Source organism: Sebastes fasciatus, chromosome 14, assembly GCF_043250625.1.
Source record: "Sebastes fasciatus isolate fSebFas1 chromosome 14, fSebFas1.pri, whole genome shotgun sequence".
In the NCBI taxonomy this organism is placed as follows: Eukaryota; Metazoa; Chordata; class Actinopteri; order Perciformes; family Sebastidae; genus Sebastes; species Sebastes fasciatus.
The window spans coordinates 12,703,976-12,813,010 of record NC_133808.1 but is presented as its reverse complement, the minus strand read 5'-3'; the positions used below and the strand labels follow the sequence as shown (position 1 = coordinate 12,813,010).

General features: G+C 39.0%; 4 protein-coding genes across 7 annotated transcripts; 1 reads left to right on the top strand and 3 right to left on the bottom strand.

The window, feature by feature from the left end:
* The first annotated feature begins 10,752 nt into the window (after nucleotides 1-10,752).
* Nucleotides 10,753-47,689, top strand: uxs1 (UDP-glucuronate decarboxylase 1). Of its 3 annotated transcripts, none has more exons than XM_074658905.1 (15): nucleotides 10,753-10,904; nucleotides 17,060-17,087; nucleotides 19,701-19,749; nucleotides 21,237-21,280; nucleotides 22,400-22,460; nucleotides 23,691-23,871; nucleotides 27,619-27,723; nucleotides 28,639-28,698; nucleotides 28,997-29,118; nucleotides 36,208-36,327; nucleotides 37,613-37,656; nucleotides 44,423-44,483; nucleotides 44,663-44,720; nucleotides 45,507-45,610; nucleotides 46,909-47,689. In XM_074658905.1, exons 1-15 carry the CDS (start codon nucleotides 10,892-10,894, stop codon nucleotides 47,038-47,040), a joined length of 1,182 nt encoding a protein of 393 aa, XP_074515006.1. In that variant the 5' UTR covers nucleotides 10,753-10,891; the 3' UTR covers nucleotides 47,041-47,689. The 3 variants fall into 3 exon arrangements, with proteins under 3 accessions (XP_074515006.1, XP_074515004.1, XP_074515005.1); XM_074658903.1 differs by lacking the exon at nucleotides 10,753-10,904 and adding an exon at nucleotides 12,087-12,903; XM_074658904.1 differs by lacking the exon at nucleotides 10,753-10,904 and adding an exon at nucleotides 13,170-13,271.
* A 180-nt stretch (nucleotides 47,690-47,869) lies between these two features.
* ecrg4a (ECRG4 augurin precursor a) lies at nucleotides 47,870-52,958 on the bottom strand. The gene is made up of 4 exons (XM_074658906.1): nucleotides 52,808-52,958; nucleotides 50,337-50,384; nucleotides 50,054-50,223; nucleotides 47,870-48,307 (listed from the first exon to the last, which is right to left on the bottom strand). Exons 1-4 carry the CDS (start codon nucleotides 52,875-52,877, stop codon nucleotides 48,158-48,160), a joined length of 438 nt encoding a protein of 145 aa, XP_074515007.1. The 5' UTR covers nucleotides 52,878-52,958; the 3' UTR covers nucleotides 47,870-48,157.
* Nucleotides 52,959-55,686: 2,728 nt separating this feature from the next.
* On the bottom strand, nucleotides 55,687-57,098 carry otos2 (otospiralin 2). Its single transcript, XM_074658601.1, has 3 exons — nucleotides 56,981-57,098; nucleotides 56,623-56,697; nucleotides 55,687-56,501 (listed from the first exon to the last, which is right to left on the bottom strand). The coding sequence occupies exons 2-3, from the start codon at nucleotides 56,684-56,686 to the stop codon at nucleotides 56,272-56,274; spliced, it is 294 nt and encodes a 97-aa protein (XP_074514702.1). The 5' UTR covers nucleotides 56,687-56,697; nucleotides 56,981-57,098; the 3' UTR covers nucleotides 55,687-56,271.
* A 12,735-nt stretch (nucleotides 57,099-69,833) lies between these two features.
* On the bottom strand, nucleotides 69,834-108,776 carry nck2a (NCK adaptor protein 2a). 2 transcript variants are annotated; one of them, XR_012597125.1, is made up of 5 exons: nucleotides 108,540-108,776; nucleotides 79,676-79,917; nucleotides 72,161-72,945; nucleotides 70,152-70,568; nucleotides 69,834-70,067 (listed from the first exon to the last, which is right to left on the bottom strand). XR_012597125.1 is itself a non-coding variant. In XM_074658901.1 (4 exons), the coding sequence occupies exons 2-4, from the start codon at nucleotides 79,899-79,901 to the stop codon at nucleotides 70,374-70,376; spliced, it is 1,206 nt and encodes a 401-aa protein (XP_074515002.1). In that variant the 5' UTR covers nucleotides 79,902-79,917; nucleotides 108,540-108,776; the 3' UTR covers nucleotides 69,834-70,373. The 2 variants fall into 2 exon arrangements, 1 of the variants encoding a protein (XP_074515002.1); XM_074658901.1 differs by having other exon boundaries at nucleotides 69,834-70,568.
* Nucleotides 108,777-109,035: the final 259 nt, after the last annotated feature.

The window sequence follows — 109,035 nt, the reverse complement described above, 5'->3', positions numbered from 1 at the left end:
TTACAGTTTTTTTCAAGAAATTTTACATTTTTTGTCTGTATTTCAAAATGACAGAAAAAAAATGTAAAAATTACATGTTTCATTTGTGATTTATATGTAAATGGTCTTAGATTTACATTTTTAAAGATAATTATTCAGTTTTTTAGAGGTTTATGAATCTATTTTAACAATTAATTTATGTTAGAAGAAAAGGATTTCATGGAATTCTAAAAATATTTCTTGTAAAAATACAGATTTTTTTTGTAATGTAAATTTGGGCTTTTGCAACATAAAATGACATGTTTCATTTGTGATTTATATGTTAATGGTCTTAGATTTACGGTGTATGACTATTCTAACAATAAACATATGTTAAAAGTAAAATATTTCTCGTAAAATTACAGTAAAAAACGCTAATTATATAAAGATAATTACTGTTTTTTGTTTTTTTTACAGTTTATTTATGTTAATTAACGGACAGTATTTTTCCATTTTTTAACAGACATTTTCTGGCGCCCCTGCTGCCGGAAAATTTCTGTTATTTTACACTTATTTCCCCAGTAAAATAACAGTAAAGAACTGGCAGCAGGGTTGCCTTTATGTTACTGTAAAAATTAACATTAATATACTGTCGCTGAAATTTACAGCTTTATACTGTTAATGAAAATACAGTTTGAACTGTTTTTTTAATTAATTTCACAGTATTTTACAGTTAATTTACTGTTTAAAGATACATTGTGTAGCTGTTTTTCACCTTTCTTTTACATTATCTTACTGATTTTATTTCAATGCACTATTTAGGTTGTATTTTTTACATATATTTTAATAAACATTATATTTTTTGCCTAGATGAATAGACTTAGCAGGTTACAGACATAGGAATAGTCAAACTAAATACAATTAAAGGCACTTGTTAGGAAAAAGGCTATAATAGACTTGTTGACACTTTTCCCAAAATGTCTGTCTCTATCTGGCTACAAGCACATAATGCAAACCAGAACAACATGTGAGTGAGGAACAGAGCTAATTCACAGATTTTACAATCATGTACAATGTACAAACCTCACATGTGCAGATCAGGTCCCAAAATTAAAACAATACTGCATGAAACTGTTACTGATGATACTTTAGACAGTTGATCAGCAGTAAAGTGATGTTTTTTAAGAATGCATTATAGTTCAGTTAAAAAACGGCCTATGAGCGTAATTTAACAGGTTTTCTTTTGTATTAACAGTAAAGCACTGTTTTTAGCAATAACAGGTTAATACTGTTGAAATCCTGCTGTAAATTAACAGCAATTGTTTACAGTGTAGATGCTGCTTTTACATGACAGAGCTGCTGTGGTGAAGCTACAACAACCCTGCAATTACTGTTCAATTATCACAAGGTCATTAGCTGCACACTTAGACACCTGCACATTAAAACCCATTTTCCAGTAAATGTAAGCCAGACATCTGTCACTTAGGGATATGTCTTATTGAGAAATATGTTTTGCCATCTTTGCGTCATTCCCCAAACACTGGGTCAGGACCCACAGGTGGGTCGAAGGAGATTTTATTAGGGTCGCCAAATAAATTTGCAGAATTTCTTCCATATGCTTTTATTTAAGATTTATATGCGCAGTTCACCTTTGAGCCACATGAGGGAGTCTGAACGTTCGTATTGTTCAGTGGGCAACTCTGGGTCTGAAAAGTGAAGTCGAAGAGGAAGTGCCTTAAACCTGCATTCTTTCTAATAGCCAGCAGGGGGCGACTCCTCTGGTTGCAAAGAGAAGTCTGATTGTATAGAAGTCTTTGAGAAAATGTGCCTACGTCTCACTTGATTTGATTGTAAACATGAGTTTATGGTCTCAATTGCTATAGTTTCAAGTCTTCTTTAATACAGCATGATGTTCATTTAGTAAATTATGATCCCTTTTAGAATAAAATAGACCATAAAGCAGGGGAAACTTTGGCTACCTTGTGATTGACAGGTCGCTACTACAGCGTTGTCCGGTCTGGGAGTTGTCCGTGTTTGCATCTTATAACTTTAACCCTTTCACAGTGTGTTTTCAGTTCATGAAAGCAATTTTTTTTGGTCAACTATAAATGTTTAATTCAGCGTTCGGTTTTACTTAGCTCCACCCTCTCATGTCCCTTCTGGTTGCAAAAAAACAAGATGGCGACGGCTAAAATGCAGAACTCGAGGCTTCAAAACGGCAGTCTACAAACCAATGGGTGACATCACGGTGACTACTGTATGTCCACTTCTTATACAGTCTATTCTGATAATTGTAGCCTACTTATAACATTGAATCTAATATGAAAGGCTAACGTACATTCTGTTTGTTTTACTGATAAGAGGGAAAAAAACGAGAGCCTGTTAACTCCAACTAAATGCAAGTTATCCTTTGCCCAAACAACGACAAACGACACCCTCTGTCCTTAATAGTACGGCCCTCTCATCGGATAAGGAGCCTCTCCCACTCCCCCCCCAAAAAATGGAAGAAAGCTCAGGAAGAGCAACAGAGGAGGAATCCCCTTCCAGGACGCACAGACATGCAATAGATGCCGTGTGTACAGCGTACAGGCGTCGTCAAACAGATAGATCCTGAGCAACACGACCTCAAGACAGATTTGACTGAATGTTGGCTTGATGATGAGTCACCAATTTCTCTTTTATTCTGCAGACAGTCTGACTTGTCACAGCCGGAAAAGCACAGGTGGAACTAATAACAGTGGTGGTTCCGATCCTCCACGTATATTGCAATGCAGCTGTTACTAATGCTATTAGTTACACCAGTGATTGACAGGTCAAAATGTCTGTTGCGAAAAGTGTCTGTTTGTCTTTAATTTCACGACTGACCTGAGGTATATAATACACATCTATATTGCCACAGTGTATTTGTTTGTCCAGCTTTTTATTGTTTTTGTATTGTTTCTCAATCAATCTCCCTCTGTGGTATAAAAGGCAGCAGAAATAGTAAATACTATAAAGAGGAAGACAGACAGGATTTCTACACCAACAGGTTATAAAAGGCAGCAGGAACATTCCTGCTGCCTTTTATACCTGTTGGTGTAGAAATCCTGTCTGTCTTCCTCTTTATTTGTTTTGCATACATATGTGTTTGATGGGTCGATGGATACAGTGTCTTTGTTCAGTAAGTGGGACTGAAAATAGCCCTGCTTTAAATTAACACAAAGGCATATTGCTACACATTTTTGTGAGCTAGGGCAAGAAGACCAAGATAAATTTGTATGTGGGGTTGGAGACCAACAGCAGGTCGTTTGATTAATATTTTAATGAACAGTATCTTATCTTAATATCTCCAAATAATGGAGTAATACTGTGGTATTTAATATCTCGGCATTAACAATGGACATATCATGGTGATTTTTCAGTTTGGGTTTTTTAATAGTAGAATTATGGGGCAAGACACCTAAAAATAAAAAATGTAAAGGCAATGTGTGAGTATTACAAGATATTTTAAGCTTTAGATTTTAAGCAATAGACGAGTGACATGTCCATTCACTCTTCTCAATGGTTTCGGAGGGCCAGTGAGCACTTTTACACTTGCCACTTTAAATCTGTGCGACGAATGCTGTCACAACCTGAAGTTTACTGAAGAAATTGATGAGAAATGCGTTGGCTGCTGATAAGTCCAACTTCCTGATAACTTTAAGTAGGAATGAAAAAACGTTTGCTCACTTTGAAGAAAAAACATTCTAAGCAACGATGTAAAGGCAATTTAAAGCAGGAGACCGTTCCACAGCAGCTTTAACTGCAAGCGCCACGTTTCTTAACAGCCAGCATCTTTTGATTACACTTTGCAGGGCTTTCAATGCACGGTTTAAATATGTCGCATTCATTCAATAATTAAAGCACACTTTGATGCTTAGCGCCTTTATGTTATCAGAGCTACAGCTTGTAGATAATGTAACCCTTTACAAACTACGGTTACAATAATCTTGGGAGGAATGTTTTTACTGTGTTTATGAGTTTTTACTTTACGTCATAAATCATAAAAATTCTGGCACATTTTAGTGAAGTAAAATTGTTCTGAATGGCTGATGCGTTTGCCTCATAAAGCACCAAATGAGCAGTGAATAGGTGGGTGTGTTGAGTCTCTGTACTTTATGCACCGGGGGAATGTCATATTTTTATGACCTGTATTTGCATGTAATGGTTATTTGTAAAACCAAACAAAATAGGATCTTGGCACGTGCTTCTGTTTGTCTCTTCAAGCCGGTAATATCTGTTGTCCTGCAGGCCATCTGTGCATATTCTCACACACCTCTGGTACAACATGGTGCTTTTAATGTGGCTGCCTGTGTATGCTGTTCTTCTTTTAGACAAACAAACATTGTAATTATAAGAGAAAACTATTTTTCTGTGAGGAATACAATGTGCTTGGTAAATGTCAACATATCAAGTAAAGAGATACCAGCCTCATGAAAACTACACCAACTGATATACTGGGAGCTGTTTATATGACTAGTGTGTGTGTGTGTACTTAAATACCATTATTACCATTTCAGTCACCAAATAACCCAAAAGATCAGAGAAAAAAAGCTAAATTGCCAGCTTTCATCTGGTAAGAGCATTTTTCTTAGGCCTGCATTTAGAAAGAAAAATGTGTTATTAAAGTCTCTGTAAATACGATAGGAGCAAATTTTGTTAATAAAGCACATCATATAGAGAAACACTGTGATCCATTAACAAAATTAGAATTTAACATTCAGGCTCTGTGCACTGTACGTACTCCGAACACTAGTTGCATTTTCATTTCTTGTGAAATATACATTTATGCGTTCATGTGTTTGTCTCAAAGACTCTTTGAGGCTGCGGTGGTTTGAGATAAATGCTAACAAGCTTATAATGACAATGTTATTTCATGACAATCTAACAGAAAGATGTTGTTGAGACATTTCACTTAAAGGGATAGTTTGGGTGTTTTGAAGTTGGGTTGTATGAGGTACTTATCCATAGTCAGTGTATTACTTACAGTAGATGATGGTTGGCACGCCCCCAATTTGGAGAAACAGAAAGGAATACTGGCATGAAAGCTAAATAATGTACTGCTGTGGACGGGGCCGGCAGAAAAATTTATTTTATCCACCTAAAAGAATCAATATTAATTTAAGTGTATGCTATATTTAGAATAATTTCAATGCTTATCTTGCGGTTAGACAGCCCTTTGCAACGGGGAACTGAACTGAAAGTTAAACTTATCTATGCTCTCTTCAAAGCCACAAGACTCCGTTGACAAAAACAGTATCGAAAGGTTTCACTTTTAGTTCAGTTCCACATCGGAAAATATTCTAAATATAGCGTACACTTAAATTGATATTGTTTTTTTAGGTGGGCATTTCTTTTAGGAGGCTAAATTAAGTTTTTCTGTCGGCCCCGTCCACAGCAGTAGGCCTACATTGCTTTGCTCCAGTGCCGGTATACTCCTGTCTGCTTTTCCAAACTGGTGGTGTGCTGACAGCCGTCTACTGTAGGTAATACACTGACTATGGATAAGTACCTAATACAACCCCACTTCAAAACACCCAAACTATCCCCTTAAGGCCCTGACACACTCGACCATCGGACAGTTTGGGGCTGTCGGTGAGCATCTGTCTGCTTAGTGTTCGCGGTGTGTACCGCATCGTCAGCTCTTGAGTTTTTTTGGCCGATTCAGCATGTTGAATCGGCGGTGGCGCCCTTCACTGAGAAAAAATCACTCTGATTGACTGTTCAGCTTAAACGAATCAGTGCATGAGAAGAGAAACGGACGTGAGGAAAGCAAGCCAACGAGTAAAGTCAAGAGGACAAACACAGAAGGCTCTTCTCATTTTTCATCTTCATCTCATCTGATCATTCAAATACACAGATATTTTCACAACGACATGGCCGTCTGAAATGAAGCTAAGTGACGAGTGAGAGTGGTGTGAAAATGGTCGGCAAACGCTGCTTTGTTTCATGTACTGTACGTATCATAATAACAGCTTGTATATCCCATCCCTTTATGAATGACAAATACGGACTACCACTAGGCACAGGACATACATGGTAGTTGGCCATCAGCTGTAGTCTTTGCGGTGTGTTCAAGTGCAACTTTTTGGCTAAGACAAAGACGACGTGAAGTGACTCAAGGGCAGCCTTCGTCGCAACTAGTTCTTTGATGTCGGGTTGGTGTATCTGGGCCCTTAAGGACACAAATATCAACCTCACAACCCTAACTTATTTGCTTTTCTTTCTCTAATCTAATTTCTGAGATCCAACTGTTGATAAGTGGGTGGTGTCCATTTCATTTGATCATAACTGTGTTTTCCCTCTGCATTGCCCCCTGTAGCTCTGGTATTCAGTGGCCAGCGGCGGTTCCCAAAGTTTTTACTGTTGATGATGTAATAAGGCTGTGTTTTCATGCCAGTCTCCACTATCAACAGCTGTCAGATGGCCCATTACCAAATATCTCCCCTGACAGATGTGTTGTTCTGAAAATTCTCTCTGAGGGATTTTATCAGCCAATTGTATAACCACATCAAAACATGCCCAAAAAAACAGACAGAAAGCTTCTGATAATTGTCTTTGATAATAAAATCAAAATGTGTCCCTCTTCCTTTGACATTTAATTTGCGTTTAGCAGTTCTCTGCTGATGAAGGAATGCTTTTTGATATGAGCAATTTGTAAGGAATTTAACTTGCAATTAAAACACAACAAAAAGATGCAACACTATTTTTTTCTGTTTATTTCAGTCAGATCCAGTGAATGTGCAAAACCTCCAGATGTGAATAGTCTTTCCAGATGTGCTGTAAAGGTTCTGTTGAAAAATCCTTAAAAATATTCATGCTGTTATGCTTTAGGCCTAATTTAGTTCATTTGTCTTCGTTTAACAGTGGATGGCAATTTGTGAGCATGTTTCATGGTCTTGAAATAAGACAGACTTGTTCACTGAAATAATTGTGTTTCCTGCCATCTCCGTGACTCAAAACGGGGAGCTGCATACCAGGAGTAAAATTAGCTGTGCCATTCAATACCTGAGCGACTGGATTATCCCCAGCTGAGTACCTTCTGCCAGGTCTCGGAGTACAAAGACAGCCAGGAAATGAATAGACTGTCTTCAGCCCATATTTATCAAACTCTACTCACGATGCAGCCTCTATGTGTGGATCTACAACTGCCTGCATGTCATTAATAAACGGTATATTTAACTCAGCTATCAGGCAGACGACACTTAGTTGAGTCATTGCCTGTCTTTCACTGCTCATTGGCTGTGAACACAATAGTGGCACATGAAACGAAACAAACAAGTCCTCAGAGCACTGAGGTGATGCAACTGGGTGCTGGATTTACTGTGCTTCTTGCAAAATGTGTATACGTTTGGTAATGTGAAATGTGAAAACCCTTTTTTTTCCTCTTACAGACAATATTCGAGAAGAAAGACACGGTTGAGGTTACAGTGTTACTTATGCTCTGTTAACAGAATGACAAAGTGCCTTTCCAGAGAGTCTACTGTAGTAGTTTAGAGTGATAGATTGCTAACATTTGCTAATACAGTTGAGGCTGATGGGAATGTCTTGCAAGTATACTGTCATAAACCAAATTAATTGACAAATTTAAAGGTGCTCTGTTCGATATGAATATAGCATCAAACATCTATTTGCTATGTAAATATATAGAGGAGGAATGTCTACCTGAGCAGAGAATGAAGTCACTCTCCCTCTGTATGTGTTTTAAGCTTCTCCGTGCTTTGTTGACATATCCGGGCCGGCCGCACATGCCTTTTAGTACATGTTCGTGCATCTGAGCGTGCCCCACTGGCTAGCTCATGGCCGCCGCACTGCATTATTCCTATACGGCGTTTATAGTTGATAACGTCATGAATGTGTGTACCAAGTTTCATGGAAATCCATCAAATAGTTATTGAGACTTTTCACCTAAAACCATATTTCAACTTCAATTTTGTGCTAATCCATCTAGTAGATGTTAAAATATTTCAATTGAAAAATTTGACCTGCTGGTGGTCCTATATGTAAAGTTAGGGGATCAGCAATGTCATTAGGATTCATCCTCAGGATGCCATGAATGTCTGTACCAGCTTCCATGGCGATCCATCCAGTAGTAGTTGAGATATTTCAGTTTGGACTAAAGTGGTAGACGAACTGACAGATCAACACTGTCACCCATTTAGCGTGGGCATCAATGAAACTTCTTCATTGTTTAACAGTTGTTTCTTTTGTAATGGTTGTGTATGGTGAAAAGTCTTTCTGGTACAAGCATGTCATATAACTTGCAGTTTTCACTATGCCAAACTCGCTTCACAGCCTGGTGCTTTTGAGGAGCTTTTGATTACTTCTAAGAAGCTATTCTCAGTCTGTTATAAATCTGAAGACAAGGTAATTATGAAATTGTCTGTTTATTTACTCGGCCTTTTGCACTCGGTGTGTTTTGAGATTATAACCATGTTTGAACATCATCATGTCAATCTCGCATACAGATAATCTTAGGGCTATGCATTTGTTTGAGTTGGTCAAGTCACCAACTGATGCCTCCATAGTCAAGTGGGAGTTAAACTGACAGAACGTTTACACAGTCTGTTGTCTGTCTTTACATTTATTTATTTATCGTATCCTACATCAGATATAGACAGGTGCACAAGTAAACAGTGGAGGAGCATTAAAGCTGCAGTGGGTAGAATTGGAGAAAATATGATTAAACAAAAATGATATTTTTATAAAATGGTCACTGTATCCTGACAGCATGAGACAGGTAACCTGAAAAAAAAATAATGTGCCTTTGTGTCCTCCGGTGCTCCTAATGGTATCTGCAGGATTTCACAGACCGGAGGAAAACAACCAATCAGAGCCGAGCTGGAGGCTACCGTCTCTGAGCAGCTGTCAATCACTCACAAACTCCGACCAAATGCACAAACTAGGCAGCGCTGATCAAATAAGAATCAATATTCTGTTACTATCATGCCTATTTGTCTCCTTAAATGTTTTCAGAAACATTTTGTAGTGTACTGTTTAGCTGTAAAATTAGAAAGTTTGTGACCCTACAGCTAAACAGTACACTACAAGATGTTTCTGAAAACATTTGAGGCGAGAAATAGGCATTACAGTAACAGAATATTGATTCATTATTGATCAGCGCTGCTAGTTTGACCGTTTGATCGTTTGATCGGAGTTTGCGAGTGATTGACAGCTGCCTCTGTTGAATGAACAGCCAATAGGAACGCTCTCTCTCTGAAATGACCTGTGATTGGCCAAAGTCTTTGTAAGATTTTTTAAAGCCTGAAAACAGAGCCATGAGGAGGTGCAGCAGTCTAGTTTTCTCTCAGAGCACTTGAATTACAATATGCTGAAAGGTTATTATGGAATTTTTGCCCAATGATGCCAATAACTTTCTGCCTACTGCAGGTTTAATGTGTGACATATATTAGAAATATGTTTCCCTTATAAACATATATGATAAAAGCTTGATCCACAAATTGTCATAATAAATATAACACACATACAGTATATGTTACAGTTCTTTGCTGTTGATTAACCAGTTTGTTGTTTAACCTGTATCCAGGCATAATGTCAATATTTGTTTTTCAAAATAAAACAAAACAATCTTCATTATGGTATACTCAATTATAATTTGTCTTTCTTTCTTTCTTTCCTTCTTCTTCTTTTTTATTTCATTTTAAAAAAAATATAAGATAAGATAAGATAAGATATTCCTTTATTAGTCCTTTAGCAGTAATAAAGAGCTAAACAAAGTGTAACAAAATATGAACCATTTAAATAGAAGGAAGTATAAAAATAGGAGCAGTATATACAGTATTGACAATAAACAGACTATTAACAAAATTGCACAAGTAGAAAATGATATTGCACAGTGAGAATGAAATGAAATATCTATATTTTACCATGTCTAATCTAAAATTAAAAGGAATACATTAAATTGCAGTACAAGAGACCTGCAATGTCATTGTGTATTTGCTAAGGATAAACAGGCATGTCGTTGAAGTGAAGTAACATTCCCTAGCCAGACAGAGTTTTTTTTACATTTATCCTTTGATATTGCAATATATTGTTATTAATTGTTTTTTATTTGTTTGTTTGTTTTATTGACACAACAAACATTAATTACTTCTTTATTGTTTTCTTCCATTTACATGCATGTTCTTTTTAAATATCTATATATTGTAATTTGCTTAATGAATTGTATATATGTATATATGTTTTTGTTTTTATTTTGTTCTTTTTTAATTTGTATTTATTATTGAATTGACACTTTGGCAGTATTGTTCACCTGACAGTCATGCCAATAAAGCCAATTGAACTGAATTTAATTGAATTGACAGTCTCATTATTTTGCAGTGCTAAAGTCTCCTCTGGTTGTGTGTAATACCTGTAGTGTAATGACAGTTGGTGCACATTTGGCAAATGCAAATACCTCTTACCACCATAAACTGCTTAAAAGTTTACAGCGCTAAACAGGTTACAGTGGCTGAAATGGGGAATATCAACCAGGTTAGTTTACTGCACTGTGGAAAGTTTCCATGTGATGGAATGAATGAATGAGCCATTGTGTCAGTGTTGAAAATAAATGATTCTGCAACTTGACAGATACGCCTCGTAAAGAATGAGGAAGGCACAACATTATACCACTCTATCAGTCTATAAATGGCAACGGTGTTAGTAAGCTCATAGGAATAAAACAAAACGACTTTTATTATTACTAGAGGCAAGTCAATTGAGCGTCACGCAGTCTGTGTCAGGCTGCTAAATCGAGCACTGAGTAATCGATCATCTGCTAGTCCTCGGCTCAACTGAGAGGAGCAAACTCTGGCATGTGTTGCATTTATACGCCGTTAAATGAACAGATTTGTATTTGTATTTATCTTCCTGGGATATAAATGCGAGGCATGATTCGCGTCTGTTGGTGCAAATAATGGTGCATCTTAGTAAGTAGTAAAAAGCAATAAAAATGAGCTGTATTTCAGGATTATGAACCATCTCATTTTCAAGGGGGTCTTATTTTCATTAGAGCGAGAGGGACAGCTTAAATGTGATGAAGTGATAGAGGGAGATGAAGACAACTGAGTAGAAGCGCTGCTGGTTCTCTGTGGTAATCACATACAGGTGCTCTTTGGATCCTTCAGGTGTATTGGGCTCATTCAGGTGTATTGGGCTCATTCAGTCTTGTGAAGGGTTCATTGCATGGGTGGAAAAAAGTACAAAATGCAAGTCTCCCTCAAAAATAATCCAAGGCACACTGTAGTGTTTGAACAAAATTAAAATGCCTTTATTCTACACAGCAATAATTGTTTAAAAGTGGTGGTGGAAGTGGTAGAGGGAATTTAGATTTTTTTATTTACACTTACCAAAGTTTACCACTTTTAGTCACTGTATCCAGGAAGTTAAAGCAATGATATTTAGTTTCGAGACAGAAACAGAAAATGAGTCATTAACAATTTAGCTATTAACTAATTTATTAAGAAATAATACTAAATATTCACTGGTTTATGCTTCTATGTTTTTTATATTTGGTACATTTTCGCTCTGGGAAGTTTTGATGGACTGTTTTCACAAATAACTTAAAGATCCCCTCCACCCGAAATCTGTCTTTCTTCTCTTTATGTCACCTAAGATATCTGACCTTGACTATACTGATGTGTATCTTTGCAAAGTTTGTCACTAGAGAGGTGTTTTCACATTCCTCCACTGAAAGGAAAGATTGCCTAAAATCTGAGATTCAAATTCGCAAGCCAAATGCTGTCTAATACGTAAATGCCGACACATATCGACAATGAAACATCCTTTGACACAACACCGGAAAGAAATCGGAAATCTCCAGTACAGAGCGGATTAGCATTGTCAAAGTTTTGACAGCAAACATGGTAGTGTGTGCAGTTTTTGGATGTAAATTGGACCCTTCAACTATCTACCCAAGATATTATTGTGTGTTTCACAACCACTAACGCTGTGTCAGTCACTGCTTCTATGTTTTTTTTCATATTTGGTCAATTTTGGCTCTGGGAAGTTTTGATGGACTGTTTTCACAATTTTCTGACTCTATCAGTCTTTAAATGGCAACAGTGTTAGTAAGCTCATAGGAATAAAACAAAACGACTCTTATTATTATTAGAGGCAAGTCAGACTGAGCGTCACGCAGTCTGTGTCAGGCTGCCAAATCGAGCACTGAGTAATCGATCATCTGCTAGTCCTCGGCCCAACTGAGAGCAGCAAACTCTGGCATGTGTTGCATTTATACGCCGTTAAATGAACAGCTTTTGATCTCCCTGGGATATAAACGTGAGGCAGGATTCGCGTCTGTTGTTTTCTTGCGGTGGCTATGAACGGTTTAGTCAGTTTAGTAGCAATGCTAGCCTCGTAGCTAAGTGCTAATGGGGTGCTAACGGCTAACAGTTGGGCTTCAACCGTTGCTATCCGTTACTAAGGCGTTGCGACAGTTTAAAGAACGTACCGGTTACCCTGGAGATAAGAAATGACGTGTCGCAGCTAATACAAGTGTTTGCTTAGTTAGGGGACACATGCCGCTGATGAATCAGGTTATATGGAGCTGTGAGTGTCGCCACCTGGTACTGGTTGCTACCTGTGTGTAACAGTTCACCCTGCTAGCCACGTAAACTGCTCCTGTTTGGTGTTGACGTAGCAGGAGCAGCCTGTCCTGTCAAGCTGGTTCACTTCCTATGTGAATCAGGAGCACCAAGTTGTTGCTTAGTAAACCGAGACATCCTGAAAGACCTGACTCCACCTGAGGACATGTATAACAATAGTGAGTCAAAATGCTCTAGCTGGACCTGAACGTGTGGCTCTGTTGGGGTTCTGGGTCCTGTTGCATTGAGCGGATGATGAAGCGGGTCATCTGGCTGATATCAGGATTAAACAGAAGAATGATGAAGCTGCTTTTTGCCCTCGCTTTGATCGCCTACATTGCCTGTAAGTACACTAATCTCACCTGTTAAACTGTCATCATTCCTGTAGCTATTGTCAACTGTGACAAACAAAGTGTGAGTAGTTTAAACTGACACAACATACTGTTTGGTGGCCAAGCCCCCCCACTACTGTAAGTACCTGGCATGACTGCATGGACATGTACTTTGAAAAACCTAAATCATCCTTCTGGATAAGTGTTGAAGCAGTCAGGCTCAACAGGCAGTACAAATGAGCTGTGTTTCAGGATTATGAACCATCTCATTTTCAAGGGGGTCCCATTTTCATTAGGGAGAGAGGGACAGATTACATGTGATTAAACAGAAGAATGATGAAGCTGCTTTTTGCCCTCGCTTTGATCGCCTACATTGCCTGTAAGTACACTAATTTGTGTAATTGAGTCTGACCTGTTAAACTGTCATCATTCCTGTGGCTATTGTGAAATGTGACAAACAAAGTGTGAGTAGTCTAAAGTGACACAACATACTGTTTGGTGGCCAAGCCCCCCCACTACTGTAAGTACCTTGCATGACTGCATGGACATGTACTTTGAAAAACCTAAATCATCCGTCTGGATAAGTGTTGAAGCAGTCAGGCTCAACAAACAGTATGAGTGTATTTCAGGATTATGACCCATCTCATTTTAAAGGGGGTCCCATTTCAAGTTGAAGTTTATATGTCATATGCATTTAAAAGTACAGTGTACAGTGAAATGCATTTTACCCTGGCTCTCTCTCAGCCCTTAAAATCTATAAATAGTACAGTTGATAAATACTACAATAAATAAGGGCCTTCCCATTTGTGCAGTTTCAGCTGTAAAAAAGTGATTGATAGCTTGACATGGTATCATACTTCTAGCTCAATTTAGAGGCAATGAAATTTAAGTCCCGTTGTTGAACAACTGGAAGCATACATCCCATCAATTGAGCCCGTTTGGATTTTTTTCCAATAAGGAATGTTGGATATAAAAACTAGTTTCCCCCTTAGCTTTTTTAAATATCTGTCTCTACACAGTTACCTGGTACGGTTACAGCAGCTGAAGTCCAACTTCAAACAGATGGAATTTTCATACTGCAGGGAAAGCTAGTGCACTTTATATGCTGAAAACAAATATTATAATGCAGCCAAGTAGTGCCAATTGGTTAAACCCTCACTTTCTGCCCTTGTTATGATGCCACTCTTTCACTTGTTATTTTCATTAGGGAGAGAGGAACAGATTAAATGTGATGAAGTGGTAGAGGGAATTTGGATTTTTTTTATTTATACTTACCAAAGGTTACCACTTTAGTCACTGTATCCAGGAAGTTCAAGCAATGAGATTTAGTGCTGAGACAGAAACAGAAAATGAATCATTAACAATTTAGCTGTTAAGTCATTTATTAAGAAATAATACTAAATATTCACTGGTTTATGCTTCTATGTTTTTTATATTTGGTACATTTTCGCTCTGGGAAGTTTTGATGGACTGTTTTCACAAATAACTTAAAGATCCCCTCCACCCGAAATCTGTCTTTCTTCTCTTTATGTCACCAAAGATATCTGACCTTGACTATACTTATGTGTATCTTTGCAAAGTTTGTCACTAGAGAGGTGTTTTCACATTCCTCCACTGAAAGGAAAGATTGCCTAAAATCTGAGATTCAAATGTACCCCGGGCAAACTAGATTTGGCACGTCACAAATTCGCAAGCCAAATGCTGTCTAATACGTAAATGTCGACACATATCGACAATGAAACATCCTTTGACACAACACCGGAAAGAAATCGGAAATCTCCAGTACAGAGCGGATTAGCATTGTCAAAGTTTTGACAGCAAACATGGTAGTGTGTGCAGTTTTTGGATGTAAATTGGACCCTTCGACTATCTACCCAAAAATCCCAAGATATTATTGTGTTTCACAACCACTAACGCTGTGTCAGTCACTGCCAGTTACAAGCTAAGCTGACCTAACAAACAACATTCCCAATAAAAGACGCTAACTACACCCTGTTAGTTGCCGATTTTGTTGCACAACAGACTCCTCATCTGAGTCAACATCCAGACATCCAGAATTTGTCATTGAGGGAGAAAGAGTAGATGTTTCCAGCCCCTTTTCAGAGTTTTTTTTTTTTTTTTTACTTCAGTGGCAAAACCATGTTAAACAAAATGTTAATCATTACTGAGTATTTTTTACAATTTTTATTGAGGCAAACTTTATCAATTAATTGAAAAATAATCAACAGATGAATCAACAGATGAATCAAGAATAAAAGTAATTGTTTGTTGCAGCTCTATTGGTGTTAAACATGAAGTAAAATGGTTGTAACAATTCTAGTGACACACCATAATTACAGTGCTGTCCATTGGAGTTAGTTTCCAAACTCTACAAGTATGGGTGCAAACTATCAGACAATGACCTTTTTTAATTGGCTTGTATTGGCAGAAATGTGAGTTTGTTCTGCTTTGCTGAACAGAGTGGTTTATTTGAGGGTTGTGTTGCATAATGACTGTCTGTAAAACCCATGATGTCATCTTTTGTGCCCATCAGGCGATATGGCAACAATACATTTTACCATGTTGATTTATATTTACGAAACTCGTTTTATTGACTGAATATGACAGTAATGGCAGGTATTTGATAAGAAGCTGAGCTCATCTGTTAAATTTTTTAAATTCTTAGTATGGCTGATTATTTTATCTAGTAACGCTTTGTAAGGTTGAGCTGACATTTTAACTGGCAGTGTGGCTGACAAGTACGAATGATAAGTTCTTTCAGCAGAGCTGTAGTCAACAATGCCTTTACTAAGTCCAGGAAGAATCCAAGACCAAGCAAGTCAAGTCTGAGACAGAACCAAATACAAATGGACTTGAGAGAGATTCAAAACGGCATCCCTCCATTCAGCCATTTGTTATTGATTTTGTGTTGTTATTCTTAACATTTAACTATGATATAACCTCAAGAATCATTCCTAACAGTTCCCTGGCTTTAAACATTTATTATCAGAAAATCACCAGCAGTGTACTCTATTCTGGGCATACTATAAAGTGAAGTTTCGTAATGTAGATCACTGTGGTGATGTTGATCCAAATTCAGGCATGCTCACTGCACATGCTGTTATCAGGTGATTACTGGAAACTCTAGTCATAAAACAATTTCACCTCTGCTGAACTGAAGAAATACACGTCAATGTAATACAGCCTAACCCTAGTTTGGGTACAGAATTTAAAATCTAAACCAGTTACACTCAGCGATTATCTGCTGTAGAATACAAACATCAAACAACACGATTAGAAAATAATGGTGCATCACACACATACTACAAAATTAGGATTAGCTGTCTTGACAATGAGAAATGCATATCAGCCATCTTCCTGTCTCACGCTCTTTCACAGGTAAACAGACTCCAAAATAGCTCCCTATTCACTATATTATATTTACTGTGCCATTTTATTTGAGTGTCTGAATTCTGAATGTAAAATTGATTTATGCAGTAGTGCCCTCAAAAATTCTCACAGTGGAACTAAAAAAAAAGTAGTGTCCTTGGTAAGTACACAACTTTCTGCTAACAATTCCGTGTGTCGGCTTTAATACATTACAGGGATATTAAAACACTGTCTTTACCTAGGGTCCCTTAGAAAATCACTTTAGGTTGGCTTTGGTGCAGTTTGTATTTGTTTAATTTTTTTAACTTCTGTATCCTTTGAGGCAAAATTGTGAACGCAGAACAGGGGTTGGAAAAATATATATTATGAAATATTGGACATGGTCAAGCCAAAGACCATAAAGAGTGAGACCAATGATGAGACTGATGCTCCAGTTATTTTAAAAGTCTGTTGTGTGAAGATTCAATTGAATAAACTTGCAAGGTGAGATGAAATGAATAGAAAATACCCGTATTTGAGAGACAGGATATTACCTGGTTGGATTTTCATACTAATCCATTTGAAAATAGTCCGACTTTTTTTTTTAAGGAGAATTATTTACAGCTCAATGATTTCCAATACACTCGTCAGACAGCACAGTTGTAGGAGCCAAGAGAAAAGAAGGTAACTGCTGGAGCTTCTTTTCCTCGCTTGTCTCTCTCGCCGTTTTGATGATTGGCTTTCTCAGACACTGCGCTATACATACACTGTTCATGCGTAATGCTGGCATTTTTGTGACAAGTTTTCTCTCTCTTCCAGCTGTCTGGGGAACATATACGAACATGAGGTACAGTAAATCATTTCTCTATTACCTAACTGCGTTTGAATGAAATACTTGTGATACTGCGTGGTAAATAAAGCCGTGGTTCTGGACAACATTTTACCCAATGCCAAATTAAAGGAGTCTCTGTAATAGAACAGTATACCCTAAAAAAATCATGTGATCATCAGGCTTATCACATACTGTACTGTACTGCTATCCTTAAAACAATACATTTGTATATTCATCCTTTCTTGAATGGTTAAGTATCAATGCACAAAACGACCTAATCAGAATTCAGTCCCCAGGATTACTCACCTCCTATAAAGTCATACTTTACACTCATGTTCAGTAAATAACCTCATTTGACTTCCTTCTCCTCCTATAAAGTCATACTTTATACTTTATAGGAGGAGAAGGAAGTCAAATGAGGTTATTTACTGAACATGAGTGTGATCATTATCAGCATGAGCCATTTCACTCCTTGATGGTGTGTAGTTTGACCCGCTTTATTGACCATTCCTGATGAGAGCATGTGGTGCTTGACGATTATTTTTCCTCATGACAAGCGCTCCCCATTTAGCTGGGTCAAATCCAGCAATCCGTGACCGTGGAAAGCGGTGGTTTGTTTCTCAGTGGATTTATCATCTGTGAAGGTTAAAAAGCAAATTTAGTCCCCATGCACAATTAAAAGTGTGGTCTGGGAGCCCTCCACCTGAAAAAAAAATTGGGATTTGAATCCCATTTCCTGCATTTCAACATATATTTGTTACTGTCTTACTTTCTGTATTGTTTTAACCCATAACTTTAACTTTACTGAACTTCACATGGTGAGTTATTCTATATACAGTATATAAAAATATATTTCTATATACTTCAAAACTTCAGACATACAAACTGTATCAAAGAATGTGAAACTTTTTTTCATTATCAACAAACCAAAATCACCTAACCCTTTATACATCACATATGGATTGATTGCCATATTTGCTTTTTGATTTGGTACTGTAGGCTACATTTACTCATGTACTGTAGGCTTCATAAGTACAAATTCAAGGTAGGCTACTACTTGTACTTTACTTGAGTATTTCCATTTCAAGCAACTTTATAATTGCATTCCACTATATCTCAGAGGTAAATATTGTACTTATTACTCCACTACATTTGTCTGACAGCTTTAGTTACTTGTCAGATTACAGTTTTGTATCCCCTTCCTTTCCAGTGAAAACCACAAATCTCCAGATGTGTTCATTTTAATATTAGTGATAAACTGAAGGATGAAGGACTTTAAATTGTAGTTTCACAGTATGGTATTAAGACTTTTACTGCAGTAAAGGATCTGAGTCCTTCATCCACCACTGATCTTTAAACATCCCTTGCTTACCTACTAGAAATTAGCATGTCATTCAATGCATTCTTTATTTTCTGTGAAGTTTCAACAAATTACTAATAATAATTAGACCTCTGCTCTCTGTCCATGGTGCTGAAATATGTGGCAAACTTTTAGGGCTGTACCGAATAGTAGGAAGCTTCATTCATAGCGTTGACATTCAAATTATAAATTAACATTCGAAGCTGTGCAGCTAAATAAATAAATTCATCTGATGTTTTTATCAGGGCTGTCAATCGATTAAAATATTTAATCACGAATAATCACATGATTGTCCATAGTTAATCGCGATTAATCACGCATTTTTTATTTGTTCAAAATGTACCTTAAAGGGAGATTTGTCAAGTATTTAATACTCTTTTCAACATGGGAGTGGGCAAATATGCTTGTTTTATGCAAATGTATTTATATATTTATTATTGCAAATCATTTAACAACACAAAAAAATGACCAATATTTTCCAGGAACTCCCACAGGTACTGCATTTAACATTAAAAAATGTGCTCAAATCCTAAAATGGCAAGCTCAACAACAACAGGCAACAACCTTAAAATCGCAAGTTGTGTTAATGCGTTAAAGATATTAGTGGTGTTAAAACGAATTTGCGATGATGTTTTATCACGTTAACTTTGACAGCCCTAGTTTTTATGTAATCAAACTATTAAGTGTTGTTCTATGTCTAAAGATCACAGCTCTATCTTTTCTCTTTGCTTTGAAATGCAATGAATTCATTGCTTTGAATTCATACAATGATTGTACTGATTATGTGTATTGAGATGATGTGAGACAATATAAATAAAAACTGTTTAAGCTCTCATTCCATGGAAGCTATCCCTTTTAACATCTCTGATTATGGCAGTGTAATGCAAACCAATGAGCAGCAATGCTTTATGGCAGTATCAGATTTTTATGCAATTTTATCATTATTGTGATGAATTACTTTGATTTGACTGGTATTTCATTTGCTGAATTAGCCCAAAACACACATTGCTGATGTGTTTTTATCCACAAACAGTAAACACATAATCGACTATATCAAGATATTCATATATAGATAGTGTGATATAAAGTTATATATACTGAGATGAAGGATTTTATTCACATATCCCACTGTTAATGGATGGGTGGTGTGTCATGTGTTGTTAAATAACAGCGTGCTTCAAGTCAAGAGCAATTTCCTCTGGCTTTGTGATGATTGCCGCCACCATCTCATCTCCCCTGTCCTTATCTTTGTCTTTGTGTCATCATAGATCGATACAAGAACACGGAGAAATGAAGATTGAGCAGAGAATTGATGAAGTGAGTTCGACAATGCTGTCAAACACATAGTCTTTTACAGGTTCAAGGAGCTCTGCTGTATGTTGTTTGCTGGTATTTCTCTTTCATAATATTACACATAATACACCCTTATAAAGACATACACGCAACCTCGACATGCCTTTGCCTAACCTAGATTTTTGATGAAAAAGAAAATCTTTATTACCTATAAACATAGCCCTTCAGTTATATATTGTATGTGAATCAGCCCTGTAATTGAAATGCTACAAAACTGATTGGGCCATGAAATGATTAAGAAGATTACAATCAATGTTTTTTTTTATGTTACACAAATTCTGCTCGTGCCCAATGAGTTAAGCAATTATCTCTTTAGGCTAATATCATAATTAAATTAAAAGTTGCCCACAATAGTCCAGAGAAAAATGTGTTGTTTTGTTCCTGGTGAACACTGGACGTCGTTATTGATTTCCCACAGTTGAAGCATGTGTGCATGGTAGATGGCTGTAGGTAAATTACAGGATTAAAACCTGGAGCTTTCTTTTTTTTGTTGCTATGGGATCATTCAACGAGTAAATTATGTTGACTTTGCCTCCTTGATATAAATGTTGCTCGTGCAATCCCTACCCCTGACTTAATGCATATTGCTGTTGTAACATATTTAGATTTTGTGTATTTGTTCATAGTTGAGCTTAATATGAATGTTCCTGCAAATGGGAAACAGAACTTCACCTACTGTTTACTTACCTTAGTCTCACCCTTTTAGGGTGATTTGACTGCTTTCTCAACTAACCTGTTTGGTTTTGATTAAAATGAATTCGATTGATCCGTTTTCCTGGTTAGTACGGATCATTTGAGCTGGTGTGAAAGCTGTCAATAAAACCCTAGTGAGGAGCAAACAACTGAACCGAGAACACTTGAAAAGGCAGGTTTCGGTCCACTGCCGAGTGGACTCTGGTGCCTTTTTTTGTGGTGTGAAACCAAACAAACCATTAGATCTGGGGACAGGAAATGGTATTGTGCATGTAGAATTGTGGGTGTTTTAGGAGCGCGGAGGATACACACATACATCCTTGAAAATCCTCTGAACAAAGGACTCGGAGATTATGGATCCTCGACATTGAAACATTTCATGTTTGTGATAAAAGTTTCACATAATTTCTGACTTGCTTCATTTTCTTATTATATCACATTTGAATTGTATAATATTTTGTAAATAAAGTTTTCAGATGTTGAATTTTATTTATTTAATTTTCAGATACATTTTCAACAAATATGAATATAATCATGAATATAACCATATCAATTGAGTTTAACACTACAATTTGTCAAAAAACACATTTTATTGGGGACCCACTCAAACGACCACCTGTGGGTCCCCAGGACCCACTTCATTTATAACCTATCAACATCACTGGGCCTTTAAGACACATTGTAGGATCAATTTCATCTTAATTAAGCATTGACTTATTGATTGAAGCATTGATTTGTCTTTCACTTCTCAACTTTAGGCTGTGGCTCCTCTCAGAGAGAAGATCCGTGATCTGGAACAAAGGTGTGTATCCCTTTCTTATGCACAAATGTGTACACACATACACCAGCTCAATGTTAGTAAGAGGAAAGCGTTGCGAAACTTGTCTGCAGACTTGTGAACACTGACAACTAGCATTTCATTCCACTGTCAATATAAGCATATTAACTATATTGCAATACCAACTCAATGCTCAGTGAAAGGTTAACGGGCTATTTATTAGAATTAAGACCCAACGTTATATGCATGCTTTAATTATTTCTTTTAATTGTTTTCCCCAAAACAACCACATTTTCATTCAAAGCTAACCTAGAACACCCAGAGTGCGACTCTAAATTACATGAAAAGAGCTTTCCTCCCCAGTTACCAGTTATTTGATATTATATGATTAGAAGTCACATGACTTCTTCATAGCAGGCCATCCATGAATGAAGCCAATATCGGCTGTTCCATTGCAGCTACTGATGGCACATAAATTCTGCTTTCAGAGGTTAATTATTTGTCACCTTTTATGCCTTGAATACTAATAAGACAGAAATATAAAGGCACTTGTCTAGCTTGCGTCCATTGCACTTTGTCCCTACTGTGTGCTGCTTTCTATAAACCTGCAATATGCCACAGGATTACAAGACCCTTTCAAAAAGAACATTGATGAGGCATAAATATATTTAAGCTATTTCAATGATTTAAAGGACAAGTTTGCTTAATTACCTTTTAGGTTATTTCCATTGGTGTGGCCAGTGTTTCTATCAGGTGTAAATAACATTTTATTCACAAAAGTAATTGCTGAGATCTTGGAATGTGGCAACATCTCTAATTCCCTTTAATTTTTTTGACTAGTTAAAATGAAGGTAATATGATATAAAATTATATGTTAAATAAAATATAGTTAAAAAGGTTATAGATTGAAAATTACTCACACATTGTCAACATTTTATTCAGTAAATCTGCATGTTTATGGTAAAGAAAGATACAATAAGACACCATGTAGCTTCAGTGCCTGAAGCAAAGCAATTCACTTGTAGTGCATGTTAGGAGAGCAGAGCTTTCAGAATAATGCAGTGAAAGCCCACTTATTTGTTATTCAATTACTGGATTACATTTAACTTTTCATTTTTTTCCTTCTTTGTCTCCTTTCTCTAGTTTTTCTCAGAAATACCCGCCTGTGAAATTCCTGTCAGAAAAGGATCGGAAGAGAATTTTGGTATGCGACAAACACAATTTCAAATGACAATCACATTCACAAAGACTATTACACTGAGGACATGACCACGATCTGAGCCACTTTAGCAGCACTTTGTCGCAGGTTATATGCAGACTGAAACTCCAACATCAGCTCTAATCCTCACTAATCTCTTAATTAAACCTAAACATAATAATTTCATTGGTGGAGCATGTACTAACAGTGAATTGTTGCAAACAAGCCAAAACAAAAACTGTCTGTATGTAGTCTAACTGTTTAGCTTAGTTTGCTACGCATCATAAAATTTGGGAAATTCTTGTAAACTTAGCAACTGACTGAGACAAAGCAGTCCCTACATTTTACCAGCGGTCGCTGCAGGCAGCGATTTACATCAGAGAGGACAGGAGGAATGACTGATACTGACTGATGTCTGTGTTCTTCATTCTTTCTAAATTTCACTCAGGAATATTACATATTTTATTGACATTTTAGATTTGTTTCCAGTGAAATATTATTGAGGTTATTTCGTGACTTTGCTGTTGTAAAAAATACTGTTGCTGCTCTAGAAACAACATTGTTATATTTAAAATATAAATAAATTCTAATCCTGTTCTGAATTTATTCTTCTTTTTTTTTTATAATATTATTTTAAAAAGCAATTATTTAGTATTATAAAAGAACCAATAAGAGTACTGTTAAAGAACTGAACCGATAAGGAGTATCGATAAGAGCAGTAGTATCAATACATGATACCCATCCCTAGTCACACTGTCATGGCTTACTGGAACACTTGAATAGGACAGACACATTGTAAATGTTTGTGTAATACCTTTGCTTTTGTTACGATGTCAAGTCTTAATGTCTGCTGTGAAGGACTATTGATTTAAACTTCACTGTTACCTTGCGCCTGGGCCACACTGCCTACCTGAGCAGGCGTGTGCGTCGCTGAACCTCTTGCTTTTCTTTTCGCCGCCAATGTTAGTGCAGCCACACAGCCCGCATGAGCAGCGTGGCTGCAGGTGTGGTTCGACTGCAGCTCATCTAGAGATTCGGAGTCTCACCTATTTTTTCCTGCCCAGTGGCTGCTAACAGCTAACTGCCAACTAGCGTTCCTCCCAGTGATAATCGCTAGAAGGCGTGCTCCGATGTAGTCTTAAAGTCAGTGTTTCATTGTTCTTTTATGAAATTAACCCTCAAGAGGAACTAAATATCCTTTTACTGATGTGTCATGCATGTGTATTCTTCCACTAGATCACTGGTGGAGCTGGTTTTGTGGGTTCCCACCTGACTGACAAGCTGATGATGGATGGCCACGAGGTGACTGTGGTGGACAACTTCTTCACAGGAAGGAAAAGGAATGTGGAGCACTGGATCGGCCACGAAAACTTTGAGCTCATCAATCATGATGTGGTGGAGCCTCTCTATATTGAGGGTGAGCGAGCGGTGATGAATTTATTTTGAATTACTGTTGAGGATCCAACGTTATGACCAGCTTGTCCAGAGCTAACTAAATGTGCTCAAATTATGAGTGAGCCAGGGAGGGCCCACATAAAATTTTAGACATAATATTTCTACTATAATGACAAAATCTTCTGCCCTCACTATAAATGTAGGTGCAAAGGTACTGTAAACATAGTTTGTATAGTTATAAAGAAACTGGATTCACAAAAGTTTAGACTAGCTGTCAAATTAGGTAAATTGTGCTGCATGTCAGGAACTGCTGGTCTTTGTTAATATGATGAGGTGTTCAAGTTTTACTACCCATTACAGAAGTAGATATCCATTTATCTCATAATGTGGACTGAAAGCCCTAGAAAACTGTTTAATTCTTAAAAAAAAAAACGTTTAAAAAGCTCTCAGAAATTACCTTTCGCAATGAAATCTAGTGGAACAGAAGTGGGCTGGGACTCCCATTTCAGCCACTTCAATATGGTTTCTCAGTGTGTGTACAGCTACAAGGGTAGACACAATAACAGGACTACAAAAAAATCAATTTTCCCCCTGGAAGAGAAAGCTGGGGAAATCATGTTTCTCTAACTTCGTTCCCCAAATTACCAGCCGGCTTTCTTGTATACATTATGTGTAATCCTGCAATTTAAGTGCCTAACTTCCCTCAGACCCCATTGAGCTGGGGCTGAGTCGAACACTAATAATGTTTATTTACCGAGAGAGGGTAATCCACAATGCTCTATCTTCATTCATCTCAATTACTTTTCCATTGATTCCACAGTGTTTGTTCATCATTCTATTACAGCTACGAAAATAACCATCCTTTATTCTCCTTTTGAAAGGCAAATGTCACGTCTCGGTTCTCAACAGTGTTTTCCAAAGCAGTCATAAGTAACTCAGATGTACAAATTGCTCTCAGCATATAGCAGTTGTATGTAATGTATCTGATGGCCTTCATTGGTGAAGCCCTTTTTTTGTTATACATAAGGTTACATGACCTAAGGCTCGTTTTCTCTTTTGAATGCGATAGTGTACACTGCTTATGAAATGTGTTGCTCATTGCCATAATGAGATGAGCAACAAAAAACATTAACACACACATATAATGCAGGGTTGGAGCAGAGAACTGCTGAGTTTATGTCACCATGGGTGCCTGGTTATGTCTTAAAAAGGGGGAGCAAACTTGTAAATATACACGATTGGTGGGGGGTCTGAGGGTCCTCCCCCGAATCCTGTTTGGCGACTATACAAGCCAACTTCAAAGGTTGGCTGAAGTCAGTGGACCGAGCAGATTCATTCAACATACTCTAGCCTATCTCTTCCTATGTTCTATGTCCAGTTCATGATCGCAGTGGAGCTAAATTCTTGTTTCTGAACTTTGTAAACAGCCAGACTCCTGTGTGGATTGACAGACTGTGATTGACAGCTAAAGCATGCTGTGGCAAATGATCAGCGACGGTTTCAACCGAACCAACTCAAAGGGTGGTCCAAAAATGTGTGATTTTTCTAGTTCTTGTTTTTGTCAGTTGCTGAAAATAGTGAAATTATCATTTATATAGGCTGCTTAAATATAATCTCCTGTTTGCGTGGACTATATGAGTGGGCTAGCAAAACTATAACTTTGCTCCCCCTAATTATATAGTGGGGATACATTTGATCCACTTGCTCCATTGCTCAGGCGTTTATGGTTGTAACATGACAGAAAACAAATCTTGCAGTAATACAAATATGGCCAATCTGGGGGTGCTCAGTGGCAGTCCAGGATATTTTGGTTCCCCTAGGCGACCTCTAGCTTGTATCCGTTGTGGGGTGGAGTTTGGGCTTTTGAAATGCTGAAAAAACAGCAGTGGCAGCGAGTTATATCAGCATTTCTTTCAGATCATAAGTGCAGTAGCAGGCATAGCAGAGGAAAAGAGAAAGCTGAGGATTGAATGTCTGTTGCAGTAGAATTTATGTCCTTGTGTATGTAGCAGTGCACCTGACAGGTCAGCCTTGAGCCAGCTCACAGGCGTCGCTCCAGTTTATGGTAAGAAGACCTTGGATTGAGCAATTAGCATAATATAATGCATGGGAAGTACAAGCGGTGCGCCAATTTGATACAATAGGTTGTTATCACCATGACGTGTCCGATTAACATCAAATGTAGTCACTGTTATGAAATACTGTGTTTCACATAGTCTGGCACGCAGCTGTGTAACGACTCACACAGACTAGCTGAAGACACAAAAACAGCAGTAGCAGTATTAAATCATAATTATGCATAGGGTAACACAGGCATCAGAAGACAAGCTGTGAAAATCCATGACTCTAGTGAACACAACAGCATAATATACATCTTATCCCTGTGTTTGTTGTAGTAAAATAATGTTCCCCCTTGTGATATCATAAATTCTCACAGCTTTCAGTGCCATACGGCAGTGATGTTATTGTTTATTTATGGTAAAACAGGGGAAGATGACATTTTTCTAAGGTTTTCAGTTTGATGCATTAAAGAAGAATTGGTGGGTGGTGGAAGGAGTCTTGCAAACTCCATGAAATGATAGATCAAATAAAAATAAAAAACTTGAAAATGGAAATCACTTAAAAAAAAAATAAAAAAAAAAAATAGTAAACTAACAACAGACACTGGGAGACTTCCTGCTGACATCAGTGTCTATTTTCTTTTTTACATAGGAAATGATGTATTACAGTGAATAGGAAAAATGCTCAGAGAGAGAATGGAAAAAAGTTATGAAAGTGAAGATGTTTTGAGTTATGGGTTAAGAGGTCATGGACCACTTGCTGGAGATTACATTCACATTGAAAAGAGGATAAAGAAATGGAGTGGTTTAGAAGATGGGAAGGTAATAAGGAATGTCAGAGATGACTGTGGGAGAAAAAAACCTATTGAAGACATTCCATGCAATTAGACCTTGTTGTACAAAAAAACACAAAGTTCATGTGCCTGGCTCATATTTTCAGGCCTAAGCCATTTGCACATACCATACCACTCTTTCAAATATGTGATCAGTTTTACGTGAGCAACTGTGGTCAGGAATTCACTCAATAACTATAAAGTAGCGAGTGTGTCACCTTAGACAACTTGTTCTTGTGTGCTCTAAGCTACATTAAGAAGTATAGATATGATTTGCTTCCCTCAGTTGTTGACATTAGACGCAACAGACTCATACTCTCCTTCAGATTATTTGTAGGGCTGTGTGTTGGCAATAAATCTGGCGATACGATACGTATCATGATACAGAGCTTACGATTCAATATATTGGGATACTGTAAGCAAGGGAAGTTTTTTTTTAAAGTCAGATTTTTGGAAAACTCATAGTTTAAAGAAAATACCACAATATGCTTGAAAAAGTCCCTGTAACATCCAACGTCATAGCACTACTTTTAGAGGGCACGTGCACCTCTTTGCAAATTAAATAAAGTATTGACTAGTTAATCTTTGGATGTAATCTATTAATGAAAAAAAACAGTGTTTTTGAGAATCGATATAGTATCACAAAACATAATATCGCAATACTCAATATTTTCTTACACCCCTAATTATTAGTGCAGTTTTTTTTCAGTCCTTAATTTGTCTGGTTATCAGTGAAAGCATTAAGATCAAGGTTCCAAAAAAGCTGCAGCACTTAGAAAACAAAATAAAGGAAATGATTCAGTTGCACGGTCATTACATTTTGCTGAAACGTTTCAATGTGAGATGATGTTTCGATGTTTTTCCTGCTCTTTATAGTGGACCAGATCTATCACCTGGCATCTCCAGCCTCTCCTCCCAACTACATGTACAATCCTATCAAAACACTCAAGACCAACACCATTGGCACTCTCAACATGCTCGGTGAGTACATTAAGTGCAACCTGCCCTTACATGACTTCATATATACGGGTCTCAAAAACAAGGTTTCATATTAAGACTTCCTCGTCTGAATTGAATCCCATTTAATAAGATGTGCTTCTTGTTACACTTTCTTAAGAGCGCTGTAATACATTTGTCATTTAAAATGCAACAAATGTGAAAATATGTTTTCATTAATTGTTTTTTTCCCCCCTTGTAGTGTGGAGCAAAAGAACTCGAAAACCTTATTACTTACCAGACAATTTCTCCCTCATTACATTTACAACTTGTATCCATGCCAACTGCTTACAGTCTATCCATCAAAATACTGTATTTATTTATAAATACTTTAAATGAGAATCAATACCTCACGTCTTGTTATTTTCAAATTGAACTTATGTTCAAAATTAGGCAACAGAATTCCATATTTAATGAATAATGAAATTGATTTATCTTGAGAAGCGCAGACGAGGTTCCCTCTCACGAACAATGGTGTAATTTTGAGAGGCATTTTATAATGTCTCCTGTGAATGACTACTTAAAGATAAAGTTTTGTCAAAGCACTGTATAAATATTGACCCAAACTTTTTATATTATATTCAGGACATTCTTGTAACGGTAGAAAAAACAAGACCAATCGATATGTGCATTTCATAAAAAGACACATTTTGTGGAGTGTGCAGCCTTGGCAGTTTGTGCTATCTTACTTCTGTCTATTTTTTGTTTTTACTCTGGTTTAAGGACAGGTTTTGTTCTCCTTTGTTTCATGCAAAAGAGGATTGTGTGCTCTAGTCCCTTTTTTTCCCCTTGGAAGTTTACTATCCTTGATCTGAGAGGCACCTGATTAAGCTGCGTTCTGTTGGAAGATGCACGGAGAGCCGTGTAGCAGCTGTTCTCACTGTGTTGTTTGTCTCCAAGGTTTGGCCAAACGTGTGGGCGCCAGACTTCTGCTGGCTTCTACTTCTGAGGTTTACGGAGGTAAGGAAGATGCCTCCCGCTCACACAAGTTATGGTTAGCCTTGTTTAAAAGGCAGCATTTATGATAATAAATTACTGTCTATACTCGCTTGAAATACTTGGAACTATTTGTACCAAGCAATTACAGAGAGACTCATTATCTTTGTCCTGAAAACCAACCATAGCGCGGCAGGTCCGTTATCTGTTGAGTGCTAGAACGCAGCATGTCTGGACAATCTGTAAGATGGGAAGCATGCTATTACAGATCCCTTAGCTTTTAAAATGTGTCTGAATTTTTTCTAAAATGTTTATGTTCCAGATCCAGAGGTACACCCACAAAATGAGGAGTACTGGGGCCACGTTAATCCAATTGGTCCACGTGCATGCTACGATGAGGGGAAACGTGTAGCAGAGACCATGTGTTATGCCTACATGAAACAGGTATTATTACTGCTTTTGAAATAATAGCAGGTTTGAGAGAGGTGATTTATTTTTTATTTGATTGACGGTCACATTAGTCCCTGTGACCTTCCATCAGCAAAATGCTTTGGAGCAATGCTACAATTCTGCAAATGTGACCATAGGCCAAAACTTTAAAGAATCAGTCTTGATTTATAAAGAAAATGGAATGGCTTGCTCAATACAGTCCAAAGCTCTCTGACGTTGAAAAGAGGAAATGGAAATTGCCACCATCAATCAATCTATCAATCAAACGTTATTTATATAGCACCTTTGGAACAAATCACATGCACTTCAAAGTGCTTTACAAGCGATCTGCAAAAATGAGGATGTTGAAAGTAGTAAAACGTTGACAAAATAAAATAGAACTTAATGATCAACAGTAAAATCTTGATAAAACAAAATAAAGTAAAATATATAATAAAGATGATAATAGAATAGGTATAAACAACAAAACCAAGAAATTATAAAACACTACATAAAAGCCAGACTAAATAGATGGGTTTTTACTTTACGTTTAAAAAGGCTGTTCCAGCACTTGAATCGTAATGTTGAATTGCCAAAAGTTTTTGTTCTGCATTGTGGAACAGTTAAAAGAGAAGAACTGGAGGATCTGAGAGGCCTTCCTGGTTCATAAACCAAAAGCCTCTCTGAGAGGTAGTCTGGTGCACGGCCATGTAGTGCCTTACAAACTAATAAAATAATTTAAAAATCAATACGAATACTAACAGGTAACAAGTGTAAAGACTTTAAATTAAGTGTAATATGTGCGCTTCTTTGGGTCTCGTGCAGCAGAATTTTGAATTAATTGTAGCTGATCTATTGTATTACTCGGTAGACCTGAAGGGAGAGCATTACAACAGTCTGGCCTACTAGTTATGAAAGCGTGAATCACGCTCTCTGTGTTGCTCAGAGAGAGAAATTACCTCACTTTGGAGATGTTCTTCAAATGATAAAATACTGTTTTTGTGACACCCCGCACATTATCCTTCAAGTTAATATCAGTATCAAAAATCACTCCTAGATTTCTTGCTTCTTGGCTTTGGTTGAGTCCTAGTGTATTTAGTTTACTTTTGTTTTATCCTGGTTGAGCTGTAAAGAAATCCGTGACATCCAGGCCCTTGTATCTAAAATACAGTTAAATTTTCAAGTGAAATGTGCACCCTGCATTTTTGTTCCATTTGCACTAAATCATTTAAGATGAAATTATTTGATTTGCTATGTCTTCATCCTGTGTTAATGATACAAGTCTGCGTTTTAGTGCATGTTTCCTTAAACATCCAGATGATGTTGAGGCTATTTTTGATAATTTCTTTCCCGTTGTGACTTTGATTGACGCCAGCCTTTGATGATCAGATATGATTGACTTCCCTTGCCTTTCCTCCAGGCAGGTGATATTTATTTATCTGCGCTCGTCTCCTGCTCCTCCTCAACTGCTCATTATTTTTTTCACACTTGCTGGGGAGGATTCTTGGAAATAGACGGCTTTCAATATCCAGATGTCAGTCGTTTGTGCACAGGGACGAGAATATCACTCATTACATCTATTGTCCAGTCATGTAATCGAAATTCATTAACATTTAAAAACTGATGAGTGTAGGTTATGCAGCGGAAAAAGCATCTCTTACCTGCTCCTCAGACGTTACAATTATGGAAAACTGTATCGGTTGACTTCCGATTGCAAGTTGATATGATGCATTTACACAACATTTTATCATGTACAAGGCAAGTATGCACAGCGATATTTAAAGCGCAGGTTCATACGGTCGAGTTGCCTCCTTCTCAGTTTTGTAAGAAGAGTAATATGTAGTATCTTTAGGATTTTGGCACTTTTATTGATAGTCACATCATTTTGTAAATTAAGGAGGGTCATTTTCTGAAACCATTATTTTTATTTCTGACAGAAATGCTAAAAATAGATGCTGCTTTATTACAAATAAACTAAGCTTAAATAAGACTATAGAAACCACCAGGAAGTGAACAGCAGCAGATAACTGCAGCCATGTAATCACACTCTGTGAATATCTTTAGAGACAGTGGGAGTAAAATTTCTAATTAAACGCACCAGTGCTTCATTATTTATTTTGTGCCAAGTGATCATGGCGTCCTCTACCTAATTGTAATAAATGAATATTGCACAGATAGGTCCAGATGTTTCCCCTCATTATATATTAAATCTCAGCTCCAGCATCTCCAACAAGCCTTGTTTGTTGAGCGTTGGTCTTCATATACTTAACTGCAACTCACCAGAAGGGACAGTGTGTGTGTGTGTGTAATTGTGTATATCTGTACATGTTTGTTGATTTAGTCTGGTGAATATCTGTGTAGGTAACACATGGCAGGCATGCAGGAAAAACAATAAGCCTATTCTTCCAGATGGAGGTTCACGTGTTAAAGCTGTGACTCAATAAATACATACAATAGGCCTTTATATAATCAGAGCTTTACATAAGCGCCAGCTGCCGGCCAAACAGCCGGCTAATCATTTATGTCCAGCCGACTACTTTACTATTAACTTTTGGTTCTAATAAAATGGTTATGATTAACAAGTTGTGATACGCTATGCGTGTACGTTTTACGGCCACTAGCCTCCGCTTCAAAACATTACGAGCACAATGATGATAGAGAAATGCGCTATCTGTCCGTATCAGTCCCACGCCTACACGCTCTGTATGAATGTGTGTGCACACGCTCAGCGGAGAGGTGTTCCTGCAGAGTAGAGAGCGGAGAGTCGTCTTGTTAGACAAGTATTAGCAAAGTAATTGTTGATAAAACACATTAAGAATTGCATTGATTGCTCAGACATGGGACATCCTCATTAGACGGGCTGTTTTGGAAAACACCGATGGCAGCAATGCGACGATTGCGCAGTAATCTTTTAAAAAGTCCACTGAAAGTGCTGCATTTTCCATATTCACCACACAGACGTTGATGGGCTTATTGAATGAACTAATTATTGAATTAGGATAGGATGAACTTTATTAATCCCCTAAGGGGAAACTGGTTTTCCACCATGCACAAAAAATTGACAAAGACATAGACACAACACAATATGTCAACTACACAATAAATAACACCATGCAGTTCATTGAAGGGAGTCCATAGTTCCAACAACGCTAAGGGGTCAGTAAAAGCTAAGTATACAGTCATAAAAAGCAGAAAGTGCACAGCGCATACAGTGAATGAATAAATAGTGAAAGGACATTTTTGGAGTAGTTTTGCAGTAGGAGCCGGTTTGCTCCTGCTACTCTTTCTGAAGGTAATGTGTAAAGGATGGTCATCCTGTGACAGAACACTCCGAAAGCTACCTCCTGGTTCGCTGCTCTGCGATAGTCTCCAGAGAATTTGGAGGCAGGCCATTAATAGATCCGGCCTTCTTGATCAATTTATTGATCCTGTTCCTAACCACAGCTGTAATGCTGCCACCCCAACAGACAACAGCATAAACAAAGAACACTTGCTAAAATACCTTGATAAAAAACATGTTAAAGAGGGAATATATGCATTACATTAACCATCATTGTGGTATGTCTTGATAAACCTTACAGTGAAGGTGTCAATAAATAAATAAAAAATAATGAATAAGGCCTAATTATTCTTAATTACAAAAGTTCTGACCAGTCAGGAATAGGCTGGTTTTAAATATGAATAGCTATTTACAGACTGTGTGGGCTAAAATACACAATAATTATCCTTTTTACAATAACTCATTACTTATTAAAATATGCAATAATTAAGATCAGTGTATATGATATAATAGGAACCACATTTGGGCTTCTACGGCCAAACTTTTTCGACCCCACTAGCTGACTACTTTTTCCCACTAGTTGGCTACCCTTGTGGAAAGCCCTGATATATACAGTATAGATATGTATAGGTGCAAATGTAGATGCTTCAAAGACTTGTGACATTTAAGCGTTTAAATGTGCCTAAATTAAAGAGCAGAGAGTTGTTTAATTTGACAGCAGGAAGAGCATTGGACCAACACAGCTAGCCAGCGCTAGTATTGGTGTTTTTACTGATGCTGGTGGTGTTGCTTTCTGAAATGAATAACTAAGGAGTTGTTTTATGTTATGATGAGTTTTACCTTGACTTGAGGTCGACCCGTCATGTCGTTTCATGCATCAGAGCTGCTTCCCAACATTCAACATCAAATCAGGGGACGTGAACAGGCTACACATATTTTCTCATTAGTTTGCCAGTGTTACTCCTGTTAGACGCAATAACTGCTCATATATTTTCATTCACTGTGTATCACAAGTCAGGCCGCTCTTCCAAACATTTCAACGTGTCCCTCATACTTACCTGAGGTTATGTTTTCACCGGCGTTGGTTTGTTGGTTTGTTTGTTTGTCCATTTGGAGGATTACTCCAAAAGGTGGAATAACATTAATGCATTATTTAAACATTCAACAGTAATCCACATTACGCAAGGACAAGCTGACTTAACTAAGAGACTTTTTGGAATTATTAAGTAATCAGGACCCAATAAAGGACAGGGATGCATTACGTTTCACTAATTATACCCCCGCGACAACGTAGTCGGGGGTATATAGCGCTCCGCGTGTCCGTCCTTCCGTCCATCCCCCCGTCAGTTCACGTGTTACACTTTGGTTTCCGGAGTAAAACTCGAAAACTATTTAACTTAGGAACTTCAAATTTGGTTTGATGGTTGACAGTGTGGTCTAGTTGTGCATTTTGGGGGTTAGAAGTCCAGGGTGCCCAAAATCTTTTGAATTTTTCCAAAAGGGTAAAACCTTTGGCCCTACTTTAGTAGGGGTCAAGCAGTGAGCAGGGGTATGTGAACCATGCTCACTTTTGCCTTGTTTCTGTTTTCACTTATTGATTTCTGACCACAGACAGCGTAGAGCCTGTTAATTATTTTTAGAGTTTACAATTAAGGGTGGCGTTTGATGGCATTCTATCAAAACTGTGTTCAGTGCACCAGTACGCCTAAATCATTTTTCAAATCCTCACACTCATTTCTCTCACGCTGGAGAGCCCTGATTCAGCATGACCTCGATTGTATGCGTATGCTAACACCTCCTCCGTCATGCACTAATGGCCTTTCCTACACCCCATGAAAATGCAGTTTATTTATTGATTATTCCAATATGGCTGCATACTGAAACACAGAAATAACTGTAAAAAAAAACACTCACACCTTTCTAACTTTGAATCCCCATTTTTCACCTCTGCGTATTTCTATACCAACATCCATTCAAACATGACAGACACACAACAATACATTGCAATGAACAACAAAATCAATATCACATCATTCAAATCCCTCCTCAAAACCCACCTGTTTAAACTGGCCTACTCTCTCTAGTACTCATCATCACCCATCATATGTGTCTGTACAAATATGTCACTGTCATGTCCTGTTGTTTTTAGATTGTTTTATCTGTCAATGTTTTAATTGATTCTTGTAAGGTGTCCTTGGGTGTCCAGAAAGGCGCCACTAAATAAAATGTATTATTATTATTATTAATATATGTTGTTGTTATATCACATTTACACATACATGCTCTAAAGAAAACATTAAGTCTCTGCATGAGGTCTTCAATTTAGTTCCTGTAGCTGTTTTGTTTGAAATGCCTATTTTCTGCTTGCATTCATATGTACATTTCATGTTTTTTTTCTTTTTATCCATGCGGATGGGATGTGGGTCTCCCAGGAGGTGTCCCATGGACAGTATGTGTAGATGCAGTTACATTGAGAATTTAATGACAATGTGGTGCCTATTAGGATATGTAACACGCCAGTCACGGATCATTAGATACGCAATAGCACAGTATTGGAAAACGTCATTGACATACTGCTTTAAGCGGAGTCGTTTAGGTAACTATTATTATTAATCAGTATTGGTGTTAACCTGCTAAATGAGGTGTGTAAACTGTGATATGTTTTAAGACTGAAACAACCCGTCCAGATATGTATAATGCCTGTGCACACACCATCTTTTACATTTACACACACCTTCCAAGACCTCTTCATGTTGCCCTCATTGTGTCCTTGTTCTTCACCATGCTGAATATATTTTAAGGTTATGTCCATGGAATTTCATGTTCCACATTTTCAGGAGAACAATCTGCATAATGTTCATGTTTTTATTCATGTTTTATGTCCTAAAATGGATTCACATCTCATCTGAAGCAGCACCTATTGATGCATGAGGCTGACTTATGAAGGCCATAGATTTTTTTTAAAAAGATAGTTTTCTACATCTGTGGGATCAGTGTGAGGATCCGTGATATAGTTGACCTCATTTATTCTTTCTTTGTTGGACTGTGTCTCAGGAGAGCCTAGTGTCATACTTTCCTGGTACTCATACTCTGCTTCCCATGCAGAGAATTCATTACCATTACACTTTGCTCATAGGTAAAGGAGCATGTCAAATAAATAGTTGTGTTAGATTGGAAATGTGACACTATATAGACTAGTTTTATATCTGTAGGAACAACTCCTATCAATCAAAAGGGGGACTGTAAAAGAGGCCCTAATTAGCCAAAAGTGCTAATTTTCATCTGTTGTCGCACGCTTAAATGTTAAAAGGCACCCTAAAAAATCCCATTTGTTGCAAAGAGTTACACATGTAGGCAAATTTCCAAGTGATACCGACATGCACACGTAGAAATTAAATCAGAATGACTTATAGGGAGGTCAAAATTATGAGGAGTTGTTGGACAATAACCTGCAGAAGTCGTAAAAGTGACAAGGAAAAATGGAGCATGTGTAGTGTCTGGTATATTTTGATGGCAAGCAGCAGGTATTTCATACATGGTTGGCGTAATACCACTACTGGCTGCCATTGCTGTGCACATGAGTTAATAATTCATGCATACATATTATTTCAGGGGCACAAATTAGTAATTTTTGTGCAGAAATACTTAAACTTGTACCTGCCAGACTTTGTATTCCCTTAAGAAAAAATAATACGGTATATAAACTACATAAATACAGGATAATAAAACAAGTAATCAATATAAAGATACACATTAAAACCAAAGAGCAGCAAAGTTAATAAATGACTAATGATTCACCCACTTTCTTGTTTCTTTGCTCACAGGAAGGAGTAGAGGTGAGGGTGGCAAGAATCTTCAACACGTTTGGCTCCCGAATGCACATGAACGATGGACGAGTTGTCAGCAATTTCATCCTGCAGGCTCTACAGGGAGAACCTCTCACTGTAGGCAATATAAGATTTCTACTCATTTATTAAGTGCTTGAGACAATTAATTTTTCAGTACTAGCAGTGTGAGGGATGTGCACACTGAGTTAGCCTCAGTGATTGATTACTGTTGTTGTATGCATCTTAAATTATATAAAAGCAAATGAAAAGCCCTGTCAATCTTCTTTGATTGAACATGTTTTTAACTGAAAAGGAATAATATAATATATATAATAATATAATCTGAATGCAGGTCTGTTTAGAATTATGTGTTATATGAAGTATTTTAATTATGGTTTAAAGGGACTATTTGTAACTTTCAGAAATGCTTCTTAACAGCGACACCTGTGGCCGTGAAATCAACGAAAGTCCGCGTCGGGCTCGCGCTTGCTCGCTCTCAATATACCTGAACGAGCATCGCTCAAAACAGTGAGGCGACACACGTCAGCTAAAACCACAATATCACTCTATATTTCAGCTGCTTGGCAGTAATGTTAGCTGACCAGACGAAGGTCTCTCCATGAACATGATTTAGATCTGATCCTAGTGTTGGCTTTTCCTGCCTAAGTGCAGGCTGAGGCAGCGGGGCTCTGCAGCATGTCTCCCTGCTCTCTCCCTGCTCTCTCCGCCCGCAGCCGGAGAGAGCAGGGGAGACACAGGCACCCGGTCGGTAACGAGAAGACAACGTAAAGCTCCGTCACTTCACAAGACACGGAAAACCTCTGTTGGTCTGGAGGAGCTGCAGCAGTTATTTCTGCACAAACGTCCCCTGTGCATTCACTAGATATTCTCAGAGCTAAACTAACTCTTCTGCAGTGTGGAGTGAGCGCGCGTTCACGTCTAGAGGTGGAGCGAGCTGAGCTGTCTGAGTGAAGGAGAGCAGGCAGAAGAGGAGGGTACAGCGGCTACACGCGAACGCGCATATGCGAGCGCGCATGTGTGACGACCCGCTACATTTATGCGCGTACAAAGTTACAAATAGTCCCTTTAATAGCAATTGATTTTGATGCATAAAACTGAAAATAAGAGTTTAAGAAAGGAAAAAAGACAAGTTTACAATTTTTATTTAGATTTGGGTGAAAGTAAAAACCCCAAATTGCGATGATTTCTTGAGTTTTAATAATTTGAATAATAATCCCGTAGACTTGCTCATGATAAAAAAATCAAATGAAAACTTGCATATGCTCGTTTTTTTAAGTCTGCTGAGTAGAAATGTATTGTTTTACGCATGGTAACGAATATTCATATCCTTCAGTATGTGCATCATGCAGAAATGATAATCAGTTTTCTGTTGTTGTTCTAGGTGTATGGTTCTGGTTCCCAAACAAGAGCCTTTCAGTATGTAAGGTAAGAATGCTAAATTCAATTAAAAATCAATTTGTACTGAAGTATTTCGTCTTGTCTATCCACCAATTAGTAAACAATATAACACATCTATGATATCATTAATAAGGAATCCTATTAATTATATTACATAAATGATAGCAATTAAAAGTGTCATTCCATTATACACAATGTTTAGTGTTAGTTGTACAGCACGAATTTATCTTCTGGTGTTTAAAGCATATCACAGGTATGTGTGGATGCTGATGTTTTCATGGACTCGTGAATTTGGAATAAGACGGAGGAGTGAATTAAATTGGACTTTGAAGTAAATTATTAAATATCAATTTGTGCATGTCTCTCTGCCTGGAAGCAATATGTGTATGTGGCAGGTTAAAGGAGTATTGTTGGTTTGTGTGCAGGCGATAATGGATTAATTTGATCAGTTTGAAGAAGAGAGATCAGAGACACGCTCTTATCTCTTTGAAACATTCACCTGCAGCCATGTATGACTTTCACATTTTGTAAACAGTGAAATGCCAAGGTCTTGGAGTAAACTCTGAGAAAAAGCTCAAAAGCTTCATTCCTAACATTTTATTTGAAAACTATTCAGGTCTAAAGATACTAAATCCTCCCCTCCCCACAGCTGTATCTGCTTTCTCTCAATAACATCTTAAGGATCAAGTTCAGAAGCATTCTGTTACACTTTTCTATTAAACAGTGTTTGACTTTATTGTTATTTGACCACATAGAGGGCCCATAAACAGTGTTCACACATGGACTTTCTCATTATTGATGCAGTTAAAATTACATTTTCTTCTGACTGATCAACAAAAAAAACATTTAAATGGATGTTTGTGTCACATATTTTACACTTACTAAATGGCTAGTTGTGAGTAGAATTTGAATATTTTGAAGGCTCTAATTGTAATTTGATAAATTGGTTCATCTCATCTCTAAAATTACAGAAGCCATGGCTTTGCAGGAAACTGGGCCCAGCTCACACAAAGGCTTTTAGTGCTGCTAAAAAAGGACTTAGATGTGGCAAATAGAAATAAAGAGACAAAGAACAACAGTTGTATAGTCCTTAAAGTTAAATTTTAGGGCTCAAACTACAATTGAGAAATTTGGTTCAAACACAATACGTACGTCACTTAAAGGGGTAGTTTGGGTGTTTTGAAGCTGGGTTGTATGAGGTACCTATCCATAGTCAGTGTATTACCTACAGAAGATAGCAGTCGGCACGCCCCCAGCTCGGAGAAACCGACAGGAGTACCGACACCGGAGCAAAGCAATGTACTGCTGTGGACGGGGCCGGCAGTAAAAACCACCTAAAAGAAAGGCTCACCTAAAAAAAACAACATCAGTTTAAGTGTACGCTGTATTTAGAATATTTTCCGATGGCGAACTGAACTGAATACTCAAATAGTTATACCTACTTAATACTTTAAATTGAATCAAACATTAAAATATATTGAACATAATAAATCAAAACCATCATTAAGTTCAGTGAGAATGTAATTACATTTCTCTTGACATATTTAACAAGGAAAATGCATAATGAATTGAGTGAACTTGGGCAAAATGAACATTAATGGAGCAGGGTCGTAATGCCACTAGCCCTGGGAATACAGCTAGATCGAAATTATGCTGCGGGTGATATGAAACCTTGATTGTGAGTCCAGACCAAGTAACACTTGTATAATATAATTTATCTGTCCGTCACAGATAAAAGCAGGGAGACAAGGGAGAGAAAATAACTTATTCTTCTTTGCAATTGCTAGTTGTAGATTAAAACATTTCTTTACTTGAATCAAATGTTCAGTTTTAGCTCAGACAATGTGTGAAATGACAGTAATCATAAATCACAGTCTTTCATATAGCAACAAGTACAACTTATTTCAGTTAACTGAGGAGTGTTTCTTTGAAATGGCATTTAAAACTTAGAGGTCTGGTACCGCTGATAACTGTGTCTATTTATGGTGGGTTCATCCAAGTGCTTTTAAAGGAAGCAAATATCAGATTGGTATCATTTTGAAGACAGCTTCATAGTTCAGGTGTGACAAGAAAAGAGAACATAAAAGGTTGCGTTTGTTGAAATGTATGATGAGTTCTCAGTCTGTTTAAATACCAAGTAGAGATTCTGTTATACAATACAGGATTGATTGAACATAAGAAATAGAAATGTATAATATAAATATAAATATATATATATGTGTATATATATATATACATATATTTATATATATGTGTATATATATATGTGTATATATATATATACATATATTTATATATATGTGTATATATATATATATATGTGTATATATATATACACATATATTTATATATATGTGTATATATATATGTGTATATATATATACACATATATTTATATATATGTGTGTGTATATATATATATATATATATGTGTGTGTATATGTTGTGCAAATTTGTACATTATGTATAGTATAACCGAATAGTTGTAGTCAAAAGAGAAGACGTAGTGCAAGGTGAGTGATTTATTGGTGTGCTAAAAATAAATCCGTGAAGCGTGTGTTGCAAATTTGCAGATTTAATGTCTGTTATGTGGGGCAGTGTATATACAGTACTATATAAAACAGAGGTTGGTGAGCTGAGCGTATTACAGTCAGACAGATATGGTGGTGTGAGGTGCAGTTAAGTAGTTTCAAAGAAACTGCTCTGTAGTCTGTACTTTAAATATTTCTTTCTTTAAATATTAAGCACTCACTTTTCAATCCACATCCACATGAACCACTCTTCACATCGACATAAATTAGATCCACCACACTGCACTTATTTAAAAAGAAAATATTTCACTTCCAAAACTCCAAAACAAATGCCAGGAGTTCATCTTTCATTTAAACAATATTATGACCGGTGTGTTTACTGCCAAATTAATCAGAGCACACAAGGCCATGTTGCCTCCCAAGTTACCATATGACCGGTTGCTGACAAGCAATGTAGCATTTAAAAGGCTTTTTTATTTTTTTTAAACAGAGTCCAGTACAATGCTCATTCCACATAAAACGTATTGTGGCTCATCACTTCCAGCAAACTTCACAAGAACAATGAGGGCAAAACAAAATCACCGATGTGTTTTAGCCAAATATTCTCTGGTCTAGCTCAGTTAAAAACACAAAACACAAAATCCATCAGCACATTAATGTTATTCACTACAAAGCCTGTTTGTAACTGGTAGGCTACCGACCATGTTATCGTAGTTTAGATAACAAACACTAGACTGTCCAACTGTTATTACAAACGTGGACTAACACTTGCCTGTTCATGTACTCACAGCGGTGCTCCGCTGCAGTTCAAGGCGTTGTGCCTCTGAAGAATAAGTATAGGGGAAACAATGGAGAGGATATTTGGCATTATTTTTGATTGAAAAGAGAAATGTGTATGAAGGCCAGATTAACAAAAGAAAAAGAAGACCGCATTCTCACACGCTGTTCTTCCTCTTAATACTGAAAGAGAGTAATAATACGACAGGAAGACCAAATGCTGCTCCTGTCAACAGCCAGTTTAAAACACTGAAGCCTTTATATTGCGGTCTTCAAGACCAGACCAGACTCAATTCACTAAACAGTAACAGTAATTTTACCTCGCAGAACATGGGAGTATACATACAATCCCACTCCAAACTAACCCTTTCAGTTATTTTGAAACTTAGCACAGCTAACTTTGACTCAGCAAGTGCTAGCGTTCAGTTCATAACCTTATTGATTAACTTAACGTCACTGCTTTTTGCAACAACTGAGTGGGCGTTTCCATTTGAAAAAAACAGACCCGCCCTTTAACGCTGGTCTTCAGGCCCTGATTTCCGCTCTTGTTGTTTATTAATAGTTGGCTGGGCTAGAATGAATGAATGCAGTGTGTGTGTCTACTGCGATTGGTCAATGATATTGACAACTGTTGTTGTTGTTGCTGTATGTTGGGGAGGAGGGGCTCATTCAGCCTTTATCTACAACTAGGATGTGTTACGCACATGTCCACACATTTTCTCTGTCTTCTTCCATTATTTTCACCACAAATATATTGACCCCTCTGTGCGCCCATTTTTAACAGTTTATTCAGATCAGGATCACGGTGGAAACTGGGCAAGCAGAACAGCACAGACCAGCATATCTGTTAGCCATGTAATGTACATTTAAAATGGAGTTTTTAAACAGCACTGTGGAGCAACGTTTTTATGAGTGGGTCACCATTGTTTTGTAACATGCATGGGCATGAGGGCACGCACAAGGGTACGCATGTGACGATGTTGGTGTCGATTCACATCCTGCCACTGGTTTCTTCTGGTATTCTGCTAATGGACATTAGGTTGTAATGACGGACTGGCAAACATAGCAACGTGCCAAGCCAGGGAAGAAGAAAACTGTTGGCAAGCAAATAAGGATGCAAACAATGTCGCTTTAAATATCGGCTTTGCAAATGTTTTATGAGGAAAGAAATGCATGTAGTGCATTTGTTAGACCTCAAAAGACCACAGGGCATTTTAATGAGAAACATTGAATGCAAATAGAACTCATTGTTTGTTTACAAGAAAACACCAGAGGGCACCTTAAACTACCCCACTAACCTCTGCAACTTGGATGAATTCAGATCCCACAAAATCTTCTGAGCAGACAAGATGACAACATTGCAGATCTGATAATGTGCAACAGTCAGAACAATATTAATGAAAATAAATCCATCATTTTCACCTATCCCCTCATTGATGTAACAGTGCACAAAATACATCTCTCAGTATGTAATGTATACATGCATGAATGCAAATTTGACATTTGGGAGACCGTAGAGCTTACTGATGTGGAGTGTTGGGGATTAGATTTTCATAGTGAGCCTGCATCCACTATTCCCCAACCTGTGATAGGCGAGGTAGCCCGCCATATCATTATTTCTTTTCGCATTATGCATTCTAATGTCAAGGTCTAATCCATGTTGACAGAATTGTGGTGATGAATTGTGTGTGTGTGTGTGTGTGTGTGTGTGTGTATCTGTGTGGGACACGTGTGGTGCAAAGACATTTTCTCTATGTTCAAAACGTGCGGAAAAATCAACAGCCACACACTGACCCACACAGTCGAGGGGGGGAAATGGGTGAGAAGCATAGGGGCATGATGACCCATTATTTGGTACCTTTTTCACTGGCCCTCTCTCCTGTGGTGAGGTTCAGTATGCGTCTGTCCTCCTGGTGTTACTAAGATATGTAGTCACTTGCAGCAGTTGTAAAGAGAGGTGCTCTTAAGCTACAGTTTATAGGCAGGTAGTGTCTATGCCTTATCTAAGCCTATATTATAGACTGTATGTTTTGTGCATGATGTGCTGAAGGGAATGAGAAATGAGGAGAGTACGTGCTGAAGCTGCCATGTCTCACCTGGCCTTGGAACGATTCGTTCCACTATGATAATGTGCTAAATGGAAAAGCGATATTAAAGCAGTTGTTGGTCGAGGTCAGGGCTGCCCAGATGTTAGCATTTATTTATTTTTTATTAAAAGGCCTGTGGGATCGCCGGCAATGCCGACCGACTATACTGTCTTTCAGAGGCTGTGGCAGGCTCAGTTTTATAGTTAGTGATGTGCTGGTATTGAAACTAGAAAACCTAAGGAATCCATCGGTAACAACCATGTTAGCTTGTTGGGAAGAAGGCTAAGTAATGCTCCAGAAAAACTGGCATGGCCCTTTTTATGAGGGTCCCTTTACCTCTGACCTCAACATATGTGAATGAAAATGGGTTCCATGGGTACCCTGGAGTAGAGGTCGACTGGATTTTTAATAGCTGATATTATAACGATAGTTTATAGACTAGTCGGCTACTTTTGCATACGCCGTTTTTAATAAATCCGTTTTTTGTCACTCCGAATGTAATAATACGAAGAGAATATCCTGAAGTGTGATTTGGGGGATTACGTCATTGGAAAATGTTCTATTTCTTTCCAATGGGCGATGCGCTGTTCTGCAGTATGACTGGCCAGGATTACTTCTGTTGTGTGTCTCATACATTGTTTAATGCCACTCTTGCAAACCATTAATGTTTGTGCATATTCCCGGCGTAAGGGGGAATCCTTCAATGTGCGATTTCATTTGACGAATGTCTGGTTATGTGGCTAGATTATTTGGAAGAGAGAATGCCAGATTGGTACAGTAAGCAAGTTAAAGTAACAGTGAATGATATCTTTCCCTCCCTCCCTCCCTGTCTGTCTGTCTTGTATCTGGGACAAAGAGCTGATAGTGTTGCGATATATATTCCAGTGATAACTTTTTTCCTCCCCCTCGACCTTGACTCTGTGTATGGAGCCTCCCTGCAAAACGGTGATGTGACAGTTAGCAGCTGTGCAGACATCGGCCACTATCAGAGCCCAGTTACACCGATAACGATAGTTTGTAAAACGTCTTATTGGCGCCTACATCTACCCACAAGTCACCCCTTTACAGACATGTATTGTCTTATTGCTGACATTGTATTCAGCAGGTTGGTTTCAAGTGTTTAACTATATAAAAGCTAAAATAATATTCAATTAGGAGAACTTGGGTTCCTAGACCCATTTTGCATCTTAACAATACAGGTGTTTACTTTTGGCCCGTGGCCCACCGTTGAGTTCCAGTTTGGGCACCCCTTGTCTACGTGAAATGTATTTAGACAACACATACAATAAGTTCATGCTCATGCAATGTCCCTCATACAAAGCAAAGCTACAGTGTGACATTTTAAAGAAGAGAATCCATTTTAATGTCTCTGCTTCTGTGTCTTGATTTGTCCTCCAGTGATCTGGTGAACGGCCTGGTGTTGTTGATGAACAGTAACATCAGCAGTCCAGTCAATCTGGTGAGTTCATCACACTCTGTTGTGTTTCACAAATTGAAATCGAAAGTTAATTCTGCACAGGCAGACATTCTACCGGTGAGTCAGATTATATGTCTGTCTCGTGTTAAACATGTTTGTCTCATGTTTACTACTCATGTTGACACTGATGTGATATGAGAGTTTATGAAATCTGTTTGCAGGGGAACCCAGAGGAACACACCATATTGGAGTTTGCTCGTCTCATCAAAAGTCTCGTCGGTAAGGCGTCCGATCGATCAAGATGGTTGTCATTCTGTGAGTCTCTGAGAACTCTTGACCCTTGCCATCTCAGACCCTGTCCAGTCGAGCCTTGCTTATAGCACTTATCTCTTAATGTCCTTCTCCAACTTTACTTGTCCTAGTTTCTGTTCTGTCTTACCCATTCTTTCTTAAGGTGCAGCTATTTTTCCCGTGTCACGGTGTTCCTGGCATAGACACTGATCTATTTCTCAGTGTATTATTTAACCCCCTTATTGGTGTAACAAAGGATTTGTCTCATATTATCAAGCCATAGCTTGCAGTCATTATGCTTTATACACAAAGTAATCATATTTCCATTCTCCCATTCACTGACAGAGCGACAATGGCTGCAAGGACAAAGTTCGCACTGGAAATGGCTTTGCTAGATGATTAAATATAAAATTGTCTAGCAGCACTAAAACAGGAGAAGATTAAAGAGCCTTTTTTCAATTTGCAATATGTTGTTGTTTTACTGTGGATAATGTCTATCGACATCAAAAACATGAAGGAGACAAAGCAAGTAGTCCAGTCACAGCTGTGGGTATCTAGTGTGGTATCTCCATAGCCAGAACGTGTAATTACATTTCTGAGGAGGTGCAGCTCCAGTCGTACCTCTAACAGAGTTACAGGACCTACGCATGAATCCACCACCAGAAGTATTAAAAGTAGGAGTAAGGAGAATAATAACAGCATGTCCTTCCCTCTGTACCTTTGTACCTGTCCATGAACGCACGTGCATTCCCACAAACTCTCTCTCACACACAGTGAGCCGAAGTCAGATCCAGTTCCTTCCAGAGGCCCAGGACGACCCACAGAGAAGAAGACCCGACATCCGAAAAGCCAAGATGATGCTCGGCTGGGAGCCCGTGGTATGTGCGACACACGACAGGCTCACATGCACACACACACACACCGTCCTGCAAACCTGCAGTCACAACAACTGATCAGTGTCTCATCATCACAATGTGCATTTGAAGCCTCTCGTTCTCCCCCCCCGCAAAGAAATGTTGCACTGTAGATTCACAATGACTGAGATGTTAAATAGAGCTGCTATTTTTATAGAGAGGTGGATTAATGGATTAGATTAATATTAAAAAAATATTACAACATTCTGTTGATATCAGTATGTGACTTAGTATTCAAAATCGCATAATAAAAAGTTGAAAAGCCAAACTCAATGGTTTTATTTGACTGTTTTACTGTAATAAATTCCTAAAAATAAGTCAAGTGGAGTTTGTATAGATGCAATTTTTTAGGGGATATTTGGGAGTTTTTTAAAAAATCGCGTCCATACATTGGCCCACATTTTTGATAAAGAGCCCTTACTTTTTATTATGAAATAATTGTGACCAAGATATGAACAGAGTGGTACATTTTACAGATGAAAACTAAACGTATTACATAGTTTGTCCATCAGAGCACAATTACAACACTTTTTCTAAAGTATCGCAAACAAACTTTTGGCGTTTCTGTACTGCAATTTCTTGTGACTTATCAGCCCAACATATACAGTATGTATCTGTGACAAGCTAATATCTGTCAGGCCAATTTGTTGTACATATAACTAAATAGAAATAGTGGATATTTATATATATATTTATAGATATTATTTGCTTTGTACAGATTTTATATTTTGAAATTAAATTTCTATGCAGATGATGACACGTAATCAGTATTTACAGTTTTAAGTCCATCATGTGTCAGTGAAACTCTGATACACTGAAATGTATATTGATTATTTTATTAATTTTAAGGTGAGTCCAGCTCGTTAAGAAAGATTGACTTAGTTTAACTGCAGGGCAAACTCTGAAATACATGAGGTCTTTAGATAGACAATTATTTCACAATTTACAAAAAATGTTATTGGCTGAATTAAAGAGTAATAGCATATTACACATTGTTCAGCTGTGTTTTGAGAGCAGGCTCCATCAATATATCACCATTAGCAGTGGACTACATGACTGCCTTAAATATTTAGTATATATATTAATATATTACGCTCCATCTCCACTCCCCCACCGCTCAGCTTTCACATTAGTAAAGTTGTTCCGTACCCGGGTGCACTTGTGTCATCATCCACGTGTATTTGTTTATGTTGAGATCAGGGCCCGGGTCCCTGATGTGAAAGCACCCTTAATGTTGTATGTGTTGTGTCTTGTGTGGACAGGTGCCCCTGGAGGAAGGTTTGAACAAAACCATCCAGTACTTCAGCCGGGAACTGGAGCACCAGGCCAACAACCAGTACATCCCCAAACCTAAAGCCGCCCGCATGAAGAAAGGAAGACCCAGACACAACTGAGGTCAGGTTTCCCACCACAGACTCTCCCGAAAACACCAAAAGGATGTTAAGACTCCTCAGAGAAACCCTTGAAGAGCAACTCTCTGAAATACACTCTGGAGTAGAGCACTCTGGGAATTGGTGTCTTTTTTTTTGAGAAGCAGAGAAAACTTTCTCTTTAAAAAAGAGTGTTGTGTTGCCTTGAGTTGGAGCTGCAGCTGCACTGCGGGATAACGGCTTTCCATACCGGAGCTTGCGTGTTGGATGGACAAGTTCGAATCAAAAACTTTTTTTTTTTGAGGCAAGAAATCTGAAACCCAGCCTTCCTTTTTTTTTTTTTGTGAATTTGTGCTTTTGCTATTTAAATTGCAGACGTGAGAATTTTGCACACAGCTCAAACTGTGCATCAGTGCTTCGTGTTTATTTGATCAGTTTCTTGTTGTTTGCTCTCAGGAGATGAGCTACCTGACTTTGTTTTTCCACTGGATGATTTGTCCTCTTATCAGTGGCGTGTCAACACGCAGGAACGGGCAAATCCTCTAGAAAGACTGTTACAGCATCATTACGTGATTATCAGAACGTCATTGTGTTCTACTTTGTGAAATCTCATTTCAGGATGTGCGTTATCAATTTCAAATGAAGATGCTATTTTAATAAAATATTTCCAATATTTTGCGTATGATATAATTAGGGAAGACGATATTTGTGTGTGTGAGTGTGTGAGTCAGTGTGATTGTGTGTGCGTGTGTGCGTGTGCGTGTGTGTGTGTGTGTGTGTGTGTGTGTGCGTGCGTGTGCGAGACGTTTCTACAATTGTTGTTTAGTGGAAGTAAAAAAGCAGGAGACTTAGGTAGTACGAACTACGAAGCCACATCTTTATTTACAATAATCTATAAGAAAAGAGCCAGACATCAGATTTTAACAGTAATTCATACAAATCAGCTGCCTCACTTGTAAAAATGTAAATACTGTAGCACACATAATTGTGTTTTTGAACATCGCCTCTGCTCTATAACTAATATGTGGAATAGTGAGAGACAGTTGAGAGTGGGTTATACTGGTTATACTGCCAGAGCGGCTGTGGAGTACTTGGATATTGACAGCTGCCTGGCAGATGTAAAACCAAGAGACTGACACGGTTAATAGTAGTCGTAGTTGACATTAGCTCCGTGTCTGTAAGAACCAGGGTCACGCGGTCCGATGGCGGCGTTTTCGTCATAGTGGTGCTGACGCCCCTGGTTAGTGGAGCGAGCTTGGTCCATCCAGTACGACAGGTCAGTCTCCAGCCTCTGGGGAGGAAAACACACCACAGATGTGACTCCTTAGGGAACGCAGCCTCAACAGATCTCACACTAATAAGACACAGAGGCAGCTGATAAGGTGTCCACACACGTGTCAGCAGGCACAGCTGTGGCAAATAGATATGCATGAAAGGCAAACGCTGAAAAGGCCAATGCTTCCACAGCGTTGGCCTTTCAAGGACGCAACAGCAAATGGCACATACAAGGTGTCGGGAATGGTTTTGTGTGAGAATTAATGCTACACTGGCTGAAACTGAAATGCTGTCAGTTGTGGCTGTGAGGGGATAATTCTGTGCACTCTGCTCCCTTTTTTTCTGCTCTTTGTTATCTGTTGCCTCCATACCTTGCGGTCTCCGGTGAATTCTACATGACAGTCACTGACCTGAAAGAAAACTGATACTGGCTCTGTTCGTGGGGATTCATGTAGTCAGTTCCACGTTTGTATTTATTCATTCAGCCAGTCAGACGGCAACATTGTGAGGATAACTGTGCCTTTTGAAAAAGATTATAGATATCAGACAAGACTACAGTTTACACCAGCTTCGTCACTCCACGATTTTGTCATCCACATATTTGAGAAATATAAAAATCCAGAATACTAAATTGTCTGTTTTATCTGTGTTTGTGTTTCTTATTTGTGTTTTTTTGCATTGTCTATCTTTTAAGCCAAGTTTAAAGCCCCCTTAAGATTTTAACACTAAAAAAACAAATCTGCCTCTTCAGATTGTGACGGTGTGGTTTGATAAGATTTGATTGATAGTTGTCCGGCAACAGCAGCAAACAACCCCGCAGGTGTCAACAAATCTATATTCAAACATTGCTAAGCCCTGATTGGTGCACGGAAGTATGTAACAACACATTTTTCCAACTGAGGCCCATCCACTCCAAACCAGTGAGGAAACAGCACAAAAAGAAATATGAAATAACAAAACACTTGGACCCCATTGCTTATAGTAAGAAGCTGACTAAAGGCACCCTCATCCATGCACGAAATTAACATTCGCCTCCGGTTCACTTGCGGTCTATGTGAGCAAAGGGGCGAATTTGCTTTCGTTTGCAAAGCAAATTCAACTTTGATGAACCTCGGCAGGCGATGGTCACTCGCCTGCATTCACGCATGTGTGACCGTACCTTTAGAAAAATGTTTTTTGGGGCCTTTATTTATTTATATAAAATGTTGCGCTTGCATTACCAAAAATGATCTCCATAACAGAAACATTACAAACTCGGGACATGGTCCAACAAAAGACACGAGGTGCATTCTTTACCCATACTGCTACGGGTTAAAAGTCTGAAAATCTCTGCCTCTGCTGCTTTGATTTTGACTGCTATTTTCTAATCTGTCTCGCCAAAATTCCCCAACTTTGAGGAAATGAAACACTAAATGTCTTGTTGTCTTCTAAGGTAATATACAAGTGAACCAGGTCACAACTGATTTTTACAAAAAAATATTGGTAGCATTTGCTGTTGAAGGCAAACTAAACATGAATCCTTGGTAAGAGATAAACTGGTAAGACTGTTTCTGTTGCTGTTCTGTGTGTTCTTTTCTTCCTCAAAACCTCATGTAAAAGGGTAGTATATCTACGTACTCTTTTTGTTATGTGGATCAGTTCTGTTTCGCAGAATCCCAGTCATGTTGACAGCTCCACTGGAGATTGATTTCTGTTTTTGTTGTATGTGTGTGTGTGCGAGAGAGACTTCAGGAGTACAGAGGAAATCTAAACGACACCCCACCTGCTCATCAAATCCCATGTACATAAACTGCATAATCCACTGCTGTACGTCTGGTCTACTGCGGTCCCAAAGTTGCCTCTTGGTTCTGCTCAGTTTCGCCAGGAACTCCTGAGCCTTGGACGAGGGGACGGCAACAGAGGACTTTGAAGGGACAGTACCAGCTCCTGCCACTGGATGGAAGCACAATCGGGCAGAAGAATTAAAGGGGCATTTTCCAAAACATCTTTCACTGGAGTTGATTTTTGTGACAGCAGTATGATCATACAGTTAAGTAAAATGTTACCATCTCTTTTCCTTAAGATCTTGTGCAAGCTGCTGTCACTGGATGCATCTGTTGAGGAGAGTCGACAGAGAGCTGTTGAGCTGCAGTTCCATTCTTCATGTCAGGTAAGTTGATAAATAATAGTTGAATCAGCTGTCATTCATTTCTAAAGTCACAATGTTTCTGTTCAGTGAAAATAGGTTTTGTTTGCCCAGTTGCCCAGTTATGGGCAAACAGAATACAGGTGATTTTTAATGGCCAATCTTTAAGACCAACTCTCTACTTGTATAAGACAGGCTACTCATACATAAATGGTTCGACCTCTAGCTCCATTTTATAAATAAAGAAAAATCATTTCTAATAATTGCACTGCAGCAGATTTTCTGATTAGCCTCAGTAGTTTTACACTTTTCCCCATTTCCGTTCCATAAACCAATTTCATGAATGAGTTTGTTCTCTGTTTATTTATTCTAGATGCAAATGTCAATATCATTGAGCGTGGTTAAATGAGGTTGCCAACACACATCCAATGAAACTCGCTGTTGGCCAAATTTGCATGTAAATATATGTACAATGTCCTCCTTCCTGCTGCTCTTCTCTCCCTCTGGAGCACTAAAGCTACACTTGAACATTCATATAGACAGTGTGCACTTATGAGTTGTACTTGTACCTCGCTGCACACCGCCAGATCAGTCAGATAACCTTGTGAAACGCTTGTAGTGGCAATTGACTGCTCTCTCAGAACACAAATCCTTCGCCACATCCAGGCCATGTTTCCTTTAGTCTCAGAGGGGTTTAATTAATTTGTTATTCTGAGGAGTTAAAACATGAAACTGAGGTTTTGTCTAAGCTAAACCTACTTCAGAATACTGTGCTGTAAAAAGTGGAAGGATAGAGTTGGAGTAAATAGCTTGCATGTGGTTTTTTTCTCCAGTTTGTTTCAAATGAGCTATGAACAACAACATGCCTGAATAATTCCTCTCATTACTGTAGAAGTCTTTCCACGACATGCACAGTAGGAGTCATTCTTTCCAGAGCTTTTGCATTTTCTCCAACAGCCGTTATTAGAAAGTAATGAACCCCTCCACATCTGCAACGCTGCATTAATCAGCTTATCATATGTATTACATGCATGTAATGCATGGCTCTATAGAGATGGAATTGTTGGTCGGTCAGTCGGTTCAGACTCAAATATCTCAACAACTGTTTGAAGGATTACCATGAAATCTTTTCCAGACATTCATGGCCCCCAGATGGTCTTTCCTACTGACTTTGGTGATCCCCCCAACTTTTCCTCGAGGGCAACCATGAGGTTTGTGGATTTCAATGGATTGTCTCAACAAGGATTTGATGGATTGCCATTCAATTTTGTACAGACATTCATGTCCTTTATGTAGCGCTTTCATCAGGTCGAAATCTCATATAGTCCAGTTCTTTGGTTTATGACTAAATGCATTCAAAACTAATGACATTTCCATCAGCTTCAGCTGTTATGATGTCATGATGACACGCTAAACTAAGATGGTAACATGGTAAACATTATACTGGCTAAACATGCTGATTTAATGATCAAATTATGCACATAGTCTTCAGGAGACGCCACTACTACTATCTATTCAGTGTTACTAGAGACCATCTTGCAATGGGATCACACAGCTGCGACGCTAATTCAGACCAGGGGCGTAAAGTTGCGGGGCCAATGGCCCCTTCCATTAACCCTGCATGCTTTGTGATTGAATCTTGCCTACATTTTAACTGCATTATCACATTCTATTATATCTACTTGTGTATTGTATATTCTCACTGTCTGTTTTTGTTACCTGCCTGGGGACTACGGATATAAATTGGCATTCTTGCTAACTCCGGCATGTTTTGAATCTTGTATTTTTCATACCGATGTTCATTAACATGCTCTGTCCCACATCAAATAGGCTAAACAAATAAATAAATAGCCTAAATAAAATAAACATAACAGCAGTAATTTCATGTGTCATTTAGACAATAACACAGGCAGACGTGGTGTTCTCTGTGATGGATTTCCCATCTCAACTAAGTTTTCTAAAGTCTTTGTAGGTTGTAGATTTAAATTAATAAATAATTACACAAATGTATGTTATGCTTTGAAAAGAGGTCAGTAGAAATGTAGATTATACTGATTCAAAGTGAGTAGGATAAAGCTATTGATATGGCCTTTTAAATTTGCTCTCTTAAGAGTCCATATTTTCTCTTTATTGTATTTCCATTTTCCTTATCAAAGTTACCTCCGGTGCGTGTGTCTGCTTTTTCCTTTTCATGTTTTCTAAGAACAAACTTTCTATTGAATAACACCCCACACACTCTGACATGCAGTTACTGTTCTTTTTTATCTGCTCATGCTTTTAAAACGACCACAACAGTACAAAACCAGATGGTGAAGGACAGAATAGTGTGGACAAAGAAAAAAAAAAAGCAAAGCAAAGCAAAGCAGAAGAAAAGAGCAAGATTGATCTCACCTCTAAGAGCAAAGAGTGTCAGCAATATAGCCAGCCCTATTAACCTCATATAAAGCCACTGAGATGCCATCTTGTACTCGCTCAGAGTCTTTACAGAGCTGCTTAAAAGCAACAACTGTGCATAAAACTGCTGCACACCAAAGGGAAGAGTGGGCGGCAACCCAGACTTTCCAAATGGAAAACTGGCCTATGGGGGTGGAATGTCGTTTATTTCCTCGCCTACAGCAACAAGTCTGAAACTGGGAAATTTTCCGCTCTTAAATGAATTTTCATGTGTGTCCCAGGTACTTTTCCATCCCCCATATATACAGCACTCGAGCAGCAGTGAGAAGGAATAAAGAGCAGAGCTCCTTTGTACCTGAAGAATGTGGCTTGTCAAAGATATTCAGGATTTCTAAGAATTGCAATTTGCAATTTCTGAAGCGGGTTATTGTGGTACAAAATGTGCTACAAAAAAATACTGCTTTCACTTAATGAGAAAAATGATTGCACTGTCTGAGGTGAATTAATGTAAATTGTGCACAGTAATTCAATCTCACAAACTCTGGATTTGTATGCATGTTGAAGGTGTCTCTGAAGTATTTATTACAGCAGGTTTTTCTGACTGGACACTAAAATAACCGAGGAGAAATCTAGACGGTAGCAAGACCTACTTAAAATTCATTTGACAGTGCAACATCTAAGGATGTCTTTGCTCTTGTGGAAAACATCAATTATTCAGCCAATTATGTATGAGAGGCAGAGTGAGTCTCATTATCGGCCAGGTATGTTCAAAAGGCTTTTTTTCAGTCCTGCAGTGAGATTAAAGTACGATGCTGCACATGAAATGAGCTGAATGCAGCAACTATCTCAGTCTAATTGTTTTATAATTTAAGCACCAGCTAAACATCCCTCTTGGGTTATTAATTAAAAACATTTAGCCCAGGGAGATACCGCTGTTATCCACTTCCCCCAGTGCTACATCTCAACTTAGCGTGCACTTTATCTTACCTCGATTTCTTGATCATGCTTAGAACTCGGGTGTTGTAACCATAAGCAACTGGTCATACCAGACCAAGTACCCTTACCAAAACAAAAATAAGTTTATTCAAGTGTGCTATTAGTATACTCCTTTTAAACTTAAAATAAGAGAGTATACTTTCAGTTTACTTTTTATGTACTTATCAGAGATATACTTAACAAAAGTATACATAAGTATACTTGGCTCATACTGACAAGTATACAGAAGAGTCTAATTATACTTGGATTATACTAACAAGTAAACAGAAACGTCTAAGTATTCTTGCCTTATAGGCCTACAGAAAGGTATACTTGGCTTGTAGTTGTGCTTACTTTTTGATAGAGTAGCCTATTAAAGTGTGTGGGCTGTAGTTGCAAACCGCTGAGTGCATTAAATCGAGCAAGGGGGTCTTTTATTTCTTATAAATTCAATTTTCATTTGTAAAGGGAAGATTGTGTTTTATTGTTCATCAACAGTTACAGCTTTTCTGATCCTAGATTGGATGATAAACTGTTACTTTATAGAGGTTTCATTCAGAGATTCTCACTGAACTTGTAATACGATCAATGTGTGTGTCGGAGAGTGAAAGTGTTTAGTTTGGAACTACTGTACAAACAGTCTCTCTGTCTCTCACAGGCTGAGCTGGAATGCAGGAAACCCAGAGGCTGCCAGACGATTGCACGACATTCATGATGGATTTGGACAGAAGGTGAAGTGAGCGGCAACACAAAAGACGGTAAGAGGAAAGAGGTGGAAGGCAGAAGAATACAGGTGAAGAATACAGAGAGAGAGGATGAATACATTTGTGAACTCTTGCTTTCCTTATTTCATCGTTCAGGCTCTGACAAAAGTGGCTATATACATCCTCTTTATGAAGACTACTTTTCTCCAGCTCTCACACACTCACACTGGGCATAGAAGAGAAAAGAGGTCAGCTCATCCACCGGTGGACTGACCTGGATTGATCAGTCTGAAGTGGTCTTAAGTCACACAGACACACTCCTGGCTTCCAGTTACTGCTGATTACCCAAACCTGCCTTCCATCCAGTGGGCTACCTTCGGGTCTGAAAAGTGAAACCAACGCTGAAGTGCCTTAAACTTGCATTCTTTCTAACAGCCAGCAGGGGGCGACTCCTCTGGTTGCAAAAAGAAGTCTGACCCTACTTCTCACTTGATTTATTACCTCAGTAAATATTGTAAACATGAGTTTATGGTCTCAATCTCTAGTTTAAAGTCTTCTTCAATACAGCATGATGTTCATTTAGCAAATTATTGTCCCATTTAGAGTCAAATAGACCATAAAGCAGGGTATGCTTTAGGGCGTGGCTACCTTGTGATTGACAGGTCGTTACCACGGCGTTGTCCATGTTTTTGTCTTACAACTTTAACCCTTTCCCACTTTCTTCACTCACTCTTTGCCTTATCGTTGTTGCAACCACAGTGGTAGTTGGACGTTCTGTTTTGTGCAATCAGAGTTATTTGTTTGTGCTTTTTGACTTACCTTAACTTACCCTTGATTTACCTGAACTTGTATGACCCTAGTATTGCCAGGATCATTACCCTCCAACTCCCATGCTTGCCTGCCTCACCAGCTTGTTACCATAACCCCGAGCTATCACACCAGCCACGCTCTCACTCTCATTAGCCTGCCCGGCTCATCTCAGCTCAGCTCACCCCCTGCTGTCCGCCATCGCCCCGCCACCCTCCGCCTCCGCTGCCTCTCCTCGACCTCTCACCATCCTCATCGCCCTTGGTCCCTAAAATACATCCTTCATTTACTCTACTCTGAGTCTGTGTCTGCATTTGGGTCCACCAATCACTGATCGTAACACAAACCTCCGCTTTCAGTGCAGACATGCCAATAGATACAATAAGTTTCCAGTTTATTAGGTACATCTAAGGTTAATGCAGTCTAATAAAAGAGGCCTGCAATAAATCTGTGAAGATAATAATGTTCAGTTTTGTTGAAACTGTTTTAAAGGATTTTATCCTAAATATGTCTATTTGGACATCTGACTTTAACAGAGACTTTATGGGACACATAATGTCACTGTGCAAGTTGGATAACATACTTTTCATTTCTTTGTGGCTTTTTGGCAAACAAAAGAAATATATAATTGTTTATGCACAATCCATAAAACATGTAAAACATTAAATACGTCCTTATTTGTTTGTGCAAGCCCAGGTTGTGGCAAAGGGAAGGGTTACTACATCAATACTTTTCACCATATTGGGTTTTAAAAAGGTCAGACGAAAAAAAAAAAAAATTATATAAAGAAATTGAAAATATATGCAATTGTTTTTATTTTTATACATACAAAAGTCAATATTAACCAAATGTTTGTTAAATTGTTAAAATATCACAAGTCTCCAAACTAGTGAACATCTTCTACATCTAACCACATGTTAAAGGTGACTTCTCGCCCCTCAGACTCTTCAATCTTCACCCTGTCTCTCCTCTCCCTCACTCCTCATGTTCAGGGTCAGACTCGGGACTATCGTAGCCCAGCTCGTTGGCGATGGGGAAGTGAGCCCAGAAGGTACGAGCCAGGTCCTGCATCCCGTGGTGAGCTGCCTGGGCTTGCAGCTCCTCCAACCACCCGAAAAAATCTGACGACCACATACCCCAGTAGGGTAGGCTTCGTTTCTCCCTCTCCCCTCTGCTGCCGGCTGCGTCGCTCTCCTCTTCTCCTCCTGTCAAACAAGACAGTGACAGAAAGAGGTGTGAACATTATTTCACACCCTGTCCATCATTTCAGGATTACTGCATATTACATTGTCAAGTCCATTCATTTGTAATGACTTGCTGACATACCTGTAGGGGGCAGGAAGCCGAGGAGAAGAAAATAGAGCAGCACAGACATGTACAGAGCTTGCATGCTTTCAGCAACTGAAAGACACAACACAGAAGGCTTGACCTGGAAAAAAGTAATTTGTTCTGCAGTCTGCAAGTGAAATACATATGTGTGTGTGTGTGTGTGTGTGTGCGTTCGTGCGTGTGTGTGAATTCAGGTGCATATAGCATCACCAGATTGTGTAGAACATGATGTAAAGATGGAATATAATATTCAAGACAACAGCATTCCCTTTAAAAAACATGCCGGCTAAAATTGAAAATGCATGTGTCAAGAACATCTTTGCTTCACCAAACATCATCTTCTGTCTTATCTTACCGGATCAGTTGGAGATTACGCTTGTGGTCCTGTCCCTCGTCCTTCTGTATGAGACTGATCTCAGGAGGACGACTGCATCTGGATTAGAAGTAGGCATGTTTGTTTTTCACATATTGCCTCTTTCCACCTGCCTGCCTCCAAAGCACGTCATTGAGCGTCTTTCACACCTCTCATGTCCATTTGCTTTGTACAGAGGAATTTATCATCATTTTTTTTTTTTTTTTTTTTGCCACAAAGTGTAAAAATGTAATAATGTTTTGTTAAGATGTTGTGTTTTCAGGCAAGGTAAGGTGATTTAAAATGAGTGGACACATCTGGATCCAGCCTCTGGCCCTTTAACTCCCTAATTACTTGATATATATTTAACTATGTTGTTGTCAAAACCGTCAGGAGCTCAGTGTGAGATTTTTCGCCTTGAGCTGCATTGAATAATATTGCTGTTTTTCTCAAGGTGAAAAGAGGAGAGAAAACATGGATGAAAGCAGATGAAAAAGAAGTATGTACCAGGCACTTTTCACACTTCCTATCCAGACAGAACGTACCAACACTACATCATCAGCCACAGGGACTGAAGTTAGTTGTCAGTTTTTTTTTTGTTTGACCATCAATTTCTCTGTTCTGTGGATGTTTGTTTCTCTCTGAGGACATCGGCAGAGAGAGGAAGGGTTATTACTGAATCCATGCTGTGTCTTTCTGTTGTGCTTTCAGGACAAACCTCACACACTTGGTTACTGTCAGCTTCCACACACAAAGTACAGATGATCTTTGTCAGTGAAGGTGTAAAGGACTAAGTTGGTGTTATTCTATATTTTTCTTATTGTCAACTTACGGAAGAAATACATGTTTAAAAACGGCTTACAAATATGTAGTTTAATTTAAAGAAAAGGTTAAAATAATGCTAAAGCAGCTTGTTTTTTTTGCCAAATATTAGTCAAACAGGAGTGAAGGGGGCATTTGTAAGCATCATATTAAAGCTGCAGTAGGCAGAATGTTTTTGGCATCATTGGGCAAAAATTCCATAATAACCTTTCAGCATATTGTAATTCAAGTGCTCTGAGAGAAAACTAGACTTCTGCACCTCCTCATGGCTCTGTTTTCAGGCTTTAAAAAATCTAGCCCGTGACAGAAAACTTTAGCCAATCACAGGTCATTTCAGAGAGAGAGCGTTCCTATTGGCTGTTCATTCAACGGAGGCAGCTATCAATCACTTGCAAACTCCGATCAAATGGTCAAACTAGGCAGCGCTGATCAAATATGAATCAATATTCTGTTTCTGTAATGCCTATTTCTCACCTCAAATGTTTTCAGAAACATCTTGTAGTGTTCTGTTTAGCTGTAAAATGAGAAAGTTTGCTCCGGCTGGTGGGCGGTCCTTGGTATTTCCTCAACAGATCTCAACATGGCTGCCGGGTAACAAACTTTCTCATTTCACAGCTAAACAGTACACTACAATATGTTTCTGAGAACATTTGAAATAGTCGTTACAGTAACAGAATATTGATTCATTATTGATCAGCGCTGCCTAGTTTGACCGTTTGATCGGAGTTTGCGAGTGATTGACAGCTGCTCAGAGAAGGCAGGCTCCAGCTCGGCTCTGATTGGTTGTTTTACTCCGCTCTGTGAAATCTTGGAGATGCCATTAGGAGCACCGGAGGACACAGAGACACATTGTTTTTTTTCTGATTACCTGTCTCATGCACTACTGTCACAATATAGTGACCTGTTTATAAAAATAACTTTTTTAATCACCCACTGCAGCTTTAATACAGTTTATATTTATTTAACCTTTATTCAACCAGTAAGGCCTCACTGAAATTAAAAATCTCTTTTTCAAGAGCGTCCTGGCCAAGAAAGGCAGTATTACCAGTAAGATTCAGGCAAATAACATGACAGATAACACAAAACAATACCAAAACATTATTGTTTAAAACTGAAAAATTAAAAACATTTCTGATGCAATCAGATAAAATATTTAATCCTAGAAACAACCTAAATGGTGCCCTAAAAGAACCAAAGAGGAGTCTCTAACCATAAAAGTAAACTAGACCGTTTTAAAACATTAACTATACTGCCAGAGGAGAGAACACGTACTGTATGTCCTGAAGCAATGATTTGAATTCACAACATTTTTCAATTTAGATGAGAATAGATCTGACTATTGACATGTACAGGCAGAGAGAGCAGCATACATGAATGTTTATTTAGTCCAGTACAGAACTGCTGATATAAATTAGCCGAATAGATTTTCAGAGATGAGGTGGCTTTATAGATAAGTGTACAGTGAAGACTGATGAGTATGAGCCTTACAGTTTGTGATACATCACCAATTTATGTCTGTCTGAAATGCCCCATTTTAAGATTTGTGAGGAACACAAAGACAAGGTAAACTGGAAAAAATATTACGGAGTGATCTTTCCTTTTGGCTTATGGGGCGTTACATCGTCAGCCCAGTTTTCCCAACGTGATACAAATAATTCCTATTTATGATATAACATATGCCGTTATCTAAATGACCAAATCATGCATTTAAAGCTGGGTCCCAGCCGTTTCCTCGTAAGAGCCTTTTTTACCCTCTACCACCAATATATTTAAGATTTTTTTTAAACCAATCTTGAGGTATTAGTCCAAAACATAAGGTCTTAACCTCCATGGGCACATGACATCTGAAAATATCTTGTAAGACAATGCCAGAAAACATGGTAATGATGCAAACCGGGAGTTATCATCATAGTGGGATTTCTGAAAGGGTGTAATAAAATACCTTACCAGGCTTGTCCAACTAAACTCCCTTTTAATTTTGTGAACTGGTAGACTTCCATTGATACGTCCATATTGTTGTCCATTCTTCCTCAGATATGATGATCCTTCCTTCTCCCATTATGATTTAATATACAGTGCACAGTGTCCATTTTCAAATGTGTGCATCCTTTTTGGTGTGAACCCTTAAAACAAGTCAGTGTCTACTTGTCACGGGTTATTTGTGAACATGAATTGTGAGCAGTTCGACCCAAGTTTGATTTGTTCTTCTCAGATTGTTACATTTTAATAATTTTGAGAGTAGCATCCAGTATCTAATATTTGACAAGAAATAATATCTGAATCTGAAACAGAACAGAAATATCACCATCCTGATAAGTGATTAATCGTTTAAATCATTTTGTTAAGCAAAACTGCCAAACATATGATGGCTCCAGATTCTCAAATGTTTTTGTTGCTTTTCTTAGTCTTAACGTTACAGAAAATGTTATATTTTGTTGTGTTTTTCACTGTTTTCTGATGTTTTATGGAACAAAAAATGTATCGAGAAAATAATCTGCAGATTAATCGATAATGAAAATAACCGTTAGCTGCATCCCAACAGGGGAATACGCTTTGACAGCACAGGAAATACTTGTGAGTAGGATAAATTCATTGATGGTTTTGGAGATTTGCTTACAATAAGAAAAATACAGAACATCTCCACTCTCCAGCCTTATCTCTGAAGAAAGAAGCCTCCTGGGGTTGAGAGAAGATGAATAAATGTAACTGAAAAGACAAGTTGAAAGCATTTCCATTAGTGTAAAGTGTACGTATAGGAGCACATCATGTGAACGTGTGATGCAGCTACGGGTCCAGTAAGATGAGATGTAATAAGGACTGAACAAGGTAAAGAAAATAAATGTAAAGAGCGAGACAGAGGAGCCATTATGTTGTAAGTACATCACTGCATGGTAACAACTAGTGCTGCAGTAAAGTTGCTGTATTTATGAGGCCTTATATTCTGCTGTCCCACTCTACATCCACTTAGTGTATGTCTCTGTTACTCTTTTCTGGGCTGGCTCTCTCTTTTGTCTCCTCAAACTACCTCCTTTTTCTGGTTCAGGGGTCGGCAACCTTTACTATCAAAAGAGCCATTTAGGCAAAAACAATAAATACAAATCTGTCTGGAGCCGCAAAACATTTGATCATTGGGATGAAGGTAACACAGTTTATAGTCTAAGTATATAGTATATATACTATATACTTAGACTATAAACTGTGTTACCTTCTAATGCAGTGAGGGCCAAAATGCAAATGTACTACGTAGTATTAGGGTCACATTGAGGGAAAAACATGAGATTTCCAGAATAAAGTCATAATATTACGAGAAAAAAGTCATAACTTTACGAGAAAAAAAGAAAATTAATACTTTATAATATGACTTTATTCTCATAATATTACAACTTTTTTTTCTCGGAAACATATGACTTTATTTTCATAATATTACGACTTTTTTCCGGAAACCTATGACTTTATTCTTGTAATATTATCACTATATTCTCGAAATCTCCAATTTATTTCTTTTTCCTCAATGTGGCCCTAATACTCCGTCATACCGTCATGTCATAGACCTACAATAATGATAAATTAAAATTAAAATGTAAACAAAAAACAGTTATTCATTTCCATTTTAAAAAATCCACAGGGAGCCACTGGAGAGGGGCTGAAGGGACACATGTGGCTCCGGAGCCGCAGGTTGCAGACTCCTGGTCTGGTACTGTTTGTTGATGTTAATTTTTGGTTTTGTTTTGCCTCAGATTTGTTGTGTAGAGCACCAGATGCCCTTCCCTTGAAAGCTTCTATTCTGTCTTTAAGCCGGAGTGTGTGCCCTAAACCAAGGTTAACCACGGGATGTTGCCTTTTATTTCAAATATGAATCACTATTCTGTTACTGTAATGTCTATTTCTCTCCTCAAATGTTTTCAGAAACATCTTGTAGTGTACTGTTTAACTGTAAAATTAGAAAGTTTGTGACCCGGCAGCCATGTTGAGATCAGTTGAGGAAATACCAAGCACCGCCCACCAGCCGGAGCAAACTTTCTCATTTTACAGCTAAACAGTTCACTACAAGATGTTTCTGAAAACATTTGAGAAGAGAAATAGGCATTACAGTAACAGAATATTGATTCATATTTGATAAGTGCTGCCTAGTTTGACCATTTGAATTTGCGAGTGATTGACAGCTGCCTCCGTTGAATGAGTGAATGTAAAATATCTTGGACATTTCATTACTGAAGACATGATGAGATGATGATGACATTTATAGGCAATGCCGCAAGTTGTACGCACAAGCAAACATTGTCTTACGGAAGTTTAGTCTGTGTTCAGATAGAGTGACGATGTCTCTGTTCAGAGCATATTGTACACCACTGTATACAGCCCATTGGTGGTCAAACTATAAAACAGCGAGCTTACAGAGACTTCAGGTCGATATAATGATGCAATGAGAATATTATTAAAAAGACCAAGATGTTCCAGTGCAAGTGAAATGTTTGTGTCTGCAGGCATAAATACTTTTCAAATCGTATTAAGACATCTCATGTACAAATTTATATGCCGGCTTAATCACTCTGAGAATGACATCATCTTGCGGTTGTCTAACATCAGATTTAGCACTACACGGTACCAATCACAGCTGTGGAGGCACTGCTATAGTTCTTTATATGTAAGGCATTGATGTATGTATATATTTATATTTTTAATATCTTTTAATCATGACTTTTTATAGTGCTTCCTGTATTGTAATGTATTATATGTAATGTATTTTTGTTGTTGTTTTTTCTTTTTTCTTATCTGGACCTTGAGTCTGCAATAAAGTTTGAATTGAATTGAATTGAATGAGCAGCCAATAAGAACTCTCTCTCTCTCTCTGTAATGACCTGTGATTGGCCAACGTCTTCTGGCTAGATGTTTTAAAGCCTGAAAGCAGAGCCATGAGGAGGTGCAGAAGTCTAGTTTTCTCTCAGAGCACTTGAATAAAAATATGCTGAAAGGTTATTATGGAACTTTTGTCCAATGATGCCGAAACATATTCTACATACTGCAGGTTTAACATGGTGAGGGCTGAGCAGGTGGCTCGCAGCTAACGGTGCTAACAGTGATGGCAACAGTGCTCAGTGCTGACAGAGCTAACAGTGTTTACCTGGGGGGACCGGACCACGGGACCGGAGGGTGGGCACTAAGCTTCCGCAACGACCTGTAGGTCGGGACGGTGTTATCAGCAGTAATGAGAGCAGTAGCCCAAGCACCATGAACTAAAAGGCAGGAGAAGATCAGATTACAACACACACATAGGGAGAGCGACTTCATTCTCTGCTCAGGTATCGTTAGACATTAATCCTCTATTTCTTTACATAGCAAATAGTTGTTTGCTGCTCTACTAATGCTCTGAATGTTGAATAAAGAACCTTGTAGCAGTCAGCTAGTCTCTTTCTCCCCCCTGTGGCCTTTTGGTTTGCTTGCTTCGGTGTGTTTTAGTTCATTATCTCTTTAAGTAACACAAAACAAACCAATTAAGCTATGACTTATGTGTGGTCTTCCTTTCTTGTGACTTTTCTTTGGTATTGGAATTGAATGTGAATTTGTAAAACTCTGAATTCAACACAAATTCAACTTCACAAAATTCTGCTATAAATGTATTTATTTGAAAAGGATTCCCACTAGCTGATACCAGTGGCACCAGCTAGTCTTTCTGGGGTCCGAAATCAAGTACATTACATTTATCACATACAGTACTGTACATACTATACAACATCATATTTGCGTTACGAAAACAACATTACAATTTTCCAAACATATGTAAATTTCACATTCATTCACATCCACAACCATTTAGTCTCAAGGCCCATCATCAGGGAACAAAACAAAAACATGACCAACACTGGACTATCGATCAGCTGCTTCAGTAATGTATTCTTAGATGGTATTTGACTATAAAAACTCGGGTTTAGTGGAATAAATGTTGTTACTAAAGAATGTGACTGAAATCAAAACTTTACATTTTACAAATTCAAATCACATTTAAATTAAATTTGCAAGAGAGAACTGACAACTGATTTAAATTTTCTGCTTTCGTTAAGTAGTTCTTTGGTTTCTACTGAGCTCATTGGAAACAGTTCTGCTCAAACAGTAGGAAGCAATACAGGCAAAAAAAAGAACTTCAATAACATAGCATAAGCATATAATCCCACTGCCCCCTAAAGGAAATTGAATCCACTGGTAACCGTCTCTTGTGGGCTCTTGCAGTATGGATATGGATATTGAAAATGTGAGCAGCTGTCAGGCGAAAATGCAAGAAGCCTAATATTTCCATCTTGTGGACGTTTAAAGGTACTTTAGCACATGTTTCAGTGACAATTTTACAAAGTCAAAATATTTACTCCTCTGTTCTTGGATACATCTTTTTAATCAGCCAAATATATAATAATAAAATAACAAATATTGTTATGTTGTGATATTTTTCCTGTGACAGGTGGACGTCCTTCTGTAAATGGTCCAAAACACTGAATAGTGATTGAACTTTTTCATCCCAAAGGTAATTGCTCTCAAATATAGTACATAAACCACAGTGCGGCTGAGGTGTTTCAGTCAACTCTCTCTCATAGAGATATGAAATCCCAACTGTTGGCAGCTCAAAACTGAGACAGATGGTGGTTTGATCGTGACTGACGCAGACAAAAACACTCCTCAGGTGACCTCAAGTATCAGCCAGACTGGTAACACCAGCTGGCAGATACAGTGTGTAGGATATAACTGCATTGGAGGGCTTTTAGTGGCTTTTAGATGAATTTTAATGAGTGTGTATACAGTGGTTTAACGTGGCAATATCGAAGATTTTCACTTAAATGTCTGTTAAGTCATTTTCTATTTCAGAAGGAGGTAACACAATGGTGATTGAGCATATGGCCCACTGATGAAAATATTGCAATATTTAAATATTTGCAGTATTATTTAAATTTAAACTGGGTGTCTGTGGTGACACTCACGGAAAAATATCTGTTTTACACTTTTTCTCCACACACAAAAAAAATACACACAATTCTGAAAACTTGAAGCTCATGACTGCGTCCGAAATTATGATTTGGGAGAATCTGACTTTTTTGACGTACAAAACTGAGTTTTTATAAACGTTTTTTGACATACTATACCATGACTTCCTTAAACATAATATACTATGACTTTCTATGATTTTGTTCGACATACAACAGTATACTAGAATTTTTTTTTTTTTCGACATACTATACTAGAACTTCTTTTTACATGCTATACTAGGACTTTGTGACTTTTATTCACTCTTTTCGACATGCTGTAACTATACTATGACTTTTTTCTGAATCTTTTTCAACATACTATACTATGACTTTCTTCGACATGCTATACAATGACGTTATTCAATAACTTTCTAAAAAAAAAATTCAACATAATATACTCTGACCTTTTTCGTTATACTATGATATGATTTTTTTTAATTTTTTCGGCATACTATACTATGTTTTTTTTACGATATAATTTACTATGACTTATTTTTTCGTAATACAATACTATGATTTATTTTCAACATACTATGCTATGGCTTTTTATCGACATACTATACAATGACTGTTTTCATTTTTTTGACATACTGTACTATGATTTCTTATTTTTTCGTCATACTATACTATAACTTTTTTTCAACATACTATACTATGACTTTTTTATTTTTCGACATACTATCCAATAACTTTTTTTGGACATACTATGCTCAGATTTTTTTTTTCCGACATATAATACTATGGCTTTTTGTCGACATACTGTACTATGATTTTTTTTCCGACATACTATAAGATTACTTTTTTTATTTTTTTCGGAACTATACTATGACTTTTGTCATTTTTGTCATTTTTTATACAAAAATAAAAAAGTCATAGTATAGTATGTCGAAAAATTTTAAAAAGTCATAGAACAGTATTTTGAAGAAAGTCATAGTATAGTATGTCGAAAAAATTTAAAAAGTAATCTTATAGTATGTCGGAAAAAAATGAAAAAATGTCATGGTAAAGTACAGACGTAGGCAAAATCGTTGGTTTTTCTTTCTTTAACGGAAGGGTACCAACAATGGTCACTGAAATAACTTGAAACTGACAAAAGTAATAATAAATAAAAATTCACTGAAAATTAACTAATGAAAATCAGATATTGTTTTTGAATTATGGTTCAGCAGAATCATTTAAAAAAACAAACTAATGAAACTGGCCTAGACAAAAATGATGGTAACATTAACTTAATATTTTGTTGCACAACCTTTTGAGGCAATCACTGCAATCAAGCGATTTCTGTAACTCTCAATGAGACTTCTGCACCTGTCGACAGGTATGTTGGCCCACTCCTCGTGAGCAAACTGCTCCAGCTGTCTCAGGTTTGAAGGGTGCCTTCTCCAGACTGCATGTTTCAGCTCCTTCCACAGATGTTCAATAGGATTTAGATCAGGGTTCATAGAAGGCCACTTCAGAATAGTCCAATGTTTTGTTCTTAGTCATTCTTGGGTGTTTTTAGCTGTGTTTTGGGTCATTATCCTGTTTGAGGACCCATGACCTGCAACTGAGACCAAGCTTTCTGACACTGGGCAGCACATTTCGCTCCAGAATGCCTTGATAGTCTTGAGATTTCATTGCACCCTGCACAGATTCAAGACACCCTGTGCCAGATGCAACAAAGCAGCCCCATAACATAACCGAGCCTCCTCCATGTTTCACATTAGGTACAGTGTTCTTTTCTTTGTATGCTTCATTTTTGCGTCTGTGAACATAGAGCTGATGTGACTTGCCAAAAAGCTCCAGTTTTGTCTCATCTGTCCAAAGGACATTCTCCCAGAAGCTTTGTGGCTTGTCAATATGCATTTTGGAAAATTCCAGTCTCGCTTTTTTATGATTTGGTGTCCTCCTCGGTTGTCTTCCATTAAGTCCACTTTGGCTCAAACAGTGACGGATGGTGCGATCGGACACTGATGTACCTTGACCTTGGAGTTCACCTCTAATCTCTTTGGAAGTTGTTCTGGGCTCTTTGGTTACCATTCGTATTATCCGTCTCTTCAATATGTCATCAATTTTCCTCTTGCGGCCACGTCCAGGGAGGTAGGCTACAGTCCCATGGACCTTAAACTTCTGAATAATATGTGCAGCTGTAGTCACAGGAACATCAAGCTGCTTGGAGATGGTCTTATAGCCTTTACCTTTAACATGAAGGTCTATAATTGTCCTTCTAACCTCCCGAGACAATTCTCTCCTTAGCTTTCTGTGGTCCATGTTCAGTGTGGTACACACCATGATACCAAACAGCACAGTGACTACTTTTCACCCTTTAAATAGGCAGACTGACTGATTACAAGTTTGAAGATACCTGTGATGCTAATTACAGGACACACCTTAGTTTAACATGTCCCTATGGTCACATTATTTTACATCTTTTCTAGGGCTACCATCATTTTTTGTCCAGGTCAGTTTCATTAGTTTGTTTTTTAAAATGATTCTGTTGAACCACAATTCAAAAACAATATCTGATTTTCATTAGTTCATTTTCAGTAAATTTTTATTTATTATTACTTTTGTCAGTTTCAAGTTATTTCAGTGACCATTGTGGGTTTTTCTCTCTTTAACGGAACGTTACCAACAACTTTGCCTACGTCTGTATGTCGAAAATAATAATGTCATAGTATAGTATGTCAAAAAAGTCATAGTATAGCATGTCGAAAAAAAACCATAATATAGTATGTTGAAAAAATAAAAAAAAGTCATAGTATAGTATGTCGAAAAAAATTAAAAATGTCATAGTATAGTATGGAAAATAAAAAAGTCATAGTAAACTATGTCGAAAATAAGCTACAGTACAAAAATTAAAAAAAAGTCATCGTATGGTATGTCGAAAAAATAAAAAATTGTATAACCCTTTTTTATTCCAACATTACAGATGTAAACAATGAGAGAGAAAACATAACCTACCTTTTGATGACAGATTGGGCAGCTGTATCTCAGGTGGTGGAGTGTGTTGACAAATATGACATAGGAAAAAAGTATCTTACGAATTAGTGAGTCAGTCCGGGTAGGAGGGAGGCGCAACAACAACCAGCAGGATAGTAAAAACGACAACCAATCACACATTTCAACACGTAATCTTAGTATTCTTCGAAAAAATTTATTGAACAAAAGTATTTAAATTCTCATCACGTTGTCGGTGATACAGTACCATAGTTTGATCTCAGCGATTCATATATGCACCTCATCTTATTTTTTGAATATATACATACAGTGGAGACAAGAATTAAATAACAATGCTCAATAACATTCAGATATATCATATAAAAGCTGAGGACCCCGTGATCAACAACACTTCCATTGGTAAACAAATGCACAAAGGAAAAGAAAATAGACAAGGAAAATGTTTGGTAGGACTAGAATCGTTTTTCATTATAGACCAGATGACAGTATATTTGGTTTCTTGCAGTAAAAGATGACTCTTATTATATATTGACAGTTAAGTTAATTGATGTTAAGCCCCGCCCCCTTAGCTAAAATGTTTACTACTCAAAACTGAGTAAACAGAAACGGGTCCTTGATTTCAGCCAGAGGCAGACAAAAACAGGTGTGTCTCATTTCCAGCCAGCAACAGTAAATTTTGCCATCTTAAATGACAACTGTCGCTGGAAGATTTTATTTGCTGTAGCTGACTAGCTAGTTAATAAGTGGTGGGCTATTTGGCCTTGGAAGGGGCAGGGTCTATCTGCAGTCTTGCAGGCTACACGACACAACCACTTTACTACAAGACACACCGACTTTATTACACGGCACACCCCCTGAGATAACCCAAACCATGAGTAGTTTTGGTGCCTAAACCTAACCAAACTGTGACCGTTTTGAGGGTGTATCATTTAGTAGGCGTGTCCTTTAGTACTGTGCACCCACAGATAGACCTACTTGGATGGAAGTGACGCTCGGTTACTACTGTGGGTAGTAAGCTAGTTAGACGATCGTGCTAATGATTATATTAGAGCAGATAAACACACCGTTTAATCCCTTCCTTATACTTTCATTCAAGCTTTTGGTTTTGGAAAAGCTTGGAAATAAGACACTCCCTCCAAACTCTTCATGTTAAATGTCTCGTAGACAGACCTGCCGTGCTCGGTTACAGTCGCTAAGCTATGATTGGACAATCTCTGCTCGGGGGAGGGGTTTAGCAGACTGGTTTCATGAATTAGTAGTATTATGAAGTATTTCCAAATCATTTGTTGACCTATGAATGACAGTGTGTGATGTATATGTGTAGAGCTCAGGGCCATCCCTTCTTAGTTCATTACTTACTGTGGCCTCAGTTGATCACTAAATTGTGTAGTTTATTTGTGTATAAAGACACTTTTCTCCCAATTCTCTGTAATCGCAAGATTCACAAAGATACTCATCTTTGACAAATACGAGGTACTCTTTTATAACTATTAATTCGCAGGAGCTGGAGCAGATCAAGTGTAGTTACTCAAAAGTAGTTACCAAAAAGTTTTTTTTATTATTCTTCTTCTTCAGTCAGTATCCTCATGTAGCTACAGACACATACTGGAGAACAGAACAGGAACATGTTCAATGTGACACAATATAAAGCATGAGCATAGAGCTACGAATGAATGCCAAGTATGGTGAGTGCAGTGCAGACCTGGAGCCAGTAGTATGGGTACAGGTTGGCACATTTGGTTACATTGATAAACATTCAAACTCTACAGGAAAACAGAGCTCTCCCCTATTGCATTAATGCTCCCTCCCCCCGCCCCCCGCTGCCTTTTAGAAATATTACAGGAAGTATTGTATCCAGATTTTCAATAACATCACTACTAATGACTGGGTCTGTGGGGACAGAAACAATTTGAGTAAGTGACAGAAGACACAAGTTCAAATGGGGGAGAGAAATCATGTAGAGGAATGATAAAAAAAATAAGGAGAAAAAGGCAAGAGAGTGATTCTGGTCACTTTGTGAAGTCGTTGTATGAAAGAGCAATGATTCAAACCTCCAGAGAGGAATTTAAATTATCTTTAAAAAAAAAAAAAGTTAACTTAGAACAAGCATTGCTTATAAAAAATAAATGAACAAAATAAAACAATGGCCAGCAATTCAACAGGTAAGGTCCCTCAGAGGTCTGTCTTCCTATGTGGATTAAGAGCAATGGTGTAACCTACAATGTGCGTGGTAGTACATGGACATTATGTATGACATCAGAAAGAGAGCTCAACCCCCGACAAGGCCTCAGGCGTTCTGTTAGCAGCAGATGTGGTCACTGCACATTCAAAAGACAGAGGCTTATTATGCACCGTGCCGTACATGAAGGATGTATCTGGGTGTTTGCTGACACAATACTCACCTTCTTGGGGTTAACTGCTCGGTTGTAGAGCTAGAGAGAGTTTCATCTGATCGCCACTTGAGGGCGACAGATACAAGTGGATGTAGTACAGACGCCGCAGCGAGAGGGTCCAGAGCTAAGGCTTCAGTTAAGACAGTTAGAGGGGTGGCATTAGTATCATGTGTGTATGAAGAGTGTGTGTTTATGTGTGTGAGATCCAGTGTAGGTGTGAGGATGTGTGAATCACAGCAGCGCTTTCACCAGGTACAGCTTGTCTCCATATTCGCTGGTGAAGATGGGGGCTTTCTTGTAGTGCTCCACTAGTTCATCGATGGAGCTGAACTTGCGCTGGCCGATACAGTAAACTCCGTCACACTGCTGCACTTTAAAGTGCTTATTCTTACCGGCCGCCTTCAGAGACACAGAGAAATCATTGGGCTGGAAATAGAGAGGGAGACAGTTGTGGATATGGTTAGAAATATGAAAGAGTGATAGAAAAAAAACATGCAATGACTTTTTAAGACAGACAGCTTTACTCCAGCAGGTGGCAGTGTGTTCTCACATTTAAAGATCTGGACCCACATTTATCAAACTGCAACATGTGACATTTTGAACTTAAAAGATAAAAAGTAAAAATCCTTCACTACTCCTACGCCAAAACTTAAAAACAACAGCTACTTAAAGAAACATTTATGACTTAAAAATACTGAATTTAGAGAGCACCAAGAATCTCTTTAAGGTTCCCTGTTAAGTATTAGACTGCGTTGCTGTTCTATGAGTAGGTCCCGTTTTGTTTATGACATGCACACATGGGTGATACACAGGCCTACCAATGACTTCAGACTATTCCACTGATCAACAGGTGGCAGTAACATGGCAACATATGCAGCAATGCGCCAACAAAGGCAGAGGAGGAGAAGAAGAAGAAGGAGAAGACATGTTTTTAAATGACTTTTCAGTTAAGCATTAGTCACGATAGAAAAATCAGTCCAATCTGGGACCATATGTATACTTCAGAATAGGATAGTTTTGCATATTATTTGCAGCTGCTGCTGCTTTTTCTTGTAAACCTCTTGCTCCATACGCATAGTTGATAGGATGTTACACTACTTTTATGTTTTACTTCGGATTGATTTTGTCTTTCTATGCAACTTTCTGTTATTTTATCACAATTTATATATTCAATTACAGTTTATTATACATGTTAATTGCTAATGACGATATTAAGGTTTCAGACAAACAATATTAACTACAAAACTAGAGACCATCTTGCGATGGGATCACACCAGCCGCAACACCAAATTGGGCCAGGGGCGTTAAGTGGGGGGGCCCCTTCCCCACTTTCTACCCCCCTAAACCCTTGCTTGGACCGCACCCAACTCTGCCTTCATTTTGACCTCAAATACACACCTGGAAAGTTTTGTGACTGCATCTTGCACAGTCGTGACGCTATCGCAGAAACGGAATCTGTCTACATCCATACACATAAATAAACACGTGGCAAAGGACTCAAAACGGCCTCGGTGGTAGTTCCTGCTACATTAGGTTTCTTCAGGACCACATTTTGCCATGATGAGTCACACATAGACTCACATGGTGAAAACAACAGCAGCGGCGCTGTGGTGGCTAGTAAATATGAAAACCATATATGTTTTTGTAGAATAGAATCGCAAGGATTTTTAAAAGATGTAGGTTTAATTCTTGTGTCTGATTGGCTCTACTGGCATACTGTATATGCTAATAATCATGTAATCACTTAAAAGCCGCTCTTAAAGGTTACTCTGACACTTTGTTCTAAGTAGGAATGAGTCAATGATAAATGTGTCATATTCTTCACTTATAGCAAACAACATTTTGGCTCTTAAATACGGGCCCATAACGTGTCATGCTGGAACTAATTCACATTTCTTATGTTTCCAAACGCAGATATTCCTTCTACTAAAATGTATTAAATGTCCTCTTCTGCCTCATTTGAGTTCCTCCCAGCCTTCCTAATGCAACTCAGCCATGACGTCACCCCACAGACTCACCGATGACTCGCTGTCTCGTACGAGGAAGTCGCCCTCCTCTCCTCTCTCGTTGAGTATACACTCGGCCTGGTGTCTGGTGACGTTGCCGTAGTACCAGTCCCTCCCGGCGAACTTCCCCGAGCGCGCCGGTGCCACGGAGCGGTTCTGCGGGGAGCTCGACGTAGAGGAGGGCAGGCCGGGCCGCTCGTCCAGAATCATCACATAGTTTTTAGGCACCAGGCCCACTACGCCATGTGAGTTCTTACACCTCCACCACTCCGGGTCGTTCTCAGGCTTCTCCACCACCTCCATGACCTCTCCCTTCTCAAAGTTCAGCTCCTCCTCTGTCACAGAGCTGAAGGGGTAGAGCGTTTGAACCAAGTGGAGCACTGCAACGTGGCCGCCTGCACGCCCGTTGGCCAACGAAGTCCCTTGAGAGCCTCCCTGGTAGCCCTGTGAGGAATCTCCTTCCTCTCTATCATCAGCCCCACCGACCTCCTCCAGGACATAATTGGAGGGAAACCAGCCCACGCGTCCCTCCTGACCGCCTCGCCACCAGCCGTCACTACACTTCTCCATCACGACCACTTTGGAGCCCTTGACCAGGGTCAGCTCGTCTTCTCTCTCTGCTGTGTAGGCAAACTTGACCACGGCGGGGACGTTGAGGTCATAGATCCTTTCAGCAGCTCCTCCTCCGCCCCCGCCCCCGCCCCCGCCCCCACTGCCATTGGAGGGGTACTCCGTGTCTGAGCTTGGCGTTGGGGAAGCATCGCGGGCGCTTGTCTTCCTCTTAGTTTTTCCCAAACCTGCAGCATGAACAGAAACAAAAAGAGAATGTGACGTCGATAGAGAACCAGATTGTTTCTTCTCATTTGCTTTAAATTAACTTTAAACCATTTCTAGACTTTTTGGCCACGACTGTAAACACAACATTGACATATTATTAAAGTTGATACGGCAAACGTGTTAGCAAACAGTTGCTTGTTTGCACATCCAGCAGATATGATGCAACATTATTATTCATTTGGAATCATGTTTGTGAATGTAAGTCACATATTCAGCTCTGTTTTGGTCTCCTAAATGCTCCACTATGTTAGCTAAAGAGTAACTTTGTGTATCTGCCGTTTGTTGCTGGGCAGGAAGCTTTCAATGGGGTCTTCAATGAAAACAGCTGCCTAATGAAAACGGTGAGAGTGAACCTTACAGTTACGTTGCAGGTTGTAAAATCAAAACAATGACCTGAAAGATGCTAAAATGCTACGTAGAGCTGATGTGAGCAGCAGAGTCAGGTGACAATTCACTGTGGGTTTGTCACTACAAGTAAACTCTTTCATAAATAGTCATTTGATTAGGGGTGTTAATAATTAACCGTTAACCGACATTAATAACTTTTACCGATTAACGCTATTGGTTAAAGCTGAAGTAGGCGAGATTGGAGCAAATATGATTGAGAAAAGTCTGCTGTCCATCTGTTGTCTATGAGAGGCAGCTGTCAATCACTCGCGAACTCCGACCAAACGGTCGAACTAGGCAGCGCTGATCAAATATGAATCAGTATTCTGTTACTGTAATGCCTATTTCTCGCCTTAAATGTTTTCAGGATCATCTTGAGGTGTACGGTTTAGCTGTAAAATGAGAAAGTTTGTGACGCGGCAGCCATTGTGAAATCTGTTGAAGGAACGCCAAGTTTTACTGGGACAATGCACACATCGTCAAGGCTGCTAACTCTCCTGGACGGGTGAGCTGGGGACTCCGTTGTCTGTTTTGCGCGTACACTGCAGCTGGCGATAAATGACGGATTTAACCTGTTTGTGCATTGGATTATCATTGCAGCTGGGCGGCTCGTTAGGCACTAAAACCACACCACAGCTGCATGCAACGCACTAATTTTGTAGGTTAGCAGTTAATAATCGGTTATGGGGGGGTAAGTTATCGGTTAGAAAAAAAATTCTAAATTAGCATCCCTACATTTGATCCATAAAAATATTGATTGTAGCAGCTCTAAACTTGAAATGTATAATCCAAACACATTAGGGCAGTTGTGAGAGGCTGTGAAGAGTGAAAGCAGGTTTTAGAAAGCGGGGAAAGGCCTGAGCTCCGCGGGGAGAGGAGGCAGTTTAGGTCAGCAGGAAACTAATTGAGGTTGCAAGTTGCACTCACGGACCCTCAGAAGCACAAAAACTACTTCAGAAATAGAGGATACAGGATATCCCATGAGAAACCTCAGCGGGTGAAGGACAGATCGATACTGCTGATAATAGAATTAACACAGAGGTGCACACATCCACATGCTCTGAGCGCCCCATGTCCTTTTGCTCATACACAATGAAATGAAAGCTCGTTATCTAGTTGGTATTCTGTCGACACCATCCACACGCCGTATACACATCTATACTAATCAAAAGGCTGAAAATAGGTGGTGTAGACAGGGAATGGAAAGTGGAGCAGGCACCGTGGGTTTGATAATGACAAGCACATCCAGGATCAAAGTCTGCTCCTGTCTTACCTGTCTCTGCCTTTTCCATTCGTGTACTTTCAAAGACATCTTTAAGCATTTGTGTTTGCGCACTTCAATGAGACCTTAAGTTTCTAAAGTCTCTCAGCTGAACATAACCAAGGAGGTCTCCTCTTCAAATTATTGTTAAAATAATAACGACACACTATGTGGTTGACAACATTTAAACCGTTCACTTGACAGTTGAGGCTCATGTGTGCTACTAAAAACTGAAGTGAGTTTCTTGACAGCTAATCACCCAGTTTTTTCCCCCACAGTGCCCGCTGAAATGCCACAGAAATGTCATTGCCGAATACAACATTTACATTGATTGGAAAACTGCTGGGTTCACACAGAGTAGCATGAAACTTGTTGGCAGAGATGAGAGGACGAGGAGGAGGGATGTGGAGAAAGACTAGGAGTCCCTTGGCTGCTGTTTTCTCACACAAACAGTAGACCAAGCACATCAGAGGCCACAGCTGACACAAACGCAAAGAAGAAGGATGAGACAGGAATAACAAGCAGATCATGTTTATGGATAGACGTGTTCATCCGACATATCTGATAGCTGTGTGTGTGTGATTCTGTATCTCCTGACTGTGAGCCAAAGACAAAGGTTGACTCTTGGGCCTACTTCAGATGGTCCCTTAGGAAAAATAAAATGGACTGTCGCTGCCACGGGGTAAAGACACACAAGGAGGCAGTGAACACACACTCACTCGAGCAAAGCGGAAACACTTTAACGCACACACACACACACCTTTCTTCTTCACTCATTTCCACTTCAAGGCACCGGCCTGCTGGTTAGAGCAGCAGCAGCAGGCTATTCCCTCCTCCCACACATTCACTCCCAACCTTCACCTACCTCTTCATCTCGTGGAAGGAGACTAGATTTTCAAGCCCAGAGGACTTCCACTCAGAGGGAAGTCAGTTGATAAAAGCCTCGATGACTGCATGTTGCGGCGTATTGCTTCACGAGGGCAGTTGTGGAAGTTACTGTATTAAATGAGCCCACACAATACCACACCACCCACCAGACACATTTAGGAACGCAGTAATAAAAAAGCTCAACCTGGCCCCTAAGTGAAGAATTAGCACTGTGTCAGCGAGTGCTGTGAGTTAAAAGAGTACTTTGAGTGAATCACAGATGAGCTATGTGGCCCTTTAAATAACCCCAGCAGCGTTGCTCTCTTCTCAATATTCTACAAGTGCCACTGGCTCTATATTCACTGCATTACTGTGAGTAAAACCAGTAAAACCTGCCGAAAGGCTTGAGAAGATGCAGCATTTGGGGGCATAAACTGTGCAAGAACCTGAATATTAATGGTTCAAATATTGAGCTCCCCTTGAACCCGATTGAATCACTTCCTTTTCTGCCTCCTTCCAAAACACACCAGCATGTAGATGACAAACACGACGGTCACTCTTACAGTTTTAACAAAACTTGTCAGCTGTGCAGGTCACCACACTAACCATCGTGCTGACAGCTTCAAGGAAAACTTTGCAGATTTTCAACTTTATCTCTATCTATCTATCCGAGTTCGGGATATAGTGTGAAAATCACCTGGAGTTCTTGCCAATGTTCTCTGTGTCTTTGTTAGACTAAAAAAAGCTAAGAGAGCTTGTGTAACGTGGCGTACTCGCTGCACGTTCTGCATCCTGGTACATGTAGGCACAGATGGCACTGGGGAATTTACTTCTTCAGTGGACTACATTTACCATCAGCACTGACAGGACAGCCACTTAAAAAGGTGGCAAATTTTCACTTTAAGGCTATATTACACACTAATACATTACACTGTTTTAAAACAAAAATCTATTCCGTACATAGGAGAGTTTTTGCACCGTTTCAGAAAAAATCTCCGTCCATACTAACACCCCTGAAAATGCATATCACATGATTATTCACGTACAATGGGCTTGTGCGTGCCGGTGTCAACAGGAAATCAGATTGTCTTCTCTGCAGTTGGTTGCTTAGTTACAGAAATTACAACGGAGTATTATTGTACTTCCTATAATTAAAGATAATGTTTATACCTAAGATCTTCCTCTATCTATCCCACACACGTACTCAAACAGAGATGAATTTAGTGAAGAAAAAAAGTTTTATTTTTCACAAACCGTTAAGTTGTAATTCCACCGTTTGGCCACTATGATAATTTCTGCCTCCTTTCTCAGCTTGTTTGAGCAGGAAATGGGGCCGTTTCGCTGAACACTTACAATAATTATGTTCATTAGAAAGTACGGAGTAAAATGCACTGCAAGGATATAATGCTGTTTGACCTGAGGACAGGACAAAGTGCTTTTAAAACACCTCACATTCACCCACGCACACTCACACACTGATGCCATGTAAAAACTCAAGTGGACAGAAATCTAACTTGCCTCTTAGTCGTACTAGTAAGTACTGGCCCAGTTTCAGCAATGAGTGGGACTCTTGCTGAATTGTTTCACCCATTACTGTCTTTATTTCCTATGAGAAGAAAACTGGGGCACAAAGCAGCATGGAGCCATTTACAATTCTGCCTGGATGAATGTCGATGATACAACTGCATTAAAGCACAGTAAATAAGGAGGAAAAGCAGATAACAGTAATCACAGACCATACGCAAGGTCCATTATCACGATGTGGACTTACTGAGAGCCGAAAAAGAGATAAAAATAGCCAGAGACTACAGACCGGATGAAGTAATCACGCTCTCAGCCAATCAGGTTCTCTATTCAAGTGTGTGAGTAAGATCCATTAGCCCCTGACCTCACCTATTGCTCATCACCTCATCAGGAAAATGTTCTCGCCTATTGGATTTGATCGGGCTTTTAACACTAAAGAGCTACTGGGTGGAAGAAAACTACTTAGACTGAAATGGAACTAGGCCATAATGTTGTAGTCGATATATAACAAAGTCAGGGACAGAGAGGTAATCTATCATTCCAGCACAACCATTAGCTGCTGATTTCTCCACTAATCAATCTGCTGATCATTGAAAAGCAGAGGCTTACACTGACAGAGAATGGGGCTGATGGGAACCACGTGGAAGTGTGTGTGGGGGGGATGCATGTTGCACACAATGAGAGGGTGACAGTGGCAGGCTGTGCCACGCTGGCCCACATAAAGCTGCAGTTTCCCCGAGGGCTGGTATCCACAGAGCCGAGAGGAATCATCGCATTAGACCAGACACCCCCCACGCCTCATCTCCTTCTCCTCTCTCTCCTCCCCCCAAACTCCAAATATGTCTTTCACGACCACACAGCTACTATTTTTATAACAATTGAACTTCTTGATCATTCTGTCTTGTTAGAATTTCTACCACATGTTTTTTATTTTCTCCCCCATCTCTGTCTCTCTCTCTCCCTCTACCAGCCTGACAGAAAATGGTAACTAATGCTAGAAATGTCAAAACAGATGAATTCCTGTGCCGTGCTCCAGCCTGCTCTTTTCCAGCTAAAAGAAAGTAGAGCAAGCTGATCATTTTTAGCTTAATTCTTTCATTCTTGACTTGAACTATATACCGACACATCCCAGTTTAGCACACGTCTATAAACTGATGCCATCTCATTCTGTTAGGGTCTGCTTTTTGGCTCTGTGGCCTCTGTACTCTATGGCTGATTAGTGGATTCAGTACCCTAAGTAATTTTGTGCGCCTACCTTCAAATTCAAAATCATAACATTTTATTATTTCATATGCTGTTGGGAGGTCTTATGAGATCATTTGTCTCACTATCAGTCATAATAAATTAAACCAATTTCATGATGCCTGAGAGACATAAACAGAGATGTTTTGAAGCCGAGACTGAAGGCTCAGAGGCGACAGTTTCCTGCCGACAGCTGCACCGAAGAGCTCACCGGTAAATATCAAAATAGAAATGCACAAGATGATTGTGTTGGGAAATGGTTAAAGCCACTGCTTGCTGACATGTGGGGGAGCTATGTACAGTACATCTCTCTCACACACACACAACTGCACTGCAAGCTCGGGTTTTATGCACAAGCTGGTGTGTACAAACTATGCTACAACACTAAAGTGTGTGTACATGTTCATATCACTCTTGGATTAAAGAAACGTGGGTATTAATAAATAGATCATATTAGTAATGTTCAAGACAAAGAACAACCTGTCCATTATTTTTCAATTAAATGATTGCTTGGTTTGTCCAACTAACAATAAGATATTCAATTCATAATGATATAAAAACAGAAAAAAGCAGCAAATATCCATATTTGAAATCGTTAGTTGCAGCCCTAGAAGAAGAGTTGGGTCAATACTCAAAAGTATTGAGATGTCTTTATGTGACAAGTTAGTAAGTGTGTTTTTTATAAATTTATTTTTAAAACAAGGCAGCCTTTTTTTAAATTTGCATCAAATGTTATTCTGTGTTTCTCTGAGATTAAATGCTGGTCCTGTGTTACTAGTTGATTGTGACAACAGGGAAAGGTTTGTTGTTCAACTTTGTTGCAAAATGAAGGAGGGACTTTTCTAAATGTCACTAGGTGCATTATGAAATCCATCTCTTCTGTGTAACTATGTAATTTTCTAAGATCCCATTTATGTTTTATAGCTGGCTGTAAAATAAATGAAACCCCCCTTTATTTTTTGAGTAGCTTATTAATGGTCTGTTTAGCTTTTTTTGCCTTGCACGATTCCATACAAGTAGAAATAACCCTCAAGCTATATCCACTCATACTATATGCACCTACAGTCCCTCTCATAAATTGGCAGCTATGGCTATATACACAGTCTAATGTATTCAAAGTCATGACTGGGGACTGAGACAGTGTGCTGACAGCTGAGAGCAACGGCCAACTCAACAGGATCCCCGGAGTGCACAGTGACAGCTCCCAGCAGACACACAGTGAGTGTGCATGCACACAAACTGACCACTGTTGATGGCCACACTTTAACTCCTGTACCAGGGAGCAAAAAGTATTGAAAAGGAAGTGCAGGGATTTTCCACTTCTAGTGAAAATCATCTACTGACATTAAAATGTAAACACACAGGCGACCTGTTGACCTCTAAGCAGAGTGAAACTAAATTCTTCTTACCCAGTGTGTCTTTGATGTTCTTCACCAGCGAGCCTTTCTTCAGGCTGTTCTTGCGCTCTACGTAGTTCGATGGCACATACCCCGTTTGGTTGCCGGCGTTGCGGACACGCCACCAGGTCTTTGTGTCGTCCAGGAGGAAGAGACGCTCGTTTTTACGGATGTCAAGTTCCTGGTCCTGCTGGGCAGTGTAGTCCCACTTGGCTACAACAATCACCTCCTCTGTCATCTTTCATGGAGTCCTCCTGTGGAAAAGACGAGGACTGGAGTGAGCCATGGAGTAACACATTTTACAAACTGCCACATACAGAAATACTAGGGATGCACTGATCCGACTTTTTCAGTCTCGATACCGATTATCGATACTGGGCTTTGGGTAGTGTGTTTAATTAATAAGCTGTGTGCCTCACTGTGTGGAAGAGACTGGGATCATTCTTTTATGTGTAGAGCAACGTCAGGCTTGACTTATATATTGCTTTTCTAACTTTGTAAAACAAAATGTAACAAATAAATAGAGAGATATAAATTTAGTGAATTGTTATTTATTATTAAAATAAAAAAATCTTAAAAATCTTAAATCTTAAAAGTTAACAGGAATTACAATTCAAGTTTAAACCTTTTTAATGCAGCAACAAATTGGTCAAAACATCAACAGGAATTAAAATTTCAGTGTATAATCTATATAGTATATAAATAAAGAATTGAATTTAATAGAATAATAATAGAATTTTAGATTAGATCCTGATGGGCAAAGTTTGCACCTTGCATGGCAGCCTCTGCTATCAGTGTATGAATGTTGGTGTGAATGGGTGAATGCTGACATGTAGTGTAAAGCGCTTTGAGTGGTCGGAAGACTAGAAAAGCGCTATATAAATGCAAGTCCATTTGCCATTCAATAAATCGGCCCCATTGTCACCGATATCCGATCCCGCTATTTGAATCAGTATCAGCCCAATACGTGATTCGGTATCTGTATCGGTGCATCCATAATAAATACATACATATATACAGTACATGCATACAGACGCTTCAGAGTGATTATTAGCATAAACCTGACAAAAACCCAAATATTCACTGGTGCTTATGAGTGTAATTACCTGTAGCTTCTGAAATTGCTCATTCAGACAAACGTTCAAATTTTAGATCAGTGCATATATAAAAGCACCCAGTTTAAAAGGAATTAAAATCACTCGCTCCAAGCCCCAAACAAAAAAGTCAGCAATGCAATGACAGGTCATTCAAAGCTTAGTACTTGACAGTGTCAAATATAATGCATTAATTAAGATTCATTCAACGCCCAACACAAAGTTATCCTTTGGTTTATAATTAAGTGACGATCAGTTGAGCCAAAGTATGAATAATGGTGGCCATCAACATTGAAACAAGACTGCCTAAAATACCTTTTATTCGACATTCATTTGTCTGTAAATGTAATATTTCTAGTGTAATGGGTGATTTCAAAGTGTATGTGTGTGTGTGTGTGTGTGTGTGTGTGTGTGTGTGTGTGTGTGTGTGTGTGTGTGTGTGTGTGTGTGTCCCCAATAAGACTCAGTTTTGCTACAAGAGTGACAAGTCATTACAAATTAATCCATATCCATCCATGCACACATTTTTTAAACCGCTTATCCCAGCTCACATTGGGCATTAGACGGGATACACCCTGGACAGGTTGCCAGTCTATCACAAGGGTAAATTACATAACCTTGCTAAATATTAGTTTAAAGCTTGTGGTAATATTCAGTGCCTAAAACTGGCACTAAAACTGATAATTCCTTGGATGAAGATTATGGCCAAATCTCACATTGCTCATGAACATCCTTCTGTGTAACAATTATAAAACCCAGAGGAGTCACATCCACAACACACCCTGAAGCAGATACCAAGTCAAACCAACTGTTGAAGACATGATAAGCCCGACAGGTTTTTAGGACAGTAACAGTCGCTATAAAATTCAACATTCAGCCCCAAAAAAACTATCCTGAAGAGGCTTCTTTGCTTGAGAGCAGCACAAACACACAAAATCAATTTATGTGCTCATTCTGCATGCTCTCTCTCTCTCTCTCTCTCTCTCTCACACACACACACACAAAGCCTTACCTATTAGTTTTTGAGACAGACAGTGAGCAATTACATGCTCTATTTCACTGGGTCTTAGGTGAGGTGATTTGACATGGGGTTTTGCTGGACCACTTTAACTGCTGAGGAATTATGTTCACGAGCCAAATGGTAAATTGTCTATTTAGGAGCTCCCTGGAAGGGATCAGGGAAGTTTGATGCAATTTAGTTTCCGTGAAAACCTTTTCTGTGATAAATGGCATTTTGCGGTATGAGAACTATCTGAGCAATCCCGTTTATATTTAGCTCGCCGCCAAGTCAACAGTCTGCAGCTGGAAACGAGATCACTGGAATAAATGAAGGTAGTAAACATGCAGATGATGCAGATGGAAAGAGGCTCTCTCTGAAGATAAGGGTGACACAGAATGAATAGTCATGTTGTAAAGCTTTTGCATCGGCAATTGCCCAGCCTGAATAACCAAATAAAACTGTCTATTTCACATCTAATCTCATGTGATGCTATCATTAGCTATTGTCGGACGATGGGATTTATGGCAGGCAAAACTGACAGTTGAATATCCTCTACAACACAATTACATATAATAGATACCTTTTATTGAGCTGTTTAATAATAGTGCTGAGGTTAACACTTTTATAATACTGTTTCCAAATGAAACCCCTGCTGCGTCAAACACAGTTGAACAGAAGACATTGCATGTGTGAGAGAAAGCAGGTGGGTGAGTCTACCTATATTTAGTATATGTGCACAAGAATACGGATTTTTCCACAGACTAGACACAAGGAATAAATAAGCACAGCAGCCCACATATTTAAGATGCAGGGGGATTGTATATTCCCTAACTCGTATTGTCATTTCCATTTTATTCTTTAATGAGAGGGCAGAGCAAAGATAAAGCGTAACCACAAAAGAGAATTATGACTCATGAGAAATGTAGCCGCACAAATTAGACCATATAAAAAGATTCCATTACTGGTGGAAAGATTGATATCTTCTGTGTAGGCTACATTTCATGAAATGCAAATGGAAGCACTCAGAAGCGCTTGCTGTTTTTTCAACCCAAGATATTCAATTAGGCCACAACCACAGAGGCGCAGCCATCACAGAATACATTCTTACAGTTACAGTCACAACTAAAAGCAGGGTTGTGTGCCACTGCATCAGAGTGTCCAATAACCGCTTTCTATCTCTACAACAAGCAGCAAAAATTCAAGCGCAACAGCTTGCGTAGTACAACGGGCGCACTTGTGAATGTGCCTCTGCTTGCCGTCACTAAAGCCGTCAAACTGGATTTCTTCACAGGCCGGGACAGGGACAGCAGAGGAGGGGAAAGGAGGGAGTTGTGCAACACGCCACGGAGAGAGTTTATGTCAAGTTCACCATAAGTTAAGTTACTCAACTTTCCATTATGTGACAACTTTTACTGCAGCAACAAAGGCAGCAGAAGGAAGACGGTGGAAGGGTCAGTTAAACAGCAGCTGTGATTCTTTGGAGAGAGCAGGAAATAGAAGTGGAAGGGCAGATTTATGACAAGATGAGGGACGGTGACGTCAAGTCTTCCAGGAGACAGGAGGTATGTGAACATGCTGCGGCCTCTATCCGCCTCAGGCTACAGCTGCTGGATTAGGCCAGGCTATTACTTTCCTTTCCTTTTATTACATTTATTGCTCCTGGTGAGAATGGATGGATGAGCAAGCCTGATGATGGCTGTTGGAAAACTGCTCCACGGTATTTAACTGTCACTGCATTTGAGATATTGAAATACAAAGCAGACCAGAAGTGTCAGTGGTATTAATTCCTGGCTTTGTTTGGGATTCTCTACTTTTTCATTTTCCTCCTCTACGCAGCAAAGATTCAAAGGATTTCTGCTGTCATGCAGAACTGAACCCAGCGTCCTGTTGAAGGTGATGTCACGGGCGTTTCACGCGCCGTCGCTACGGCAATCAACTGAGAATCCTGCATACATTTAGGGGGTACTATCTGCATTGGAAACACGGCATTGAGTAAGGACCTGGTACCAAAAGTGAGAAGTCGAATTGAGTCGAGCAGAGCCGTACCATGCAGTGGAAACACGGCTTTTCACAATGGATTGTTGCCTTTTAATTCTGATCTGGTTGGTGATCACACAGACCTTTTATAGACAAACCACAGGCTGTAGACATGAAGTCAAACAGCGTATGAGGTCATCAGGTAACTCATTCATTGGACAGTTTTGGTGAGATCATCCTGGATCATCAGTACTACTCACACTGTAAATAGCACCAAGGTGGGGAAACTTCTGGTGACTAACAGCAGATTGTGTCACAAAGAAATAACTCATTATGAGCATTAATAGCCTTATTCTATGAATAACGACAACCTGGTAGAAACAGGATGAAAAACAGGAAACTTTTACAATAATATATGGGCAGATAGTTACTAGAGCCAGTAGGGGTGTAAGAAAATATCGATCGATTTTAAAGCTAGAGTGAATGTACTGGCAACATATGAAACTAGAAAACCTAAGATATCCAAGCATGTCATACTACCTTGTCGGGAACGAGTCTAAATAACGCTCCAAAGTTACGCTAAATTTTGATTGAAATATATATATATATTACAAATATCAAAAATCCAGTATCAGTCTGGCTATATAACATTACTTTTTAATTAAACACAAGCTCAACACGTGTGCTTCAACGCCTTTTAACCTTGGATTGATCAGGGAAAATCCTCGCACTCGTGTGCTGACACATATGTGGTACCATGATTACAAAATGATTTGTATGAATATGTCACTTATAAGATATCACATGTATGCCATCTTATAATGCTCTGGTTGGTCTGCTTTAAACACCAAAAATGAACTGTTTTTTAGGTCTCGGTCCTGTTGTTTGGTCAACACCAGTGTTCGATTGACAGCTTTTACACCAGCCCAAACAAAGCCGACCAAACAGGGAAACTTAGGGAGACTTAGTTTAAACCTAACCAAAACAAGTTAGGTATGAAAGCACCCTATAAAGTGATCTCAGTCACTACACAATAAAAACTCTTCCACAATCGTTCTAGCTTAATTCATTCATTTCTTTCCAATTTTGACATCTAAATTGACAAAATAAGACATGATATTCTCCCATCCTAGCATGAGCACTTTGCCTCCCCTCACCCATGATACAGATTTCTCTGTCACCTTGAGAACCTTGCTCATTTAACAGCGTGATGCGAATGCCACAACAAATCAAGATCATCCTCCTTTATGGGAAATCGTGTATGTCAGAGTGGCAGCTATACCATTGCTCATTCTGATGCCGTCACTCTGGACTTGCCAATGAAATCCACAAGCTACAGAAATCAATCTGGCTTTAAACCATGTGAGCTTTACTTAACTGTGAGTGAAAACTGGATCCATCAAACAGAACATTTTATGATACATTCGTTATTTAATCAGAGCCACTAACTCAGTTTCCTTGATATGGTTAACAGACAGACAGGTGGTCGAACAAAAAAAAAAAAAAACGCTTTTCCTGTGATAGAGCATAAACACACACAAAAGAAAACAAACAGATTTAGGGAGAGACTGGGTTTAAGAAGAGAAACGCCTGGGAGCTCATGCTCCTCGTGACCCCCCCATTCCTCTGTTGAGTTAAAAGAGGAAAGATGAGCGACAGACTGCTGAGCTGGGCTTCACAAGCACTTCACAACACCCTTCACTGTGGGGGGAACGCTCACAGGCTCTTTCAACACCACACAAAGAGAAAGGGAAAGTAAAAGAGGATTATAAAAACGAGGGGATGTTGTAAGAAAAAAACGTCTGGCAGAGCTTTCTGTGTTTGGCATTCAGGTCAAAGACACAGAGAATTCAGCCAATGGGGGACATTTCCACCTCCCCCCCCTCCACTCCACGCTGTTTGCAGTAGTTGCTTCTCACAGGAAGGAGGACTGCTTTACTCCCTACTGGCAATCAGTGTCAAGCATTTGGAGTGGACAGAACAGACTGAAACATGAGGAAGCCAGACTCACTCTGTTACAGCCACTGTGGACATGGCTCTGTGATTTAAAGAGGCCTAATGGTCTTCTTCACAGTCTTGATTTGTCTCCATCAACAAAACCAGGCCAGAGGAGAATTAGATGCCTTTCACATGCAGTCAATCTTAACGACGTTTTCCACATGTTCAGCTGTTGCGGCCAAATTTCCCTCTGCTACAAACAAAGCCCAAAAACAGTAAGTGACAGCTATATTGTGGAACAGGTAATTGTTTACAACCCCAACACGCTCTCAATCTGTCACTTACACACCTAAGGCACATCTTCTGTCTCAGTAACACACTCAAAGGCCCTAAACTGAGGGTGGGGTATTAGGGATGTGAATAATTAACCGTTTAACCACAGCACCGCTGTATGAAACGCACAAATCTTGTCGGTCAACAGTTAATAATCGGTTAAGAAGGGTGGGTTATTGGTTAGAAAAAAAGTCAAAATTAGCATGTATATGACATCAGCTGAGGTTGGTGGTTGCTCTTCTTCAGCTTCAGGACAGAAAATGGGTGCCATACAAGTGGGTGCTGTCAAAAAGACCAAAAAACCCACACAAGAACATCTCAAATGCAAGTTACAACACCAAGGGGGTTTCTGGCTGTCGGCTCAAAATAGGACTGAGAAGAAGACACAGTCAGACCACACAGATAGAGCCAGGGCTGCTATCACCACCACACCATATGACTGTAGACACAAGAGGCCTCGCAACTATTCCAAAACCATGGTAAGTAGCACAATCTAAACCAGAGAGCAAACACGACCTAAGACAGAAATAGACAACCTGATCAGCAGATCAGCATTCACAATAATATACACTTAAACCCGCAATTACTAAATGTGAAAAGTGATGTGCACACAAGTTATTATGCTGCAAATGAAATTGATGCTGAACACATGTGCTACCAAGCTGCTTTCCCATTTAAGGTGCACACAGTCATCTCAAAACATGAGAGAGATGAGTTTAGCCTCTGGATCGCTGGATCCCAAAGTTCAGCACACAGATTGCATTGACTTCACAGAGGACAGTGCTTCTCAAAAGCACCAAATCATATCCAGCATGTTTATTCATATTGAAAGCTTATTAGTGTGTGGGTAGTAGTTAGTGTATTGATCGCTTCTCATGGGAAGTGATTAGACTGAATGCCTACAAAACAAGCAGAGATCTAAGAAGAGCAAAGGAGGACACCGAACCTCAATACCTTGAATGACCAACATTTGTCCATTGCATTAAATATCAAAATCTGTCAAGTGCATTAAATGACTGGTCAGAAAATCTTGTTTACTTATTCTGTGCTCAGGTAAATTCAATTTTACGACTGTAGTTTAGGTAAATTACTTGCACAGCTGATTGCATTTGGACAACATTTAACAATTGAGAACTTTGGCTTCTCCTTCGTAGTAAAACATGTTTAGATTTTGCAAAGCAAGGAAGGGTTTCCACCAGTGTATTGCAAGCCCGGCAGCTCGCCATGCCTAAGTTGACTCCCTTGACTTGACTATGACTTGCCCCAAATTGCATGTAATTATCATAAAATGGGCGTGTCTGTAAAGGGGAGACTCGTGGGTACCCGTAGAACCCATTTTCATTCACATATCTTGAGGTCAGAGGTCAAGAGACCCATTTGAAAATGTCCATGACATTTTTCCTCGCCAATATTTAGTGCAAGTTTGGAGCGTTATTTAATCTCCTTCACGACAAGCTACTATGACAATGGATTCCTTAGGTTTTCAAGTTTCATATGATGTCAGGATCTTCACTCTAGCTTTCAAACTGAGCCGGGTACAACCTCTGGAAGATCGATTGCGTTAAATAAATGTGTGGCGTTAAAACAAATTTGCGAATTATTATCGCGTTAAGCTCTAAAAATATATATTTTTAAGATGTTTTTAAAAATGAAATGTATTATACACAAGTAGCAGACTCCTTTAAGGATAACACGTAGTGCGTAGGTTGTGTGCGAAACGTTAGCGAGTGTGTGGTCGAGAGAGAGAGCAAGAGAGAAAGAGAGAGAGAGAGCTTGTGTGTGACGATAGGTATGAAGTTAGCAGTAACGTTTTAGCTGTGAATGTAGCAGTGTGTGTGTACAGTTTAAGTGCTACAACTCCTCAAGACCCAAGTCAAGTCCCTGTGTCTTGCTTGCCACCTGCTGATCAAAGTGAATGGGGTTAACTTCGGCCCAGGCTCACTTAAGATGGATTGACCAGCTTCTCTCATTTTAGTGATGATCCGCTCCTCCGAGGTTTGTTCAACGTGTTTGGCCATCTAATGTGTATATAATAAAGTGTATTGAGAAAGAAGTGGTGTTGTTACTTGTTCACTCATGTTGACCACTGAAGCAGCAATGTTGCACGTTCACACACCTCCAGAGACAAATGCCTTAAATCTTAACTTGCCTAAATGGATGATGACAGAAACGTGGGATTCCCTTCTTTCTTTAACAGGCCCTTCCTTCCCCCAACCTCTCTTTAAAAGCAATTTTTCACATGTCACTTTCATTTTCTGTCATTGCTTCAGCCCTCCTCTCCTGAGTAAAGCCAACATTGTTGAGTGAGTCTCCATGACAACAGTCGCTGGGTGGTCCCATTTCCAATGACATGGGCGTTCCCAAAAGAATCTGACTTCTATCCCTTCATTCTTCGATTTTCGATATTTCTTTACAAAAGGATCAACTTTCATTCTACACAAAAGACGAATGCATGCTCAGTACCCACAGGGTGGTGGTTTAAACAAAGGTTTTCTTTCCCCCCACTTAAGTCAGAGAGAACTGGCTCTCCAGGAGTGTCCCAAAAACTTATTGCTATGATGCTGATATCATTTTTAAAAAAGATGTTACCAGCATATTTTATGTATTGCATAAATCACATGAGAATATGCATTTAACACCCTATTTTGACAGCAGAGTGACAGCACAGTAGGATGTGATTATGCATCACCGCTGTTATTTAATCCCTGCATCACACATTATCTGTGCAGACAGATGGTAGGTATTGATGTTTTTTCGACTGAAGCATCAACCTCCAGTCCCTAATCTGTTAGAGATCACATTATGTGAGTAGCTGTTTTAATTAGTATCTGCTTAGTTCAGGCACAGAGTCGTGCATCATGCTAATTTGATATTATTATTCCATCATAATGATTGCACTGAAAGATGATAAACAATGCTGAATCCCTACAGCACTGCAGCATTCTTAGTTCTTATATTCCTCTCCTTCTCCGCAGCCATAAATAGCTGACTTCAGACTTGTTGGTTGTTTTCTCTACTCCTTGATGGCCACTTTACCTCCTTCCACAACAGTGCGGTGCTTGTTCACTTTGCCCACCTCCCTGCACTCTAAACACATGATGAGACGTCTCTTCTGGGCAGCTTGTTCTCAGCAAGGTTTATGACACATTGCTCTCTACACAACCTCTCTCTGCTGCAAGCCATCATCTATTAGCATAGTTTTCCTCATGTCTTTTTTATCCTTTTTTTTTTTTTGCAGCTTCGGTTCATAAGTAAAATGGGAAGGACTGTCTCTATTTTTAACTCTGAATGTGACAGGCTGGTATCCATGTCCCCTGGGACAACAACAAAAGGCAAGTGCTGTAAAGCACAGCAGGGCAAATGTAGTGAACGCAGCTTTGATGTAGAATGCTGCTTGTTTTCCCCCGACTGGGGGAGACAGAGAAAAACCCGAGGTGATGTTGTGTTTGTGTCTGACAGAGAGAAATAAAGTATGTGTGTGGAAAATGGGTCACTTCCAGGTCAAACAACAAAGATGTGGCTGTAAGCTAATGCACTGTACTACAATATGTACATTTTCATATATTTGTATAACCCCTTATCATAAAGCATTTCTCCAAGGACCTTCTCTCTGAGTTCATTCAGACTAAACTGACCCAAACTTGTTTTCTCTCTCACCAAGCTTTGCAAATCTATGTCCTGTCAAAATATGGAAAGAAACACAGCAAGTTAGCTGGTAGTTTTCTTCACCTGAAGCGGGGGGGGGTGAATTTAACAAGACCATCCAAAAAAAAGGTGCTGCAGGCTGTGCAGAGAACAAGAGATGCTCTTGCTTTATGCCATATTGAGCATTTTTGAGACTGGAGGCAAGAAACACTGCCTCTGCAGTGTCTTATTGGCTTGGGAACTTTGCTGAATATGAGCAGCTTGTGGAATCAAATAGACAAAATGCCCTCAGCAAAAGAACCCTGCATTTCAGCTTACACCCCCCATATAATCAATAAAGTCAATTAAGCAATCCAGAGGCAATCCAACAGGAGCACTCAGCAGTAAGAAGATACACTTGCTATGAATGTAAGGAGTGATCAGATATTATTATGAACATCCGGAGTATAAAGATGCTGTATGCTCTTCATGAATGAATAACCACGAGAGGCAGGCAAGTGAGGAGTAGCGAGACTACACTTATTTTACATCTGCTAGCAGGGTAATGAAGAGAAATACAGTAATATTGTGGGCAACCAGGTGGCTCCCTACAGCTGTCCAAACCACTTCATGATGAGTCTGACAAGATTCCAATTTTGATATGGAAATGAGGTACTTAATGTCAACATAATTTCTGTTTTTCCAGAGAAGACTGAATTATGCAGTGATCACATGAAATTAGGAACAGATAATTACTCGCAATATAAATAATGTACCAATTATGCATCTTTGCAATGAGACCCATGTTGCTCACTTTGCTACACCATAGTGATAATGTTGGTTAAAGTAGGGCTGGGTATTGAAGTAGACTGTATTTTATCTAGGCAAAATTAACGTATGGCTCCATAATCTTAAAGGACCAGTGTGTGGTATGAAATATAATATTAATAAGCGTGTTTTCTTTAGTGTAAAATCACCTGATAATAAGAATTGTTGTGTTTTCGTTACCTTAGAATGATTCTTTATATCTACATAAGGAACGGGTCCTCTCCACTATGTTTCACCGCCATGTTTCAACAGCTCTATTAACTTAGAACCGGTTATCTTGCGCCTAAATGAAGACTTGTACCTGCTGCCACCTGTCAAACACCACCATGTCTGACCACATCAGAGTGTAAAGAATTTATCTTTGGTAGCAATCATAGAAAGGTACACAACAAACTATGCAACAGTAGAGAAATCACTATTGAATCACTTCAATTTAGGGATGTTGCTTCATTACAGGAAATAAAAAGAAAGAATAGGGTTTCTTATTACTCAACTCAACACAATGACAACCTATATCAGTGCAACACTTAAAAAAACTGTTTATTATTAGAAGTAAGCTAGACAACTGCAAGGTCAGATTCAACCTGTCACTTCTTCTTAATATACTCCTACGTGTTGAACTGAGAATATCTGTTGACTATTTTCCTGTTACCTACAGCTTCCTCTCCTGCAAACATTTAGTCTCCAGTCCACTGTAGAGCACAGCACTTTAGAATAAACTGTTAACCCTGCACTTTCCTAAAGAATGTGTCCATCAAAGCAGAGTTTGAACTCGAGATGCAATATTATAGGGCTGCACGATTAATCTGAAGTTTATCAAAATTGCAATATGGCCTGCTCCAATTTTCAAATCGCAGGAGGCACAATATTTGTTAAAGGCAAAATGTGTGGCCTCTCATTACTCTCACTTTCTCTGTCTTCACAGCCCTGACCGCTCCTTTCCTAATTGATGGATCCTGCATTTTTTGCGGAAAGTAAATACGTACACAGACAGTGATCCGTAAAAAACAATGTCATCCTCCTGATCATATTTAATTATCAGTTCACTCATAACAAAAAAATATATATTTTCTAGGGCTGTCAAAGTTAACGCGATAAAAACGTGTTAGCGTAAATTCGTTTTAAAGCCATTTAGTTGAGTGAAAATTTACATTTAAAAAAAAAACTCAACAGCAATGTTTCTTTCCAGAAACAATGCCGCAGTTAATGTACAGACCTCAGTTTGGGCAGAAACAAAATAAATCACCAAACCCGTCTTGGCTAGTCTTTCCAACAATCACCAACTCTGGTTAGGTCGAAATAAACCCTTATTTCACAGAGTTAGATGTGAAAATATGCCGGCTTAGACGTTGTTTACCCCCCGTCTGGCTCTCTGCCTGCAGAGCAGAGGATGAGCGTCTCTCGTTCTATGGAGTCAGACCATTAAATTAGCTAAATAAAATGACAAACACACAACAACAACAAAAAATCGCCCAAGAAAAAAAACAACAGGCGAAGTCCTCAGCCAATCCCAGATATATTCGTTTAATCGCCCAACCCTTATGTGAAACATCTATCAATCTACATGGATTAAAACGAGTACTGAAATAGAAAAAACAAAGCATTAGTGAAAAAAACCTTTCCTTGAGGAATAGACTAAGCCGGTTTTACTCTCTAACGTCTAACTCTACACTCTCATGCAGGTTATACATCCCCATGCATCTGTGAGGATCCCTGCAAGCAATAAATGGCAGGAGGAGATTTTTTTCTTTTAATGAGGTAACATGGGAGGAAAACTAAACAAGCTGCGTCTACTGTGTGCACAATTTGCATCTTTGAGTTAATTGACTATATGCCTCATATGTGATGAGTTTGCAGGCAGTACCACCACTGATGACCCTATGCTGTATGAGGAAATAAACTTTCTGCCAACTTCCTTTTAAAACTACCTACTCTCGGGATAAGTTGTGAAAGAATATGTTGTAAAATGAGGTTATCTCATGCAGAAACTTGGTATAAAAAAAGTCCTCCAAAACTTTCTTACCCCCTTCCTTCTTCTCTGTGTATCACAAACCACTGTTGACTCTATCCCAGCTTGAGCTGTACCTTCTCTTTGTACCTTCTGCTCCATCGGTCTTCTCTCCGCTCCTCCCTCGGCTATGGACCTGAATTATTCTCTTTGATCAGGTGAAGCTCCCACGAGAGAACAGACTGAGGAAGCATGAGCAATGCAGGAAGACTGGTGCAATGCAATGCAGACCTGTTGAACACCTTAAATCGCCATCATCCAAGTGCAGATGTGGATAATTGACTCAGGTCATTAACTTATAGTCAACTGTTGAGTGGACAGTCACAGTGAACAATTCAATAGTCTGTGCCACAAACAAGAAAACGGCTTAAAGTTGATTATACAAATGGAATCATGTAACTCATTCACCACTGAAGGTGATAACAATCCAGATATACCACAGTCACATATCTGTATCCTGGCTCTGAGGGCAGACATTGATTTATTCTTTTAGGTTCAGTTTTTTCTCACTCCTCTTGAGGGCTTGCAAAGAAGCTACCCTACAAAAAAGGTCTCCAGACTAACGGCAATAAACAAAGATGCAGTAACTGTCTTATATACGTTGGCTAAAAAGTGGACCAAGTGTGAGATACCGATGGAGGCAGGCAAAGTCATAAAACAACTTACAAGTGGCAAAGAAACAATGTGTCACAGTTAGGGCTGCAACAAGTAACAATTATTTTCTTTATCGATTATTCTGACGACTGTTCTCTTGATTGAAATTTCCCAGAGCGAAACACAACGTGATCAAATTGCTAGTTTTTTCGACCAAGAGATATTTAATTTTTCAAATCATGAGGAAGAGAGGCATCAAACCTTCACATTTGAGAACCTGTAAATACCGAATGTTTGGCATTTTTGCAATGAAAAATAACTAAAACAATTAACTGATTATAAAAGTAGCTGCCTGTTGATTGACAGCTTGATTAATGAATTAATCTACCAATGTTCAGACGATTACGAGGTCTTTCTTCTTCAAAAGTCTACCATAATATACCGTTAGCAAAGGGGGCAACCATTCGTTCATAGTTCAGTATATATAAGTTGTTGTTTATGCTTCCTGTTTTTTTAATATGCAGAAGTATGTGAGTCACTCAATGTTACAAAACATCAGCAAACCAAACATGATCTGATTTTTAATAACTTGTTTTCAGCCAATGGAGGAGATGAGATTTTTTTAAATATTTGCAGGGAAGAGAAACATTTCCTGGGAGATTTTACCATGCTATTTATTTTCCACGAGTGACTGTTATTTTCCACGACGGTCTAAATTTATCCAGGTTTTCCAAGACATGTGGGAACTCTTTCTAATGAGCATAGGCAGAGAGTCGTTGCTGGTATCCTGCTTGGTATCCCGCATGTTTGTTTGTCTATGTTATATAACCTTGTGTTGTTCAGAGCTACGGGGAGACTAGAACAGTATGTTGGAAACAGAAATGGCATATGTAAAAGCTACATCTCTTTTCCATGTATTCATGGACTATACATGTTAGTTCTTGGGAGCCATGTTTCAACATCAGCCAAACAAGACACTGCATAAGATCGCTGTATGCCTCCACTCTTTCACAGCGTCAGAACTGGCTGTGCTCTGAAGAAGTGTGTCTCTCTGCTGTTTGGTGCTTAGCAGGTAGTGTACATTGGGTTTTAGAGCAGATTCACTGAAAACAGCTGCCTGTTGCAGCCCAAAACATCACTATGAGAGTGGTGAGAGTGAAACAAAACAGTAATGTTGTGGTCCGGACGGCTAAACAATGAGCTGAAACTCACTATAAAGCTCTGTTAAGCCGAGTGGAGCTGTGGATTTGGGGGATAATTATCTGTAGGTGAGACACCTTTGAAAGTGTCACATTGTTTTCACATTGCCATTTGATAAAAACTATTATATAAACAATATTAATTATAGCCACTTGTAACATGCATTAAGACTTTTGTTTCTCCTTGATTTCCCTTTTAAAATATTGAATATTAGTAATAACATTAGCCTCTAGCGTTAAATGCCAAAATTCCAACAGCAAGTCCAACACAAGAAATGTAACACCTGGAAAATGCTCCCTACTATGGACAATAACAATTACTGCTGACACCGCTAAATCATATGAACAACGTAGGTTTCTTTTTTGCCCTTCAGCTGCGGGCCAAAAAGGGATGCACATGATGTTATTATCTCCATGCAATCGTGTTCACCTCTGGTCAGTGCTTTTGCTGATAATTCAAACAGTTTAAATACTTCTTCTCACCCTCTGAACTCTCCTGTTCCTATTATGGTTTCCTGCGCAGTAAGATTTCTTAGCTTGACATTTTACGATACACTCAAATGCCGCCGCAGTGATTTAGTGTGGCCTGAGCAAAGGATGGCATTTTTGCTTCTCTGACATGCAGATGATATCACTCCTTCCAACTACTGCCACATAAAACACTAAAGTGCCGTATTCAGCAAGCATCTGCCGGCAGCTCTCCATGCACTGCTGGGGAAGACCGAGGTCACACTCAAACGACTGTGGTTCTGCCAAGCCAAAACAGCAGATAAGGTAAATAGATGTCCTGTAGCAAGTGTATATGATTGTGTGTGTGTGTGTGTGTGTGTGTGTGTGTGTGTGTGTGTGTGTGTGTGTGTGTGTGTGTGAGAGAGAGAGAGAGAGCAAGAAAGCAGAGACTCCACAGGCCAAATACTGTTTGTGTGCAGTCTTGAATTCTCAGGAGAGCCCTGTGGCACTCTGAGCTATACATCTCATAAATAAAGCAGGATTTCCTTCAGCTACAGCGATGTGTGTGTGTGTGTGTGTGTGTGTGTGTGTGTGTGTGAGGGAGAATAAGAGAGAGTGTGAGAGAGAAAGGGCACAAATGGATTAGATGGGAAGGCCTATCGTATTGCTCCATTCAGCAACTGAATCAACTCCTAAGCACGCAGCAGCAGATTTCAGAACAAAAAGATGAAGACATAATATCTTTATAGCCTACATGTTAAAAAATACATGAACTGGTGATAATCTGCCTTAAAATATTAAAAGGATATATATAATACAAATATCAAATTTGAGCATTAATCTCGCCTCATAAAGATTTCATGAACACTGAATTATCAGCCATGATTAGCCAGACTGTTGTCCCAATATTTGGCATTCAGAGAGGCTGTGACGTGACTTCTGCTGGTTGAACAATCTCTATATGCACAGTTACTGCGGTTCTTTCAGACGCCACACTAAAGATGTGATATGAGCCAATAAATGACCTTGGGAAAAGACATAAAAAGATAAAAATACCAAGGGTCTATTGCAGCTACAGCAGTTGTAACCTAATTAATTCTCAGGTCAAGCACATGCAACATAATCAGCATGGTGTGAAAATATGTTACAAGCCGAGATAGAGCAGATAAGCAAGATAGCAGGAAATCACAGAAAACATAAAGGACAGAAGAAAACCACTGATTCATTCTGTGGATCCAGAATGTGGGACACGTCAGGTGAGAGGCACTCATCAAAATTTTAAAAGCCATTCATCTGGGGACTTCTTTGTAAATGCACCACAGCTGCAGATTAAAAGACAAAAATGCTACTCCTCCTTCAGTGAGCGTTGAGACAGAAAACAGCCCTGTGTTTAAAACATGCAAGGGGCTGCTTTTGTTGTAACAATCGCAAGGTATACAGTAGGGGTGTAACAATGTGTGTAATTGTATTGAACCGTTCGGTACAGGGCGTTTGGTTCGGCCCGCGGCATCCTTTCGGTATGCCCTGTGACCCAAACAGCTGTTTATGTCTACTACTTGCACACGCGGAACAGAAATTCTGGAGGTGAGTTTTACCCGGACGGTTTTGGCAGCGCACCAGTTGTTCTTTATCAGCTGTCGCTGCGCTGTATGCTAGGTAGTTTAGTCTGTTTCGAATGGGTTAATCAAGCTCAATGGACAACGTGCACAAGCTATAGTTTAGTTCAGGAATGATCAACAGGTCAGAGTCGTATCATGTAGAATTACAGAATCAGAAATACTTTGATACAGACATTTCTGTAATTTATTTTTGTTATTTATTTATCTTTTATTGACAATATGTCAGTATTTGAGTACCTTAAAGCAGCAGTAGGCGAGATTGGAGCAAATATGATTAAAAAAGGTATTTTTATAAAACGGTCACTATATCCTGACAGTAGTGCATGAGACCGGTAATCTGAAAAAAATCATGTGTCTCTGTGTCCTCTGTGTCCTCCGGTGCTCCTAACGGCATCTGCTAGATTTCACAGACCCGAGGAAAACAACCAATCAGAGCTGATCTGGAGTCTGCCATCCAGCTACCGTCTATTAGAACCGGCTGTCAATCACTCACGAACTCCGATCAAACGGTCAAACTAGGCAACGCTGATCAAATATGAATCAATATTCTGTTACTGTAATGCCTATTTCTCGCCTCAAATGTTTTCAGAAACATCTTGTTTAGCTGTAAAATGAGAGTTTGTGATTCGGCCGCCATGTTGAGATCTGTCGAGGAAATACCATGCACCACCCACCAGCCGGAGCACAGCCAATAGGAACGCTCAATAGGAACGCTCTCTCTCTGAAATGACCTGTGATTGGCCAAAGTCTCCCGTCATGGCCTAGATTCTTTTTCTTTGTTTTCCCTATTGTATCAAAAACGTACCGAACCACTAAGGTACACACCAAATTGTGAATTTTGAGTACCATTACACCCCTAGTAAACAGTAAAAATACGGAGTTCACTTTACCAAGTAATGTACCAGGAATGTGCGCTTACATGCACAGGTTAAAGCCAGGTTAAACTTTTCAGCTGGATGAACCTGTGTTAACACCTCCGCTGGTTCAATGGAGCGACCTCGTTCAAATCAATGAGAGGGCTGGGTTGTTTCGTGCAGAGCTAATGTCGGTCTGAACGTGGCCTTACACAGTTAGTCCTGCACACAGAGCAGAAACAGATTAGATATTACCATCTAATAATATTCAGTCCCCTTGCACACTACCGGTTGTCAGGTCTCAGATTCAGATATGTAGCTACTATCACTTGGCTGTTCTGTGCTGTCTTGTCTTGCTCATTGTGTGATTCTGACAACAATGTTTGGCTCCTGCATTGTAGAATCAGCAGATATGGTGGCAGGTTTTCACTAGAGTTGAATACCATCCATATAATCCCTCCCGTAGCTCATGTCCCAGCAAACACACACACACACTTTTGATGCGCCTTCAGAGGCTCTCACTTTCTTTTTCTGTGTGTGTGTAGTGTGGGCACTTTCCTTAATCACAGAGATTTCTCAATTATCTTGTGGAAATTAGTTCAAAAAACATTCCTAATTCTCTCTGCAGGCTTGAGTCACATGAATCATCAATGTGTTTGCTCTCGAGGGATTGTCATAAGGAGGAAAATACAATACTTTTAATTTAAGATAAGCAACTGGCCATCCGGTGCATGCTTATAGATCCTGTAACCCAGAGGTTTTCACACCCTGTGGCACAGAGAGCTGAGAGTGTGCATTATTTTAAATCCAACAAATTGCAAAACAAGCTTATTTCACTGATCCATGTCTGGTTGAAGGTGTGCTCATCATGCAATCATCGAGTCACTGGACCTCTTCAAAATATTTCTTCTGTTACACACTTCAAAGATGAAGAAAAACTGCTGTGCTGACCATATAGCGGAACATTATCTGGTGCTACACTTACGCAGACGCTCTATAAACACTACAAAAGGGGCCACCTCTATTTGTTCATTTGAAAAGGATTTTAAGGGAGCGCATGTGGAGTTGGGGTTCGATAGTATAGTCTTGCCCGGTGGCTACAATCTGAAAATTAAAATGAGCAGCTGAAGATTAAATATGTGTCTGCCTGACACACTGAAATAACAAGTGCAGCCCTGAAACTGATGCGACGCAAATACCAACATCGTTTTGATTGAGACGACTCATCACGCTGTTGGTTTTGTTGGACTGCAAAAACAGACACCAACTTAAGCTCATTAACCAGACAACATAAAAAATTCAGATTGATTAAATGAACGTTAATAAGATACAACTGATATAACTTGCTGCCAGAAATGTTAAGTCATTTCAACCTGTGAAAGTGAGGGATGCCCTAGCAAATCCCACTGGATCATTAGGGAACTGAGGGTGGAACTGGGGGCGTGAAGCGCAGACATGCTTACTCCTTTTAAGTGAAGTTCATCGCTGGCAGGTGAAAAGAACAGCTGGAAACACGAGACATGGAGGAGGCACGTGTCTGTATGCATCTTTCCCCAGGCAAACATTGGAGTTAACTGTGCATGGGTAATTGGGCACTCCAAACTGGGAGTAAACAAGGGAAGAAGACAATGGAAGCAATAAAACATTTTCATAATAAGATCAAGGAAAAGTATAATTATCTAATTTTCGCAGGGGCAAATGGTTTCCGTCAACTGAAATACATATTAAAATGATCATAACTGAAGTGACAACCTTGAAGAAATCAAGAAAACCGGCATATATGTCAGCCCATCACAAAATGTGAGCAGCGCGTGGAACGATTCTTCGTCGCTTCCAAGGGACGCTTTCAATAGGGAAAACCCTTACCAAACATGAATCATAATGTTTACTAGAGCGAAGCGTCCACAGGAATGGTGAGAGATTGTTAATGAGGCTGAACCTCAGAGGGATGAATGTAACGTGGGCCGCGATGCTCTAAGGGGAACTTGGAACGTGGATCATTCTGTGAAATACAGATAAGCAAAGCTTGTGCTCTGGGTGAGATAACTCAATGTTTGTCTGCATACTGCTGGTTTGTGCATCAGCACAGCCAAAGGGGAAAACGTCCACTTAATTAAATCAATTAGAGCATGAAGGGCCTGCCGAAGCCTCCGCTAAAAACAACACGATGGAACAAACTCAAACAATAGATTAACTCTTTTTATGAGTCACAGAAACTCCAATGATGGATGAGCCACAGACTTCTCTTCACAACTTTTACGCATTACTGGACAATACAAGCCATCTGAACAAGATAATGTTCTTTAATATTTAATTTCATTGTTAACAAAGACTTGCTAAGCAGAAGGGCTGCACGATATATCGTTTCAGCATCAACATTGCGATGTGCCGCATGCAATAGTCGCATCACAGGACATGCGATGTCGGCAAATTAACTCAAACACGTCATGCTACAACTTTGATTTTGAATCAAATGGAAAACTCGCACAATTCTCATTTTCCATGACTAAGCCAGTGTTTCCCATTGATTACCTACAGTCTAGGTAGACCCGCCACAGTATCATAACGAACAGTATACATTTTAAAAAAAAAAAAAAAGCGTGGGGTCTGTGTCTGCCTGGGGGATTTAACTCGGTGGTTCAGAGACGGCCGCTTGGTGTGGGAGGATCCTCTCTCCGGTGCTTGCTGGCTCTCACCGGATGCATTTCCTCCATGGCGCTGCGTACCAGCTATAGTATCACAAGTGGACAGCTTTAAGTACGTCAGTTCACACCTGGCATTAGAATGCGTCTCCACGTGCGTCTTGAGTGACCACTTGTGATCCGATCTCACTTCCCCGCTCTATGTGTAAATACACACGTAGTAAATAATACAATAAATCACAGAGGCCGTTTCCTTTGCTGCGAGGCAGACGAGCACTCGCGTCTGTCTGTCTATTCGTATGAGGAGCGCAGTGAGACCCTGCGGTCCTTCAATGTGGCCCAGGACACATTCGCGTACACACTGCTAAAAGAATGTGGCCATATGTGGCCCAGACCACCTCTGAATGTGGTCTGAGTGGACCGATCCCAATGTGTCCTCAATGCTTACTTAGAGCTGTCCACTTGTGATCCGATCACTGAGGACGCATGTTAATACCAGGTCTGAACATGGGCCTTACAGCAGCCCTTGCCCGGACCTCATCGCTGTCCAGCTCCATGGACTTAATGCTCGCTGCGTTGCCTCTCTCTCTCTCTGTGGGGACGAACGGGGGTCCCGGCGTGACAGTCAACCAGGGTGGACTCTTCTCAGTGCGAGGGGTCTGTAGCGATGTCGGCAACCCACCCACTCAGAAACACAGGGCCCGTCTCGTTAACCATGCTTTGTGACTATTTTTGCCATGTCGTCATCATTCTTATATCTATACAACCAATGTATTTATGATTAAATTATTTAAAAGAGCACAACATTGTTTATCTAGCCTCTTAATTTTGCTCTCAAAGTGCACGAGATTGATGCATTTAATTTTAAAATGTAGCCTAATAATATAATATAATATAATATTCCTGTATTTCTTCATATCATTTATGATATATATCGCAGAAAAAAAATATTGCAATGTCAGCCAGAAGTATTGACAATGACTTCTGCAGTTAGCTCATTACTGAGGATCTTTATGTGATCATTCCAACAGTAGATTCAGACATTTTCTGCATCTTTTGTCCACATAGTGTTTGTGTAGTGGCACCTAAGGTCCTGAACTTTTGTACAAAGTTTACACTCTCCTGCTAAGAAGTGTTGGGTTTCACCCCTCGCTCCGTCTGTCTTCATGGCCCAAAGTACCAATTTTCTGCCATGTAATAGGAACCCCATACACGCTGAAGGAAAGTGTGGGGGAGCCGTAGACCCGCGATTACAATTTAACGAGCAGTTCTCGGCCTGTTTATGAATTTATGGTCGCGTTTCTTTGTTGAGGGAGGAGGAATCAAATTTACAATCTGCAAAGTAATCTCCCTGAAGACCTCGGGAGGTTTACAGTCCCCCGCTCTCCGAATCTCTTTTGTATCATTCCATTAATGAAGAAACACTACCAGCATTAGAGAGCGAACTTCACAGTTCTCTGCAGGAGTCTACTGCTGTTTTCCTCTGTTTTTATAATCACATCATCCTTCACCATCATGCCATCTCAGGCTTTGTCATCCTCATGCACACATCCACAGATTACAAAGTCCACGACTGTGGCTTTGTGGACTCACAGAGTGTAAGGCTGAGATACTGTAGCACTGTACTAGAACCAGCTTTACTCCTTCCCTTCACGGTCTCCCCCTCAGTGTCCCAGTGTAGGATTAGGCCCGGTGCCCAGTGGTGACACAAGGACATTGGAGCAAACAGGCTGTTAGTTCAGTTGTTGGGCATGAATTAGCAACTCAAGCCGGGTGGCAGATGACATGAAAGAGGTGATGATAGAGATGAAGGACGAGGAGGAGAGAGTAGACAAACTGAAGGAACAAAAGGGAACACTCAGGAGAGCCAACTGAAACTCTAAACTACTGATAAGAAGCAGGAAATAAAGTCATGGAAAAAACTAAGGTGTGAATTGCAGACAAAGGGACAGATACTCGTGTTCGGATAATACTGTGTTTTAAAAACAGATTTTAACAATACTAAGAGTCTACATCCACACTAGCTGCCCAATGCTTAAATGAGCATGCCAACATGCTCACAATTAAAGGGTTTACATGCCGAAGTTAAGCGGGTATTTAGTCATAAACACAACTAATGCACAGGTTAACATTTTGAGCTGATGATTGATGGCGCTAGATAAAATCTCAGCTGATGAAAAGTCAGGGAATCCCAATACAATTCATCCTGAGGGGAACATGAGTGTATTAACCAAATTTCATGACAATCCATTCAATATTTGTTGATATTTTTCACTCAACGTCACATGTGAACCACATGATGGCACTAATAGAAAAGTCAAAGGATCACCAAAGTCACTAGAATACAACATGTGGGAACTATGAATATCTCTACAAAATGTTGTGCCAATCCATCACGCAGAAGTTGAGATATTTCACAGAATAAGTGCAACCTTTGATCTGCTGGTGGTAAAAGTAAGGAGGATCACCCAAATCTTTGGATTCACCCTCACCATTTGATATCTGATCACCAAAGTATTTGGGATTCGTCCACTGGAGACCATGGATGTCTTTACAAAATTTCACAGCAATCCACCTCAATAGGCAGTCTGGACCAAAGTGGGGGACCGACCAACATGTCCATCCCTACAGCCACGCTGCTCATGTGGCTAGAAATCATAATTTAGAAATACATTATTGCGCTGCAGTGGTGTGGTGTGAAGGAAATTATCAATAATACCAGGAAGATATATACAAATTCTGAAAACAAACACAAAAAAACTATTATTTTTCTAAAAAGGTCACAAATACTGTTCAACTGTCACTGTCTACCTTCTGCTTAATAGTAGCACAAATCCTCTTTCTCTTCCTAGATCATGAGGTCATAGAAAGGGGGTCCACTGTCATAAATGTATGAGCTGTCAGTTTAATGACTACCCATTCCCCAGATTGCAGACGATTACAATGACAATAGGGTGACCTTTATCTCGCTACCAACATGATGCTCTTTATGAGCATCGCTCTGTGTCTCCTGACCGCCCATCTGTGCCTGCACTTATTAATTCCTTCTCCTCTCAGAGAGATTAGGATTTCCTGAGGGAGGCAAACATAACGCTTTCCACAAAGCCAAAAGACCAATTTTGATCTCTATTCCCTGCTGCACTATAGCTTCCTGAAGGACTACTGGAGATACTCAAAGTGTAACTCACAAAACAAATCAAAGGAAATGAAAACTATTTGTCATCAACGCAGACAGAGAGGCAGCTTCTCATATATAGAGTTATTTTGTTTGAGACATCCAGACAGAAATGAAAGAATATGCAGCTTAGGGCATAAACATGATTAATAGGGCTAGGACGATACATCTATGTCTCGATTCGATACTATCACGATACTTGGGTGCGATTCGATATGTATTGCGATTTTTAAGTATTGCGATTCAATATGATTTATTTTTGCTAACTTTTTTAACACTAGACTATGGGAAAAAGTTGAGTGATAAACTTGTAGCGACATTTAATTTGAAAAATTGCTAAATTAATAAAGTACAAATGTTTGATTTTCAGCATGTATGTGGTCAGAGATGTCCTGAAGTCAAATATATCAGTCACTATCAGGCATTATTTATTAATTTTTTCCAGCAACCCAAAAATGAAAGAATAAAGACATTTCACTCACAAGTTAGTGGTATTTTCTTCTCAATTTATAGGGGACATGTAATGTTTTATCCACAGTGGCCCATTCAAATAAAAAGACGAATACTTCACCTGGTCTTGAAATTACTATCTTAACTTATTTAACTACCAATTACATTATTAAAGTATGAATTTTTTATTGTTAAATTATCACAGACTAATACATTTATAATTATTATACTCCATCATGTGCCGTTCACATATACTAGACTCATAGTACCTTCTGCATACAGTAATAAGCCCATTCAAATTTTAGTAAAAAAGACACTGCAAGTTCACATTACATAAAGTTGAACCACAAAAATAAAAAGAATGCTTAATATTTCTTGCTAATAATGTCGTATTTTTCCACCAGATGAATAAACACTGTGGGGGCACTACTTGACATTTAATCACTTACAGCGTGTGAGGACATTTTAGGCATTAGGCATCAAATGAGAGAGAGACGAGCATAGCAATTAGTCTCAGCTCATAACTGTGCAATCACATAAAGAGGAAAGAGGGATGGGCGTATTATCTCATTTGTTAAGATGTGGTTTAAATGACAAATGTGTGTTACGTGTTTGACTTAGGAGGCCAACAAATTAAAGAGAAGAAATTCAGTTGAATGTCAGTCAAAAGCAAATCACCCAAAACCAATTCAGAAGAGGCCTCCTTTAAAATCTGTATTTTGAGACCAAAACATCATGACGAGTAGGCAAGGCTGCCATGCAACAACGAATCCAGCGCTCTCATGATGAACTTTCTAAGACCACATCACCTCAGCTTTCCAAAATCCAACACATGCAGGTCCCTTTTTAAATGATGCAGTCAGCTGGACCTCGTCAACTTGGAGAATTGGGAAATATCATAAGACTACATTTTATTTACCTGGAATTTGTTTCCATGTGGTCATTAGTTAATACACCAAAGAAAATGGCCCTGCAAGGTGTACATAATGAAATTAAATCAATAACACCTGACCTGTTTGTTCTTTTTATCAGCCAGGATATGATGTTAATCATCAACTTCTAGGTGGTTACAATTACGCACATTACTGTAGTAAAATTAAGTAGTGCCGATATATTTATCATTAACCTGCAGTGTGGTTTGCCAATTTTCCATTAGCCTTTGTCTTGAAATAAACACAATAACACTCTACAGTAAACTGGCCTGAGCTGCTATTTAACACCAACTTCCTGGAGGTTAACTGTCACAAATTGTGACTTTATTAATAGATTAAGGTCACCTGAATGCATCATTAGTTTTGATCTCTGTGAGGCTAAGGGAAGGTGGATTTTAAACAATCTCATTTTGAAAAGGGGAGCAGTTCAGTCTGCAACAAGCCTTTAATTCATTCTTGAAGTTTACACATTTGTAAGCTGTGTATTAATGACACGTTAAGTTGAAGTGTTGCAAATAAAGAATATTTCTGTTATTAGCAATCTCAGTCACTTATTTTGTGTGATTTTTTGTGATTACTAATTGGCCTTTTATAATGCTCATTATAACAGTCTTGTACTCATGGATTTTATCTTGGTCTCTGTCTGTGGATATGTGTGAATTTGTTGTCTGCTCTGTTGACCTGTTTTTATTCTGCCTATGTCTGTAAAGCACTTTGGTCAGCTCATGTTGTTTTAATGTGCTATAGAAATAAATTTGATTTGACTTATTTCTCCATCGAATCGTTTGGTCTGTAAAATGTCAAAAAAAAAATGAAAAATGTCCATCACAAACTCCTAAAGCTTAAGGCGAAATTTCAAAATACCTCAATTTGTCCAACCGACAGTCCAAAAGCACAAAATACTCAATTTACAAAGCTGTTAAAGAGAGAAAAGCAGAAAATGCTCAGAATGGAAAAGTTGGAAGCAGAAATTGATTTTCCTTTACATGAAAAAAATATTATTATTATTATTATTATCAAAGTAGATAGATCAGCAACCATTAAACATATCCCCATTTCTTTCAACTTTTAAACATCAAACTGAAAAGATTTCGTACAAGCTGTTCTTTCAAGAGTAGAAGCAGCCTCACCTAAGCCTAATAGCAGCATTTAAATAATTAAGTGCTTTTGTACCCATCAACAAATGTTGCCTCCGTGAGTGGGGATCTGTTCAAAATCTCTTTTCTTGTTAAATCTTATTTCAAGACCCAGGACGTGATTCATGCCTTCACCTGTATTTGACTTCCATGACTCTCAATGTTTACAAGCAGTAACTAGTAAATGTTTGACAACTCAACTTATATGAGACTTGTGCTGAGTCTTGACCTCTTGACAAATACCTTACACAAGGCTGAACCTTATTGTGAGGCAGAATAATTACAGCAGAACAGGGTAGGGCTTTAATTAATGATTATTTTCATTATTGATCAATCTACTCACTACTTTCCCGCTTAATCATGTAATTGTTTGGTGTAAAAAAACATGTCAGAAAATAGCCCAAAAAACATTCCCAAAGCCCGAGTTGACATACTCATACTGTCAGACCAACACTAAAAAATTCACAGATATTCAGCTTATTATCATAGAAAACGAAGAAAACCAGCAAATACTATAATCTGGAACCAGATAATTGTTTTTCCACATTTATGACCTTAATGATTAATCAACTATCATAATTGTTGTGAATAAATATTCTGCCAACTGATCATGTCAACATCAAACCTACCACATCAGAAAGTGGTGGAAGAAGTACTAATCATTGGAAGCATCACTGCAGACCCTTCACACCCTGGAAACATCCTGTTCAAACTTCTCCCCTCTGAACACAGAACACTGTACGCCAAAACAACCAGACACAAGAACAGTTTCTTCCCGCAGGCCGTCACTCTGATAAACAGTTTAAATCAGTCATCCTCCGCAGCACCACGATTCAGAAACTATCTGATGCGGGTCTTGACACAAGAGAAATTATGGCCGTAAGTGGCCACAAGTGTGAAACCTCTCTCCAGAGCTATTGGCAACCAAAACTCTGGGACCGGAGAAAGTGAGCAACATCCTCGCCACACCAAGCGACACATCTCCACCTAACAAAAAAGGCAATCCTTATACAAGCAGTTAGCAAAGTCATCCTACTGACGCTGGACAGTTGTTCAGTGGGTGCACAATAAATGGCAAAGCCAAATAATGAAATCAATATAACGCTAGTCTGTGATGCAAATAGAAATATGCTAGCTGCTTGTGTACGTTCCATAGTAGGGATGCACCGAAACTGACTCAAATAGCTGGATCGGGTATCGGTGACAATGGGGCCGATCTATTCAGTTCAGTTCTATGTTTATATACAATATACAGTCTATACTGGATTTTTAATTCCTGTATAAGTTTTGACCAATTTGTTGCTGAATTAAAAATATTTACACTTGAATTGTAATTCCTGTTAATTGTGAAGATTTTTACCATACGACTGTACGATTTGTTATTTTAATAATAAATAGCAATTCAGTAAATGTATATCAATGTATTTGTTACATTTTGTTTTACAAAGTTAGGAAAGCAATGTTTAAGTCAAGCCTGATGTTGCCTTACAGAAAATGATCCCAGACACTTCAACACAGTGAGACATACAGCTTATTGATTAATCACTGGTATCGGATCAGTAGTCAGTATTGGCCGATACCCAAAACCCAGGTATCGCTATCGGGATCGGGACTGAAAAAGTCAGATCGGTGCATCCCTACCACATACTTGTGTAGTCCTGTCTATTCTTTACCTTATTCGTCCTGCTTTGTTGTACTTGTTCCTATAGCGGTTAAGACTATTTCTGTACACTTTGAGAGGAATGCAAAAAAAAACTGGTAAAATTCCTTGTATGTGTAGGCCTATACACACATACTTGGGCAATAAAGGTGATTCTGATAATTTGTAAAGTAACTTAAACTTTGTAGTGGGGTAAAAAGTACAATATTTCCCTCTGAAATGTAGAGGAGGGGAAGTATAAAAGTAGCAATAAAATAGAAATACTCAAATAAAGTACAAATAGCTCAATCTGGTGAGTAGCCTAGTAACTCTTAAAGAGTTTTGGTTTCAAAAATGCTGAAAATTTGAAATTTGAAATTTGGAAAGCATTTCCAATCACATTTCATTGACGTCAAGACTTCTTAACTTGTGATGCAACATAGGAAGTTTCTGTCATACAGGCCGAGCAGTCTATTATCGCACCTGCCTTCCACATACCTGCCATGTCTGAGTGAACCTTGTCCTCAGACTCTGTGATAATATGGTGGCCTAAAACAGAGGGTGTGTCTGCACAATAGGTGTGCCATGAAAGTTCACTCAAACCTACTGCCTGTATCTTAAAGTAACCGGAATCATTACATTGCCACCACTGAATTATCCTGGTGTTTTCAAGAAAAATAAAATGTATGGATATTTAATGAGCCACTACTCCAGATAAGCAAGAAAGACAACCCATCCTGGTGTAATGGGATTGATAGTGAAGGATCCATACATGGTGTAGTTACCATGAAGAGCCACTAGACACATTGACAAGCTCTGCATGTGGCAACAGTCGCCAATCTGTGGTGTTATGGCAAAATGTGGCTCATTGTGTAAGCAAATGCGTTTTAAACAATAAGCTCTGACACACACCATGCACTCAAAGTGATGAACAAATGAGCACATTTGTTTTTTTAAAATAAGTAAATAAAAAAATGTGGGAAATAAGTCAAACAAAACAGATGTCTTAGAGAACAGATGTCTGCTATAGTAGGCCTCTTAACAAGTCGTTCAAATATTGAAAAAATGGATAACTGGGTGCATTAAAACTACCTGTTTTAGTTGAAAGAATGAAACATTAAGCCATTCAGAGTGAGCTATATAACCACAACCTGCTACCACAAAGCACAATGTCTAGTTAAACCACACACTGTGGACAAAGACAAAGCGTCAAACCTATAAAGTAGAGTCGAGTAAGCTACCGTGTTTTTGTCCCAACTTTTACGACTGTTTGTGATGTAAATTTTCGCGAGAAAACACAACAAAAAGACGCGTTTAAAGAGCTCTTGAGTGGGCAAAGTAGCACCAACTCACCCAGGAGTGACTGCGGTTAGAGGCTTCTTACCTTAGTGCTCACTCCAGAGACAACGGACACACACTCCGCCACTATGACAACCAAACTATAAGTAACTAAGCCCGCGTTAAAAACGACAGAATCACGTTTAAATCCACATCTCCTTTGGGTTTCACTGTTTCTTTTTCTTTTAAAACATGGACCGACTGTGTGTGCTGCTCGACCTGTCCTCGTTTGTTGTTCTGTCGCAGGCTGACTGACTGCCTCCACCTCAGCCACTACTGTGAAGCTAGCCCGGATGTAACAATGCACGTCCGCTCAGGATTTTTCAAAATAAAACAGAATTTTGGGTACAGTAATTATTATAAGGATGCTATACAAATTTTTAGAAATGCCATGGTCTGAATATACTCCATTCCTGAATTCAAAAATGTTGCTTGAGTAAAACTACAGAAGAATTATCGGCAGAAATGTACGGTACCAGAAGTAGACGAAGACGAAGGTCTCTCCATGAATCACTGCTGATCCTAGTGTTGGCTTTTCCTGC

What these genes read in the sequence shown, in the direction of transcription:
- ecrg4a (XM_074658906.1), bottom strand. Translation starts at nt 52,877, where the DNA reads ATGGCATCTCAGTGGCTTTATATGAGGTTAATAGGGCTGGCTATATTG. An exon ending in GACACTCTTTGCTCTTAGAG is followed by an intron (nt 50,385 to 52,807) that starts GTGAGATCAATC and finishes TCTCCTCAACAG; the next exon opens with ATGCATCCAGTGACAGCAGC. An exon ending in GATCTTAAGGAAAAGAGATG is followed by an intron (nt 50,224 to 50,336) that starts GTAACATTTTAC and finishes GCTTCCATCCAG; the next exon opens with TGGCAGGAGCTGGTACTGTC.
- otos2 (XM_074658601.1), bottom strand. Translation starts at nt 56,686, where the DNA reads ATGCAAGCTCTGTACATGTCTGTGCTGCTCTATTTTCTTCTCCTCGGC. An exon ending in CGGCTTCCTGCCCCCTACAG is followed by an intron (nt 56,502 to 56,622) that starts GTATGTCAGCAA and finishes CTTGTTTGACAG; the next exon opens with GAGGAGAAGAGGAGAGCGAC.
- nck2a (XM_074658901.1), bottom strand. Translation starts at nt 79,901, where the DNA reads ATGACAGAGGAGGTGATTGTTGTAGCCAAGTGGGACTACACTGCCCAG. An exon ending in GAACATCAAAGACACACTGG is followed by an intron (nt 72,946 to 79,675) that starts GTAAGAAGAATT and finishes TTCATGCTGCAG; the next exon opens with GTTTGGGAAAAACTAAGAGG. An exon ending in TACGAGACAGCGAGTCATCG is followed by an intron (nt 70,569 to 72,160) that starts GTGAGTCTGTGG and finishes CTCTATTTCCAG; the next exon opens with CCCAATGATTTCTCTGTGTC.
- uxs1 (XM_074658903.1), top strand. Translation starts at nt 12,813, where the DNA reads ATGATGAAGCGGGTCATCTGGCTGATATCAGGATTAAACAGAAGAATG. An exon ending in GGAACATATACGAACATGAG is followed by an intron (nt 17,088 to 19,700) that starts GTACAGTAAATC and finishes GTGTCATCATAG; the next exon opens with ATCGATACAAGAACACGGAG. An exon ending in GTTATGCCTACATGAAACAG is followed by an intron (nt 29,119 to 36,207) that starts GTATTATTACTG and finishes CTTTGCTCACAG; the next exon opens with GAAGGAGTAGAGGTGAGGGT.